The sequence below is a fragment of the Vanellus vanellus genome (assembly GCF_965231255.1).
Source record: "Vanellus vanellus genome assembly, chromosome: 7".
NCBI classification, from domain to species: Eukaryota; Metazoa; Chordata; class Aves; order Charadriiformes; family Charadriidae; genus Vanellus; species Vanellus vanellus.
Genome location: NC_138912.1, coordinates 35,007,794 through 35,151,972, shown reverse-complemented (window position 1 = coordinate 35,151,972; position 144,179 = coordinate 35,007,794). Strand labels below are relative to the sequence as shown.

Sequence of the window (144,179 nt, the reverse complement as noted above, 5' to 3'; positions counted from 1 at the left end):
CTCCCGGCGGCCATTTCCTGAGGGCTGCCTTGTGCTGGCTCCTATGACAGGCCAGAGAGTAGCACAGAGCTGCCCCTTGTTGGCCCACTCGTCTCTCGGCTGTCACCGATTCCTGCTCTCAGATATTAGCAGCCCTGTTCTCCTCTCACTACTCCCAGGTCGCAGCCTTCAGGACACACTGTCCCCTCAGGGATTAAATCCAGCACACCAGCCACCTCAGTAAAATGGCCACTACACATGGGGCACCTCAGGCAAACAGCCACCTCATGGCCACCGCACAAGAGGAGACTCAGGCAAACGGCCACCTGGGGCAAACAGCCACCACATTTGGGGAACCTCAGGCAAATATCTGCCTCAGGTAAAAGACCACAACACGTGGGGCTCTGCAAGCAAATGGCCGCCACATGCACTCCTACCTTTGCTATGTCCCCTGCAGGACACACTGAAATCAGCCAGCCCTGAAATCAGCCAGCCCAAAAGGGAGTTTTCCTTTCACACCCCCAAAACGGGACTTGGGAGTCCTGCGCTGCAGCAGCTGCACCCAGGGATGTGCTGGCTATGCTGGCCACCTCTCCCCTGCCACAGAGCCACCAATGGTCACCAGGCCAGCTCTGGGCTCACTCCCCCACAAGCATGTTATCCACGAGTGACTGGCATGACATCTCCACAGCTGGGTTGTGGGCTGGGGTTTACTGGGGGCAAAAGGCTGACAGGCACCCGCCCCGTGCACGGGCTCTCATCATGTTCTCATCACGTTTCCTCCCCTTCCTCCCGACCGCCCCGAGGTGTCCATCACCGGCGAGCTCAGGGCAAAGCCACCCCTCTCCGGGAACTGCATGCTCGGGAAGTTCGCAGTGCGAAATTGGAAACAGAGAAATAAATTGCGGAGGTAAACTCTGCTCCCAGAGGCTAAACCCATTGCCGCAGCGATGGCGGGGAAAGGCAACCCATGTCTGAACAGGGGAGAGGGGGGAGCTGCGCTGCAGATCACCACCACTGCTCAATATAACTCGCCATCAGCAGCACGTCCGCCGGGCTGGGGGATGTGGGGAGGAGGGGGAAATCGCATTCCTTTCACGGGCCATTTTAGCTAATACCTGCTGTGACCACAGGTTTGCTCATAAAAACAATCTCTGCATCAAATATTAAAGCATTTCCAGGGAAGTCTGTAAGTTCTGTACTTACTGCACTCAATCTTTTTTGTTCATTCCATCAGTCCTTATTAAATAATTAATAACAGGTAAAAAATGATCATTCACATTAATACAGTTCTTACTATTGTTAAAAGAGCAGCTCCACCTGATGTCTACCACTTAGGACCAAGCGATGCACGGTGCTGATTTACCCTTTACATTTAAGTTTTGAGCTAAAGGGCGATTCTTTTCCCCTGGGTACAACTGACACTTTCCACCCAAGCGTGCTTGCAAGAGGCTCGCCACCCCCCGGGGACCAGCTCCCGGGGAGATGTGGGCATCACAGCTGCCCTCACCCTTTGGTCTGGGGCTTCAGCTACTCGCACTTCCACACCTTTGGCAGCTCTGCATATTCACCCAGGCCTCGAGCCTTCTCCCTCCCCTCAGGCATCACCAGCAAGCCCCTCTCCCAGCTTTCTGCATGCCCCCACTGGGGTGTCAAGTCAGCAGCCCAAAGCCACGCGCTCCTCCGACACCTTCCACCAATCCTGGGGACAGCTTTCATCAGCTCCTCCTGCTGCCTCCCCCAGGCATCGTCTGTCCTTCACCTTTCCCTTTTTACCTTGGCAGCTCCCCCGAGCCTGTTCCCATGGAAATCCCCAATTACAAACCCTCCTCCGCCCCTCTGAGCCTCAGGAACTCGCCCTTGGAAGCTTCCCTTCTTCTCCTGGTTTGAGGACACTTCTTCTAGCAACAGCCTCTCTTGAGTTGTGTCCCCAAACTTGGTCAACCTCTCTTGGGTTGTGTTCCCTGGTTCCTGCAAAGGGGGACCTCACCAGCTCCCCTGCAGAAGAGTCCTCTGGGTTCAACCTCCATTCTCAGTCCAGCCATGAGATAAACCCCGCACCACAAGCACATCACCCACCATCACTGTACGCCACAGCAAACAGCTCGTAATTTATGCCTACAAAATAGCTGAAATGTAGTTAAAAGTGTTGGATACATCAATGAAAAAACAAAAAGCAGAACCGCTCTGGTTCTCCAGTTTGCCAGTGCTCAGCTAATAATGTTCAGAGTTCTACTTAATACAATAACTATGAATTAACCTAAAACAGGTCATTCTACAACGATAAAGTAGAAGAGATTTCCAAAAGGAAAAGGAAATGCTAACTGACATATGCCATCTAAAAGCTTCCACATAAATCTTTATTTTGGCTTTGTACACATTTGATATTGCTGTCGGTGAATTTTGTAAAAAGTATTTGTACTTAAATTAGGTTCAAGAAGTTAATATGAAGGAATAAACCTATATTTTTCAGCATAAGTACAAATAATATTTTTTCATTTCTTGATTAAAATGTCATAGCATTGAAGAAAATGCTATTTTCAACAAAATAATGCTAATGCTATGCTCCAAGAAGAATGATACATGATGCACTAGGAAAGACAATAAGAAATGATTCATATGTATCCACCACAATTCACTGATAGGCTTTTTTTTTTTTAACCAATATAGTGTCTAATGGGCACAATAACTGGAATATGAACAAAAAGACATTTTCACTTCCAATACACTTTACAGTGATGCTTTTGCAATTTAAGTACCATTCTTAATCCATTTTCACAGGCCTTTACCTTAATGCAACAAAATGAAAGTGACCTTAGGGACATTTTCTCCTCTCCATCACAGACAATACAGGCAAACTATGTGAACTCCAAAATATCAAGATTGTTGCTCTTAAATGGGATTGTCTCAGTCAGAGCACAGAGACACTTTACAGCCACTGAGGCATAACTATATATTTACTTTTCTGGCAGTGTAATTTGCTACACTGTGATTGGTGCTGCAACTACGGTTTACAAAATCATAGTACAATTATCTAATGTAGTTCAATTTGCAAAACCTCTCTGGCAATTGGCTAATAATAATTGACTCAATCTGAACAAACCATTCTCAATAATCACTGTATTATTTTTTTTTCAATTAGTTTACAGTTAAGTGCAAATTTCTTACCTCTGAATGGCTCTACTTGAACTTACTTAAAAATTATCACCTTTCCCAGTAAGAAAACCAACATTTTAGCTTCTCTTTGTCTTACAGTGTAACTTAGTAATTTCTAATGTGACATAATAGTAAAGAAATCTAATTGGCATCCAAATGTGACACACTGTCAAGAGGAAATAGTTTTTAAAATTTGCTTCGAACAACTGCCATTGAAAAGAAATGTTCTATTCAATTGTGCAAAGAGCAACATGCAGAAAAACAACCTTCACGCTTTCTTTCAATTAAAATTACATATTTCAGTCATACAAAAGAACACAGGAGTTTGTCAAGCTATTTCACTCACCATAGAAAAAAATTAGAAAAAAAGGGAACGTAGGAAAAAAAAAAAATCAAGTGTTAAATTTCAGAAACAGTAATTTCAGAAACACGTTTCAATTTTTGTTTTATATAAGTTTATCATGTGGCTGTGTGTTCATAACTACTACAAAACTGAAATAAACATTTATCCAAAAATTACATATTTTCTCCAATCTTATTTCAGTAGAAAAATCAAAAGAAGATATTTCAGATTGAACTCTTTTCAGGAGGTTTGCTACCTGGTATTAAAAAAAAAAGATCTTATTCAAAAGCTGTGTTTAAAAGATACACATTTTTAATCTTTAAAGAAAACCTTAATACTTTTTTTTCTTTTCATTTGACAGCCCTTTGAAAGGGCTGAGGCAGAGCTCAGGAGTTTCACACTCCTATCTCCTATCTCTGTCTAGCAATAATTAAGTAATTATTGTGACCCAGTAGTTTCCTGGGAAACAGGAATTGGTTTGTGAGCTCCGATTAAGAAAGCATGGAAGGCAGAACTGCTGTTTACATCCCTATCTCTTCCAGGACTGGCATATATGTTTAAGTAAAATAAATTCCCCTTGCCCACCAACCTTGCATCACTGATTTCCCCTTCTCTGAAAAACTGAATTGCAAAGCCCTGCATAGGTGCTGTGGTGTGGCAGAAACGAGAGGGAGGTACCAAAATCATGATATTTGTGTCAGGAGAATGGTTCAAAGTGTAGGAGCTCACCTCATTTCTGCTTTTGGGAGAAGACCAGTCCCCAGGTAGCCAATGCAACGTTTTCCCTCTGACCTCAGAGGCAGTAAGATCATGCCCGGCTTCTCACAATCAGGTTTTGGGGATTGAAAATGAAGAATGTATTTAGCCCTGCTGGCAATCACAGTAGAGGTGTTAATGAATAAATTAGCAGGCACAAAGACTAAGCCTCGCCCCTCAGCTTTTAAAAATCAACACGCTACCAGCGAGCAATGCCATCTCTACATCTTTGTCTACGGAGTTGTCTGCCATTTGTTACACTGAAGTTATCAGCAAGCTGAGATGAGGCATGGCAGAAAAGCGGGCTCTAAAATATCCTTTAATTTGGTGTTTGGTCAATGTTCTGACAAAGGTTATCAAACAGGTCGGGTGATTTTCAGGGACAAAGTGTCTGCATAGAGATAAGCAGCATGATGGAAATAGTGACACAGAAAAAATCATTCTCTTGTCACACCGGAGAATGCTAGAGACATCCTCGTGTAGTTTTACTGTCATGGAATAAGTGATAAATTATGTATATGGCACAACATCATGCTGATTTTGGGGAGGGCATTGTGAAGGTGAAATGCATACCTTCTGCTCATGAATGTCAATCTAACTGAAGTCTTGGAAGCGGATACTGCTGTCAGACTGCTAGAAAACAAAAAGGACAGAAGACAGGTTGTCTGGGTGCTTGCCATAAATGAGGACTGAACAGAAACTCCACTGCTGGAAAAAGCAACAATCAGAGACCCCAAAAAAAAACACTTTGTGGGATAACAGATTTGATTTTAAACGCTTTCCTTCAACGCTGGGGCACATCAAATTCTCTAAGCATTGGAAAGAAGAAAGAAACCATCACTAGCTAGACCTTGACACCAAATCATGAGGTTAAAAATCAGTAATAGAAAATACACTGTTGGATCTGGTTTTGCAAATGTACTATCTGAATATTCTGTCTTTTCTAGATTTTTCCTGCCCAAGGGCTTGATGCACCTCCTCAAACCAGCACAATGCTCTCTCTTCTTCTTTCTTAGTGGAGGTTGGTTGTATTTCACACACACTGGAACATGACAAATGCTTCAGCAGTTGTGTAAAATGCAAGTAATTAGCAAATGCTGATAACACAAAATAGAAAGCAAATATAAGCAACACTCTATAGAGGTTTGTTTGTTTTCTGACATACGGATGCATAACTACATGCACACACCTTTCCCCCAAATATCAAGAAGCAGTAAGTCCCTATTGTATTTTTGAAAGTATGTGTTTTCTTTGATCTGATTTTAGTTCCAAGATTATGTCTCACATACCAGTAATTGTCACTATAGGATATAGCAGTAAATCAGCCTGGCCCTTCCAATATTTTTAAGGAACTTTATGGATTCTTTGCTAAAAAGTAAAACATTTCATCAGAAACACCGCTGACAGATCACACAAATGCAGGTGCTGATACCTGCTTTTGGCACAGGCAAGAACATGAGGGTAAACACTACGACACTAATAGCAGCCTTATGCCGTCCCTGCTACCTGCTGCCTGTGATCGGCAGCTGTAACAGAAACCCAAAAGTCAACTCTGAATGTGACTGTAGGTCACAGACAGCAGCCTGAGATTTTACTGACCATATGGGACCCATATACATAGCTTTACGACTTCATATTGCATTGACTATACAACTTGAAAATACACATCCAAGGACTGAAGCTAGAAGAAACATTTATGTTAGAGGGAGAAGGAACCAAAGACAAAGACTGGTGATGCCACTGAATGACAGTTCTAGAAAGTCTGTAAAATATGCTTGGGAGATGGGCTTGATTTTATCTTTTGACATTAACAGGAGCTGCTGGCATCATTTGATACTATATTCTGTGCAATCAAACATGTAATCGTTGTATATATCATGCCAGATATCCCTTAAGAGCTTCACCTGACATGTGTCACTCATATGAAAGAATTTCATAAAGGCATTGGATATTGAACTGTACAAACAGACCCATGAATGCATTATCATTGGCAAAAGGTCAGGTTTTTTTCTTCTTTTTATTCCCTGTGCTATTTCTGAAGGAGCAAAACAACCACTTTACTGATGTCAGGACTTGTTCTACATCTAGGTGTTACTATCATAGAAAACCTATTTGATTTATTTTACCCTTTGCTACAAAGAAAAATATTTTACCCCTCACTCAGGAAATGCTCAGATTACATGGGGCACAGACAGTTTTCCCATGGCTCTGTGGTCCTTCGAACGTAACAGCAGTTCTAACATCACCTTCTCAAAACACCGTATCAGCTTTGATTCTGTCATGCAACGTACAAAACAAGATATATCCAGAGTTAGAAAATCCGACAACATCTGATTGCTCACTGAACAACAAAACCATTATAGTTCACAGTAGAAAAGAAGGTGTTGGTTCCCGTTACAAACTGATCTGCCCGCAAGAAAGCGGTTGTACAAGATTGAGCAATAGAACTGCAGCTCTAACTAAACGTAACTGAAAGTATAGTTTTAATGGTGATATCAAAGATGGTGAACATGAACCACGATCAACAAGAGAAATCTTTGTTTCTTCCGTTATGTTTCTTTTTCCATTAAAAAGAAAAAAAAAAAAAGAGAAAAACAAAACCAGCTTGAAAGCAAATGCCTTCCAATGGACCTCCGAGATTTCAATAACTTTGTATTGCCTGAGCTCTGTGCTCCTCCATTACAGTCCTTTACAAGGTTGAAAGAATTTCAGTTTTCTACTTCTTTCTTTGTTGGGAGTAGAAGTGAAACAGAAGGTTTAGATCCTCACACAAAAGTTTGCATCTCTCCTCTGCCTTACTTGTATAAGGTCACAGAAATTAGAGTAAGAAAAGGACAGTGGGTTATTTGTGGGCTTATTTGTTTTAGACCATGCTGTTTAAGAAAGAGGCAGTACCTGTCATCACCACGAGGGAGGAATAATGATATCAGCTAACTTTCTGTGAGCAGTATTTCTTTTAAACTGGGGTTTTGTAACACTCACTCATTTTTGACTCAAACAATTCATCAAAATTCAGGATCCCGACTGTTGTTTTGATTAGGAGGAGGATATCATGATCGAGCCAAGTAATTTTTGGATGAAATCATGTTTACTTACATAGGATGTATGAAGTTCTGTTTCCATGATCACAGGATCAAACATTAGAGCCTGTCATTACTCACAGCTTGAAGCCTCGCACAGCCCGCAAACAGACAAAGCAGACTTTTTCTTCAGTGGCACAAACCCAATGACATCTCCCTCTAGTTTGTGCTCCCTCTCACGCTCCAGTTCTGTGATGTACCTTGCTTTTCTCACACGTTATTTCAGTACAACCCCTCCCTTCCTCTTACGCTTGCTCACATGAAAACAAAAGCCCCTTTGAGCTGCATAACTAAAGCCTTGCACATCTTTTCATTTTGGGTGAAGCCTGATGGGGTTTTCTGCCGCTCGCTCTACAAAGCGTCTCCCATGCCTATGTTTTACACCAGTTGCTCACTCCAGCTTTATTGAGGTTTGGCTTAGCTTATATGTTTAAAATTGTAACGGGTATTATATAGGATCAAACAGTCCAAAATCATCTCCTGGAGCATGTTTTCACTGTTCTAGCTGGAAAAGCCATCCCACAGATAAAACACCTCAAGTGAGCAAGATTTCAGACAGAATATAGAAAAAGCTATCAGAGCACCATAAAAATAAGACTTCTGGAAAGGAAGACAGTAACAGAGTTAACAAATCCAGATAGGAAGTTTGGTCTGTTAAGTAATTTTATTCAAAAGGTTAAAAAAATTACTATTTTACTGGAGAGGGGGCAAACAGTCATAGAAAAGTAGGGTCAAACAGGTACTCAAGACACCCTGTTTTCAGTCCTGTGTACTAATGGATGGGTTCGGTATATCCTAACTCCCTTTCCTAACAAATATCTGGCCAGCCTTCTCTTAAACACCTGAAGAGGGAGTCCAGAGCCCTTCTGAGGGATCTGTTCCCATTTTACGTTACACATTCCTAACCTCCAACCTGAATTTCTTTCTTCCATATTAAACTGATGTTTTACTGTTCTGTCCCAAGTATAAAAGGAGAACAACTAGCTGCCACCCTCTGCACAAAACCTGTTGCAAACTGGGATACTGTTATCCTATTTTCTCTTCTTTATATGAAACACAACCACTTCTTTCAACTTACACTCTGTGCTTTCTAAACTCTCTCGAGTTACCTCCAATTTGTACCCATCCTTATTAAACAGTGAAATAGTCGTTTTTGCAAGAATATCACATCGGTGACCTGTATTCAGCTGCTGTCCACTCCAAGATCTTTGCCTGCCATTCACGCTGCCCGGGCAGTTACTATTCACCATTTTTCACTCCAGCTTGCCCCTTATCTTCCCCAGGTATAGGACTTTGAAAAGCTGAACCTGGTCCTGTTGATTTAGTACTTTCTTTCAAATTAACAAGGCCCTTTGAATTCCAGTTTTGTCTTCCATTGCCCTTACAGCATAACAGCTTGATCTCCTCTGTGCATTTAACCAATATAACCTCCATTTCATTACCCAGGTCCTTGATGAAAATACTGAATAGAAACGGGCTGGTTCGGCCCCACTTTAAATGCCCTCTCCCTCTGGCTGTGAGCTACAACTAGTTTTGTGTGGTTTCCACTCCGTTGTGTGCAGTGTTTTCATGCTGGACATATTTCCCTGTGTAGTATATAAAGATATCATAACAAAAAATGTCAAAAGCTTAATAAAAGTCAAATTATATATCCCCCCTATATACTGTGTCTATTATCCTACCCAAGAAAGAAATCAGATTAGTTTGACATGATTTATTCTTCACAAACCCATAGGGTTGGTGTCTTGGGGTTTTTTTTTAATCACTTCATAATCTTCAGCAGCTGATAAATTGACTGTTTAATAATTTGTCCCAGAACCTTTCCTGGGGCTGAAGCTGGGATAACTGCTCCTGAATTTCTCCACATCACTCCATTTTTCCTTTTTTTTTTCCCCACCTGAAATCGACCTATAAATAAAACCTATTCTACAAAAGAGATAAACATAACTAATGTCCCAGAAAGTGATCTGCATATAAAGAAAAATACTGTTTATCTGAATGATCCCAGGAGTTTCACAAAGGACCATGGCTCATCCAGTGAAATTGCCAGAAAACAGGAACAAGTGGGACTGCTTATTTTAAGAAGAATATGAATCAGAGGGGACATGCTGGAAGGATACAAATGAGTGCACAACATAAAGAAGTTAAGCCAAATGCTCCAGATAATCCCCCTGTGATGCAAAACAAGCAAGCAAGCAACAAAACTGAATGGCACGCTTTCAAATTATAAAGACCCCACGTTCTTCTTATTTTAAAAGGACAGTGTATAGACTCTTGTAAAGTGTTGCCAACAGTCAATAGTAAGGGAAAATGCCTAGCAGAGGGGATTAGACGTTTCTGTAGATAAGAGCCAGAAGCAAATGCCACCCCGTCCAGAAAGGATCAGCGAAGCACCGGTTTGCCTTCTTGAATCTAAACCAAGAGCACGGCCACAGGGAATGGCTACAGCGATTAACTCCAGGGTCCCAGCACTCCTCTTGGTGCCCAAGTGCTGATCATGCCCACCACTAGCTCACTCTCCCAGCATGTTCCTGCACTTGTGCTACTGCCAGTGATTGCTGGCTACATTCTTCTTCCCCTCTCCCCTGCTTTCCAACAGTTTCTTTACCATTTTACAGCCATATAGCACCTGATCAGCCCCGATCACGCTGCAGTAAGTACTTGCTCCAGGACCAGAAATTTGACTTACATGACAAGCCCGCAGAGCACTGTGGTTAAAACTTGCCAAATTTCTCCTTGCTTACAGCTTCTGCATTTGGTCTATTATTGACATTTCCATGTATTCACTTCCACAGCTCACTTGGCCCTTTTCTCCTCCTTAAAAATCATCCTCTTAACTGAAAATCCAAGGTGAAGGACCCATTTAGCCTGGGACCACACATCAACTACTGCTCACCCCCCTCTTTCTCCATAGCAGCCCACTTCTTTCTTGTATGATTAAACCTAAACAGCTTTACAGCCTTTTTGTTTTAATATCTTTGCAAAGACCACTTTGGTGCAACTTTTATTTGTATTCCCACTTTAGTCCTATACTCCTTGCCCACCAAGCCATACTTACTGCACACTGTTCAAAGTTTGCTCTGAGGACAGAACGATCAATTTCCTCGGGGCTTTTTATAGCACCTGTCAGGATTATATTAGCACTTCATAACTGTTAGAGGTGTTGTAAAATAAATGCTGTTTGTTTGAGGAGGGGGGACTTCTCCCCCTATAGACACTTCTAGGCAAAGAACTGATGTGCCAATAATTGCACAGGAATTGCGTGTACCCAAATGAGTCACCTCATACCTGACTTTTTGAACCAGCTAACGCACCATCACGGTTATCGGTTCACAGCACATCTACCACTGACTTGGTCTGCAGCTGCAAGTCAGCATTTCTGCAAATCAGACCCCAGGGTCCATAACGATGCATCACGGAAAAGATCACACAAGCAATCATGAGAAAAGTGCTTAGTTCACACAACTTGTTCCATAAGAATATACTGTCAAAGGCACTGAGCAAATCCAGCTCTCCAGCACACCATGCAGGCACACCTTCATCGGGAAGGCATTGCCTCGTGCCCTGCAGTCTCCGGCTATACACAACCCAGACCGCTGGTCCACTCAGCATGTTCTTGCTTCATTCTTTTGACTGCACCCTCATTCCTCAATTTTTTTTTTCATTATCTGTCCCAAGAAACAGCTTGCAACTCATGTCCATTAGTCATTCTTCCCACGCTGATGTTTCCCTCCAGTTTGCAGTTGTGTAGTTAAAGGCCATTTCCTAACCGCGGGCACACGGAGAGCTGCACCAAGGTCGCACAAGTATTCTGAGAGCTTGACTTTGCAAATTTAATGTCTTTTGCAAGTGTGTGGTCGCATATGCCTATAATACAGCAGAATTAATAAATAATCAGGCTTTTCATTTTTTTACTTAGTGCCTTGTAAGAACCATGGGAAGAACACCACATATGCCGTGCCCTCTGTCTCACCTTTTTCTTTACACGTGCACACCCTGGGGCTACATGGGTTGCAATCTGACAAAGAGAAGATGGAGCACAAGACTGCTACGGAGTGGCATGGCCTCTGTGGGTGGGACCAAAATTCAGACACTTTTCCACACACGCTCCCCGCGCTTCTCTTTCCATGCCCAGCAGTGGCAATTCTTTCCTTCTACCTCGGAATAGACACAAGATGTATGTGACAGTCTGCAGCCCAGGCCAGCATGTGCTGTTTGCACACCAGTTTCATCCTTGGTTTCAAGGCTCAGCCTGGTGCCAGGAACCCACAGCCGGCCAGGACAGCTCCACCAGTCAAGCAGAAGTGGTCCTGAGAACAAAATTCACTGCTACATTTGAACACGTGGGGACAGTCACATGCTAAAGGGTTCCTATTTTTGCCTACAGGATGGTTACAGCATCCCTGTGTGCCCTATGGCAACTGGACAATGGCTTTTATCTCCCCAGAGCAGAGCAAGCTACATTTCACCCCAAAGTTTCCTCCTCTGTGGAATTTACCGTACCACCCATTTCCTCTAGCTCACTGCTGCAGATTCCCAAATCAACTATTGAGTGGAAAGACCAGAAAATGTCTAGGTCATGTAGAAAAAGTGCCACTTGTATAGTGCCATTATGTTGAGTAATACCTGCATGGAAAATACTACAATCACTACAACAAAATCTTCTCTTCTCTGCTGCTGCAAAATGTTAAACTAGCAGGGAGAAAGAATAAAGGGGAATTTTTTAAAAGGCAGGGAGAATTAAGAGAAAAAGCGTGGGGGAAACAAGAACAAGAGTTAAACCTGTGTAGCTAACATTCTACACCTAAGCTTTTAGCACAAAAAAAACCCAAAATTGCACCGCGGCAAGGGCTCATTATTAAGATTGCATATTGCTGGGACCTTCACGGCGAGAATGCGATAGGCGGTTTGGGCTTTGGCTGGAGTTAAACGTCCATCAGTGATTCGGCTCATTTTGTCTGATAAGCAGCCATGGGTTTCTGCCGAAGAGAGACACTGCAGTTTGTGTTTGTTGTGTTGTTTTCGGTACATTGACCTAACGTCAATGTATTGCAGACAGTTAATATATTTAGAGATCTGCAGAATGATGAGATTTAATCTTTTCAGTGTCCCAATTCTAGCTAGAAAGGCATGTGTGGGAGCAACTGGCTTTTTCAAAAAATACCATGGATAGTGTTATTAAGGTTTAAGCGCAGATTTTAGTTATTCGAAGTGGATTTATTTTGCTAGAGGAAGGAGGATTTCTCTGCTTGGCTACCAATAGACTGTGTGCCCTTGAAAGATTAATGTTTGCCCGAGGAATTTTTACGTTCTTCAGCTGGAGGCTTTGCTGTCACACCACTGCTTGTGAAGTTCACTCGCCGCAGTCGGCTCGAGGGCTTGTGGTACAAGGCACGTAGTACTGCCAGTGGCCCCACACCCCCTGCAGTTGCCCAGGATCCCAGTCACCATCCAGATCATGCTCATGCTGAGCAATGCAACCTGTCTGGGAGACATGGTGGGGGCTACAGCCCTGCAATATTCCTCTCTGGTATCAGAAATTCAGCTAGAGTTATAATTTCCCTCTTCTCAACAGACCTCACATCAATAAACCCAGTGAGGATCATTTCTCCAAGAGGCTGACCTGCTGGTGACTATGGTGGTAAATTGTATTACCTGGTTAACACTGCTCTTAAAACAGTAATTAAAAGGGCTGTTTATTTGGGGAAAGTAAAATAAAATATAAAGACACACACACATATATAGTACAGCACAACTACTAGTGCTGAATGACAAGCACCTGTCTTCCATTTATGCTTTGTGGAAAAAGTGGACAAACTTTTTCAGGGAGCAAGTAGAGAGATCACCCTACCAAGACCGCAGTAATTAGCAAGTTCATCAAAACACTCCAACATGAGTACTAATCCCTCATCCAGTGACCTGAAGGATCTTATGAACCACCTGGTTTAGATGCAGAAACTGAGGCGCCTGAGGTAGGCAGCCCATCCAAAGTCAGTAACTGCACCCAGGAGGCAGATTTACTCTGCAGTTTATTGTGCCTTCTCTACGTTTTGTTCTTCTTGAACATTGCATTTAGTTAGCAAAAAGGTATTTACTGCTCACTGGAAGGATACATGATTACTCAGCAACTTGCATCGCTGCATGTTTTTACTGTTTATTTCAGTTGTGTAAGTTACAAAAGCCATTGCTTTTGGCAAGTCAATAAAAAAAGCTCCCATCGTTCACAGGTTCAGCCCCCGTGTTTGTCAAATGTATTAGAAGATAGATTCTGTCATTTACAGCACTTTTCATCTTGGGTAGCCCTAAACACCAGCAGCTGGATTGAGATTGCCTTATAAGAGTTCATAAGGGACTTTTACTGCCATCAGATCTAAGCAAGACTTAAAAACTATTTCTCAAAGCAAGATTTATTGGAGGGCTAGCATCTGGTGACAAATTTGGAAGGAATAACAAAATCCTTTCTATTGTGGTGTTTCTTGACCTGCCCATTTATTAACGTTCATCTTTCCTCATAACTCAAAAGCGCAGCTTTGTGCTTCTGATGCACCCTTATGGAAATAAATAAAATGCTGCTGCTTCATCTGCTTGGCCACATCAGAAAAATCAGCTCATTAAAATGTTAGCGTGGAAGGTGCCAAAAACTACATTTCTTTCCTTTCCCTATTTAAACTTAACTGACAAACCTCTCCAACTCCACAAAAGAACAGACATGTCTTCCAGGAGTTAAAAGACTACGTATTTCTAATTTTTCTTCATTTTCTATTCAAAAGCTCTGACTTCTGCCATGGATAGGGTGACTATACAGGAATCTGTAACTACTGCCGTTTCAGTGCAAGTTCAAAATGCGAGTGAGGGACCTTGGCCTGCCCCGTATTCTGGAAGCTTACTATTGCTAGCACTGAAGGTTTTTCCCTAAATCTTTCCCAGCCCCTGTGTGCCAAAAGAAAAACTGCAAGAGACTCTCTCTGGCTGCCCTTATTCAGGCAAAATTCCCAATGCATTTAAGAAGAGTTTTCTGCAAGATCGTGTATTTGGAGTCCACAAAGTGGTTAAAATCTGCTCCCTTCCTTGTACTTACTAGTTTCCCTTATACGTGCCCAGACATTTGCGCCGGGTTTCCAATGTGCAAGAACCGAGTCTAATGCTATACCCGCACTAAAGAGCCAGAGGACCGTACCAGAGTAGTCCTTTGCATAGTCTACCCTCTTCCAAAGAGGACTGCTTGCTACCTTGTCATCTGGGCCACGGCCTGAGCAGCCATTTCCACCCTCCCAGACTCCAGTGACTGAATTTAGGAGACAAAGCGAAATCAGATCTTCTCAAACCAGCTAATAGGAAAAAAACGCTCTGTTGTGCTTCACCGGTTTCGAAGTCCCTCTTGTTCTGTGAATATCTTACTGGGAATAATTCATCAAAATAATACCCCAGATCCAATCACAATTAATCCCTTTGTATAACACAGGCACATAACAAAAGCTTCCATTATCTCTGTGTTCTTAAATCAATATCAGCCAGAACTGTACCGCTGCAGCACTTCAGTTCTGACTAGCTTGCTGCTAACTGTGACTCTTAATTGGCTGCAATATTGCTGCTTTCCAGGTTTCCAATTTGTATAGGAATCAAATTTGTATTTGTATCAGAGCGTTAGGCATAATATTCCTCTAGCAATCACCTTAGTGATACAGTCACAGACTCTGCTCTGTTACAGAAGCGAGTAGCACAATATTAGAAACCCCCTCCCACACACACACAGAGAAACCTCACAACCAAAACCCAAACATCAATCAAAACTAGTCAGAATTCCCACCTGTTCTATGTAGAAGGCTTCATCCATACTCACACGTTTCTGTGAGCATCTCCCAGAGTAATTTATTGGCTGGAACCTTCTTAGAAGCAGCTAATTCTAAAGTAAACCACATATAATACTTAGGGAAATAAAACTTACATTGCAACCAGAACCTGATTCAAGAAAATAGTATTATTTCCCATCAGGAACTGAAAAGAGCAGACATATCGGTAGACACAAAGGCAACCTGAATTTTAAAACCTTGTTGCAGGTTATTTTCAGGCAACCTGTTCTACAAAGACTTGCAGATATATCACATTTATGCCCTGAAATTAATCCTGTTGTTTTCAAAAGATTCTATTGTGGCACCAGAGCCCTCTCTCGGGCCACTATGCCACACAGAGTTTGCAGTGGGACTCATTGTAAAGCTAAGCACTGGTACAAGTTTTTGCAACACCAATTCCTCACACTAGGGAATCAGGTGTGTGGTTTGGGGCAGGTGTGTGGTCTGGGGTCTCCGGATGTGCTTATACAAAATACAGTATAACAAGTCCCCAACCCTGATCTTTGTGAGAAAGAAACAGATCTCAATTCAGAATTAAGACTGAGATGTGACTGCTTAATTGTATAGTGGTATAAGCAAGTCTCCCTCAACACTCTTAGAAATCCCTAATAATACAGGAGTTGAATTATTTGTAGTAATTATTGAGCAATTCATTATGAGCTAGCAAATAAGTTTAAAAAGTACTTCATTGGCCACTATCAAGAAATTTGTCAACACAAAGAAATAAATTAATCAAAATTTATCCCATATGAATTATCTGAGTAGCCCTGGTAAATATATAACCTCTTCCCAATTTTATTAGCTGCTGCCCAGCTCTCACACACAAAATGCCAGTGATTGCATGTGCAATAAATATTAATGGTTCATAAATTAAATCGCATTATTCTTCTTGACATAACACCATTTTGCAAGGCCCCACGGAAAAGGTATAGGCAGTTTGTTGAGCAGGCACTGATAGAAGAAAAATATGCCTTTGTTTTTGCTTTTAAAAGCATTTGTCAGGATTTATAGGGTATATCCAGAAGGCAATTAAGGCGACATTTTACAGAAAGCTACCATATGCCCTCAAATAACAAAGAGCAATAAAAGGAAAGTGTGATCTGTGAAAACAATTTGATTTATAGAATTACATTTATGAAATGTAGATACTTTCAGCCTAAGCAATTTGTATAGGAGGAGCTTATGCATATAGATAACCCAGAATCTTCATAAGGAGTAGTAAGCTGCATTGTTCATGTCATAGCAGTACATTGCTACCAAGGCTTCGTTTTTGGGTGATAAAAGCAAGGTGGGCTCTGTCCCCTCAAATATTACTTCCTAGAAGACATCAGCATAGGGGCACAGACACCAGCCAGAACAAGGCAGCGCGCTGGGGTGTCAGCTGTCCCACAGGTATTACTGCTAAGGGGAATTTCAAGGCTAGCCTAGGAGGCACCCAGCAGAGCTGCCCTGCTGGGGTTACAAGGAACTTCGCCCACCCCTGGCAAGAAACGTAAGAAAAGGTGAAGCAGGAGAGTGAGAAGGACTGGCACCATCTTCAGGGCAGAAACAAGAGTTAACAGCTTCACAGCCTCGTGGGGCAGGCCTGGAAGGGTCTTAAAAAGTGACGAATGACAGCGTATAGACGGGAGGAAAGCTAGCCAGTGGAGACGCAAGAAGAGTGATGAAGCGCTTAAATTAACAAGGCAAGAAATGAATCTCAGTAGCAGCATTTTAATCAAATATAGATGGAGTTGAGTGTGCTTCTAGCTAACTCCAAACATGACAAGTGATGAAAACTGAGTCAGAATCTTAGTTGTGCAGACCCAGAGGTGCTGCTGCACAGAACGGAACAGCAAAGTATAGATGTCCTGGAAGCAGGATGTGAGGACAAGGCACATACTGAAACACCACCACATTGCAGGCTGGGCCATGACAAAGACAGCAGGTGGTCTTGTCTTTGATGCCTGGAGAAAGGGAAAAAAGAAAAAGAGAGAAAGTGACCTTTAGCAAGGAAAGGGCAAAACACTGAATTTTGTCAACTGAATTTCCACAGAGTTGTCCAAAATGCTAGAACCTTAGTTTGCATTTTCTAAGTGTGCACAGATCCCTGTATCTGAGTCCATGTACAAGATTTCCAGAGATAGCACGTCACAGGAAAAAAGGAAAATGTAGTTAGATTTCCAGCAAAGGTCTGTCACTGCTGAAGTTGCTTCAGTTCAGAAATAAGGATAAACTGGAAAGTATTACAATGAGACACCAGAAAGCAGTTCATTAAGCTTTAGGGTGAAAGAAGATGGGATGGAGAGAGGGAAAAGGACTGAAGGGCGGCTGGTTTATTTTAAGGTATAGGAGATTACAGTGAGATCATATTTTCTGTGGAGGAGTTGCAAAATTATACTGGTTAAGGGAAAGGGTACAGAAGGAATTGCTGAGAAGCCTGAGGGACTGAGCAGCATAACAAATGTGCTAAAGTGGGGGGTTTTGTCACTCAAAAAGTAAGCTTAGAGTTGCTGAAGTAAAGTGGGTGGACATTTCTGATGGTACAGGTAGACTGAAATTTGGCAACTCAGTCAAGGGAAATGCTGAGTTCTCTGCAACTCTGTTGCCAGGAAGGACCAAATAGGTCCCCCCTGTGGAAGGACCAAATCACCAGCAAGTAAGTTTGATGCAGACAATTTATCAGCTGTCCATTCCTTATTTGAGATGGGACTTGAACAGGTCAAGAAGGCTGTGGTTTGAGTTAATATAGAGAAATAGAGATATGGAGATATTGCTTCTTTCTCTCTCTCTTTAGCACACACATCATACAGGATGGCATTTGCTTTGTCTCTCACAAATATTGATTCACTACAGACAAGCTGAGTTGGGGATCAGCACACTTGAGAATGCGTAAGGAAAAACAATTTCTCGCCTTGGGGAAACAGAGGGGGATATTAGGTGCAGAAAACATACAGTGACAGAGAACACAGAGGTCTAGAGCTGAAGGACACCTCATAGCCAAGCTGAACTCACAAGCACATGCTCAACACTAGCAGATACTTACGGAGGACACAACACATTTTCTGCATTATTTGAAAAACTTCTGGTTGCCCTGGTCAGTGAAGTAGGAGTTGAAGGCCTCACCTTTTTCTACGGGGTTACTGAGAGAGCCTCAGCTGAGAAAGTATCTGTGGAGACACTAAGGAGCCGAAAGATCTTGTGCATACAGTAGTGCAAAACTAAAGGATATTCACACCTTCATTTTTCATAAAGTAAATCTATTTCTTCTGCTTAATTTCTTTATAGCATTTCAGAATCCTGTAGGACTGAAAAAGACGCTGTCACATCTGATGAAGAGAAATATTAAGTAACCCTAAACGCTAGTTATTCAGATTTCATTTAGTTTCAGGTACTTGACAGTGACAGAGCTCTCCTGGGGGCTGTTTCTGCAGTTTTACCATGAACCCAAACTATGCTCCATTGCTGGTACTTCAGCAGTTAATTCCTTTATAAATAGAATATTTCCATTTGAATTCACTGCCTGGGTCAAAACAGTCACGTTTTCAGCATCCAAAGAATCCCATACGCCCTGTCATTTTTTACGATCAGCAGAAAATACAATCTCTACGTTGAAAGTAAAGGATATAAAAGTGCAGAACACCTGCTTGCTACAACCGCAACAACTGCCTGGCTCTGAACTGATGAAACGTGGCAATATTCAGTAATTTATAAAGCAACAAAGACAAAACAGTAGGAGGCTGCACTTCCATGGCCAACCATCCAATAAAACAAAAGAGTGGGGGAATGTGATTTGAAGTAGTCAGACCAAAAGTGACGCAGATATTTCTGCTTCCTGCAGTAAATAAAGCATGCTGTGTCAGCTGGAAAAAAAGAAAAAAAGCAATGCTGTCCATCTTAAAAGAAAGGTAGCTGCGAGGGAAGGTCATCTGCCACAGCCGCAGCATGTTTAATGTGGAGTTTGTTCCTCAGAAGGAGCCGGTACTGAGAGAGCCAGGCTCCAGCTAGCCCCAGGAACTGGTTCCCACACCAGCCTTTCAGGCAGCTGAAGGGCAGAGCTTGCAGCTGGACTTGTGAGAGAGAAACAAAATTCAAACCACTATTTTGGAAAACTGCAAGAAGTTGCTTACTCCTATCACAGCACCATACTTCTAGGCTATGGACTGAAAGAGGAAAGAATTAACTTTTTCTAATGTGTTCATGTTACCCCACTGATTTCACTCTCTTTCTATTGACACATGTCCTGCAATGGAAGAATATTTTCTCCACACACACACACTAAACACTGTTGGTTTATGTCTAGAAATGCTTTCCATCCCACAGCCCGGAGAGAAGTCTATTGGCTATACAAAAGCTGGACAACGTGTCCTATCGGTTTTGTTTAAGGAAAGATTTCAACACCAGTGCACGGAATTTCAGCATAAAGAAAAAAAAAAAAAAACCAAACAAAACCAGACTAAGACAGCAAATATGGTTTCTTCCAGCCAACAGACAAGATCTTGAGCCACATGGCCTGTTCCACCACACCAGCCAGAAAGGTGCTTATTTCTCACAGCCAAGGAATAACAAATTATCTGAGAGCAACAAGTTGGCATGTTAAACTGTCCAGCCTTTCCTGCAGCCAGAATCTCACCACTCTGTGTATGGAATGTATTGTTCAAACTGTCGAAGGGTTCACCAGGCTAATCATTACTTTATCTAGGCAGTGATTTGCAGGCAGTGGAAAACAAACAGGCAAACAAATAATGAGATCACAAATTTCCTGAAGCTATGAGAAAAGTAGGTATTGTTTGCATAGTAATTACCCTGGTTCAATTACTGTAAGAATAGTCTTAAAAGAAAAGTTGGTCTCCTTCCTCTGGGGGCAAAAATGAGTAAGAAACTATAATTATCTTCCCTACTTATTTCCATGAGAGTTGAAGTCTTTCCTGTAGAGAATGAAAAAGACAGTACTTAGCATGAAAATAAGACATTTATTTTCAAGAGATATGGGAAATTCTACACACTACACCTTTAAAGCCTTCTGTTCATTGCCCCTAATGTTCAATAATTTTTATCCAAAAGCAGTGCTTCTTCTTAGACAGACTATCAACTGCTCTCCAGTCACATTATTATACGCCAGGCGTGTTAATATAAACCTGCAGTCATTGTGCTGAGGTCCATGTTCTAAAAGTGGTCTTGATTATTTTTCCATACTATCTTAGTGTAGTTTCACAGATGACACTGATAGTCCCCATTTGCACAGCGAGAATAAATCCCTAAGATCCTAACACTATGCATTTTGAAACCTGCAGATGACTTTCCCCAAGAAATTGCACAAATAAATCACCTGAAAGCAATAACAGTGTAGGAAAATTCTACAGCTCCAGACAATGTGCAATCAGCCAACGCACACTGTATATATTCCTTTGCCTTTATCACGTCTGACAAGCGTACGATTTGAGACTGACAACAGAGACTGTCTGTTCATCAGGAACAGGGCAGAATTTATAAAAATACCTCTTGAAGGGAAGCACTCCAGCTGGAGTGCCAAATCTCCATGTCAGTTCCAGACTAGTAATAATTTGTGCTCTATTTTCCTATAAAGCAACCTTTTCTTGTAAGAATATTCAAAGAGCTTTTGGAGCTGAGTGTAAATGCTTCAGCAACAGTACTTCTACTAAAATGACATAGTGCAGCTACGAGGAGAACAAGCACAGATGATTCAGGACATAGCAAAGTATATAGAAGTGCCTTTTGCCTCTAAATTACTGCGTTAAAAATGGTTTAGGTCAACTGGATGGCTGCCTAGCAAAACCCGCTGCCGCAACAGTCCAGTTTCTAATTCAGAGTAGCCAGATTCCGATCACATGCACGTTGACGTGCAATTGAGAAAATATTAATTACATCAGTGTCAAGGGTTTTATTGAATCCAAGGTATGAGAAATCACTGCCAATGGCACAAACCCACCATTTTTACTACTGCTGCCAGCTGTGGGACTAAAAATTCAGCAGCTCAGCTGAGAGGCCAAGGACTATGCTGCACTTTCATATTCATTGGAGTGATACCTCCCAGGCGTTATCCATACACCACAGAAGAACTCACAGCCCCAATATGCATTATAGATACAGCCTTTGCAGGTAACAACTTTCCCAACTGGTGATGCAAAAGTGCATCCCTGTTGCTTGGGGTATTTTGTTGTCACATCTTTAGGAGACAACAGGAAGGTCTGTCCTGCCTTCGCCTGCCAATACTGCCACGTGTGGGGTCCTCCTGAATCTGGGTCCTTCAGGTGGACTCCACAACTGTAAAACAGAAAAGGGCTTTTAGCCGGCAACAAATGTGCTGCTCACAGCAGCGAGGCAAGTGGAAGGCTGTGGAAACCTCTCTCTGAGAGGAGGTGACTCTTGGGAAGTGGCTCAGCACCCAGGTTATTTCTGTGTGGGGTTCTCCGTGGCATGGGTCATCAGTCTTAAATACATGTGGGAGCACAAAGGGGATTTGCCATTTTGCAATGCCAGAAGCAGTGGCAAGCGGAGAGGTGGCAGGAGAGGACGCTCAACGCTGCTAGCTTTGCGCCACAAGGGCTTTCTGCGGCAAGTCTTTCCCTGTGCTGCCCTGACAATGAGCAGCGAGCTCTGCTTCAACAAATTTGAACAGGAGATGCTGAGAGAAGAATAAATACACATGCTCTGGGTCAAATCCCGAGAAGGCCCATACCAGGAGCGGTAGAGGGGAACGTGGTAGCCTGCCAATAAAGGACACAACATACTGGGCAAACCAAAGGACGATTTAAAAAGACTCAAACCCAAACTATTTGCAGACATCCTGCAGGCAAGGTCAGATGGCATTTGCAGGCAGCAGGGAGGAATGGCCTCTGCAGCTGTAACCATTCAAGCAGAGGGAAGAAACCACCCTGGGGGGTGCAGCACAGCCCCCCACATCTGCCACCATGGCCCCTGTGAATAGCTGCCCCAAAAACTGTATCTTTATGACTACTGACACTGATAGATGGCAAAGAAGGAAATTATTGTCCTCAGGACCCGAGCTCAGACTGATGCATGAAAAACACCCACAGAAAATCACCTTATACAGCTGGAATTGGAATCGATAACTTATCAACACTACAGAGAAGACGGGGAAAAATCCCAGTTCTCTCTGGCCTGGTGGTTCTGCTTACTAACTAGGGCTATTCTGTAGCAGTCAATATTTTTGCAAACTGGATGTAATTCATGCACGAGGAGTACAATATGGATTGAGGGCAGCTGAGGAGAAAGAGAGATAACAGAACAAAACCTGTGCCTGGACAGCATTTGGATTTGGAGAAGTTCTGAAGCACCTCTATCAGGTGACGCAATTTCTTTCTCTGTAGCAGCCCAGGAAAAAAATGGTGCCACAAGGTCACCATGAATTGTACTCCCAAGGGGAAAAAGAAGGGTTGTCATCATCACTGGTAGGTGAGGAAAGACTAGAAAAATATTAAGTCCTGCCTTTGTGTGTTGCAATTGTTGTTATAGCTTCCCAATGATATTTCATTTCTATAAGCAAGTATTACATGGTGTCTGTTTTGAGAAGAAATTTTCTGGCATGCTTCAAAAGCGCAAAATTCACAGAGAATTGTTTTCTAAAGGAGTTAATAGTGTCTGAAAACTCTGTTTCATTTACAGTCTAAAGGAAAAACATAAATACCTTATCAGCTCTCAAATTGCATGCAATTTGATGCACCAGTATCAAGTTAAAAATGAATAATTCCATGCCTAAAGGAATCAACTCTAGTTTCATTTTATGTTGAGGGTCATTTACGCAAGTTGTGTGTATTTATCCAGATGAGAAGAGTATAATACACACTCGCATGGAAAAAAAAAAAAACCAACCTATTTTTATAATTCTATCGAGTTTTCATATTGTCACGCAGACAAATTGGTTCTATATTCCTGAGCCATGCTGCATTATGCCAGGAAAGGAAGGTACATCCCTGCTTCACTAAGCTGTGGGGAGTAGACTCAGTGGGATCGGGAAAAAAATAAAAATTGATGAAAACAATCCATTCTCAGCTGAAGTTGTGAGTGGGCTCCAGGATATTTTGGTATCTCACTTGCACAATATACTGCTGCAACACGCAAAAAAGAAATGACGCTACAGTACTGCACATACCACGATTTTAACCTTATGCAAACCACGTCACACATCTTGGCCACGCTGTCCATTGGGATGGAGGATGCAGCGAGCGAGCCGGGATGCCCCATCCTGCCGCCAGCAACCAGCTGACACCCCTGCGGGATAGCAGACAGCACAGCCCCAGGCTCCCCCACACACAACCCCAATTGCAGCAGCACAGGGAGATGCCACCCTTCCTTGCCGGCACGAAACCAAGGGGAACGTGGCTGAGGCTCTGCACACCCACAGCCTAGCTCAGGTGCCAGCTCCTCATCTCTCCAATGCTCAAACCGTGGCCAGCAGTGGCCCAGGGCCAGCCATAGGAGAAGTCCAGCACCCAGGACCGATAGTTTTCTGCAGTCAACAGTGGAACATACATTGCAAAATATGAAGATAAAATAAAAGAAAATTGCATTTCTCTAATGGTGAAAAAGTGGACAGCCAAAGGCTGTTGTCCCCTATCATTTAATGCAGCCCAAAGGAAAGCAGTGTCACAGCATTAGATTACATTTCAACAAGAGGCACTTGGTGTCCTTGAAAACCATGTCACCAGCAGTTGCCTTCGTTCTGTCTCAGTATAGTAGTGCTGCTTGGCTGTTTTACATCAAATCACCGTAACTTTAACCTGTGATAAGTACTGGCTTCTGTGAAGAGCCCAAGAAGCAATAAGAAAATTCCTAACAGTAACTATGGCATTAGAAATGCATCAGTGGTACGCAGACAAGCCACATTTTCTAGCATTCAAGCACTTCACAACTTCTAATGTTTTAAGCCTCTCTACACCCAGGAAGGGTGGAAATACAGGTAAAGAAGTACTGCTTCCCCCATTTTAGAGATGGAAAAGTGAAGCATAGGACTGCTATAGCCCTAAAGCATCTATTTGAGTCTAATCACCATTTACAAGGTCACACTGGGCACAATGGGTTGCTACTGTCTTTTCTCAGACCCTCACTCTGTTTTCTTCTATGAGCCTATAGGCAAGGAAGCAGGTTTTAAGGCAAATCAGAGACCTTCCAACACCCTCATTCATGCAAGGGGCCTCTTTCTCCTCTCAGCTGGACTGAGTACAAGGAATTTATCTGGCTACTATGTGCAGGATCGAGGTCTCTTAATATGTTCTTACCTTGCAGTAGGCATTTGTCTCCACATCCTGAGCAAAGACAGCTAAATGAATCTGACTTAAGACCAAAATTCAACTCTGAGCTCAGAGCAATATTATCACACTACTAGAATTCATTCTGGGGACCATTACACATGGGCTATACATGAGCAGAGTGCTCTCAACCTTCTCATCTCAGTGAATTTCAGCTATGAGAGAAGAGTTGTCCAACATTGACAGAGAGAAGGCAGTACAACAGAAAGGTGTCCAAACACAAATCTCTTTTCCAAAGTTTTCATGATGGTATTATTTGGCCCTGGGGGAAATATGCATAGACCTCATTTTGCTGAGCTTGTGATATTTTATTTGACATTTGAAACTTATAACAATAGGACTCAATTTAATACAAGTATTTCTAAGCACGTACGCGTGGCATTTCTTTCAAAGTAATTTTCTTCTATTATCAGAATAACTTGTTATGTATGTGACAAAGACTCTGCGTCAGCACAGTCTAAACCTTACAAGAACAGGATCGTACCAGAATTAGGTGTTCCATATCAAAAGCATCTTCGACAGACTCAAGTAAACAAGAAGCAGAAGTTTAACAGCGTCTGAAACTAACTGCAGTTGTCAGCTGCTGTTTTTCAAACGAACCATGTAGTACTCTCATCCTTGGAAAAGCAATGATACAGAGCCAGAGAAATTAACTGTATCCCAAGGGTTTGGGATTAAATGCTAAAACAACAAAATTTACCATGGTTGTTCCTGTATAAAGATTCAAGAAGGTAGCCATGAAAATTATTAAAGGCTTGTTTGGGGAAATTTTTGGAACCAGACAATTGCATAGAAGATAGTTCAAAACAGTGAAAATTATCAACATAACAAGAATGTGTATATGGTGCACTCAGTTAACAGTAAAAAGTCATAATTGCACCACCATAGTTACTCTTCACAAATATCAGCTCTAGTCTCACCAGAAGAGCTCTTCTTGCTCCCACTGATTTGGACACAGCTACTGATGTGAATTTATCTATTTATCCTAAGATTGTATAATTTGGGGTTTTCTGTTTGTTAGTTTTTCCAAAGAGAGAAACCCACCCTCCATCTGCAGGATCACAGAGCCAGATCAGAGCCAAAGGGTACCCCCCAACAGTGGAGCATCGTGTCTCTCCCCTGTGCTCCCCCTGGCCGCCCCAGAGCCAGCCCCGCTGCCTGGCCCTGCTGGGTTCTGTGGCAGCACGCCCGCCTTGAGCAAGGACTGAACAGGACCTGAGTACTCAGTATTCTTTTGGTTTCGGTTCATCTTCTGTAGAACGATGATAAAAAGCAGGCTTTTTGTTGTGGGGAACTTTCAGCTGGATCAGGCCTACAAAGTTTTACTGCAAAAAAAGCCAAGCGACCAAGGGGAAAAAAAGCCACCACCCAAACTCCACACCAACTAAGCCACTGTGTATTCAGCAAGAGTACTGCATCCATACGCCATCGTTTCTGAGAGGGGTGCCGGTGGAGGGGGTCATCATCTGTGTCTGGCTGCAGGTTTCTCTCTGTTCTGAGCACCTCCCGACATGCAATGTGTGCATAAAAATGCATGGTGTGGAAAGGAAAGCCCTTCATAACAACATATACGGGCTGATACAGCTTAACAACTAGCCCTGAAAACAAACAAACAAAAAAGCCAGGACTGTACTTGAGAAATGCCTGTTTGTCAACTTAATTCTTATCATACAGTCAGATCAGTCAACTGCAAACACAGTTACAGATCTCTCTAATAAAATATTAATAGCTCTTGTATACTGCTTACATAACGTAATGTAGTAAAAAATGAACGTTGCTCACACATTTCCACATTTTCTCTTTTGTTACTGCTGATAGCTTACGCCTGAGAAAGCCAGTTTACTGCAGCACTATATTCCTTTTTTTTTTCCCCAGGAGGTATTTTTCCTTTAAACCTTAGAGAATAATTAAAATTCCACACACAGGACAATGGTAAATAAGATTAGGGTATGCATTTCAAGTGTAGCATACTAATGGCATTTTTGGACTCCATAATAAATCATCTCTGCTCTCTGCAACCAGTAGAGTAAATGGACAAAACCTCTGAAGTATACATCCCCATATACGAATCCTGTACCTTCACTCTGATCCTATCTTTCCACCTCTCTGACTTGCCCAGACATCTTGGTATTGTAGATACAATACAAGCTTTTTTTTTTTTTTTTTTTTTTTTTTTTTTTTTTTACACATCACACAACAATCCAATAATCTCATTAACTGCAAATACTGTAGGAAAGCATCAGCCTGCTGATACCCACAAAACCATTTCAGCCTTCGCCAGGGCCAGTTGTCAGCAATAAGCAGCCAAACATACATCTGATTCACCTTATCATTTGGTTTTACAGTTGCCGTTTAGCACTGAACTGATAGAAGAGAAATGTTTTAACGTTCAATATGAGGACCGCTTATTTCAATACACTGAAGCTCCTTTGGTTTTTTACCTAACCTTTGGGTAATCTCATCTCTCCCATCGGTTTCTGACATTGATGTTTGCTCTGAGTAGCTGCAGTTTACCCTTCTGCAAACAGTAAGATCATGACTGGATATTTCCATTATCTGATAGGTTTTCTCTCAGCTTTTCTTCTTCCTTCCACATAACATTGGCACAAACCACTGCAGTGGTTTTTGTCTCCCCTGTGCTAAATCACACCGTATCTATTGAGACAACTACAAATCTTGTTTCCTAGTTTGGGGCAAATCCAGTTCTCCCGATTCAGCTTTGAGTTCAGGTAAATCCCAGCCCTCTGTTAAACCCTGGGAGGGTGAAGTGGCCAGGCCTATGCTATGCCTGATAAACCCTGTCCTAGTTTGCAAGAAATCCTGCTGGGTTTGCACATTAGACATTTCTTAACATTTCTTTCCTCTAGAAAGTCCTTTTGGCTAAACAAGGATAAAAACTGATTTTCTGTTTTCCAGTTTTCACAACTAGTAGAAATGAAAAAAGGAATAAAACATTAAGGAATAAGGGAGTGTGGGTGCACTTATTTTCAGAAAATTGCATAGATAAAAAAGAACTTTTTTCTTCCAACAGACATTCTCCCAAATCCCCTTTAAGTTCAATTTTATGCTGTACTTCCCAGATAAGCATTCAGTACTTCTTGGTTTTAGCTCACACAATCAATGTAAAATCAGAAAATTGTTACCCTTTAAACGCTAACTAACACATTTTCTCTCTTCTCTTCAATAACTTCAGGCTAGAGCAGGCACTCCTCACACAAGTCACTGTTTGAGGGCTTCACAAGGATGAAATCTTTACTATGGACTTTTGTTACTTTACAAATCTTTACTATTGACTTTCATGTTCCTGTGGCAATGGAAAGGCTGTCACTTTGGGACCAGCCTTCAGAAAAATCGAGCTTATTTACAGCAGGGTGAGGTGAGTGTACCAGCTGACTTGTGCCTTATTTTTGTGTTTGTGGGAAGGCTCCTTTGCCACACCAGAAGCGCCACCAGCATCACACCAGCCAGCACAGCCCGAGGGCAGGCACAGACCCCGGTGGAGCTGGCATTCGTGCTGGCTCAGCTCCCTAAAGCTAGCGCCAAGCAGGCAGCTGGAAGCTGCGAAGTTTAGTCAGAAATTTTGATGGCAGTGGCCAAAAAGATAACTAAAAGCTGCTGAGGCTTTTCTTACATCAGGGCCTCAGAAGTTCTGCTTACAGAAAGCTCAGAAGTGGGATCAGCGATTCAGGGAGCTGGAGAATTTGATAATAAGATAGTTGAGTTACTGTGATTGTAATGCCAATTCCATCTGAGGCTATGACCACTTCCCAGGTCATCTCAACAGTTCAGGATGTGTCTGGTCTGGAGGATCTGAGTTAGAAATAGCTGTTAACTCTTTTTGGAAAGATCTCTATGGCAAGCCAGTAAAGTTTGTGATACAACGGTATTAATGAAGCTCACTCACACAAGAATCCAGTTAAACAGAGAAATAAATGCACGCTCATTTCCCTGAAGTACAGCATGCATGATGTCCTCCCCCAATGGATGAGCCCCAAAGCGGGTGCGCATTCCAATGACTTTCCAGCACAAAGTATCATTGTATACAGGACTAGGTCACGATTCTCAGTTCAGTACTTGGAGAAAGCAGTGACCTGCTTTGAAGGGGAGTCAATCCATTAAATTAAGAATGGGAGACAAACTAAAATATGGTAGTGTTAAAACAATATGAGAATGAAGGTGTGCCTGAGGTCCTGGTCACCTAAACACAGGCGGCTGCCACACAAGCACAAAATTACACAGACAAACAACCTGGGGTCACAGCCACGCCAGTATGGCTTCACCCCATTGCCCACAGCACCGCACCTCTGGGGGTGTCCCTACAACGCTGTGCCTCCAGTGCTGCCCACAAGCTACTCCAGACACAGCAAACCCCATACACTCCTCCCACAGAAATTCAGCATTTCTTTTTTGACCCCAAAACAACCTGATGTTACTCTTGAAGCTATCCAGCTCTCAAGAGGCTCTTAAAAAACAGACGCACCACAAAGAAAAAACCCTCCAAATTTGCTCAATCACCCACAGCTTCTCCAGTTTGTGACCCAGCCTTACTCATGGTCTAGCTACACCACATTTTGAGAACTATAATCCATTTACCTACAAAATATGGGTCCAAGCCACTTCCAGTTTTTTTCCCCTCAGAGGAAAACTTTCTCATTTAACCCACTTCACAGCTTATCCTTCTGACAACATAGCCACACTGCTTATCAGAAGGAGCAGAGAAGACAGGAATGAAGAAAAACATAGGCAGAAATAACTCTTTAAAAAGAAGCGCCTGCATTCCTTCCAGAAATTTCAAATGTTATCATTGTCTTATTGCTAGGCATCCTGCTCACCTCCTTCTCCATGCAAGTGTGAGCACCAGCAAGGGTACAGGTCTCAGAGGTATTGCACATAGCGCTGCTTTATAGCTGTCGTTTCTGATTAAAAGCTGCATGTGTATCCCACTTGAGTGAGGCTGGATCTCTCTCCAGGACTGCCGTCAGTCCGCATAAGGCTCGTACATAAAACAAAAAGGAAAAAAAAAGGAAAAATATAGAAAAGCTGCAGCTCTTTATGTTTATCTGGCTCGGCGATGAACATCTAAATATAAAATGTTTATTGTCACTTAAGGTGAGCTCTGTGTCCCAAGCCAACAAGTTGGCATCCTGCAAAGCCAGGCATATTGTTGCCATCCAGTACTTTGCATTGTTATGAACAAGATTTAATGGTTACACTCTGTATCTATTACCTATTTAAATTACTCTTCCAGCATGTGAATGTTAAACACTAGAAGAGGCAGATGAATGCCTGTACAAAACTACAGTAAGAAAAGAAAGATTCAGATGAACATTGTTCTAACAAAATGTTTAATGGAAAAAAGTAGGACCCTGACTCCATGATGTTTCGCTTCTCTCTGCCGAGCCCAGAACTGGATGACATTGTTCCAAACCTGTTAGCATAGAATCGTTTGGGTTGGAAGGGACCTTTAAAGGTCATCTAGTCCAACCCCCCTGCAATGGGCAGGAACACCTTTTACTAGATTAGGGTGCTCGGAGTCCTGTCCAACCTGACCTTGAATATTTCCAGGGATGGGGCATCTACCACCTCTCTGGGCAACCTGGACCAGTGTTCCACCACCCTCATTGTAAAAAATTTCTTCCTTATACCTAGTCTAAATCTATCTTCTTTCATTTTAAAACCATTACCCCTTGTCCTATTGCAACATATCCTGCTAAAAAGTTTGTCTCCGGTATACCAGTAAATAAAACATTTCCATTCTTAAAATTGTCCTGTTTGAGTCTTGATTTACAAGACACATGAAAGCATTTTTAAGAAAATCATGCAAAATTGCATCACCAAGCTGCTTTTGATAACATTTTTCCCCATAGAAAGTTTCCTGCAAACCAGGTGTTCTTCCATGTTTATTTTCTAATCTTTCTTCCATCTTTCAAATTTAAGGGAAAGAGATTAAACATTTTTGAGCATAATTCCAAGTACCATGAAGAATTATTGCTCTGGGGAGGAAGGAGGACTTTCCTCTCGAATCTTTTTTTTTTTTTTTTAAATCTGGTGCCCAGAACATCGGGACATGGACATCTTTCCATAGACTATTTCCTAAAGCTGAGTGCTTGGAAAAGTCCTGTCATCAGGACACGGCAGCGGTGCTCAGATCATTCTGCACCGGAGAGTCTAAAATCACCAAAAAGTTCCTGAGAAATTCTGAAGAAAAAATTTTTAAAAGACACCATTGTTGGGAACAATTACCATTGTCTAATCACTCCTTTTATACAAGGCAATTTAAACTCCCTGTCATAACTGCAAACCAGTCTGTAATTATCCCTCATTTTTCTCATTCTCTTCTTTTGCTATAGCTTCTGGGAGGGAGACATCCAGCTGTAGTTCTGTCATTTCCTCCTTAGCATGACACCGCAGTTCTTTGCTGCGGCCAGCTCTAAGAAGTCCTTTGGCAGCACATTAATGTCCAGCCTGTACAGAACAAGTCCAATCTCTGCGCCAAGCGACACTGTAAGGACATCATGCTGCCATGGTCTGTCCCCACTATGCAAGGAAGAAAAACAACCCAAAAATGTTTTACTATTTGAGGCCCCCCTGAAGACAGGGAAGTCAAGACTGTGCAAGGTTAACTGTGCAAGGATGGGTGTACAAGGGGTCTCCATGCACAAGGGTGTGACAGTCCCTTGGTACAAGCCCTGGGCAAAAACATCCTTCACAGCACTGGGGTGGGAGGAAACAGTCATCAGGTCAAGCACATCCCTCTGTGGATCCTTTAGACTGTACCCCGATCCCTCCTGTGTACCTGAACTGCTCCTCTGGAGCAATGATCCCCATAAAATGCAATGGGTCCCAGAGGCATGAAGCAGGAGGAAGCAAACAAAAACAAACAAAAAACCCTAAGAACTTTCCAGCATGAAGAACTGAAAAGAGATCCTTTGAATCACCAGATCTCTGCCTCCCTTAGTCAGTTCTCCTAACCTACCCTCAAAAAAAAAAAAAAGCCAAAAAACAAACAAACAAAAAAAAACACCAAAAAACAAAGGCATAACAAAAGAAAAAAAAAACAACAACAACAAAACCACAGCGAACAAAGATCCTCACATTCAGCCTCTGGTGACTAAAGGCAGCGAATGAGTTATGGGATGGCAGATCCTTTGCAGACAAATGCCGCTGGCTCTCTGCTCTTGTTTTACTGCGCAGCATCCTCCCGCTGCTCCTGGCCCGGCAGTAGCCACTGCTGCGCCACTGCCTGCCATCGGAGAAGGGCGGTAGCCTCTTGTAGGGCTCAGAGAGACAGTCTGACACAGAGTGACAGTAATTCCCTTTCTCAGTTACTAATTGAGGTTGGTATTGCAATCTTCCTCCCTGACCTTTGGATTCTTGCAGCACAAGCCTTACTGTATAAATGTCATAGCATTGTAGTCTGACCATTACGGGCTCTTATTTCACATAATCTGCTCCCAGTGCGACCCACTGACGGTCCTCCTGATGCAGCAAAGCCATCTGTGGTAGCAGATCCCCCCAGATTACCAGAGAAGCCAGGGAGTGGATCAGTCTGGTTTGGTGAGAGCCACTGCTAAATATTGCTTGATGCTTCTCCTCCCCGTCCCCCTGCTCCTGCTTTCGTGGGTGCTGTGGGCCCAGGAAGCCATGGGGCGACAAGGCTCACAAACCCTCCCCAGGACATGCTGGCTGTGGCCCTGTCCCAGACTTGTGGGAACACCCCAGATAAATACCTCTGTGTGTGTGTACGTACCATTCTCAGGCATTGGGGCTGCCGAGGTCCCCCAGTGATGTGGGGCTCCCTCTCGGGCACTGCGTAAAAGGCAGAGATGGGCTCTTCTCCAAGGCAGTCTCAGAGCTCTGACTTAGCTTGCCTACCCCCTTAGCTGCAGGTTATGTTTTTCTCCAGCAAGTTTTTATTCCTGTGGTGGGTTGACCCTGGCTGGACATCAGGTGCCCACCAAAGCCATTCTTGTCACTGCCCTCCTCAGATGGACAGGGGAGAGAAAATACAATGAAAGGCTTGTGAGTGGAGATAAGGGCAGAGAGAGAGCACTCACCAATTATCGTCATAGGCAAAACAGACTCGACTTGAGGAAATTAGTGTAACTTATTACCAATCAAATCAGAGTAGGGTAATGGGAAACAAAGCCAAATCTTAAAACACCTTCTTCCCGGGCTTAACTTCACTCCCAGTTTCTCTCCCTCCTCCCCCAGCAGAGCAGGGGGACGGGGAATGGGGGTTGTGGTCAGTTCATCACACCTTGTCTCTGCCACTTCTTCCTCCTCAGGTGGAGGACTCCTCACACTCTTCCCCTGCTCCAGAGTGGGGTCCCTCCCACAGTAGACAGTCCTCCAACTTCTCCAACGAGAGTACTTCCCACAGGGTGCAGTCCTTCACAAACTGTTCCAGTGTGGGCCCCTTCACAGGGTGCAATCCTTCAGGAACAGACTGCTCCAGCGTGGGTCCCACACGGGGTCACAAGTCCTGCCAGCAAACCTGTTCCAGCATGGAACAGGTTCCTCCATACAGCCACAGGTCCTGCCAGGAGCCTGCTCCAGTGTGGGCTTCCCACAGGGTCACAGACTCCTTTGGGCATCCACCTGCTCCAGCGTGAATACCCACAGGCTGCAGGTGGATATCTGCTCTGCTGTGGTCTGTCCATGGGCTGCAGGGGGACAGCCTGCCTCACCATGGTCTTCATCACGGGCTGCAGGGGAATCTCTGGTCCGGCACCTGGAGCACCTCCTCCCCCTCCTTCTTCACTGACCTTGGTGTCTACAGGGTTCTTTCTCCCACATATTCTCACTCCTCTCTCCCCCTGCAGTTGCACAAGTTTTTTCCCCACTTCTTAGATATGTTATCAGGAGCGCTACCACCATTGTTGGTGGGCTCGGCCTTGGCCAGCAGCGGGTCTGTCTTGGAACCGGCTCTATTAGACACAGGGGAAGCTTCTAGCAGCTTCTCCCAGAAGCCACCCCTGTAGCCCCCCCACTACTAAAACCTGGCCATGCAAACCAAATACAATTCCCTACATGCAGGGCCTGCTGCAGTGACATAGCTTCCCTGCAGTTCCACGTGTGACCTCGTTCTCAGAATTAAGGCCACAGATACTAAACAATAGCACTTGTGATCTCAAAATCCCTTATTTTTCTGGGATTTCACTCAGTTTTAATGTAACAGCAGTTCCAGTAAAACCTGACACCAGGCAAATAAGCCAAAACAGCAGCAGGGTCCTTCCCAGTAAGTCACAACAAAAGCAAAGGCTGCAGGCGCCTTCTCCTGCTCCCAAACCCCCTTGAGCAGCACCTCCTTCGACACATTGGCATCCTTTGGCAGGGGAGAAGGCATGACACATAATCTACCAAACTCAATTATCAAATCTTACAGGAGTTGCTAAAATTTCAATATTCCTGCCCAAACCAAATTAACTACTTCACTACCAATCCTGTCTCGAAAGGAGAACACAAATGAAGTTGCTCAGTCAACAATGAGGGTCAGAAAAGGGTGTTTTAAGGTGATTCCAGCTAGTCCTGCAGGAAGGAAACAAGCTAGAAAATGGCCTAAACATTTATGTAAATACCATCAACAACAGAGAAGGGGGTGCACAGGTATATACAGAGATTTTCACCTTCAGCTTTTCCAAAAGAAATGAAACAAACACTGAAAACAAACAAACCCCACCCCAATTAGCTGAGGGGTGAGCTTTCAACTCCTCTGAGTTGACACCACCTAAAAATAAGGCACAACCATCATACCCTAATGATCATCATGAAGAAAAATTTAATTATTTTAAGGCCTCCTCAGTACTGAGTTCCAATCAGGTAGTTCAGAAACTCAGGTTAAAAATAGGCAGAACTCCGCTTTTTGTTCTGAAGCGAGTGCAATCATTTAAACTACTGTTACTAATATGTCATTGCCAGATAGTTGCCCTCACAAGATACCTGACACCTCATCTATTACCATCAGCTAGTATTCAAGTAAAAATGAGATGCAACAGCATTTAAAGCTGCATAGAGCTCTTTCAGCTGGATAGAAAAAAGCGTGAATGAAAAGCAAATATGTATTTTCTTAGCTTATCTCTCAGTCTGGCTCATACCTCAAGGTCTGCATAGGTTGCAGGGGGTGATTTTTAAATTCCTACAGTCTGCTCAGAGTTTAAACTTTAAGTTAACAAGAAAAGATAGATTTGAGCTACCAACACTGCAAGATACCGCTGTAATACGGCATCAACAGTCATGCCATTTTAATCAACGATGTTCCTATTCACTGAAGCACATTCCTGATCTTCAGCCAAATCATGCAAGAGAAAATTGCATTCATACTCCCTGGTACTGCTGCTTCTCAGTAATCCATTACTGCACTGAAGCAGATCAAAAATCCTTTCTCAAAGGCATTTCTTCTATCGCATCTTCAGAGGAGGGGCAGAAGGGCCAAAACACCACACATCCCCAGCCCACAGTCCCACCGACAGTCCTTTACTCACAACTGAGAACACTCACTGACCTCAGAATACCAGCAAAACAGGACGGCAGGGAAACACCCTCCTGGCAGGAAAGCCTCCTTGCCTCCCCCAAAAAATTAAGCCAGACCTGCCTAAAGCTGGAAACAAGGCTGTGGAAACATTATTCTCTGCAAACCCCAGAGAGCAACTCTCTGCAGAGGAGAAGCTCCTGTCTAGCTGCCTGCACAAGCACATACCTGGGATGGAGAGCAGAAATCACACTTTTGCGTCTCAGACAGGGACACAAGAACCCCTTTCCCTGCCTGCTACAGATATTCAGCACAATGCCAAGACGATGAAGAGTCAGGCAACATCTGAGAGCCTGAATCATCTCTGGTCATCAGAAAGTAGCTTTACCTGCACCCTGGGACCAGCAAGCAGTCGGCTCCTTCAGCACCTAGGCATTTTGTGGGCAGGGAAAAGCTTCATAATCCTGAGCCTTTACCAACAGCAAATACACTTAAGTACTGTTAGTACTGGGCAGGTAAACATCCAGTATCTTTGGAAGAGAGGCAATACAGCATGGCTTCTTCTAACTTTTTGTGTATTTTACATTTAATACACTATCATCAGCCTACAATATGTGTAGGACTTTGGTTCAGTAATTAGGTTTCTTCTCACAGTTGCATCTGGGAAGACAATCTCTTTGGGATGTTGTCTTTTCTGTTAATGAACAATTAAGAGAGTATTAGTGGCAGGACATTTTTCTCTCTTCCATCATATTGGGTTTTCTTTTGTTTTTTGTTTTGTTTTTTGTTTTGTTTTGGTTTTTTTTTTGTTTTTTTTTATACCTAACCTCTTGTTTCCAGCTTTTGTACCCACCTGTATTTGCACTGTGCTTAGTCAACACCAAAGCCCAGTCATCACATATTTGCAGTCTTGGCAAGTTTTATGGGTTTTGACAAACATGTAGTGGAATTTCTCACTCATCTTTCAGCAGGACCATAACCCTCAGCACCTCTAAAAGAGCTTTTACCTCTAAATTCCTGTGTGCCGTGCACACATCGACTGAACAGCACTCCACAAAGCATTGTTAAATCTTCCAGTTTTCAGGAAGTACACACAAATTTGATACCACACTGAGAGAAGAAAATAAGCTCAGTAGTAGAGACAAAACAGAGAATAATTGGTCAGATGACAGAATTGATTTAGGGTTACAGCAGATCTCTAACTGCACCCAAGTCAAAATCTCAATAAACACAAAGATAAATCTCTTTTTGGACTTATTAGCGAGTGTGTCATCAAAACAGAGTTCTCAAACCAAGTCCCTAAACCTCAAAAATGTTTTGGGGAAACGCATTTGTTTTTTTCTCCTCTGCATGTTGTTTCTTTTACCTGCAGCTTTCCCCTTTAGCACAGGATCACAAGCCTAAGAGATGCCAATACTCCGACACACTCAGATTTCCCCAGGAGCTGTGGCATTAGCACCAAATGCCATGATGCCTGTAAAGTCATGAGAGTCGGCAGAACCGATAAGCAGTGGAGATCCCTTAAATTACCTTTTTCCGGCACCCTGAACTCCCCTTCCACACAAAGAATGAACCAGGGTTACGGCAGAAGCTTTGACATTTCTCTCCTAATAACAGGAGCCATGTTGTACAGAGGAGTGGTGAGAGAACGATGCTCCCTGGAGGTGTTTCCAGGTCTCACAAATTCACAGTGGTGCTGCAGTGCTGTATTTGCTTTAAATTCAGGTTTCTTAGGCCGCATGTGTAAAAGACAATCTCAGCCTCATTTAAAACTAGATACATCTCCGGAACCTCTGATCCATGAAGAGCTTGAATACACTGGAAATATGTGCTTGCCAGTTCTCAACATGCATTGGAAAAACTATGTATTACTGTGTGGTTTTTTCTTGTTTGTTTGTGGGGTTTTTTTAAAGCATTGCTGTATGTTTGCAAAGGTTTAAGGCCAAAGTACTGTACAGCGCACCTCAATTTCATTCTGAAGCAGTAGACCGGTATAAAGAACAGGAGGGAAAGCCAAGACCCTGCATTTTGCTGGGTAAGCTGGCAGAGGACTGTGTTCCCAACAGAAAATCACTCCCTACATCCTACCTTTAAAGCCACTTCCACTATAGCGAGTCTAGGGAATCAAAATCTCAGTTAAGATCTGTTCTTACAGCATGCTTTTGCTTCCAAGATGTGCCAGCTAAGCACCGTTCCATACTTACGTAAGCCGTGGGCTGTTACCTGTTGTGCCTAATGGACATGTCCTGACTCATAAGGGACTTGTGCACACACCTGCAGCAACGAGACCCTCTCCGACACAGATGCAGTCATTTAACTCGACAGCTACATCTTCAGCCCTAGGTAAGAGCTCCTCAGGGCTGGTATTTCAGGCAAGAACAATTCCTTGGCATGCCTTTCCTCTGGGGAAAAGCATTTTTGGTTGGGTTTCTGCTTCCTCATTTTCCAAACGCTAATGTCCTCTGCTTAAAGCTGTTGTTTTTACGATCATGTTGTTCACTGCCCAAATCCCAGTCCTGCAGCTCAGGATTGCTGGGACAAGCCCAGGTGCCGGTGGGTGGCCTTAGAGACAACAAATGCCAGAGGCACACATGCTTATCCAGGACACACAGCCCAGGTTCACATGGGCTCATACCACCTGTACAAACAATTTGTTCCACTCTGTTGCATTCTTCTCAAACCGCTCTAAGATTAAACAGCGGTAAGATGCTTTTAGCCATCAAATAATAGAAGCTGTGAGCTCCTTGCTAGCAACTGCAGCAAGAGCTGTGCTTACTACTTGAAGTCAAATTTCTGTCTCCAGCAGGGGTTCCTCAACTTGCTCTGCTCTGCTGCATCCTGTCCAAATAGCTATAAATTCAGGTTATTGTAAGACACTCAAAGCTTTCAAGAAGCAAAACTGAGCTCTGGTCCTCTCTGACATTTGCTCTCGGAGCCATATAAGAACACGAAGGCAGCTTACTGCAGGTCTTCCCAAACCCACTTTGCTCAGGTACCATAATGAAACCAGGAAGTGCCAGAGCAACTTGTACTGTTAACTTCCTCATGATACAAAAATGCACCTAGTGTTTCTAATCATCAGAAGTTGCAAAGGCAACAGTTGCTGACTTACTGCTCTTTGAAATGGAAGAGATGACTGGACAGCAGTGTTTGCCCTTACCTGTTTTTTAAACAAAGTTGTCATGTGAGCAACCAAATACAGCAGCTGATTTTATGAGCACTCAGCCCCATGGTGTAGAGAGGGGACAGGGGATCTGTTCACCTGTTACAGACCCAATTCATTGATACTCAATATCGGCCAGAAAGCAGCCTTAAAATGGCCTAAAACATGCACTTGAGTTCAAACCTAATCTGGATGGAGTTTGTGGTTGGTGCTGACACCCCACATGTTACTCAAAACCCTTCTGGGATGCCATTGCTGAGCGTGCACATCACACACAACACGGGGGAGAGTAACCACATGCAGTGTGGGCTGCTGAGACCTGAGCACGGACGCCAGGCGATCACAGAAACCGAGGAAACACAACAGCCACTTCACCACAAGCCAGAGCATAGAGTCCAACATAGACACGCATGCAAGAAGAGCAGAGAAGGTGATCCTCCCTCCATGCTATCAAGCCTACATTAACGCACAGTTTTAGCAAGCCTGATACTGACCTGCTGACAATTTTGGATGGATAACCAGGCACCTTGCTTTACCTGCAAACAGATTGCAAAATCCAAAATGTTTCCCCTAACAGCCTTCTTTTGGCATTTCCTAGCTTTTTTACCATGAATTTGCAACATCAGAATGTGTTTAAATATATTTGAATGCATCACATATAAAGTGCAGCAATCCAATCACTTTACTTTTATCCTCAGTGATCCACAGAAAGAGCACCACGGATTGAACTACTTTAAAAAAAAAATTCATTGGCATTGTTCTATTATGCTACAAGAAATAAAAAAGCCAAAATACAACACTTATTCCTAATCTTCCCTGCAAATCCTTGCCTGATAGCCTGTTGTCTGCATGATCCCAAAGGGAACATCAAAGCAGAGCAATAAAGAGGAACAGAGAGAGAGAAAGATGCTGGTGGGATGAGAGAGGGTTTGCCAGGTGATCTCTCACTTGTCCTACTGTTTGCTGATTTTTCAGTTAGCGGCTCTTGCCACTGCCCTAGCCAAGTTTTTAACCTTTTTTTTCCCCTTTGGCTTTTTCAAGCAGCCATGGATGTTTCTTTTCCTGGGCCCAGCGTTGCACCACCAACAGCAAGGCTACACTGCACCCAGTGGCAGGCTGGAAGGAGTTAGGTTTGAACAGCGAAACGCTGCAGGGGCTTTCCTTTAGGCTTTTGTAGTTCTCAAGGTCCCATTCTCCATGCTACAGCCATCAGTCAGCAGTGCCTGATACTCAGTGCTTTCTCAGCTGTTTTAACTAAGTGGATTATGAGGACGTAGTGGTGGTTTCTTCCTGGCCCCTATTAAACCCTGACAGAGGGGCATCACAAAGTCCCCACAGCCACATGGGCCCTGGTCTGCCTGTCAGGTCTGCCGTCTGGAAGCCCTTTTGCAACAGGGAGCTAGCAGCACAGACACAGACTGCAGACTGAGAAACGCGGCTGTTTTCTCCCCTTTGCTTCACACTGGTCTTTATTTTGCTGCCGGAGACCTGGTAAACTCCCATCTCCTGTATCGCAGCTGCCATCTGCAGGTACCTCAGCTCCTCGCTGGGGAACAGCCTCTCCCTGGCATGGAAATGGGGGTGCGCCTGGCAGAAAGGCTTTTCCTCCCTTTCCACCTTGCTCACTATTTTTCTACCTCCCATCTGTTCATCCCTTCCCCCTTTCTGGTGTCTCTGCCTTCTCCATATGCTTACACCGCTAACATCTATATTCTTCCTCACCTTCACATATGTCCGTCTGCTGATGCAACGGAGTTGCAGCCTAAGCTTTCAGCTACCACCCAGCATCAGAAAGAAATGTAATCCCTCATCCTTCCTTTAGCTCTCACCCACCCTCAAGGACATCAAAGAAACCGGCCGCCAATGCTGCTCTTGTTATACATCATTGGGACACTACTACTTCACACAAAACCACCAGGAAAGATCAAAATCCCCTAAATTAATAGGCGATTCCCTCTTGTCCTCAGTGTTTAGAGCCCCTTTCTAGCCCCATCATTTGGAGCTGCTCCCTAGTGCTGGCACCCTAGTCAGAGTCAGGAGCAGTGATTTCAAGGGGCATTTCACTGACAGCCTCAAAAGCCTCTGAGACTGTCCCACACCTGAGGCCAAACAGGAGGGGATGCCCAGAAATGCAGCTCTCGCATCCTGCCTACCCCCTGGACCACTGCCCTGATTAAAAATCAACCCCTCTCTCCCTATATCAGCATGTTAAAGTTGCATAGCTTTGTCTTCTCATTGCCTTTCTCAAGCAGAGCATTTTTTAAATTATCTACCTACCTTTGGAAGTAAAGCGCCTATTTAACAAGGCGCGCACACCACGCTACCTTTTATCATCTTGTCAGCAAGCTGAGAGTGAAAACTGCAAAACATGATTCTGTTAGAGGGAAGAGCTCGCTGTCGCAGCCCAAAACATATTCAATTACCTTCTCTCCCTACTGCAAAACCCTACTAATGAAATCTGCAGGCCCCAAAGGGAAAATCATAAAAGCAAACAGGCAAATACTGGCCCTATTTCACTTCTAACCATCCTCCTTCACAACCGGACACATTTTCTGTGTGTTCATTACACAACAAGCCTCCCCCTCCCTGAGCAAGTGTTGAAGCACGAGACAGTTCTACAAACCTGCAGTGACAAATATTCTCATTTTCTGTCTCCCCACTGTACTATGCACCTTATGACAGCTCTTCTCATAATAAATAACTCAGAAACATGGTAGATGGCAATTAAAGTCCGTTATCTCAGTTTGTGGATGGGGAGGCCTTTGCTCATCTTCTGGCTTTGAACTGTATTACAGCAAAAACTTTTGAATTAAGAATTGGCAAAGAATAAAAATTATCATTTTGAAGTGCTTGTTTTTATCAGATAAATATTATCATGACTTGTGTTTTCAGTTCCTCTGCCCACTGCCTAAAAAAACCTTCCTTTAGAGGAGGAATTTGTATCAATACCTATTGTGCAGGTTGGAATTGTCTGGGCTACCAAAAAATATTTTCACTCTAGAAAACAAAGTTGTGTGATCTTTGATTACCATGAATATTCAACAGAGGCAATGTAAAAACCATGCTCAGCAGCAGCTCTGCTGCTTATACCTTACTCTTTGCATAATTCAAGACTTTCTTTTGATAGCGAATCAAGACACTGTGTAGGCACCAAAACAAACCTGAGATAGCTTGTGAGAGCTAGAAAATCATTACCTAATCTAACACAACAGCAGGCAGTATTTCTCTTCCTCCTCCATTATCTTAACTACGCAAGATAAGAGTCATGCTGAACACAACTACCAAGCAAGCAGGGTATCAGAAGAAATGTGCCCTCCCTACTATGTCCCCCAGAGCATCTCACAGATGACCACTTCTGCTCACCCATGTGAGAATCCAGCAGGGTACAAAAATAAACAGGGAAAATTACAAAAGCGGAAAAGATCCCCAAAAACGGCATAGGAAAGGGAGACCCACCCGGCTTCAACACCACCCTCAATAAGAGAAATGCACCAGCCATATCAACTATATGCCTTGCCACTGCACTGGACACGAGCACGAAGGGGTGGGGAGGACTCCCTGCTGGAGAAAGGGAAAAGAGAGATTAAAGAGAAAAATATAGATATCTGATCCCTTAAAACTTCTTTGTAGTGTGCAACTACTACCTTTCCTCCAGATTTGAACACACTCAAATGGTCAAATAGCCTCATCTCTGCCAGGAGGCACACACTGCCTGCGTGCTGCGCCTCCTTCCTCCTGGGGCTCACCAGCAACTTGGTGAGACGTGGGGATGCCAAAACAGATGGATAAAATGAGCAGAAGTGCAAATGTCACGATGAAGGCTTGAATTAAAACTGAAAAGGTGCCATATTAAAGAGTTAATAGAAACAACGTTTTAAAGCATGTCAAGTTTTGCAAACGGGTGCAGTTTTCTTCCATCATCATAACACTTGTGCGCCTGTATCTGGACCCACCAGAAGGCTTCGTGGCTCCAGGGACACTGCTCACAAATGGTAGGGAAGCCCCACAAGGAAGGAAGCTAACTCCCACCCTCCTGGAGAAGCATTCGCCAAGAGTAAATTTTGTGCTTGGATTCCTGCACAAGCTCATCAAGTCCAGCACAATTAAACAGCCTCCTTCATTACAAAAGCCCTACTGAACACAGGCTTGTCAGCATGCAGTACCTCTCACTTCACAGTCCTCACCATGCAGGTCACTGCAGCCACAGCTGGCAGGAGAGCACTAGAGACACGTGTCATAGAAACACAGAAACATTTAGGTTCGAAGAGACCTTTAATATCATCAAGTCCAACTGTTAACCTAGCACTGCCAAGTTACCACTAAACCATGTCCCTAAACACATCATCTACATGTCATTTAAATACCTCCAGGGACAGTGACTCAACCACTTCCCTGGGCAGCCTGTTCTAATGCTTGACAAACCTTTCAGTGAAGAAATTTTTCCTAATGTCCAATCTAAACCTCCCCTGGTGCAACTTGAGCCAGTTCCTCTTGTCGTATTGCTTGTTACTTGGGAGAAGAGACCAACCCCCACCTGGCTACAACCTCCTTTCAGGGAGCTGTAGCGAGCTATAAGGTCTCCCCGCAGCCTCCTTTGCTCCAGGCTGAACACCCCCAGTTCCCTCAGCTGCTCCTCATAACACTTGTGCTCCAGACCCCTCACCAGCTTCACTGCCCTTCTCTGGACACGCTCCAGCACCTCAATGTCTTTCTTGTAGTGAGTGGCCTAAAACCGAACACAGTACCCGAGGTGGGGCCTCACCAGTGCCGAGTACAGGGGGATGATCACTTCCCCAGTCCTGCTGGCCACACTATTCCTGACACAAGCCAGGATGCTGTTGGCCTTCTTGGCCACACTACTGGCTCATATTCAGCCGGCTGTCGACCAACACCCCCAGGTCCTTTTCTGCCAGGCAGCTTTCCAGCCACTCTTCCCCAAGCCTGTAGCATACGTCCACACCAGGTGAGCCAAGCAGAGCCTGAATTAATACCAAGAGAGTTTTAAATAACAATACTGTACAAAGCTATACTATAGCCAGACCCAGCTATACCGAGTTTTCACTCAGAAACTTCATCTCTCCCTTTGTGAGCGGCAGCCAGCTGCAGCTCAGCCCGACCGAGAGCGATGCCGGGAACCACCAGCCAGACCCCTACCCCCTGCGCCCGCACCCATCATGTCCCCTCTGCTAATGCAGCACCCAGGCACAGCAGCTCACTCACTGCCTGTCCCCAGCAGAGCTGTTATGACAGGTTTATTCCAGTTTAATATTAAAGCCCAGAAGACTATTTGCATAATTAAACATTGATCTGCTCTCCCTCTCTGCATGTGCCTCTCATTCATGTGAAATACATTAATTCAGCCTCTGCCTGAGGACAGACGTCCTGCAGACGTGATGTGGTGCCTATCCCCCATGGAAAAATCTGTCCATCTTTAGAAAAACACGCAAAACTTTTAAAACGTAAAGCCAAGGTGACAGGCATGGGGCATTTTCCTTTCTACCAGGGAACAAAGAAAGACAAACAAAGGGACACGGGGATTAGCCGCCAGGCTGGCATAGAAAAGGGGATATAATTGCTAGGCTTTGCTATTGCAGTGCCCATAATCTTCAGCTGTGGGTGTTCAGACAAATCAGCATTCCCAGAATAAGCAACAAAATAAAAAATACCAAGCAAGAGGTCCTTTACAGAGCTGGTTTTCAAAATGTATCATAAGCTAACAACCATGGACATCACTGAACACACTTTTTTGCCAAACGGTATTTCAGAAAGTGTAATGCCCAAGCAATCCAAAGGAATTTTTTACTATGAAGTATTTTTAGAAACTAGAGGAACCTGCTTGACGAAAAAGAAGAGAGACCCTAAGGCCTGTAACACAGATGTCGGGCTACTGCCAGTCAGCGTGCTGTCCCACAGCTCACTGTCCTTCCTTGACTAAGCCCCAACGGGAACATCGGGGGTGAGCAGTTGTTTTGCCCCCTGGAAAAGCAAAACAGGCAGCGGTCTGGGAAGATAATCGATAGCGCCATGGAAATGCAACCGGTCACAGATGAGACTGCAAAATCCTAGGGTGAACCTACATAGCTTTGCATAGGCAGGGATGTGACAGTAGTCACCTCTCATCCAAAGGAGTATCAGCCTTAGTTTTTCTTTTGGGAGAGAAATGACACCAGAGAAATTAGTGACAGAGCAGTTCCAGGTGTTCCCGGTAAAAGGGAAGATGCAATTACAGCCCCCCACAGGTGGTGTGGGGAAAATATCTGAAAGTAATATTAAAATCTAAATGATAGTTCTGTTGCCCAGGCAAAATTTTTGCTTTTGTCACTTTGTTATTAAAGCAATTGAGATGGGGAGACACATGCACAAGATCTGTGCTGAGAGGACTCTGCATTTGATGGAGGGAAATTAATAAGATCTCTCTCATACATATGGATGCTCAGGGGAAACAAAACCAAGCAAATCTCCATAACCAAATCAGCTGACAAGGAAAAACTCAGGGGATCACTTGTGGCAACACTGGCATCTGGGCAAAATTTTTCTATTCCGAAAGTCATCCAAAAGCTGCCGAAGTTTGCAAATATCCACCCTCAGAGGGGCACTGCCACCCTGCTGTGGCAGCACCTGGCCTCAGCCCTAACTGAAAAGCAGCAGCGGTTTCTCCTGCCATCTGAATCGCCCAGGTTTCACACTCACCCACAGGCAAAGCATATCGCCTTTGGAGCACCAGCTGCCCCAAACTGGGGCTGAAGGGGCCCTCAGCTGCTTTCCTTATGCTTTGCAAAACCATGTGGTGGGAAGAGGATTTCTGCTCCTGCCAGGAAGGGGCCAGGGCAGCCACCGGGCAGGATGGGAACGCAGGCTCTTCATGGGCAACTTCAACAGGCAGCGCCAGCAATGCCACTTTGGGGAAATTCCTTCAGCGTATGAGATGTAATTTGGAAATAAGCAATTTCTCTATGTAAATTGCATAAAAGCATCCCACCGAATGCATGAAAATACCTGAGTGCTCAAATTAATTGCTTGCATGGGAGGCAACTGGTAGATAAATAGCCAACATTAATATTTTGAGTTCCAATTTCTATCCTGTGCTACCATAAATTATTTTCACATTTAAATAACAAACTTGTACTCAAGCTAATCAGGGTTTAACAGTTGAGACACAATTGAAAAATATCAGGAGAATCCTATTTTTGCTGCTAGCACTGATTATTCTATATTTTCAAAAATTGTAATTGGAGGACTGCAACCTTTTTCCCCTAGCTATTACAGAAGAAAATTGTGTTGGTTTTTTTTTTTTTTTTTCTTTTCAAGTCACTTTATCTGAAATTTTTACTGGGACCTATCAGAATATCTTTTGTCTGCATCAAGTCTTTTACTTTCCTTATATGAATATATACTGAGATCGTGGCAAGCAGTTGAGGGTTTTGTTCTGCCTACCATTTGTAAAACCTGTTTTGCCTTTTGTTTTGGTCCCTTCCTTAAAGGTCAGCAAGCATCACGCCTAATCTTACTTGTAATTACTCTAGTAAACATGGCAGAATAGATAAATGCCAACACATTTAAGCATATAACATTAAATCCATTGCTTTCTGTTCCTAATGTACTAGACAAGAAGAAAAGCAGAACTATAGCACTTTTCTAGTGCTGATTTATAAGCCAAGATGAATGTCTTTCAACTGACTGGAAAGGCCCTTTTTCCATCACAAAACGCTCTGATTACTCCTCCCTGCTCTTCTTCAGGAGCTGCAAAAGGACAGAATAAAATAGCTGTTTTGCACGAGCAAGGAAATAACCAAAGGTGCAAGAGGTCAGCTCATAATGCAATATATCTTGCGTATCAGCTTCAAGGGCCCACTTGAATTTTGGCAGCCATCCGTTATATTGATCAGATTACCTGGTGACAATAAAATCCAAAGGGTGCATATTTCAGAAGCTTCCATGGATGAAGCCAGCCAGGCATTGCATCCAGACAGTGTCACGTGCCACCACAGAGCACAGCCTTGCCCAAGGACAGGGTCACCCCCTCCTAGGGGGGGAACGGCAGTAAATCCATAAGTTTACTTTAATGAGTTAAGATAACTAAACCAAGGAGGAATGGAAGAGCACATGTGCAGGGAGCATGATGAGGCCGCAGGGAGTTTTCCCCAGCACCAGCACGGGGCTGGGCAGGAAGCGAGTGTCATCACCAAAATGAAGGGAAAGCCGCAGGGAGCTCCGGTTTGGCAACTGCCGGCACCAGAAGCCTCTGTTGCCTTCTGTTTATGGGAAAAGCAGCCCCTAACAAGCATCTCGGCTGCTTCCCTCCTCATCCTGCTTGGACACGGCCCTACGGTTGAGTGAGCAGCCATAGCATCTCTGCTAATCTATATTCAAAAACCACATGCTGGCTTCTCTATGTTCAGCCCGTTCGCTGTCTGGTGTCACCACATCACCCCCAAAGTCCCTGTAAGGGCCTGCTGTCCCTGGGGTGCTGTCCCCTCTAACTTCGTACAGGGCTGGACCACTAAAGTCTAGGCCAACAGTGGCTGCAACACTGCATTTCTCATCCAAGTTTCTGCATGCTATTTTCTCAGCAGGAGGGCAGCGGAATTTAATTTCCATACTTTAAGAAAAATCAGGCGAAAAGCAGACAAACCTAACTTCTTCTGTAACACTTCTTCGCTATCTGCGTCTGTAATCAAAATATAATTTTTCAGTAGCATTTGCATTTCTCCTGTGAGAATGAAGCATAAAAGCAATCCAAACCCCTAACAAAAGGAACCACAGGTTTCTGTGTAAAAACAAATAGCTCTCATCCCACTAAACCCCACAGCTACTGCAAATGACTTGATACAATATTTAATACAAATACCAGACTCCAGTCCCTGACTGAGGCAGGATAAAGAGCCTATTTAAAAAAAATACCCACCATATATATCGCCCCACACATCAATATTAAGTGAAATGAAATAACAAAAGAAAATCATAATTTCCCAACCACAACTCTTGTCAGAGCCCAGCCTAAGAAAATTGTCAGCCAGTATTTGACTAGTACTCACATTCATTTTATTGAGCCCACTGAAGACTGCTGTGAGACTGTTAATATACCGCACCACTGCCACATGCCAGGATAGAAATAGCTAAATCAGATCAAGACTGGTACATTGTACGAAATGAAAATCTCCTGTCAATCTAGGAAAGAACACGGTACTTTTCCCCATGAATATATCACATACACAAAGCAGGCACAGTAGGACCAGAGGCACATTAACTTCAACTTTAAATATCAGCTTTCTGCGCTCTCATTTGCGTTGGCGTGGTATCACCATTCTCCCTGCCACAGCCGCCGTTTACTCAGTACAGATGCAGAAACGGTGCAAACCCTGCTGGGCTGTAAGGGGTGGCCAAATTAGAGCAGACTACTAGAGTTTACCGCCAGCCCTCAACATCTGCCACCAGACCTATCCATGCTATGCAGCCATCATGCATCAGGTTCATAACTTGCTAGATCACTTTCAAAAAAGAGATTGCAGCTCCTGAGGGAGCCTCTGGAAAGCTCTTCCCCAACCTGCTTGGGCTGCAGGGGTCCTGCTCGCCGCTGCTGAGCCCAGGGGTGGCAGAGGAGCAAACCATGACCCATTGCGTGCCTCACCCACTTCTCATCACCTGCAGCACCAGCTGCTGGCGTTTCACATGGCAATGGCACCTCTCCCATGTCTCTCTTTTTCCAGCTGAGTTGCACAATTTGGGATATTTCACAAACACAGACACACTTTGCATTGAACTCACTACATGCAAGAAGTTTTGCCAAAAGGCAGGACGTTTGCCATGCATGACGTTGACTGGGATTCTCCACCAAGAGCTTGACCACAAGGGAAATCCGCATTAACTTGCGCACCAAAACTGGAATTGTGCAATTTCCTATACGATTTCCAGACCTGATGTATATCAGTCCCCCATTAAGCATCGTTAAAACACATTTACATAGTCTGTATTCAGCTATGTGTGCACTATATCTAACTCATATTTTGGGGTAAGTATGCACATGCCAAATGCGATATTTGCACATTATTTAAGTTTTTACATATCCCTAAGAGCTGAACAAATTAATACTTTGATTAACTTAGCCATTTGCTCATATGCGATTATTTTCTAAAATTAATGCATTATTTAAATTTATTCAATAAAATAGCTTCTGGGGTGTTTCTTCTCTGAGTTGATTATAAGCTCTGAAGATCAAACATTCATAATTTGAGCTGTGTGGCTTTGATTATAATTGTTAAGGTAAATCAGAGGGCGCTCCAGCTCTCCCTGGATTGGACAAGTACAGGCGTGCTCCTGCACGCAAGCCAAATTTGGCACGCAGGGCAGGCAGCACAACCTTGACATTTGCTTTCATCAGACGTTCAGCCAAATAAATTCAGGCAAATGTTTGTGATAAGGGAATAGGAAGGGTCCATGAGTGCAGCTTGAGCTAATTCTCTTTAAACTGTGATTGAGTACGTGCGCAGAACACCCCTCTCCCTCTTGAGCCCCCTCCCCAGGATCCTCCCTGATAGCAGTGTGCTGACAGTAAAACCTTTATATGCGCAGTCTGAGATTTCCCATTACTCAGGAACAGTTATTAAAACGCATCTTGTTCTTTGTTTAATTTATAATATGGTCTCTTTTCTACATGCCCTAAATAATTGCTTTTTAATAGGTAATACAGTTCTACATCATACTGTATGTTAGTATTTCCCACTGGGAGGCTGGGATGTGCTCTCTAACAGCGCTGGCTCCTGTACAGAGATTCACCGACGCTCCTGCTCTGACCAGGAGCAAGTGCGCACAAATATATGGCTTGTAATCAGCACTTAGTGCCAAGGAAGAAGCACAAGGGGGAAAATGACATGGGAGTGCTTCGTGCCAGGGACAGCTTTTAAAACACGGATGAGTCCTTCACAGTCCAAACTATCTGTCGTCTTTCTAGTGTACATCTGAAAAACTACCAACAAAAGCAATTAGCTCTAGAGAAGTATTTAATGCCCAGCAATACATTTAAGTACTTCACTATTGCTTTTTAATTGGAAAACATGCTACCAGGAACGTTTACTGCAGATTTTGAACTGACCCTGCCAGTATCAGAATGAGTGCCTCTGGGATTTTCACTTGCTGTGGTACAACTTTATCAGTAACAACAATTAGTACTTCTTAGAAACCAGTTCTTCTGTACTCAGATTCACCTCAGAGCTCAGCAATAGCAGCCTTAGGTGTTTTGGAAAGTTTTACCAGCTTAATTGTCATCCAGTGCAGCGTAACTTAAAAAACACGTTGCCGGCTGAGCCCAGCGTATGTATAGCACATGGGCATGTATATTTATATAATACACCTATACAATTTATACAATGAGCTGTCTGAACCTCACAAATCCACCTTTATTTCAAGAGGTTGTCTCTCTCAGATTCCCCAGGGCATGCAATAAACATAAGTACATTCTTTATTATGACTGAACCAGACAAATAAATGCATGTATCCTAAATGAGAAAGCACTAGATGACAGATAAGCCAAAAATACACAGCACGTAAGGGACAATGGTCTGTTCATTACTTCTTTGCTAAGCCTTCAATTAAGATTTTCTCAGTGACTAGAAACCGGGCCGAGATTGATAAAATCTCCTGTATTTGAATTCATTCAGATCTGTTCAAGATTTTTCTTCAAAGTCCTACAGTTGACGCATGGCAATTCACCCATTTCTCAAATTCGAATGGACATAATTTTGACTGTGGTAAATGCAAGTAATATACACCTTAAGTTACTTACCCAGTTGGAACACACTAAATAAAAGCAGAATTCAATGAGCATTTATAGAACAGTGCCAATGCTGCAAAGCAACCACCAGAAACCCACTCCAGGAGAAAGCAGTGCAGGATATCCCAAAAGGGAGCGGGAAGCATCATTACATTTATCGAAAACATTAACACCTAAAAGGAACTGACAGGTCCTTAAAAATATGGAGCGTTGGCTTTAAGAGAAAGCTTCTTGCAGAGATTCAAGTTTTTGCCATATGCCAAGCTACTGTGGAGAAGGGAAATTTAATACATTTTTCTGTAAAACTTAGCCCCTACTGCCACCTGCAGTTCCCATAAAACATACTCTCTGATTAAGCGTTTCCATTTCCAAGCATAAGCTGCTGCACACCCCTGGGTACAAAACTGGTGTGCCATCTCAAACCAGGCAACAGCAAAGATTATCCTTTCCACAATTAATATTTAACTGCTTTGTGCTTGTTGTATGCGAGTGGGCCGCATCCTGCTCTCACACACAACCCCAAAACCCATGGAAAAGCCACCAAACACAGCGGGGATACAGCCTAGAGATCCGCCAGGTCAAAGCTCCAGCCTTGCCGTGTTTGCTGTCCCTTGTGTAAGTGAATTGGGCACATTCAAACATGCAAACCCTGATGGCAAACAGCATCTGTGTGCTTCTCGATTTCTTTCTCTGGCCTTACCAGTCTGGGATGAATTTTGGTAGGGCCATCTTCTCCTCTGCTGCACCCCTGGGAGCTGCACCATGCTCCTTGCGGCTCTCCCCTGCCGGAGCCAAGACAATGCTGGCCCAAAACCACCTGTTGCAAATAAATAAATAAAATTAAAAAGAACCAGAAATACTTTAAAAAAAAATCACTAATATATACATGTAAGTGATCCAGTCATTGCTTCAGGGGGACAGAATTTAATATCTAAGTGTGTATATGGGCTCCTGTATGGTACAATTTGCATTTTGATTCCTGAGATGCCTGGGGAACAGCAGGCAGCTCCCTGTGACCACACGCATGCTGGAGGGCACAAGAGGTCCCAGCAGCAGTCAGTACCAGAACATACTCTTCAAAACCCCACCACAATTATGTTTTAGAGGTCAATTAAGCATTTCTCTGTGACAGGTTGACCGTGACTGGCTGCCAGGTGCCTGCCCAGCCACTCTCTCACTCCCCCTCCTCAGCAAGGCACAGGAGAAAACACGGTGAAAGAGCTCATGGGTCGCGATACAGACAGAGATAGATGGAGAGATGGGGAGATCCCTTACCAATTAAGGAAAAGGAAAAGGACCCGGGGGTGTTGGTCAACAGCCAATATGAGTATGAGCCAGCAGTCTGCCCAGGTGTAGATGTGGTGCTGAGGGACATGGTTTAGTGGTAACTTGGCAGTGCTAGGTTAATGGTTGGACTTTATGATCTTTTCCAACCAAAATGATTCCATGATTCTATGATTACCATCACAGGTGAAATAGATTCATCTTGGGGAAAATTAATTTAATCTCTTACCAATTAAACTAGGTTTCAACGATGAGAAACAAAGAGAAATTACTCTCCCTTGCCCCCTTTTCCCCACCTCACCCTCCCTCCTTTGCTCCCGACTCCTCTGCCTCTCTGGCTCCTGGCACTGTTTTCCTCCCCCCTCTCACCTCCATCCCCCGAGTCGCCACCTGTGGGGCTGAGGGGCTCGGGAGGGCTCAGCCACGGGGCCCCTGGAACTGGCTGTGCCCAGCACAGCCTCGTCTCCTCACAGAGACCCCTCAGCCCTGCTGCCAGCACGGGCACCCTCCGCATTCCCAATGGCAAAAATCAGGAGTAAAGCCCACGCGTAGAGCCTTCGGATGCTCTCTTTGGGTGTGTGATCGCACATCTTATTACTTTAGGAGCAATTATGAAGCGGCGTTGCTTGCATGCATTAGTAGCACCATCCCTGTTGAGACATCGAGGGCAAAACCACCCTCCGGCTTGGTGCAGAAGAGGACGGGGCCAAGCTGCTGCGCACCCACTCCTGCTCACCTTCACCGCCTGCTACAGTCAACTGCCTTTTTTTTTTTTCCATTCCCCCTCTCTCTGCACAGACAAATCCAGTAATAATCACAACTGAACAAAAGCCGTCTGCAGGTTTTGTTCATTAACCACATACTCAAAGCAGAGAGCAAGGCTTCACAGACCTGCTCGTGCATAAACACCCATTTTATGGCAATTTATTTTGTGTTCTCAAGTAATTTTCTCTCATCTTTTATTAAGCCCTTTCCTCAGTCATTAAGCGGCTTCACTGCAGTTTCTTCAAGACTTTCATGCATTTTATTGTACTTTATATTCCCCCCCCCATCGTTTTAGCAGGCTTTGGGCAAGCGTAACCTTGTGCTTGCTCTACCACTAAGCTGGTCCAAGGCAAAGATCTCACCCAGAAGCAAGCAGCAAGCACCAGCATCCACACTTCACCACCAAAGCTCACCAAAACCAGGAGGCAGCTATCCCAAGAAAGGGGCGGGGGGAAGGAAAGGGGATTGCACACTGTAATGAACAAGATTAAAAGCACTAATCCAGCTGTGACACACAAAGGCAAGTTATTGTCACCGTACATCACCCGGCAGGTAGAAGCCACCAGCCAGAACCAGGGAGGAAGCCAGAGGGAGGCAAGAGCAGGGATTTCATTTTGAAAGCAGTAAAACGAAGCTCAAAGATCAAGCCTGTGCCAACAGGAGTCTCTTCAAAAGCCGCATTTTGAGACCTTCCTTCCCGTCCCATCACACAGTCGTTTCACAGTTTCACTGCATATAATGCAATTATTGTACAGTGGAAAGCAGAGACCAAAACCACCAGGGAGATTTATTAATTATAATCCCAAACAACTGCAATCCACCTGCAAAGGCAGCAGCCATGTCCCCTCCGGAGCAGAGGTGAGGCACTGCTGCCAGCACAGCTGGGCTGCCCCCGTGATGGGATGGGACCAGCAGCTCAGGGGGAACCAGAGGCCAGACAGCAAGGTCCCTCTGGATAAACAGTCTCCCTTAATGGATTTTAAAAATTCATGCAGAAAAATGTGGCTGTCTGGAGGATTATGCTTGACTGGGGGGGAGGGGGGGGGAGGGAGGAGGGTAGCACAGAAAAATCCTCCAAATGAAAGCCATCTAAACCTGTTACCATACATACCATACATACACCGATACATATCTGTATTAACATCATTAGAAAATCTTAATACTGCTAACATCTACAGCTCATAAACTACCTAGACTTAAAGAAGTGTGGCCAGTGGGTCAAGGGAGGTGATTGTGCCCCTCAACTCTGCTCTGGTGAGACCCCACCTGGAGTACTGCGTCCAGCTCTGGAGCCCTCAACATAAGAAAGACACGGACCTATTGGAGCGGGTCCAGAGGAGGGCCACAAAGATGATCAGAGGGCTGGAGCACCTCTCCTGTGAGGACAGGCTGAGAGAATTGGGGTTGTTCAGCCTGGAGAAGAGAAGGCTCCAGGGAGACCTTAAAGCAGCCTTCCAGTACTTAAACAGGCGCCTACAGGAAAGTTGGGAGGGACTCTTTATCAGGGAGTGGAGCGATAGGACGAGGGGTAACGGTTTTAAACTGAAAGAGGGTAGATTTAGATTAGATATTAGGAAGAAATTCTTTACTCTGAGGGTGGTGAGATACTGGAACAGCTTTCCCAGAGAAGCTGTGGATGCCCCATCCCCGGAGGTGTTCAAGGCCAGGCTGGATGGGGCTTTGAGTGACCTGGTCTAGTGGGAATTGTCCCTGCCCATGGCAGGGGGGGTTGGAACGAGATGAATTTCAAGGTCCCTTCCAACTCTAACCATTCTATGAATCTATATCTAAATGAAAACAATCATCCTTACATCTCAGTGAGGTAAGATAAAGGGCCATGGCTCACATTCAGGCCAAAGGCCCACCAGAGATGGGGCCCTCATCCATATTACTGCCAGAGAAGCAGAAATCACCGGGCTCTTTTTTCAAAGCCAGCCAAATTTCTCCACAGCTGTCCCAAAGCCAGAGGTCACCCTTCTCCCTGCCTAGTCCTGCTTTGATGCAGTCGGAGGTGGGCTAGAGCACCAGGGGTGGTCTGAAGGTCAGGAGGACTTTTACATCCCTTTTCATTTTTCAAGAACAAAGTTTCAGTGATAGATTACTTAAGTCATAGGGATTCATTTTGTTTTCCCTTGCAGTTCCATTAAAAGTCTATGCATTTTAATGCTTTTCAACAAAGCTTCCGAACTATAGATCTGTACTAATAAGCACAAAGAGAAAACCCACCTGCCTTTTTACTGTTCTTTCCCCAAACTCATTCAAATTACCTGAAGTTTCTATGTAACAAATGCAAGATGGAGAGACTATTGCCGCTGAGCATTAGCTTCCTGAAGCATAAATACATTAGCTAATGGCCTGTTCACAAGCTGCAATGGTCAATTAAATATACAGAAAACATCATCTGAGTGACAGTACAGCATCCCATCTTAATCCCATCAAGGCACAGGCAAACAAGTTTGCCTCCAGCCCTGCCATCCTCTTAAAGCCAGAAAAGCCAGGTGAATTTTTCCCCAGCCCCTCTGAACTGAAAAGCTAACATTGTTTAGGGCATAAGTGGATTGATTAACTTTCAAGAACACTTAAGTAGAGACCAGACACTTAGTCAATATTATTTTGCTCTTTTAGCCTTCTTGTCAGAGAGAAGTATAAAACTGCCTAAAAGGCACAGTATAAAATTTTATTTTCATCCTCTTTTATTTCATTGTAATTTGTTGCTCATGAAAAGACAAAGAAAAAAAAAAGATTACACTTTTTAATGCTATTTCCAGACCTTCATGCCTCGTACAGCAATAAGCATGGAGCTACCAAGAGCTCCGATGGACCACGTATTGGTTCAGGAGCCCATCAGCAGGCACCAGAGAAGTCCCTGTGCTTTGTGCACAGTGCACTCCTGTAGGCACCATCGCAGGTACTGCCAGTGTCGCAAACGCAAACACAGTCATCCCACACTCATGCTGACAAAGCCTGCTGGCACTAACCAGAGCTCAGCTCAGGGTCGCTCACCAGCCTGCAGACAGACAGACATTCAGGAACAGGCTGCAGGCAAATCAGAGTACGTGGCTATCCCGAGGGCTGTTATTTTTTCCCCTGTTTGGGTTTTTTTGCTAATGATAATATGAAGGTGCCAGGGGAGCACTAAACATCTTCCTCTCATTTTCCCATTTCCTCCCAGAACGGCACCAATTCAGAGCTGGCGTAGTCCCCACTTTGACCTCCCTGCCACAGCCACATGCATCACTAGTTTCTTCAAGCAACCAATTGCCCCTGGAGCGAGTTAAACAGAAATTATTTCTCTAGCAACCAGTAGGGAAATGGCCATCAACCCAGCAAGGCCAGGGGGCAAGAGCAAAGCCTGATCCATCCAAGGGCCAGCTCTGGATTATCCATACATGAGGAAAGGTCTTTTCTCCCCAGATAGGCGGCCTTGCCAGGTTGGATGCAAAATTCAAACCCCAAATTAAATTTCAATGTAGGACAGGAAAATTAAGGCAATCTCACTTTGCACAGTGCTCTCCCGGTTCAGGAAAACACAGGACAGTTATAAATCTATACAGCTTTAGTATTTCCAATATATCCTACTGACACGGGATGTCTGCACAAAGATAGATTCCAAGTAGAAGGTGAATTGTTCTCCCTTTCTGGTGTGGACTTGTGCCAAAAAAAGAGAGAACAAGAAAAAACATCCATGCCGGGATAAAACAGACTTCAAGTAAAAAAAGCGCCATTTCAAGTCGATTACAATTGTTCGCCGACTTTCATTTGATTTTGTTACTGCGGACCAGGGAGGAAAGGACATGGTTTCTTACCCGCGTTGCCCGTCATTACCGTGCGTTTCCAATTCTATTTCTTCCCCGGGTTGACCTGACGGTACTGCGGACTGCGGCTGTCGGCCGACAGTGCTGCAGGTCTGCGGGGGCACGGCTGGGCCCTTGTGGGCCGTTGTAGGCCCAGGAAGAGGGGCGGCACACGCCCCTGCTCCCACAGACCCACGGGGGGGGGGGGGGTAACCAACGACAGGCCCAACACGCCCTCCGCTGACCCAACGCTCTGCGCCTGTGAACACTCGGCCACGTGAAAACGAACTGGGGGGGGAAAAAAAAAAAAAAAAAAAAAATTTACCTCAAAAAAACCCCAAATCCGCGCCCGGTAAGTGTCATACAGAGTGATGAGGAAATTCAACCGGACGGAACGGATGATGGCGGTGCGTACGTCACCACCACAAACGGGGGCATTTAAGCCAGACAGCCCTCGCGCCACACGAGGCGGCGGCGGTGACGCCATCTCTGACACACCCCCTTTGCCGGCGCCGTCCCCGCTCCCACAGCGCCATCTTGTGGGCGGTGGGCGGGGCCGGCGGGGCACGTGACGCCCTCACAAGCCCCTCCCCTCCCGCGGCGGGAGGGCCAATGGGGGTGAGCCACGTAGCGGTGACCCTGCAGTGACCTCACCACACGGGACAGCCGCTCTGCCGCCGCCACCGCCGCAGAAGAGCTTAAATAGCGGAGACCGACGGCCCTCAGTCGCGGATTCTGAGCTCTGCACCGGCACCGCCCCTTCATTATCATGGCTCTTAATTGATGTGTTAACTCAGCCTCTCCCTCCAACTCCTCCCACAGTAGATTTTGGGCTTAAAAATGCCACAAGCTGCCAACACCCATACAGGAACAAACAGGCCTCGAGGAGGCCCTTCCATGAGGCAGTTTTTAAAAAAAAAAAAAAAAAAAATCGCCTGTATCTATACCACAAACCCACTACGAGTGTAATTACACATCATTAATCGCGTGTTTGTAAACCCAGCAGTTTAATCATGTTTAATTAACCACATTGTAATTGGAACATTCCATAGCTAAATGTTGTCTTGCTAAACTGATGGAACACCTGGAACATGCAATTAGTTCCACCACCGATAAATTAAAATTAACTAAAATCTGTTATTAGCAATTATTTTCCTTCCTTCGTGGCAGATCACAGGGATTGAAGATAATAAATAGCCAACTGAGATCCACAGCAATTTGTGAAGACCACAACTGCAAGAGCCCTCCTGCCGCCAGTTTTACTTTTCTGTCACACAGTCTTCAACAGAGAAGACCGACTGCTGCAGAATTCACTGCTTCCCTTTGCTTTTTCATTTCCAAAACTCGTTTTCACCTGTCTTGGGGGGGGTGGGGTGGTGTTTTGTTTGGGTTTTTTTGGTTTGGGGGTTTTTCTGTGGGTGTTTTTATGGTGTTTGTTTTATATTGGGTTTGGTTGTTGGGGTTTAGGTTGGTTGGTTGGGTTTTTGGGGGGGAAGGGGAGAGGCAGGGGTTGTTTTTTCTTTTAAGAACTACCAGGTCCAATGTAAAAAGTTACCTCCAGGTGAGGAGCAGGGAGAAATGATCACCCCCTCCAGGCAGCCGACTATTCTCAGGCAGAAAAGCTGCTGGTTACAAGACTTTTTTTGAGCTGGCCCTGCACCTACTTGTACTCCGAAGGCCCCTGAGGCAGCGCAGCACAGGGCACGCGCAGGAATAGTTCCATTTCTGCACTCGAGGGATGCTACAAGAGCTGGACAAACTCCACAAACCACAGAAGTAACTTTCTCTGGAGCTAAATACCAGGAAATTGCTCAGTAAAAGCACAGTCCCCAGGAAAGCTCAGGAATTTGGCAGAGCAGAGCAAACCAGCAATGATGAGAGATGCCTGGCAGGCTGCTGACCCCAACGCGCTGCAGCTCCCGTGCCAGGGAGCAGGACCATCGCAAGGGTTGCAGGAGGAGGAGCTGGTTTCCAGCTCTAACCCCGACCATCGGAGTCTCCATACCCACAGGGGAATCCAGTCAGGAAAAATCTCAGCATTCAAAACACCCCTCAAATCCCATCCAAGCAGCTTAGGAATTCAACACTGAAGAGCCCCCCCTTGTTAAAGGGAAGGCTGGGCAACAATTTTCTCAGACGCAGCCAGGGATATGCTCCTGCAAGTCAGAGTGGACACTCTGACCCCACACAGAGGCTACGGCTGGTCTTGGCACAAGTAAAACTGGGCAAGTGTTGAGGGAGTTTCTTTACACATGCACTTGGAGCCATTTGCTTACCCATTTCAGGGCACACAGACAGATATAAAAATGAGTGCCCAGGGAAAGTGTCCATTCACAGAATAATTGGAACATTTTCAGAAGAACAGAAAGCAGACAATACAAAATATATAGCATTAAACTGCAGGGTCTCTCTTTAGGTCAAGCACTCCTATTCGCTGTCATTATTCCCGATCGTTGGTATCTCCAGTGGAACAGAGAGGCAGCAAATCTGAAACGATAAAGAGACACAAACATAATGCAATGACAGACTGCTGAACTGTCATACCATAGCCTTGAAATCAAGAGATCAGTAGGCCTTAAAAAAGGATTGGACATTTGTATGAGCAACAGCATACACTATCATATGGATTTAATAATGGCTTGAAACAGATGAAATACCTTGGAGCTGCAGCAGCAACCTGGTGGAAGGAGACAGGCTTCTCACACCGATGTTCAGAGCCATCCGTCACTGAATATTGACACCAACATTTATAAACCTGACCAACCGTGAGACGGGGGATGGTGAAAAGAAATGGCAATTTCTTTCAACCTGGACACATCTGGAGTAATTTCATTTCATGTACAGACTCTAGTTTCCTTAGGTGTGCAGCCATATACTGCGGTCTCTTTCCTTTACACATCAGTAGAGAGAGATGAGAATTCAATCAGGCTCTGCATCACTGTGGATGGGACAGTATGGAAAAAAGTGCAGAGGAAGGTAGAAAATTATGCGAGTGAGGCTGTAACAAACAAGAAACAAGGTGTTGCACGTGCAGAATCTCTTTGAAACAGAGTAGAAAAAAACCTATATAATCACCAGTTTTTCTTGGAGCCTTTCATGACAGGGACACTTAAATACAGCCAACTGAATGCTGGCCGACAAAAACCCAGGAGAGAAATTTTCAACCCAAGTGACTGAAGTTGTTGAAAAAGTTAGAGTGAGCCAGTCTGTTCAGCCTTACCTGTCATTAGCATGACTACGTTGCTATTACATGGGAGGATGTCACATAAACTGTATTTCACATACCTCTTAGGTGAAAAGCCAAGGAAAGCCATCAGCCCTCACAGCTTCGAATCTTTTGGGACCCCTGTAGGAACCCACAGAGTCAAACCAGTCCGGTCAGAGCCATACTGTGCTTTCATAAGTTATCAAAAATGCTGCAACAAGCTTGTTTTCAGGGTTATTTATCCCAATACCAGCTTGTTTCCTAAACCAGAGGAAGAGTAGTTCATCTAGTATAGGAAGTATTGTAACTATTTAATATCAAGTTAAAAGGAGCATGGCATAACTCAGGGTGACACCACAAAGTGTGCAGGAGTTGGAAACTGATTCCCAAACCTCTTCTACTTCTCAGCCACATTCCCCCTCCCTTTCCCTCATAAACATCTCCAGCTACTGTGTTCTACCACACTGCGCAGGTGGGCACAAACAGTACTCCCGCTGAACGTTATATCCACACATTTCTTTACAGATTTGGAAGTCTTGGTAAAAGAATTCTGCTACTATAAGATCATCCCAGATTTACATATAGCTTGCCTGTAGCTATGTATCTGACCACTATTTTCACAAATTTAACTCTAATGGAAGGATTGCATCTATCAAAAATCCTCTCCAGGACATTGCACATCTCCTGTAGCAAGTGATACAACAAAAGATGACCTTTCCAATGAACTGCTGATAACTCACTGCATGGAAAAAAATTAGATCTCTTGCATGCTGTAATACACAATACAGTTATTTGCCTCAAGCAAACTAAAAATTGAATGGCAGAACTGGCTGGTTACAGATGGGAGTGTGAAAAGTTCACCTCCTCCCTTCTCTGCTGCTTAGCTGCAAGAGTATTAGTCAACAAAGCAAAGGATTATTTGTACTTCACTCTACTCAGATTAAAAAGGATACATTCTAAAAGGAATCCATGGCCTTCACTTCAAACAAAAAACATACAGTGCTCCAACAAAGGAGGAAACAGCTTTAATGAAACATCAAATGGGATAATGAAAAAGATCACCGAGATGAGCTTGATATGAATATTGGGCAAAGTTTACTTTCCGGGAAAAGGAACTCAAGCCCTGCCTTTATACTTGACCTGATTTTTAACATGGTGTCGGGGTGCGTCATCACTGGCTGATGACAAGGTAAAGCAGAGGATATGTGCCAAACAGGCAAATGTAGATTCAGACAAAACCTCGTTGCTTCTCCATGCTGAGTCGGTCACCAGGAGGGAAATAGAACAACAAAACGTGAAACCAAATACAAAAGATGGCATGAACTGGAGGAGCAATGGGAAAATATTTAATATTTACAATTGATATTCTTCCTCTGACCAGGGGAAAACTGGGGCTTAAGCAAAGCTAACCAAGAATTAAATGATAAATACGGCCTCATGACAGGGAAAAGGCATTCAAACGTAGGCAGCATAAATGAATGTTCAAGCTTTGCCTCGGCTCAGCACTCTTAGCAGCTAAGAAAAACAACCCAGCACTTCTTAGGGAAAAACACAGTAAGATTAAAGGTTAAACACAGAAAGGAGTGGAAAAAAAGTGGAATCAGTTCAGACTTCCTTTCTGGACAACCTGTCAGTTTCACACATGTATTTAAGGACAGTGCAAAGAGGCCAAATATTTTTTTTTTTTTTTTTTTAGCCTTGAGATTTGCAGCTGAAACATGATAAAATTCAGAAAGCAGCAGAATTTCCTCACATGCTAAAGTAATTTGCATTCTGACAGATGGACCACTCAGCAGATTAGGAACTGGCTGGATGGTCACACTAAGAGTTGCAGTCAACAGCTCAATGCCAAAGTGACAAGCAGTGACACGTGGCATCTGCATGGCCGCTCCAGATCAGATGATCAGAGGGCTGGAGCACTTCTCCTGTGAGGACAGGTTGAGAGAGCTGGGATTGTTCAGCACCCAGAGAAGAGAAGGCTCCAGAGAGACCTTATAGTGGCCTTCCAGTACCTAAAGGGGACCTGCAGGAAAGATGGGGAGGGACTCTTTATCAGGGAGTGGAGTGATAGGAAGAGGGGTAACAGTTTTAAAATGAAAGAGGGTATATTTAGATTAGATATTAGGAAGAAATTCTTTACTACGAGGGTGGTGAAACACTGGCACAGGTTGCCCAGAGAAGCTGTGGATCCCCATCCCTGGAAGTGTTCAAGGCCAGGCTGGATGGGGCTCTGAGCAACCTGGTCTAGTGGGAGGTTGGCTGGAACTAGATGATCTATAGAGTCCCTTCCAATGCAAAACATTCCGTAATTCTATGGTCCTATGAAAAAGACTTCAAAAATCAGTTTAAAAACAGCTAAAGAAATAAAGGCCATTTCACAACCAAGTGCTAAAGCACTGAAGACACTTTTCTAACACGCAAACAGATGAACAGTGCAGATGCAACATTATAATCAAATTTCTACACACACATAAAGCACAGGGGAATAGCTGGAAGTGATACTTAAGGATGGGGATTGTGACCTAATGTGTTTAATTAAGGCACTTAAATTAACTCAGCTCCCTTTGTTCTTTCTTACAGAGAAATGGAAAGCAATAGATAATAGTCCCACACTGAGTAAAGAATTTATTAGGGCATTCCTCCTGAAAACTGCTTTGTCTTCATTAAAAATAATGGGGAAAAGAGTTGCTCTAGGTGAAGAATTTCTAATTCTACAAAGTCAAAAGCTTTAAGGGAAGGTATCTACTCCAAAAAAGCAGTTATTTGACAAAAAATGCTGCCTTTTGTGATTTGTCATGACATATATAGTAATGAATGACACAGCTGGTTTCTTAACTTTAGGGCCTTGTAAGATCTAATGCATGGATTACATTTGTCCAACAAATTATTTCTAATAAAGCTGCAAATAGTTTCCTTATTTCTAAACATATAACTGGAAAAACACTACTTTTTTCCAAATAGCATCTTTTTTATCCAGCAATAGCAAAATGCAGCAAAGATACCTAAAGTAAAAAGTCAAACAAGATGTTAATTTAATTGAAAACATAAGAAGCAAAAATGGAAGTCAATGTTTCCGTCCATATTCTCTTTTGAATCTCGGCGACAAAGTGCCAAACCAGCTTCCGCACTGGCCTACGCTCATAAAAAAAGCTGCAGGTACCGCGAGTCATGGCTGGGCTGCTGAAAAGATCATTAACTTCTTTTCGGGACACACAGCTTTCTGGTCATCAATCCACCGAAGTCACAGAAGTCACCCCAGGCAAAGAATTCATTAATTCCAAGTCAAATAAAGCAGAAATAAGCATGTTCAAAATGTAAATGATCTTTGTTTCTTGTTTTTCACATAATGTGGAATAAAAGGCAGGGGAAAGATGCTCTGATACAGCCCGATACATGTGGCAGGAGGGAGAAAGAGACTCCCACCACATAATGGTACCTTTACGATCCTCCTGTTCCAGAGTCTTGTCTCTGCTTTGGGAATACAACTTTATATCATTCTATTTCTTATTAAATTTTATTTCTTGTAATAAAAAAAAATTGAAGTCAACAGTAACAAAACTTGGTCTTTACCATATCCCTGCTGACCCAATTATCCTTTGAAGAGGTATAATCAGTCACTATGGTTATAAATGTTAATGCAATGGAAGGCATTAATGTGACTCAGAAAAAAACGAATTCACAAACTCGAGTCTAATTTTCACAAAAGCAAAACATTACAAAAATGATGAATAAATAAATGATCAGAAGATAAAAGTTTGCAGCATATCTATAGGCTGTTTGTCATCAACCTTCAGCCTCATTCACACATGCAATACGCCTTTATGTCAACATTATCTAAATGTTGTTCTGTTTGCCAACTGATTTTCACCTCTTGGGGACCTGATCAGGCTATTTGTAAAATGCGCACAGACGGATACACCCGCACACAGCCCAGGTGTCAGTGAGGCATCCAGGCACAGCAACCTGCGTGTGCTTACGCATACACGTGCGTGCATGTGTAAGTGCACACGCACTTGCACTGGTGTGGGTTTGTTTGCAGAACTATTATTTAACTATGCATACTGCTCAAAAAAGACAGATATTTTCATTAACTTTTCCTATCAGATGCATTAGATAAAGGGCCAAAATCAAAATGATACAGGTATTCTTCAAAAAGCCTGGGTAAACATCCTGGAAAAAGCAGCACTCGTAATACAGATGTTAAATACTTTTCTTTTTAATAACAAAAGTGTGTCGGCCATCAGAAAACTGTAACATTTGTGATACATTTATTCCAATGTAAATATATTAACTGTAAACCAAACGTTGTCCCCCCCCCCCGAAGAATTTCCAATTCATATGTGAAATGTATTGGATTACGTATTATTACATATATTATACAATATGTAACTCAATTTCTAGTTCCACATGTACAGCTAGAACTTAATAGCCTTTGTCTAAAAGGTTACTCATCCTCTCCTTTAAATGCACCTCTTAAAGGCCTGACATAATTTTTCCAATATAGTACGATTTTTAACTTTACAAATCTTTTCATGTACAACTGTATTAAAAAAACTACTTAATCCCACAATAAAAATCCATTTATTCTCCTTTCAGATCTCCTGTTCAGGTTTTTATGCTAAACATACTAAAGCCAACAACCCATAAAAATCTTTGGTCTCTTCACACCATGAGAGGTATACCGTAATTTAGAGGCAAAAAACCCTGTAGGGAAAATTAGCATATACAGGATGCTGTTACTTTTTGCGATTACAGCTTGCCTGAATATATAAGTCCATCTAAATTTTACATTATACACATCACTTCAATTGCAACATTATAGCTTAAACTGAAGCTAGCAATTACATTTTGTAAAATAAATTAATACTTCATTTTAAGAAGCCACAGAGAAGTCCAAACATCCAAAGGATGCTTTTGTTAAGTCGTTAAATTAACTCACAGATTTGTCTCTTCTTTTCTCACAAGCTTTGATCAACTTCTTCCATCTTCTCAATTTGCCTCCACATAAAACTGTTCAACAGGCTACAAACAGCATCATACATGAGTCCTCCAACATTTTCTGTCAGATACACACAGTGAGACTCTGCCCTTCAACTGTTACAGCACCTTCTCATCAGAGGCTTCATTTTCCACCACAGACAGGCCCTCTGAAACTTGAGTGGTTTCTTTTAACTGGTTTGCCTATCAGACAGAAGAAAAAGAATTATTGAAAAACAGTTGACGTCTTATTTTTCTTGTCCTATTTTATAGGCTAGTATTAAATGTGAAAACCAGAATTCATTGACATTTTTTGAGATTAGAACTGAAATGATAGTCAAAAAGCTTAAAAATTATTACATTGAAAATTATACTTTTTTCCATTTTCACTGAATGCAGTATTACTATGTATTAGGCCAAAAAGAAAACATAATAGCGTGTGTAGTATGATTAAACACGATAATTACCAGATAATTAACAAGTTAGCATATCAAGAAAAACATATATTCTTTTATATCTACGCATCTACATTAAGCCTGCTTAGTTCTAAGCTAATAATTCCTTTCTTATAGGAATCCCCTTCCCCCCCCTTTTAAAACCTAATTCTTCCAGGAAGCCATTCCTAAACTTAGGGGATATACTTCACGTTTTCTATTACCTCTTGAAACAAACAAAACTTTCATTTCCCACTTTGAAAGTTTTATTTAGTGCATATCAAGAACAGGAAAACACTTTAAAAGGCTCTAACCCAGGAGCCTAATGAAGGATAAAACACTTCCTCAGATATATATTAATTTTAGATTATGTTCCACTATAAAACAAGACAAAAAGGCACAATCCAATCTATGAAAAATATGCCTAGTTGTTTTCCTGTAAAAGCACAGGAATGTTGCTGAATGTATCGTCCCAGATTCTTTTAGGCTGCCTTTCTAAAATTTGCTTTCCTTTAAGAAAACAAAATAGCGTTCATTTACATAGAATTTAATACATACAAGGTGAAAGTTATTAGCCTTTTTGTCTTTAAGAGCCAGAGAGTAAATTTAATCTCCACTGAATGCGACAGAAAGATGGCTTTAAAAGCTTCATGCACACGTTCCATCATGCACAATCTACACAATATGAACTAAATCATGGCTTGCATAAGATAGAGGCGAAAATAATGCAAAGATACAGAAAAAAAAAAAAATGAATTACTCTGCCTCTTCGTCTTTAAGCACTTGGTATTTGGGACTCTGGAGATCTTCAATGCTCTCAGCAATTGGCTTATTTAGCGTTTCTGGCAGAAGGAGAGTCAGGAATCCCGCTGACAGTCCACTGAATCCAAACACCACAAATGGTACAGAAGGACTAAGAGATTTCTAAAATTAAAAGTCCACAGTAAACACCAAACATTGTTTCCTGATCTTAAAATACAGAAACCATATGAACCGCAGTTGAAACCAAAAGGCTGCAACATTTCACTACAGCAATCTATGCAGTTATCCATACACTGGTAGAACAAAAAAACCCAATAAATGTCATTTCACAGAAACAGCTTCATAAGAAAATTTTATTTCTGTGCCTAAAAACTGAGTGAACCTCAGCAGTACCGAATCCATTAACAATTTCACTAACAGATGAAATATAAACACAACACAGAACACTAGATTATTTCCCAAATGGATAAAATAGAAGGTATTTTTAAACATCTTATTCATTAATTCTTGAAACTGAATGTTATTTAATTTTTCATAAGGACTTCTTTTTTTTCAAGGAATATAGGCATACGTGGCACCAAAATCAACAAAGTGCTATTGAGAGAATTTAATAGATCTGACTTACATAAAAAGTAGAAAATAATCTTACCGTAGACGGCACAAATGGAGCCAAAATGCCCCCAATTCTGCAAGACATGGAACAGACACCCAAGCCAGCATTTCTGTTTTAAACAAAGGACGAAAAATTTGTAGTTTCAGAATACGCAACTGAGTCATGCATGAACATGTGGTGGCACTGTCAGGACCAACTTATACCTTAAGTTATCAGCAGTCTTTATTTAAGAAGGAAAGAAAAAAAAAAAAAAATGTTTTTACAGACCTCTAGCAGTTACTCTGAAGATTTTCTACATCTAGCTGCTGGCAAGGTAAATCCCACCCTTTCAAGACCTAGCAAAGCCACCCTGTTGTGTGATCCCTCACAAACGTTTGAGCAAAGAGAAAGGCTTTCCAACCTGCCCTACAGGGCAAGTTAATTGGACATCCTCGTGCTGGATGAGGAATGATTCCAAAGTTTGGCACGATCTTCAGACAGGAGACCCTGAATGCTATCTCCAGCTCAGGCCCTTGGCAGCAGCCCCTCTTCTGCCCCCTCAGGTTGCACAGATGAAAAGTCAGTGTTTACCTCCAAACAGAAAACAACTATTTGCCAACATGGAGTCTGAAAACGTCTCGCCAGATGTGTCACTAGAGGGGCTGCTGAATTCTGCGCTCCCTTCAATTTTCAGTCAGGTTTAAAACAATCTCATCTAGACTGTGATAATCAAAGCACGGGTTAGAACAGCGGGTTCCTCTTCAAAGCAAGTTACAAAAATCCTCCAAGTCTTTCATTTCCTGATCAAACACAGAAATCCTCCATCTCTGTATCACTCCTAAAAAGAGTATTTAGCAGCCGCTTCAGAGACTGACATTGGTACCAGTCATCCGTGAGACAGCAAGAACCAGCTTATGGTGGCTGTTCTCCCTACGTCTCTCCATTGCTTCCTTTCATTCATCATCATCCTCAGTCACGCCACTGAGGTGAGCTGCTCCCGCTCACCTCCTTTCCTTTTCCTCCTCCAAAGACAGGAAGACAGTGACAGGATTAAAGATGACAAGCAGAGAGGTGACACAGGTCACTAGTATACCAAAACCACCCACCTGCACATCCCTTCCTAATGGCCCTTTGCACAGGTTAAGGGAAACAGATGATGAAGGAGCTGATGAGAAGCCAGTGACTCTGGTGTAAAAAATAAACTGACAAAGCAACCTTTTCTCTCATCGCGTCCTCTTGGGAAAAAGAAAATAGCAAACCACGCTTCCTCGCATTGAGGCAACATCAACCCAAACCCCTCAAGACAAGGCCAAGCACCTCCCATTGTCATCAAAACCCCTGAACATGAGAGACACCCACCCGTGTGTGAACCATTCCTTTAGAAGCATCCTTCCCACAGACCCTATGCCTGTCCATACCCAGAGGTTTGCTGCCTGCTTTTTTCCTGCTGAGAAGGAGTAGGGCAAAAGGTGCTCCTAAATGCAAATTGCGTCATTTCGATTCAAATGCAAAATGAAAGCAGTTGTTAAAAAACTTTGTTATCTTTAGGTTTAGGTTATGCAGAACAGTGTCATGGTATCCAAGATGAAAACTGCATTATTGCCCAAGTTAACACTATTAGTAAGTATTCTTGAGGGGCTGTGCTGCCGATAGCTGACCGCCCACCGCCTGTCTTACCTTACTGCCCGGTTTTACCACGCTCACTAGAAGACCTGCTAAACCTGACTGACTGCAGGTGCTTCTACCATCCCACGGAGCACAGCACTGACCTCATGCCCACCAAAACAGCTCTACAACCAGGGTAATCACATCAGCCCGGGGCTTGCTCAAGCCAGTTAGTCTGGTTCCACCCATCATACACAAACATGTCAACATTTTGCAACCGTTTTCTCATAAAAAAAAAAAAAACACCATGAGATCGGTTTTGCATCTATGTTACTAGAGGTATGATTACATTTTGTTCCCAAAGACAACCTTCCTTTTTGTCCAAAGCACAACAGAAGTGACGTCTTCTATTTTTAACTTTTTTATTCCCTAGTAGGTATTTTAAAGACACATCAGAAAGGAAAAAAACCCAAAGCACATACACTGTCCAGCCTGCAGCACCTCCCCATTTCTAGCCTGAAGTGTATGTGTCATTACTCCATGTACCAGTTAACTTAAAAAAAAAAAATAGCCTAACAGTCCTCAGGCTTAAAGTAATAAATACGTTTAAATAAGGAGCAGTAATACTGAAGATACTTAATTTTTCTTTAAAACATCGAACTGGAAAAAAAAGTTTATTCCACCTCCTCTCCGCTGCCAGAGCAATGGCAGCATCACTGCGAAGCTTTGCAAAGACCACCAGATGGTGCTGATGGTTTGCTTTAAATTAAACGCCCATCAACTGCTTTTCTTGCACAGACTGTATTTGCAATTAAAGCACAGAGATAAACACATTTTTAGATGTATAAATTTCCACATGTGAGAAATTTTCATACGATTTAACATAAGTTTGCCAGATTATTGAACGTGAGTGGTCTAATAAAGTTGCTAAAATTTTAAACTGTCTTTATTCCAGCGTTTTCTCCACTGGCAGTCTGTATCTTTGACATATAAAGTCACATTTTCGCCAGAATATTAGTGTAGACTCTCAAATGAAACAATAAAAAAAGTGAAGGGCTGCTTATTTTTTACTTCTTCCTAATCACAAACACTTAGTTTCAAACACACAGAGACACTACTACTGTAATTCCTGCTAGGTATGAGCTGCCACATACTTGGCACTGAACGTCAGTGGGATTTAAGAAGACAGCGTGATGTGAAAACACAGTAAAACAAGCAAGAGCTGAGAAATTAAAACATTTTCAGATTTAATTTTCTGGATTCTCAACTTCAGAAAAGCAGAGGGGACAGGAAAACAGTCAAAACCCACCCACTGTAAAAGAAAAAAAAAAAAAAAAGGCCTTAAATGATACAAAAGTTTGGACAGGGATGTAAACAAAGCCTCACATCTACTTTCAGTCAGCGTGCTTGGGACTTGCATCTTAAACCTAAACCTGTGCCAAGAATCAGAAGCTCAGTATCTAGAAACAGTCAATCCACCTCCATCCTCACAAGTTTCATGGCAAAACCCGCATTCACAGACCAGCTTTTATGCCTCCATAACATATGGTAATTTGTGAACCTCAAAAGAAGAAAAAAAAGCCAATCCAAGGAGTCATTCACTTTTGTCAACCCCCTCCCGAAAGCCCTCAGCGTCCTGGAATGAAGTGATTTATGTCACCACCCTACCTACCTCTATGGTGCCACAGGACACATCTACTACCAGCTGGGACACCTTCCTACTCCACATCAGCCTTCAGCTTTCCTGCTCTCTCTAAAGAGGGCTCCATTTTTACAGTAGCTTTGTAGCTGCTATTCTTGAGCGACTAGTGCAACGGGGCTTAAATTCTGACCACGTACTTAGAGTACCCTTCAGAAAATCACGTGGCACGAAGACGGGGGTGAGAAGACTGTGCAGTATAATATTTTCCTATCTCAGGTTTGTCTTGGGACAACAGGAGAGTAACCTCACAACAAGTTGGTGGGAACTATGAAAAATAAACCAAAGGGGTTTGCCCACTTCTTCATGAATTAAATGGTGTAGAGCAAACTACTGTCGTACAGAAACTACTAAAATGAGTTGCATTGTGAATATTTACTGAAATAACAAAGATATAGAAAAGCACTTATTTTTCAGCGGGCAACTAAACATACTCATATGGGAGATATAAGTATACAGAAGGACTGTAAATAGTCCTTACTGCATAGTCTATATTTACGATCAAGTTAGAATACACTTCCATTACATCATTACGTTTGGGTTTGCAGCCTATAATTTTACTCCCCCGAATCAATAGTAGAAATGAGACATACAGCACCTAGCATTGCAGTGTAAGCAGCTGGTTTTCATATTTTTATTCTGGATTCAGACCTAGGAGTCACCACAAACAGCCCAGGAAGGTGCATTGGTGCAAAATGTGTAACTAATAGGAGAAGCCTTTTCAAGCCCCGGCAAGCCGCCTTAATTACAGAAAGAATTCATATTGGTGTTTCAGGTAAAAATAATTAGATAAATATTAAAGCACACCAGCAGTCAGTATCGCTGTGCATGAAAAGTATTTTCATTTACCCAGAAGCTCTGTTAAATTACCTCAGTACTGTTGGGTATAGTTCAGACGTGTAAATATACAGGATGTTGAAAGCAGCGCTGACCATCATTTTTCCACACAAAGCTAACCAAGTGGGACTGAGGAGCAGACCTTTCAGGAAAGGGAAAACAAGTTGTACGCATAAATAGTCTGTTTTCTTACTCTTTTGTACACCGTGCTGAAAACATCCAGTCCTCTTTAAGAGACTGTCACACAAACCCAATGTTTTGGCAATACGTTTTTCAACTACAAGCACAAAAGCAGTATCTCAGTTCTTCCCAACCATTTTAAGAGCTAGCATAACAACAGATCCATAAAATTATATTTAGGACCAAGAAAATCTGACCCATTTATTTGGGAAAGTATAAAACTATCACAGCTGTAAATGGAAGGGCTCACACTTCCAGCTCTGCGGTCAGAATAACTTACCAGGTAACGGCGTTTTTGACAGGCACAAATACACAACGCAGCCTCCTGGACTAATTTATTAGATTAAAACCATAAAATTTAATTCACCTCAACAGTTTATTTGCTCCCTAAGGACATCCTCTCAGGACGTAAAATGCAACAGCTTTGTAATTGGAAAGAACAAATGCTAATGCAGCCCCGTGTACGAATAGACAAGAGTTTAGCTGGCTAAACTGAAGCACGCATCTTTTAAAGTCCAAAAGAAACATGGCTTTTGTTATCCTGATTTTGGTTACAGTTATGTTTGCACCATCTGTTTTAATAAAAAGAAAATTTAATATATTTTAAGCATGAAAAAAGAACAAATGCTACAATTAGCTGTATTTCAGGTCCTCTTCCTCAGCACTGAGTTGAGCATGTTTTGGTTTGGATCAAATGATGTTGATTAAGTAACGGGAAAGTCTGATTGCTTCTCAAAAGCTTTTCTTTTCATTTTGCCATTGAATATTTTCAGTTCTATTCATCTGATGAAGTCAGATTCTATTTCAGCTGAAGCAGAAATTCATTTGTACGTAAACTGAAATCCAGAAATTTGATTTGTTTTCTTTAAGCGTGAGGCATTTTTGCAGATATTTCTGTAATTCATGCAAAACAGATGCGACATTTTCATCCAAGTTCTCTTTTTGCTCAGTAAGAACTGGAATATTACATACAGTTGCCAGATGCAAAGGTGTGAACCTGGTCCTCAGAGCCCTGCTGGCTGCCTCAGAAAGCTGGGACATCGCTTTTCTTCCATCAACCACACATGAAGCAATTCTTCATCACATCAGAGGTTTGTAATTCTCAAACGTGTTTCAAAACTTGCTGTTTCTCTCCCAGGGAGACTTAAATTGAACACTGCATATCCATGTATTAGAAATGTAGCATTAGTGCACGTGGGAAGTTTTGGTCATACTATCAAAACAAAAGAAAGAGTCTGTCTAGACAGAGAAATTGGCACTCAGAAGCTCCAGCGTGAATTTCAAGTGCACCGTCTTCTCCAGGTTCCCTCCCTCAGGGGAGGCTGAAGGCTGGCCATGTAGGGAATTATTGAGGGAATAAAAGCACACTGGAACCTCACTGCATATCAGCTGCCTCGTGTAAGTCAGCCCAGACACAGTCATTACGTTTTCCTCAGTCTCGGAACATATTTTTAGCAGTGCTTGGAGAGCAGTCCATTATTTTCTTTACATCTATAAAGCATAATGCCATTAAGCAGAAATGCACTTTCTCCTATAGGGATTCTGGTGACCATTTCTAGGTCACTCGCTAGGTCCAGCCAAGCACATCCACGCAGCACCTTTAACACTTCTATTATATTTTGTCTAACACCCTTTCACCTGAGCATTCAATAGCAGTGGCACACACACAATTCTGCCTGAAACAGTACAGTCAGGGCAACTGTTTCAAACTTTGGTAAAGGGCAAAGTTGTAAGTTCTTACTAAATTGCATAAATAATGCATTTGAGTTTTATCGATAAGGGATAGTCTTCCATTAATTGATCTTTGGAATTTAGAGAAGTAAAATGGGGGAAAACGGTAACAAATGGTGCTGATGTTTAAGGCCTTCTAGAACAGGAGTTACTCTGTGATTAAGTTTTGATGCCACCAGTAGTCTTATTTGCAGTGCCATTACATAGACTCACCCTCTCTGGCTGTCATCTTCATGAGTAAGAGTTCACTTAAGCAGTACTTCTGCTAAACTAAAGGAGTCTTCGTATTTACTTCAGAAAAAAAATATCCACCAAGAAAGGGTAGTTCTCAACGCAAAAGGAAATACCCAACATTAACAAAAGCTGAGACAAAATTGGTTTAAAGAACTGCAAATTTTCTTTCCTTCTTCAGTGGAAAGCACATTGATGAAAGTCACAAAACGTTATTATGTGTTCAGCAGAAGCAGATAAATCTAAGTGAAAGTTAAAATCTAGTTACCCCTTTGTTTGCTATAGTATAAAGCATACACAAAATGCAGATTTCTTTCAAAAGCTGCTGTAAAGCACAAAAACAAGAATATTGCAACTCCATTCCCCATCTGCTGCCACTCTCCCTCACCATCTTCCAATCCGATACTCACACAAATTAATTGATGAGTTCTAAGTGATAAGGAAAGAGGGAGCTGAGGGGTATATCCATTTTTACCTAACCATTGTGAGATTTTTAGTCTCAAGTTCAGTACACATCTTTATTAACAGAAATGTTCTTGGTTTATTCCACAGGGGAAATTACTTGGATCAGAATCTCATTCACAAATTAGCAGACTTTTATTTAGAAATGAAGGTTACAGACACGAGAGGTGATTGCCCAATCTCTCATTAAAATCTTAAATCCCTTGTAATAAAATCAATCACTCAGAAGAATGCAGACTTAGACAAAAGAAGTGTGCTCCTTAGTAACAGGAGGGTCAGACTAGAGATGCAACAATCCTCACTTCATCCAAAGTGACTCGTCTTCATCATGCTTGGAGCTGAATGTCTTTGTATTTAACTGACACAGATCACTCTGGGCCAAGAACCAGCTTTACTCTTACCCCAGTGGAAAGTAAGATGTTTTAATGGGGTTAAAGCCAAGTCAACTGGAAAAGGCAGAAGTTTTCCTGAAACTTAGCAACTCTTCAGGAATTATTACCCTATCCTGATTAGATACTACTGCTTTTCCTTCATTTTGTTTTAAAATATACAAAAAGGAACACAACAAACAAACTTGTTGGAACAAAGGAAGAAACTGTCAAAAAAAAAGGAGCAACAAAACATCCGAGGACTTGAATTAACACAAGCATGGCAAATAGGATAATGGGATATTTTATCTCTCTCTGCTTTTCTTCCTGAGACTTTTCCGAGATCAATTTGAATTGGACACTAGACAGCATTTATAACTGGTAAGGATAAACACAACCCATAGAAGGCTACCTTGCAATCACATCTCCAGTGCTCCTCAGTCAAAACACTGTTAAGGCTAAAGCATTTCTACTAAAGCAATATTAAGAAAAATACAGGCAGAGAGCTGCCACTTCTATTTGCTAGTGTTGTTTAGACATAAGTTTCCAGTAGCTAAAATAAAGTTTAATACAGAAAAACTGTACTTCAAATGGAAAGAAAAGTGAAAATACAAAACCTAACATATGGATGTCACTGACAATGTTAGAAAAAAAAAACAAACACATCTTTTGAGATGAGAAACTGCTACCATGAACCATCCTCACAGCTGCATAGTGCAGCAACACACAGCACGAGACTGAGAAAGGCAGCAACCTTCTTGCCATGCCTATGGCTCCCATATTGCTGTTCTGACTTCCATTTTTAATTTTCAAGTACAAAATATTTTTCTAAAAAAGCTTTTTAGTGGTTTGGGTTTTTTAAAGGTGAATTAAGCTTCTAATTCAGGAAAGTCTCAGTTCCTGCTTCTATAAATATTACATGCCACCAAAACAAATGTAAAATTAAGCTGGGCATCTCACACTGTCAAGATCCAGTCAAACTAATATTACACTGCACTCTGGCTATTAAATGCAGTATTTTAAGGTAAACTGCTTAACAGTGATTAAGGAATGCAGTGTCAGTATTTGATTGGCCTGACCTTCAAAGAGCCAAGGGGCTGCAGTCAGACAAACTTAGTCAATTAACAGAGTCAAATTATGCTTGCAAGAAAAGCAATATAGAGAAGAACCCGCTCCCTGACCAGCCCTGCAAGGAGACAGAGAGAGGTATAAGTGGATAGGGCTTTAAGCCCTGATATACTCAGTCACATAATACTCATGAAGTTGTTTTGTCACTTTTATCTGAATTAACAACTATCTACTTTAGCAGCAGTACGTACTTACCAGCATCTGTTGGTAAAAACGTGGTAAATATACAGGCAAATCCTGCAAATATCAGAAAACACATCATAGCTTTACGTCTTCCAGACCTAGAAGGAAAAGAGCACCCAGATAAAGATGGAAACGAAGTCCTTCAGTATTTTTTTAATTTGTCTGCAAAACACCAACTATAGTAGACAGCAGTATGAACAACATTTACAAATCTACTGTACCTTGGTAAGTGCTTCAAATCTTACATTATTTTCATAGAATCATAGAATCAGTGAGGTTGGAAGGGACCTTTAAGATCATCAAGTCCAACCATTAACCTACCCTGATAAAAACACCACCACTTCTAAACCATGTCCCTAAGCACCTCATCTACCCTTTTCTTAAACACCTCCAGGGATGGTGAATCCACCACCTCTCTGGGCAGCTTATTCCAATGTTTAATAACCCTTTCAGTGAAAAAATGCTTCCTAATATCCAATCTAAACCTGCCCTGACATAACTTGAACCCGTTTCCTCTTGTCCTATCACTTGTCATTTTCTTAGTTCTGTGTACTGAAGCCCTCCCACAAAAGCTTTCCTATTTCTAGCCAAGTTTTGATTTTAAGCTATTGAGTTTGTAGCCTTGCGAAGGACCCAACTTTCAGCAACAAGAACTCTGACTTTTTACTTCTCTGTACTGAGCAAGGCAATGGGCCCTGTCTCCAAAAGGGTATTGCAGAGCACGCACGCAAAGATCAAATTCATATTGGTCAAGAAAGCGTAATTCTAATGCTTCCTAATCTGTATTCCTCTTCTACAACTTTGCATAAATATATGCAGTTAGGACACAGTAAAACTACTTCGTATGCTTTACTGTCTAATAGTATACACACAGGAATAAGCAGAAGCTATTTCTACTGCCTAGTGTTTTAAAATAAAAAAAGAAGATGACAGGATAGAAAATCACCAGCCCATTTCCACATCTGCCATATTTAAATATTTCACAATTATTTGCAAAGGACCACAAATAAAGATATTCTTAGTAACAGTTTGCAGGCATTCTTGTTACTTCATGAAGTCTCACAGCTATTTCTAACTACTACCCCATACTAGTAAAAACACAGTTTGTCTATAACAAACTTATGATACTTTTTTTTTTAAAAAAAACTTCTAAATATTTTCACAACAAAAAAGCTATACTTTGAGGATACTGCCCACTAAAACTAAACAAAAGCACAACAGCTGGCTTGTCACATTCTGTTTCGCATTAAGCGCCTAAAACTACACATATCTTTACTTCAGAACACCAAAAGCTTGAAATTTACAATTAGTTTGACAAATTACAACATAAAAAAAAAAAAAAAACCCACATAGAAAAGGATTTGGGCTTTTTACTGCCCAAAAAAGCCAAAAGGTGAGTTCACCTGACTGAAGAAAATGGGATTTTTGCCACTGACCTCAGTGGGACCAAAAGCATCATTACAAAGATAATCAAAACTGAGGGTTACATGAAACCCCGAGCAGCTCTGGGTTGCCAGACTGTTTGGCCTTTGGAAATGTGTACCCAAATAAAGGATGGCCTCCAAATACGCTGAAGAATATGAAAATACACAGACATTGGTCGTTCACGCCTTAACAAAAATTGAATGGCTCTCATTTCAAAGCTCTCATCACAGAGTTTAAGTAAAAGTGAACAATGCTGAGAACTGTTTTCAACTGCAGTTGGTAGGCAGTATAAAAACGAGTCATTCTGACTACAATATTTAAGAGATATAGGTAAACTACAGATACTTGAATAACTGAGCTACTCACATTTTTTTCCATAAAGACCAAACTTTTTAAAATAACATTAATCATTGAAAAGCTCATCTCTTGAGTAATTCAAAAGATGAATAAAACTGAAAAAGAAGTAGAAAATTGGAGACCCATTTCTGTATTAACTGCAGAAACCCCTGCAGCAGAGTAAATCCCCACAGGATCAACAGCTTTTAGAAAAACAGTGAAGTATCTTACTGAGAAAAGTGTTAATATTTTTCTAGGCTATCTACAAATATATGCAGAAAACTAGGAAATAAGTTTTTCTTACCAAGACTTCTCAATAAAAAACATGCAGAGAGGAAATGCTGGAACTTCTACAAGACCAGAAAGAGCCACATTTAAATACAGATTTCCTCTTAATTCACCAGCATTTAAAGTTAGTCCATAGTACACAAAGCTGCAGACATACCTAAAAATAACCATAAAAGTTTTATTACTAACATAACTAGTCTTTAGGGCTAAGAAGGAATTTAAAAGGTAAATTATTCCGAGTTATGGATGAGCTATATTGAGTTATATACTAGGAAAAGAACTCTTATTTCCCCCCAAGAAGGGGGAAGAGTAGTTCCTATTTAATTAAACAAAATAACTTCTTGAAAGAAAACAAGTGCTCATATATATGCACAGCACAACTTTCTGAATTTTCTATTAGCTTGGGTTTTTTCCTAGATTTAGCAAATCTAATAAGCTTAACTGGAAGCAGCTGATGCTCAACTGTTGCAAAACAATCCTATGATAGAAAATTCTATGTACATCCCTTGCTTAGCACAGCGTGTCGTCCTCAAACCTGGGGAAGGATTCCCCAACAAACCTATCATCACTGACTTTGGAAAGACTAAGCCCCACATCCCCACCCCACAAAAAACCAACACTGGGTTGGACAGCACAAGAAGCTGGGTGACAATGGCTGTGACACCGCCCCAACAGCTCTGTGTGCTGTATCTGAACAGGGTTTAAGACAGAAAAAAACAGTGCTGCGACCTCTTCTTCCCGAAGGTAAGAATGCCTTTCTGTAATTTGTTATCACCATAATTACTTATATTTACCTACCAGCAACTTAAGAATTTAAGATGCTTCTGGAAAGGTCCTACTTAGCAAAGATGTTCCCGCCGCTTCCCCCACATCCTGCACATCTGTGCTTACCCCACACAAACTACTGATTTTTCTCATCTACATCTTGGCAATCATCTCAAATGACATTGAGCTTTAAAGGGAAAACTTGGTTTTGGCATTTTGGAAAAGAGCTGTTCCTCCAACACATTTTAGCTTACACCAATTTCCAACAGCTGCTGCTGCAACAACCAACCCAATGCTCTCCCCACTCCAGGGGTTCCCTCTGCACTGCCATTTATTGCTAATATATTATGTTACATCCTCCTGCACTTCGGGGTGTTGGGTTCCCCCCCAAGTCGTACCACTTTTCAAGACAGCACCTAATATAAATTTGTGCTCTCTGTATTTTATCTTGCCAACAGTTTTCCTCCACTGAACTTACGCAACATGCTTTTAGGCTCTTACCACTTATTCTTACTCTAGATCTCTGCAGTTGTCTAATCCACGTAGCCCTTTTCTTCCTAAGACTGGCTCAAATACACATCCTCTCAGTAACTACTGCTTCAGCTTCTCATTTCACTCAATGTAAATATTATGTTCTCACCAGATTATTTCTTAGTAGGTTTTGAAATGGTTTCTAAGTAACACACCAAAAATAAAACGCAACAGCACTAATGACGAAACATCAACTTTACAACACATCGTTTTAGATTGCCATCAACTGACAAATTTATGATGTAGTTTGAGGACAGAACTTTGTTTAAACAAAAAGATGAAAATCTTAATTGTTTCCTTGTGTTCGACTCACAGCATCTCAGCATCTTGTTATTACATACCAGATGTACATCAATATGACAGTTCGCCACCGAAGGACTGGGTGTTTTACTAAGTTTAGGATACCAGGTGACGATTCATCCTTTCTCAAAGTTCCTGCGCTTGGTTTTAATTTTAAGTTTAATCTCTCTTTTCCATTACCAAGGGCAATATATTGCAACACATCTTCAGCTTCTGCCATTTTCCCTTGGGAATACAGCCATCGTGGTGATTCTGGGAGCATACTAACAGGAAAGAACAGAAAATCAACAATGACAAGTTCGTTCCTATGAACACAGCATTAAAGTCAGTCTTTCCATTTTGCAAATCAATACTTAAGAAGCAGCAATACAAAATTCAGAGAAAAACATTTTATTTGTACTGTTCTGCATATTAAATTCCATGTACACCAGTAATACTACAGTTAACCTTACAGAAGGATTGTTGGAGATGCTTGGCAAAGCACACCATGTTAGTGGAGTTTAGGTCTTAATCTTGACTTCTGCTGAACCACCTTCTTAGGAAATGCTACACTACCATTATCCAGGAAGCATCTCAGATCCCAATTATCTGAACAGCCTGGATAAAACTTTGTTTTCACAGTGGCACAGGTTGCCCCGAGAAGCTGTGGCTGCCCCACCACTGGAAGTGTTCAAGGCCAGGCTGGATGGGGCTTTGAGCAATCTGGTCTAGTGGGAGGTGTCCCTGCCCATGGCAGGGGAGTTAGAACTAGATGGTCTTTGGGGTTCCTTCCAACCTAAACCGTTCTATGAATCTATGATTATGAGAAGGGCTCTGAGTTGGAGTGGAGAGAAGAGAAAATAAACACTACTGGGGAATTACCTGTCAGGCTCCAATACTAGTTCATCACTGCCCGCATCAGTTTTAAATCTCTTATTCCCAAGTATTATCAGAATATCCGTGCTTATCACAACTTCAGTTCATGATTCCTGTTTTTTTCAGGTTGTAGAATGAGCTGCTGCTTTTATACAAGCCATAAAATAAAGAATGGAATATTTTTAACTGAACCTTTACTTTCTCTAGTACTCCTAATGGAGATATACATCCTACAACCAAACTAAACTTAAATTACTTCAGAGGATCCCAGTATTTTTAGTATTTGGGGGAAGTAATTCTATTTCCGTCAGAAACAGAACACCATAGGGGAAAATATATTATGTAGAACTTCTTTTCTAGGCCCAGCTGCTTTGGTTTTCCTTGACTACAGGAAGAGGGTGGCTTTTTGGCATATTCTTTAGCAGAACATAGTTTCAAGAGCAGATCTATCTAAAAAGTAATTGAAATTTTTAAAAAATTGAAGTAAAAGGGTTTGGTTTTTTATCTGTGCTGTATGCTACACAGTCCCTGTACTGATGTGTAGAGAGCCTACTACACTAATTCTTTTATTTCTTCTACAGCTTCAACTATCAATCAGGAGTATACAAAATGTATGCCTTACTTGATATGTTAAAAGAATATTTAACAACACAGGCCAGACAAAGCTAGCACTTTTAATTCCCTTAATACTGACGCATTTCATAATCATTTTTATGATAATGTCCATGTAGGAGTTCTAAATAGTAGCATCCAAGCACAACAGTGCTAGGAACAGACACAAGCGACCTCAAATGCAAGCAGATACATAGCGTATCACACTAAAAAGGCAATTCCAAGTGCTCTCACTTATTTCCCTTTGCACGCATGTGTCTCATGAAAAGAAACTCTAATATCCCTCTAGGATCACTTCCAAACTTCTCAAGCGCTGAAGCCCTTCCTTGGCAGAAGGCAGTGTTCCTGGCTGACGCTCGCAGCCCCTGGCAGCCCTTCCCTTCCCCAAGCAGATTTGTAATCGGGTTTTATTGGACAGCTGGCACACAGCTGCTCTTCGCAACGTCGGCCACCACAACTGTAACAGCATGCAGGAACACAAGCTTCTCTTCTGGGTAACCCTGACCTTCTGCTTCATTTAAAACCGCTTCTTCCTTCACAATATGATTTTTCTCGTTTGGTTCACAAAACCGTGCAGAGAAGTGTCATCCTTGTTTATACCATTCTCAAATGATGACAGGAAAAAGTAACTGTTAAATTGCTGCATATTTTTTCTTATCATTATAATGCACATGAACCACTTACAAAGAAAGAAGGAGGAAGAGGACTCCTGGAGTATTCGATACCAAGGCAAGGTAGCGCCATTCTCTTACGCAGTAACCCAGGAAAGCATAAACAGCAATGCCAATTGCAAATGTCAAGTTAGTTAATGAACCTGAAAATACAAGGTTAAAATGGTGACTACAGAAACAATCGGCAAAAGAAAAAAAGAGTTCCTAAGCAGAAGCCTTAAATTCCTAGCCCATGATATACCTAAATAAAATAGCAATTTTATGAGGTATCTTCATGGCACTTGTGAACCACCTGGCTTAAGTATCTTATGCAATCCCAATGAAGAATAATAGCTTTGTACAATGTAGGGAGGAGGCTGGGGTTTTGTTTACCCTTTCAAAAATAAAGGACGGTACATAGCAGAGAGCAAGAAATGAACAGAAACCTACAGACTAAAGAGAAAAAAACCTGAGGACAGGAAGGGGAAGTGTTGAGAGCGAGCAATTTATTTCAGTCTGTTAAGGTAATCTTGAATATAGGTGGCAGGCTGGAACAGAAATTGGAAGTTATAAAAGTATACAAGGATTGAGTTCAGTACAAAACCAGCTGCAAGCCAGAGGTTTATTATAGCAGACTTCTGATGAACAAACATAAATGAAAATGTTAAAAATAAGGGGTCAACTTGAACTCCAAAAGCCTAACAAACCCTCTGCAGACTGAGACAGGAGATCTCGTACTAACCCAGAAACCCTCAGTTATTGCCCGCAAAGCCCAGCTCACAGCCAACACCTAGGAGGAGAGCTTCCTTAACGCTGCTGAGCTGCATCCAGCAGCTCCCTCTCCTTCAGCCCCTGGTCAGTTGTTCAGCACCTCTTTCTCAACAGCTGAGCAGAACTAGAGCAAAGCACCTAGAGCGACACGCAGCAGGAAACGGACTGTCTCTTTGGTCCATCAGGAGGCTGGCCCTGCAGGGGGGAAGGCTGGGAAGAGCAGAGAGAGACAACAGGGAAAGGGGGAAGGAGGGGCAGGAGAGACAGAGGGCGTGAGTCAAAAAGTGAACCCAGGAGAAGAAGAAAATTCAGTACTTAAAAAATTAAGCAGAAAACTGTAACTAAACCCCAACTGTCTCATACATCCCCAGGAGTCCAAAGAAGAAATAAGAAAAATAGTAAAATGAGATAACTGAAGAAGGGAGAGATAGATATGTGCTCACAGCCACAGCAAGTCAGCATTTGGACCAAGTTTTTCCCCATGTTGCACTAGCCAAAAAAGGCCTTACAGGCTGAGCTACTCCAGCTTTACAACAGATTGACGTGCAAGCATTAAATTTATATTAAGTCTTGGCAGAAGCATATGAAAAAGGACATTTAAAAATACTGGATGGTCAGCATGTCCAGCCATGGAAAAAACACTATCCATGCACTAAGTCATTTTGTGGTGCAGGGAAACTTGAAAGAACACTTTCAAAATACCTTCCCAAGATACCATACAGCATCGCTCAGAAGTTGGCAGGATCTGGCAAATTTTATTTTTTTTTTTCTTTTAAGGTAATGTAGTGTACAAACGGAGAAATTTTAGGAATCAATGTACCAGTTTTAAAACCTCTATGCTATTTATCAAACTCAATCACATCTTCCTTATTCAGGCACCTTTCCCACAGAAGTTAGAACTTGGATGAATCACATCACACATGCTACAAACTGACTTGACTTGGTACAAACATAAAATGTAAGCTAATGATAGAACAACACGTGGCACAGTAATAATTATTAAGTATTCCCAAATCCCACCTGTAAATGACCAAAATGATTTTCCTACATATTCTTGTGTTAGGACAAAAGACACAAGAGCCATTCCACCATTCACAATTCCAACAAAAAAGCGTGAAACTGCAAATATGTCATAATTCGGAGCTAATGCTGTGACATACCCAAAAATGACATCAAAAAATAGACCTGTAGAGAGAGAACAAAATGTAATTAGTACTTACGCTACGCAGCTTGAACTCAGAAGAAAGGCAAGACCACAGTCATCAGTTACTGACTGTAACGAGTAGTCTATAGTACTTGTCTCTAACCTCTCGCATTTGGCTTTCTGAAATCACACCACATGAAAATTACAATCATTTTCAAGCCACACACTTGAGGTCTGCAATGCCAAAGATGGTGTTTCCTTGAGACAATGTTATCACTAAACAAAAAGACCCTTTGGCTGCAAACACAGCTGGAAAGCAAAACACCAGGACATGAGTAACCCACTCTAAATATGTTTAAGTCATTCTCCCCCACCCCTTCCAAAAAAAAAAGGCAAATTATTTTTATTGGGAACAATATGGCTAGGCAATGTGTGGAATACTGTGCTCCAAGAGTGATCGTCATAGCAAAACCATGTTATTTTTCATCTCCCATTGATATTCCAGTGGCTGCTATGCTGCACAGCGCACATACTAACCAATTTTAGTGCTGCTCTACTTTGAGTGTAATACTTTTACAGATCATTGACTCCATCTCACTGACGGAGCAGTTGTCCCATGGACAGCCTCTGGGTAGGGTGGCCCACAGGCAGAAAAGAAAGAGATTGTTATCCACGTAGAATGCTTAAGAAAAACCTTTTAACAATCTTACCTGAGATATACACTGGTTTCCTGCCCAGTTTATCTGACAAAGGACCAAACGTGATATTTCCAATAAGCAACCCAGCAAAAAACAGGGATGATGCAAGGCTTACTTTGTAGGCTTCTTGCTCGATTAGGTACCACTGTCAAGAAAAAGAATATCCTTATTGTTAACAGTAGGAACACCAAGTTGCTAGCTTCATCAAAAATATTAAAAGTCTATCAAAATGATTCTCTTGCCATTTCCCACTTCCTGCTTTATATCCAGTTAAAATTTTTTTCAAAGTTTGATAGGTAAGCTAACAATAATCATACCTTGTCCTCCCTAAGACTCCCACATCTTTACTTTCGCTCCCCCATGAAGAGAAGGAAGAGGTTATGGAAAGATGTCCTTGTTGTATAAGAACTCTAAGAACTATTTATTGACTACACATTGATATTTTAGTATCTTATTGTGCACGTGCATTTATAATTAAACAAAAGTTAGAAAAAAATGGGTTTTCTTCGAAAATGTACTTTTTACCTCATCCTAAAGCTAAATTGAGACAGCATAATCAAAAATTGTCAGAAGAGAAGAAAATGAACTGACAGCAGGTTGAAATAGGAATGAAGATGACGCTAATCCTGATGGGGCGAGGCACACAGAGAGCTTGTGCAGCCCCTCTGCTACAAACAAGAAGAAACACTCATAGAAACACACTGTTGAGATGACACAAACATCGCTGACATTGTGAATGTGGGAAAGAATGGCAATCAGAAAATCCTAAGTGATTGTCGAGGAAAAAAAACAAACCTAATTCAATGAAAGCTTTCCCAAAGAAATATTTAATCATTATTTGAGTATTTCAAATAATTACCAGTGTATTTACTGGAAAATTTACAAAGAAGTGGGCGAGTGCCATGCTGACTTTTTAAACATGGTGTGCAGTATGCCCTTTGGAGAAAGGAAGAAGGATGCTAATCCCATTTGCTTTTTTTAAGTAGAATGTTTAAAAGAGAAAAAATAAAAAGCCTAAGGGAAGAGGCCCACAACCAAAATCCAATACAGCATACTAGGACCTCAGCCCTCAAGTGTCATCTGCCTTGAATTAATACAGATCCCCAAAGAATATTAGGAATTTACTGAAACTTTTAATTATAGCCATCTCAAGAAACATACGCTTTTACTCAATCAGAACTCACATCATGGCAAAGTACAAAGAGGACATGGCTCCATTCACCCAGTAGCCAACCAGCTACTTGTGCTCTACCCATTGAGGAGCCTGCAAGACACAGGTTGCGGGAGCAGGACAAGATTTAATGCGTTCGCAGGACATCTTTAGTCCAATGTACCCAGTGTTCCAGCACTTCAGAGTTTTAGGTGACTTTCAGATACTCTGGGAAGGTAAAACTCCTGTGCAGCTGCATTTGCAGCTGGTTTCTACGATACCCCACTGGGTAGTAGATTCTTCCCTACCACACTGGATAAAGATATAGCCCCAAAAGTTATGGTTTCTTAACTTTCTGAGGAGACTTCAACAATGAAATATTCCTGGGCATGAAACTTCAAGCAAAATATACCACAGCATGTGCTCTCCAAGGCACAGAGCACTGCTGGCCTAAGTCCTTCTCCATGCTAGCACTCCACAGCATACAAATTTCAAACTCTCACCTCTCGTCTGCAAAGAGTTTCAGACTGATGCAAGAGACAAAATAACTTTATGCTCCTGGATATAGTTGTAAAATTCAATTTCTCAAAGGTTAAGTGCCATTTCCACACCAAACACAAGACATTCCTGAACTCACCTTCCTAAGCACCATTGCTTGTTAAAGCAGGGGACTGAGTTGATGCCAAACCAAGAAGCAACTCTAAAAACTGTATTTTCCATGAACCAAGCCTGACCTATTATTTATGAAGTCTTAGTTATGCCAAAATTAATTGCAATGATTAGTTCTTGAAGCAGAACTAAAGAACTGCTCTGAAGTCTTGTTGTGCTCCAGAGCAGAACAGTGCCCCTGCCAAACTAGACAGAACTGAAAATATTTACGGTTTAAGCTCCACCACCAAAATTAAGCAAATAAAGTTTACAAAAGCAGCTTCCTCTCCCAGGTTAGAGCAAGAGAAAAGATTGCATATTGTTACTTGTGCTGCTTAGCATGTTAGGAAGATGCTCATATTTTAACAAGCCCGATAGAATAATCTGTGAAGAACATAAAAGAATGCGCCTATCTACTTTATTTGCACAAAAGGAACTTGTTAAATATTTGTCAAAATTAACTGTAGCTTGCCAACAAAAACGTTGCCAATTTTGCTATCACCAAAACAGACATCCTTCTCAGCTCTTTAAATCCACACGGCAGCTTGATTTAGTTACTAGACCGCTAGCATACAGCAAGATGTTGGCCAGCATCTAGAGATTCCATGAAAAGAAAAGTAACAATATAATTTTAAAATTCCTGAAGTTACTGAAATGAATGGAAACATAAATTTGTTTCAATGAGTCTTGAGAATTACTACACATTTTGGAAATAGTGACACTGACTTCACATTTAAAAACACAGTACTAGTTAAAATTTGCTGATTTATGATTGTAAGTTAAGCACTACCCCATATCACACACTCTGCTGAGAGTCTGAAACTGAAGAGTGACCTTGGAAAACAAGCCAATCTAAAAAATCTGTTTCTGACAGAGGATATGATCCAATATTACATCATTCTGTCTTATGTCTACTCACTACAGTTTTCCAAGATAAGCATTACACAGTCACATTTGGGATAACGGGAAGGAAGCAAAAATTTGGCACCGGCTACACGAAGCGCTAACCTGTCTTATATGAGTTTACTGACAACCACTCCAAGAATTCAGTCGGCAGAACTCTTGACAGTTCACACTACAAGCCAAGCCACCCACGCAGTCCTTTTTCTGGCACTGGCAGCAATACTTAGGTCACTCGCGCTCGCCTGATTATAGCCCAGGGACTAGCAAAAAGCAAACCCAGCCTTTTGTGTGGAGTTCACAAGGCACGAGGATGAAGGGTCAAGCTTCTGTCCCACTCAGCAAACCTCAATCTGTTCCATCTCCCACTCTCACCACACGCTAAAATACCCAGACATGTGGTGCATCGGTTTCATTTTCGTACTAGTTTAAATCTTTATCTTCTGTGAGAAACTAATGCAACTCATGGTAAAGCTCACATGCACAGCAGATTGTGCAGACACGACAAATCGAACCTTTTCTTGGTAGAAATTTAGGAGATTATTAAGAGGAGCCTGTCCTAAATTCCAGAGTTACAAACTGTAGTTAAATGATCATTCTTCATTAGTAACAACTTCCAAAAACATCTGAAGGTAAAGAAAACTGAAAATGAAGTAAATAATAGAAAAAGTTTAACCTAAGTAAATAAGCATTAGATTTATGCTAAGAAAGCTAAACTAATAATTTAGTCATACACTTTCAAATTTAAAAATAATAAGAAGAAAGCCAGATGGGTGGGTTCAAACAATTTTAATAGTACAAGCAAAACATTACACTAAGCCCTGCTTCGCTTTTACAAGCACTTTTATATCCTGCACTAATGGCACAAATCACAAGAAGAAAAGAGATGGTTAGGCGCGTCAGAAGTACTTGCCTCAGTTACTATAGATGTGAAGTTGTCCGCAAAATGGATATGCTTTGCAAGCTCAGCTCTGCTCACTGGAATTCCTTCTTGGTCTATATGATACTTGGGCACAGCTCCCACAAGCACAATAAGCATTGACTGACAAGCCACGTACACCTTAAAATAAGACACAATCATTTACCCTAAATAATCCCAAGGAGACCTGATGGAATACTATAAGCTCTTCATTAAACTAGCAATTATCAATTTCCCTTTACCCAGCATAACAAACAAAGTATAGTCTGTCTACTGTGTTTAAATCCCAGGTGCAATCATCCAGGCAGCTGGGAGCAGTGGGTACCACTCCAGAGATACTGGTGCACTTCCAGTGAAAGCTTCATCTTGACGCTCTCCTTCCTCTTGCAAAATTGTTCAGTTTGTTATTGCAGTTTTGTAGCCAGGCACAGGAAAGGAAGATACTAACACCTTCGTCCTAGTTGCACAGGCAAGATCTAACGGTTAGACCAAGATTATTATTATAAACAAAAATTTTACTTACTATACTCAAAGAACATAACATGTGGTGTCAAATAAAAAAAAGGAAAATTAGGATTATATTTTTTTCAAGTCTCTTCCAGTTCTTTCCATTGCAGAGACTGAAACCTTAACCTGATCTACAGAACTAGAATGTGCGGGAATAAAAAAGATTTTCATAAAGAAACCCTTATGAGAATGTTTATTCATCAATATGGGCTTCAAGATGTTTTGAGTGTCTCCCAGGCTTTGCATGTGATTTTGTTCTTTCTAACTTAAAATAAGATTATCCTTAAGCATATCTACATAGTGGTGATTTCCAGCAAGTTAGCATTGATGGTAAAGTTTTGAATCTAGAATGGCTTCCTTCATTGGGCCACAAGCCTTTGGGTGGCGGATTCGGTTGGACATTGTTTTAATGTGCCATCTCTATCCTCTGCTTACCTTGGCCGTTCTTGCGGAAACCAATTAGAAACAAAACCCCATGATCAGCACAATCTCCCTCACTCCCTCTCAACAGTGTTTTAATGCAAAATGCAGACCCACTAGCAGGAGGAAGCCTGATATGAAGAAACTCAGCGAGTGAAACAGACGAATGTTTGCGTGCGGGGGTGTGGACGCTATTTAAAGACAGCACCCTCCGTACTTTTCACAAGACGCTTAAAAAAAAAAAAAAAAAAAAAAAAAAAGAGAAAAGAAACCACACCAAATAAATAAATAAGAACAACCAGTTGGCGTGGTTAGACTCCATTTCCTTCCACTTCGCAGAAGCTTAAAAGCCGCTCTTCAAAAAGCGGAAGACAGGCGTAGAAATAAGGAAAACAGGCTCATGAAGTCGGAAAAGTTAAGCGTGTAAGACTGCACCGAGGCCGGGAAGAGATTTGAAAACCGACTTGTAAAAGGCACAGAAACACCCCCCCCAGGTCCTTCCCGAAGCGGGCATAAGGCGGGGGGGGGGGGGGGGGAAGGGGATGCTCGCCGCGACGCTGCGGGGCGGCTCGGCCATCGCCCCCCCTCGCCACCCCCCCGGAGCCACCGGAGGGTGGCTCCGGGGGGGTGGCGAGGGGAGGCGATGGCCGAGCCGCCCCGCAGCGGCCCCACGGAGCAGCGCACCGGGACCCGGACCCGTGGTGAGGGGGGAAGGTGCCGGGAGGCGGAGGAGCAAGAAACCAACCCCAACCACCCCCTAACAACGCAAGGACAAACCCGAAGGCTCGGCAGAGCGAGCTCGCAGGGTCGGGGAAGGGGGGGAAAGCCGTGCCGCCTCACCTGCAGCAGCACCAGGAAGGCGGTGAGGCGTCGCTGCCCGCCGCCGAACTCCCCCGCCGCCCCGAAAGCTTCCTCCAGCCCCACCGCCATGGCCCCGCCGGCCGCTACCGCCGCCGCCACGCCGCGCCGAGCCGGCGCCCACGCCCCGCCCCGCCCGCCCCCACCTGCCGGTCCGTCCCCCCCATCCCCACCCCCGGCCCGGGGAGAGCCGCTCACCGCCCCGTCACAGGGGCTCGCTCTCTTCCGCCGCCCTCGGTTTTAAGAGGAGGAGGGTTTTTCATCAGGATCTAATCTGGGGTAGATAACGGCAGCCCTCCCCGCAGGCTGCTGGCTCTGCCCCGAGTGACAGCTGGGCACCCATGGAACGAGTCAGTTCGGCTTGCTCATTCAATAAAACTAATTAAACTACCACAAAGGCTCTGTTCGCCCTGTGGCTTCTGTCCAGTTTGCAGAGCGGCACCTAAAAGCTCCGCATCCTACGGATAACTAGAAAAACTCCAGTTAAGTTGGCAATGCCAGTATTAAGAACAGAGACTTTAACTACTATTAATTAGGCTGGGGAAAAGGGGTTTGACAAAAGCACAGTGAGTGGCCTGTTTTGGTGTAATTCCTTCAAGACTGTAATACATACGGTTATGCTTGCACTTTTCCTAGCATTACATTTAAAGATGCAGCTTATAGCTTTATACAGGGGTTTTGTGTTTTTTTTTTTTTTTTTTTTGGTTGGTTGGTTTGGGTTTGTTTGTTCTGTGTAGGTTTGGGGTTGGGGTTTTTTTGTTTGTTTGTTGTTTTTTTAAAGTCTTTCTCCCCACTCAGCCATATCAAGACATTCTTTTCTTCAAGGCAGTAAGTTAGGATGACCTCCCCTTAGTATTCTTAGTCCAGGAGAAGTAAAATTATTGGAAAGATTGGATGGGAGGGCACAGCACACAGAGAAAGTAGTGAGTGCCAGATGACATCGTGGGTATGTTCCCAGGAAGAGCTAAGTGAGGGTCAAAGTGCTGCTTACCTTGGAACTGTGACAGCGTGGATAAAAGCAACTTTCTAAATCATCTCTGAGCTTCCTCATCCATGTGGTCACCGTACATTAGCAGACAGTAGTGAAATCCTAGGTTTTATTTGAAGTCTTTATAGTCCCTGCTCCAGCTGCTTTCATGATTCCTACCCTAATTGAAACAGAACTATCTGTTGCTGAACCTTGGCAAAGGCAGGCAGACGTAAACAAGACAGGCTCCCGTTTTGTCCCTGAATCTACAGAAAGTATGAAAATAATTTCCGAAGTCTGATTTTACAAAATTAATTAGGTTCCCCCTCATGTTCAATAATCTGTTTTCCCACCTTAATGTGGAAAATACACAACACTTAAGGTCTCAAAAAAAAAAAAAAGCCCCAAAAAACTGTCACCATTGCTGCATCCGCTTTGTCTGGAAGATTTTAGCATAGGACATACGTACCAGCATTACTTTAGAATCACCAGACAATCATTCCCCAGCATCATGTTAAGCATCAGGAAGACAGCTTTTAGACCACAATCACAAATGTTCCTGCTACCTGCTAAACATTAGTTGAACAAATAAAGGGGGGGGGGGGGGGGGGGGGGGGGAAGAAAAAAAAAAAAAAGAATCAGCATTGTTTTCTGACATCCACAATTTCTTCAGTAGGTCGGGGGTTTGTACCATATGAATTGTTCTGACATTCAGAATGGAATCGCTGCAAGGTCCCTTGCAGCCAGTCTGTGCTTCTGGGAAGTATTTTCATAATCCTTAGGAGACAGTAGCAATAAATAGTCGGTTTTAAGTCTTTCTCCTCAATTAACCATATCAAGAAATTATTTTCTTTGAGGCAGTAAGACAGGAAGCCTTGCAAAAAAGGTCCAGAAAACGTAGTTACTGAAGTTTTTTGCTTGGGTTTTACTCGGGGTGTTAAGAACTTAATTGAAGTGAGGTTTGAAAAAGAAAAGGCTCGAGTTTACCTATGCATCTCCTCCTCTGGGTTACTTGGTTTGACTAAGAAATACAAAACAAAATTGGTTTGTTGGCACAAACAACAGTCAAGCTGCATCAAGAAAAAAAAAAAAGGGGCTAGAATTAGAAGTGGTTTAATTAAAAAAAAAAAAAAAAGTCCCACAGTTCCCCAGGGAGCCATAGTCTTGGGAGACTAATTATCTTATTTTGAATTGACTCCAAACTGAACATCTAATCAAAACAGGTAGCACTATAGCATTTTCCAGTTGCCTTTTGCAGGGTAAGTTTGATTTAAGTCTAAATCAGCATCAGGCTCCATGGCAAAACCTCAATGACAGTTTTAGTCATACTTTGAACAGTTTTAAAAGTCTCTTCAAAATTCAGATAGGTTGTTTCAGTACTGGAATCACTATAATAAATAATAGAATACAGATTACATAGCGATTGATTTGTTAATCATAATTCAGGTAATAAAATATCAACTGCATCCTGCTCAAAGCAGCATTTATTAAAGATAGTATCAAGATAAGTCAATGCATAATGAAGCTTTTCCTCCTACAAATATGTAAACAAGTTGACAGCAAGTTATTATAACAATATAAAAAGTAAAGCTTACATTGCATTTTTTTTTTAAAGCTACTAACTTCAGTCTCAATGTAGACAGTCTCTGGTCTGTAGCATTTAAAAACATGAGTTCTTGAAAAATGTTAAAGTATTGCCTTTGCACATACACCTTTTTTTTTTTTTTTAGAAAAATACTTAAAAATACCAACTTCCCATTAATAAAAGCTACACCAAAAATAAAATGCATCTTTTGTTATAAACAGCATGTTAAATGCATCTAGCATTTACTCCACCATCCTGTTTAACCAAATTATCTTCTGTTCATTTTAAAATTCATTGTAGTTTGCAAAAAGTATCTTGGATAATATTCAGTTACTTTCACATAGCAAAGCAATTAGCATTAAGTAGCTAATATTGGCAATTACCTTGTAATCAGAGTCCGGTCTAAGTTTATTTGCAACTGAGGCCATCAATTTAATCCTCATCTCAAACAGTGTATTTTAATATGTACAGTAGGCTCTTGCTAAGAAATCCGAGTCAGTTCAGATAAATTTTGGAAAGGCTTGAAACCTTTATATGAATGAACAAGAAATGCATATTCTCTTTTCAAGTACCTTTAACCTCTAAGTAAGTTTTTCTTTAACTATATTAGCAGTCCTGTTGGTGGCAGTCAGTCAATTCTCAGGAAACACTTTGTTCGTAAGATTATATAATTTGACATGAACTACACATTCCAAAACCGAAAAGAACATTAAGTTAAATGTTGATTTTTGTTTAACATGTTTCCAAGAAGTTTACTGGCAAGAGCTAGACATATCACTTTTGCAGTTACTAAGGCAAAAATGTTTGAAAATTCCCTGTACACAAAGTTTAAAAAGATTGTGTAGTATTTCAAAACCAAACTCAACTGAATTCTACAAGCAGAGAGAAATACATATAATTCGGATGAGAGCTAATCATACCATTGTGCCCTGCCCAGCATCAGCTGACAATGAACAACAAGGAAAAAAACAAAAAGCTTAAGATACTACAGTAAACCAGTTTCAGGATGAATTAATTCAAAAAGCAAAATCAAGCTGTCAAGAAAAGAACTGTACAGTAAGATATTAGACTGAAAAAAAGCAGCCAGGAAAACACTGGAAGTTATCGCTTAAGACAGTATCTGAGAGAACACAAGTACATTTATATGCAAACAGTAATGAATACGAATAATACTGCCAGCTTTCCTAGCTCCGTGCATAGTTCAGAAAAAGGAGAGTTTATTTAACCTTCGTCACTACCTAACTAGCAAGTTAAGTCTGCCAGAAGTTACAGCCTCAAGTACATAACAACACGTAGAGCAACTTACTGACCCCAAGCGTGGTAAAGCCTAAACTACTCAAATGATCTCTACCCCTGCAAATGCTGAAAGAACACAGCCTCTGCAACAGGATCTACACGAACCTGTAACAGGAACTGTAACTCTGAAAGAAGGGCTTACCCTGCTCCTTCATGCAGGATTCTGACTTCTAGAAAGATGGCAATTTTACTGCCATGCTTGCTGGTAAAACAAACACTATGAGTCAAAGCAAGATGTGGCAGCAATTGCTCAAAGAGGATGCTCAGCTGGAGAGTAAGAGTTAGAGATTCCACCCAAGGCCCAGGTAAGTCTGATTTTCAAAGCCAGGTGAGATGCAAATACAAAAGCCTCAGTTTCCTCTAACATCTTAGACACCTTAACACACAAACAGCCTTTCTCTACATTCAGGGAAACAGATGAGAAGCACAAACATTCCTGGGGCACAAGTGATGAGCCACACCCTGGGGAGGCTGCCTCTCTGACCACTGCCTTCCCCACAGGCAACAGCTCCTTATAAAAGCTAGATCATAACTTGCAGTTTTGGTTGGAGGACAGCATTTTTGCACTATACTCATTTGGGAGAGCAGCCTTCCTGTCTTCTGGTACTGCATCTTTGAGTACAGTAACACAGGCTTTGGCCTTTTAATCACATATCAACTGTTGCAACTTCTTACTAAAGCACTGAACTTCCTCAGAGATGTTAAAAGCACTGTGCCATCAGCATTGCTATTTTTGACCAAGGCTTTGAACTTGGCTTAAAAATGCCTACAATAGCAAGTGAGAAACACAATGCTAATACAGACCAGCTGCATTTTTATCCATACAATGTGAACCCTGGCCCAAAGTCTACAGAAGACTACTTCAAATGTCAATATATATTAACAGGCCATTAAGTGCCTACCAGCAGTGAACCTGCCATAGCTGTAATATAAGGAAAAAGAACTGCAGCAGGCCCATGCCTTAAGAATATGTTTAAAAGCGCTGCAGTAGGCTTGCAGATGACTGTCATACCTGGGGGAAGGTCCAAGGATTGGAGTCTGAAATCCAAGAGTAAGAGGGATCACGTGCTATTTTCTCTTCAAGAAAAGTAATGCCATCTCCCCCCATGCCAAGTAATAAAATACTGTCTACAAAATGTAGGAGTTTTCTCCCTGAATCCACAGTAGAAATATAGTCACACAGAAAACTAGAATCAGCCCGATTTTCACAATTGCAGAAAACAGAACCAAAGGGGACCTCAAAAAGTCATTTTGACAAGTCCTTGTCTTGAATGACATTCCAAAATTAATCTCTGTGCAAACAGTTATGCCATGGGACTCTAGGTTAATAAAATGGCTGACTAAATCAACTAGACTTTTAGAAAAAGCTATTTGTAAATATTTTAGTAATAACTTTAGCGATAAAAGGAAGCACTACACAGCCAATTTTAGAATCCACAGATGATATGAAATATACACACATACACATTCTAATATATATATATATATATATATATTCACTCTTAAAGCAATGCAGAGCAATACCAAACCAGGGCCTGAATAATCTATCGTACATGCCTTCATGTCAGCATGACTTTAATACACAGCTGATGGGCTGATCAGATCCCTGAGGTCTATCACTGGAATTGCTACAAGTTTTACTTACCACAATTTTAACCAAAAACTGACTTAAATCATGTTACATCCCTCTAGATGAAGGAGGAAGAAAGACACAAACAAAACAGCAACAAAAAACACAACCAAAAAACCACACACAGACAGAAAACCACACAGCCTTGTAATACATAGAAAGGCACCTGATAGTATTAAGTGTTAGTAGCAATTACCTACAGCATCCTAAGTGTGCTTAAGCAATCAAGATAAATTTTAAAAAGACCATGAAATACAAGAATTGCTTGCATTCAAAAGATAAGTCTAACCTACTGAAGTCACTAAAATGACATGTGCAGCTGTAAATCAGTAACAGTGTGCAAAACTATACAGTTTTGCATAAAGTGCTAAATGTACCCCCAGTTTGCACCTATTAGTATTATGCAAGTTTATTAAGCTTGGCAATATGATGCAAGAAGATGATCTTAAGGATGTACCATATCTACCTTGTCTTTGCTTTTCCTTCGCCACCATCATCCACTGTCCATTTTTACATTTTTAAAAAACTGTACATTTTTAAATTACACGAAGGCCTTTTCAGGAATTGTAGTTCAGTAAAATATTTCAAGTATACCTATTTTTCCATGTAAACCTGGGGACACTATGGGTGTGATTTTCACAAGTTCCAAACACTTACAACTTCTGTTAATTCAATTGGAGTTGTAGTTATTTTGGTCTGTTCAGTACCTCTGGAAAAAGGCTGTTTATCTCCTGTTTAAGGAGTGCTGAAATTCATACTATAACTTGTCCAGATTTAAGCCTAAACAATAAGCAGTTACAGAAAAGCAGAGTAATACTTTAGCCAACCATTTAAGTTCATAAAACCAAGTCCTACCATACCCATTATATGAATCATACACAGATCTTTAACACGACACACTGAATTCAAGTTATTATAATACAGCAGTTTGTCTTGCAGGCATTGTGCAATACACTTAGAAGTATACAGCGGGTCTCTTCTTTACTCTGTATTTCAGTGATCCATACCGTATCTGAGGGGGGGGAAAAAAAAAGATAACTTAACGAAGAGGTGAGGGCAGAAATATTATGTACCTTCCCACTAATCCGATCTACTAAGCATCTTTAAATGTGCTCTGGGCACCTCACATTTTCAGTAAGAGAATCTAGCTACAACTGAACGAGAGACAGTTTCAACAGAATTGGGCAAGAAGGGTCTCAACTGTTTTCCCAGAATTACCAGAAAACTTTTGGGATATTCCATATTTATCCTTAAGTATCTTTAAATGTTGTGACACAAATATAAAGCACTTTGAATCCTACATAGAATCTTCACTTAGTGAGTTACAAGTCAAAGCAGGCCATATGTCTATGGGAACTAAACAATTCTGAATGTTTACTCCACTAAACTGCAAATGTCTAAGCACGCACAATTAAGACACAAATGCAGATGACAATATTGCTATCTACACCCCTTTCAAGGTGAGCAGGTCCTGGAATTTGGGCTTGATGGTGTCAGAATTAGTATTACAGAGTCTATTTCATCTTCTCCTTCCTTTTTCCTCACTTAGTTCATTTCATTCACGTATTTCCCTTAAAAACCCTAAAGTACAAAAGCTCCAAGCTTAGATATTGTTATTACATCCTTCCTTCTCCATTTAGCATTGTACAACCCACTGATCATTGATAACCCCTCTAAGATTAAAAAAAAATCTGCATTATTAAAAATCTCAAGGTACATTGTTAAAAACAAACTCAATGCTTAACTAAGATTATACTTGCCTCTTTACGGCCTTTAATAGTTTTCACAGATTTCATGCTCTGAGTTCTTCGAAGGCCTCTCTGAGCAAACATTTCATCCTCTGAATGTGTTCCCTCCATCTCTTCATCGGTTTTATCATCTCCAGGATTTTTTTCCAGCGGAGTTTTGTAACCTTTAAAAATAGTTTTATAAAAATTTTTATTAAGCAGCAGCTGAAACTTTTAGATTTCTAAGAAAGCCATGAGTTTCATCTCTAACACACATCCCTTATTCTTTTAAACGATATGGTCAATCTGCCAGCCGCTTCAAAACAGTGAAACATCTAGCCTGCCAGGAGCTTGTTACTTACAATTGTGCCATTTTTAAATAACAAGCCATTTCATTCCATAGATATGTAATGCAGTGGTCCCTTAACTGTCAGAAGTTAAACAACCAATCTGCCACCATCTTCTGCTTTACACCGAACTGCAAAAACCTCAGCGGTCATCTTGAGAAGTACTTAAGATCTTCGGCCACAATCCCCATGGGAGGGGGCTTGAACTAGATAATCTTTAAAGGTCCCTTCCAAAGAAAACATTCTATGATTCACTGGATCTTTCTTCATACTTGCATACCTCTTTGCATATTTAATACCAAAGTTCCTTTCAGATAGATACAATATCAAAGTATTAAGGGTTGTTTACAGCCAGCAAAATTAGGACCAAATTATGAATAAAAGATTCCACTAGAGGGCGCAAGCTGTTTAAAAACACATGCTGAAGAGATCCTTAGGGTCCAAAAGCACTGAATCCTCATCACAGACGTACTATAAACACCCCAAAGGTAGTCTCGTTCTTCCCCCCCCGCCAAGCTTTCCTTTTATAAGGCTATTGCAGAATGTACAAGCTGTAACACTCAGAGCCACCTTATAGAATCACATTCACCTACTGCACAGCTACTTAAGGGAGACTTGCCTCATCTGGAACATGCCTCTGCCTCTAATACAGTTTCAATTCATCTTTCTCAATATGGAAAACTTGGATTGCATCTGTTACTCATACATTTTCTGACAAGGGGTGTTTGCAATGACACCAATACTTCCTTATCTCTATTTGTAACACCTCTTCTGATGCAGAATCACATTTGCCTTTTTCACAGCAAACACACTGGCAGCTCAGTCATCCTTTGATCAATGTCCTTCTACAACTAGGTCTTTTCAACTGATTTGCACAGGAGCTCCCAGCTCAGATCACAAAAAATAATATTCTCTTAAGTGCAATGAAATACTGCTACACAGTGTCCCTAAGTCTACCCGTGGTTTAGTTCTTTTTTCAAATCTCTCATGCTGAAGAAACTCAAAGAAAACAGGAGTGCTGTACACTAGATTTGGATCCAGAAGTAGAAACAATTAAGTTATACTAGCTCTAAGAAAGCATTTTGACATGCAAGATTGAATCTTACTATCAGGGGTTATTTACACAGCATAATCTGTATCTGAGTAATTAAAAAAAAAAAATGAGCATTTTCAAGCTATTTCAGATAGATAACTAATGCTCCGTTACTGAGAAAGGGCCCCTGCACAACAGCTGCAGTGACATCATCCCTAACACAACTCTTGATGAATTCATGGGCTTTGTCTCTGGCCAGCAACCCCTGTCTTTACACTGACCTGCACGGGATACCTTCTGGGCTCAATTAGCAATTCAGCTTAGGGCCATGCAGGCAGCCATTTGTTCCTCAGACACACCATGGGCTACCATTGAATTCCTGATTCCTGGAATTCCTTGTGTTCCACAAGCACCACCCCTCCCCAAAATGGAGGGATGGAGAAGAAATGACAGGCATAGGTGAAAAGAAAAGAAATAGACCAAAGCTGTTTCATTTGTGGGAAATATCAACCACTTTAGATTGTAGCCTCACCATTTTAAAAGGTGTAATTGGCAGCCTCCAACTGAAACCTTTTTTCAAGCATCATAGGCTCAAGAGCAAAGTGATTATAATAATAATATAATAAAATAATAAGACATAATAAAATATCTCTGCAAAAACATGTATTGGTCATGACATCTTTAGGGTATTGATGTGCATCAGTCCATTATGATAACTTAATGCCTTCATTATTCCTATCACCACAAGCAATTTTACACTTTGAACTATCATTACAGACCTACTGAATTAATTTCCATTAATTTTCTCTTCCTATTTATTGAGCATCCATAAATTTTCATGTTTAACTTTTTGTACATTTGTCACAGAAACACCAGTTAATTATGTATTATTTTACTTCCAATTAAGCTTTACTTAGGCAAGGAATTCTTACTGCTAATAGGCAAAGATAGGAGCTATGAGTACAGTATGACTACACTATTAGTGGCTGTGAGAAGAAAGCAATTCAGGGAGCATTTCTCAACTGTCGTAATCTATCTTGCTCAAGTCAACTCTGTTGAAGTGCACTGGAATTCTTTGACACCTTCTCCATTTCTAAATGGGGTAAAGATATTTCTGCTTTCCCACTTTCATCTTCGGTGAATTGTTCTTTTAGCTAGAAAAAAAATAGATAGTACTTACCTGAAGATTCACTTGTGGAGGCTCTGGTTTTCTTTTTAGCTTCTGGTAATGTCTGATAGGGCCTCTGTCCTACTGGCTCATCTCCTTGTATAGTAGTCAAATCATGCATACTGAAGCTTCTCAGTTTCTCAGTTATCGCACCTTGACTCTGAAATATAACAATATCTTTAAAAACAAAGCAGAGGTTTAACTTTGCTGTTCAAGTTGGGTTAAGATGTCTAAGCCCATGCTTCCTTGTTGCACTGCAAAATTCATTGAACATAAAAGCAAATGTAAATCTACCGCATGCTTAAGTACTGCTTTTACCCAAGCTTAACTGTATATTGCTCCTAGACAAAAAAGGTTACAGATAAACCAGCAATTTCATTCCAAATGTCTCATTTTACTCCTTTAATCTGAGCAAATAAAGGCTTTTTGGGTGAGAGGAAGTGTTTAAAAAAAAAAAAAAAACACTCATCAGAAACGCTCAATTCACTTCAAACATCATACTTCTCTAGCAGTGCTAAGCAGCGTGACAGTGGCTTTAACACTTCCTTTTAAAAGTTTGGTTGAAGATATATAAAGATTTCTGATATTTTATATTTTACCCTCTACAATTACAAATATGTGTAAAAAAGGAAAAAAGCGTTAAAAATACACTCTGTAATATTAACTCAAGTAACCAAGAAACTGGCAGCACTACAAAAGCTCTACTTGACAGAAACTTGAAACCACAAACCAAAGAGGTCCTGCCTGGACTACAGGCTAGTAGGTTCTCTTACTAACGTAGCTTTACTGACATAATACCAACCCAAAATCTCATGCTACATATAAGGATAGTTGATCACATTTGAACATTAGTATACCTTCTCCAATTGTGTTTACATCTTTTCTTTATGGGACATAAAGTTCCCCTTTGGAAAGAAGGGTCGTCAAGCAGCTATTTCATCTTACACCAGATGATCTTATTACTAAAGCATTGAAGCTTAATTTATTGTATAAGCAACCAAAAGGACAAGCACATTACTCAATGTCATGTTAAAATAGCATTTAATTTTCCCATTCTGGCATACAAGGCAAAAAATAACCATTTCAGAGGAAGGTCGACAAGTTGGTGCATGAATCCCACTTTGAGCAAGGGTTCAAGATTTTGTTTCATTCTTACAAGTGAAGCTTTTCAGTAAAATTCCTCATTTAAGCATTATGTTAGCTAGCAGTAGCAGAAATCCGGGTGCAATTCCACACACCTTCTCTGCAACAGTACCAGCATAAGGCAGTTTAAGGCAGTTCTTGTACCACTGGCTGCAGCCATTTGTTCCCACTCTCATGGCAACAACTGTTTGCAGACAGTAGACCAGCACACTAAATTATTCCATGTTAAAAATAGCTATGTAAAGTGAAGAGACAGAGTGATATTCCTTAAGCTTGCATGGCTACCAAAGGCAAGGGGGGGAGGTGGCTGAAACCTAATATTCATTTTCTAATTGCCTAGTACAGCATGTAAAGCTAAGACAGTGTGCTGCTACACAGTATCTGCTGTAACACCTAAGACTGTTGATCAGTCTGCATCCTCTGCTTGAAGATATGCAAATGGACTCAGGTCTCAATCACTGAATACTGATGAATGCATAAAATGGACCAAGTTGGTTCTCAACACAATCCATAAAAATTCAGCACAACTCCACTCACTAAGTGTAGACAGAACCTACTATAAAATAGTGACAGAAGCTGGATTTGCCCAGAAACAAAAGTACAGAAAGACACACTGGCGTAACAGTTGCACAAGTTCATTCATCATGTGATGTACTATGAAAAGACATTTGGAAATTGCACAAGACAATGTAATTAAGATTATAATAACTAGCATGCTAAGAAGAAGTCACATTACAAGCTTGTATTTCCTATTCAACTGTAGATATAGAGGACTAGATCCAAGCTGCGAATGTTCAGCCTTGTTTTTCAGCGCAGCTTTTGCATACAGAATTTTGTTTTTCAAAGGGGAAAAAAGTCAAACTATGTGCCATAAAATAACATTGTGCCCTTAACCAGACTGCACGCTCGATGAGGCTAGAGCTCCTGTGGAGCACTGCCTCATTCAGCGAGGACATAACAGATTCATACAATGGGCCCTTCATTCCAAAAAGTACTTGCTGAGATGGAAAGTTTCACTCAAGTTACACACAGCAAATATTAAGAAGTCTGAAAGGATGCATATACAAATAAAAGATGCAGCACACGTGCCTGAGAGTCACAGTAGGAATGGAGGCTGCACAACCACTGCTGTACCACAGTCATGGTCACACATTATACTAATCCTACGTAGGTACTCCCTTCCATCCCCCCATGTCTCCTCCTGCCTGAATGCAGCCTCCGTCCCACCCCTGGGAAGATCCAGTCTAGCCAAATCAAGATTGATTTCTGCTTCACACCACTGCATAGACTAATTGGAGGACAATTTTCAAGGCTTTTTGTGTGGGTGTGGTGTTTTTTTATAATTACAAAAACCACTGAGCACACACCACTGTGCTTATAGAGCATTTAAGATTTAGGAAGATTCCTCCAACCCCCCAAGCTCAAAAGAAGCAGATAATTACTCTCTATTGAAACAAAGCATTCCACGAGGATCTGGATTACTATCAGCTCAGAATGAAAGTCTGGCTGAGAAATATTAAATACCCTCTACTGCAGGAAATGTGACATTACATACCCTCTACTGCAGGAAGTGTGACAGTAACATTCACATTTAGAATATTAATGCACTAAGAGTTTTGATACCTTGTTTGAAAGTTCAGAGTGACTAGCCACAGCTTGCAAGCAAGATGTTTGCCCACAAAACAGAAGGCAGAGCAATCCAGCTGCAGGTGGAGCTGAAGGGGGGACCTCTTCCTTCCACACTCCTGCCATGGGTATGGCAGCAGCCATCACCTCTCCCCAGCCACACGCACAGCCCCAAGGTGCTGCTCACGTGAAGACGGCAGAACAGTTGCCACACCTGCACTGGTGTCCCATTATTTGAACAGTTCCTGTCAGTAAAGAAGAAATACAGTGGGCTGCATCCAGCCCAGAGGCTGCCAACTAAACTACACCACAAAAGATTGAGACACACACATTTACAATTACTATGCAGGCAAAAAAAGCAGAGAACAACTTCAGTGCTCAAATTTCTATGTAAACGAACATTGGAGAGAGATGAACTGTGAGCTCGTGTTGTCTTACACAAAATGCAAGTCTTGAAGACTAAGTCTGCTTATTTATTCCATAGTATTTCCTAAAACATATTGAACGCTTTTCAGAGACCACATCCATTACTAGTGACCAACCTAAAGCACTAATTTAAGTTATAATGGGTTTCTAAATCTAGTTTTTGATAAATATAGCCTACTTAAGGGACTCCTTTTGAGATTACTCAGACTCTAGCAAGCTGTTAGTATGCCGTCTCATCAGCTGACCCTCATATATGAAATGCCCTTCTCCATTTTGTTATTTGGCATGTATTTTTATAGTCTATATACTTTACCCAGGGAAGTTGCTGTAAACTGACACCACACAGTAGGTCTGCCTCATGAACTCTTGTTTTTATTGTTTAAATTGGACTTGCACCCCCTCAGTGATCAGGATCACTGAACAAAGCTGCTTGTCTTCATTGGACAAGTTCTCAATGGACTGCATGTCCACAGAGCTGCTCGGAGCTTTGTGGCCGCAGAGCTGCAGTGTGCATTCCCAGCTGTTCTCTCCCTGATCCGATCCAGGCTGACAGGGAATGACTTCTGTTCCCTCTCAACCTGGAGAGGGACTGCTGTCCCGTGAATGACCTCTGCAGCATGCCAGGCAGTCCCAGCAGGGAGGAGGGATGAAAGCTGGTGAGCTGAGCTGCTCATGGTGATACTGGCTGTAGGCCACAGCTGGCTACAAGACACCTCCTTCCTCTGCCATGCCCTGAGTGGGAAGAAGGGGAAGTCTGAGCAAGGCCATTAGAATAACATTCAACCAGCAAAGAGGCAGCAGATTCAGGATGACTAAAAGACATGCAGAAACAAAGCCCTCGAAATGTTCGGTTGTTTGGGTTTTTTTAAACCAAATACGACTTTACAAGTGAACAATACTTATGTGACCTCAAAGGAGGACAGTGCATTTCACAGCTTATTTAGCAGCCATCCCACACACAACAATATAGAAACCAGTTTTCGCTAGTAGCTTGAGAAGTCAGAATTTATGTGTTGGCCAAAGTTAGAGTGCACAGGTAACTGGCATCTCAGAAGTTCTGGAAAGCAGATCAAAATCAAAATACAAGGTATATCAGTGAAACTTAGTGTTGTGGACATAATTTCCACAAATCCATATACTATTGAGCTGAAAGAGCTCCAACAACTTTCTTATCATTAAAGGCATCTTATTGCTGATTCTTTTATATTACAACTAAAATTTTTACTAGTAAACTATAAAAGTCAGCCTAGACCATATTTCTTCTAAGTCTCCTGAAATTAGGATTTTACAAAGATTTGTTTTCTTAAATTAATGTGACAGTAACACAATTTAACTTTCTAATGTATGCTATTTAGCAGGTTTTGAAACCCTAAGTTTTATATGAACAGTGGCTAACTAGTACCAGCTAAAAATACCAGTATAGGAATGTAAGCTACAAGCCATGACTCCTGCCAATTACATTTTAACTTAACTACAGCAGAGCACATTTAAATCTATGTCAAATTTCAGTAGACTGACCTGGCTGGCTGGCTGCTCCAGCCTGCCCTACATAGCCAACTAGCCTTTTAATACTAATCCCATATTCCTTTGACAGCCCTTGGAGAAAACCACTCTTTCCCATACTTGATCTTGAAAATGTTCCAGAGAATTCTCAAGCAATTTTAACGCCCTCCTAAAGTCAGCATAAGCAGACATCGTAGCGTTTTTTGCTTGAACACTTTAGTGAACAGTAGCTTTCTTTGGACCTTCCTCTTAGGTTTAACCTCCCACATTCTCTACTCCTAATTTGAGATCTAGTATGTCAGAATAAGCGTGGCTGCTGCGTCAAAAAAAGTGATGAAAGTGCGTCTCCTTCCCATCAAAACTGATCCCACTAATAGGATTCCATTCCTGAAATCCTATAGCATGCTCCACCAGCTCATACTGAAGAGATAATCTTTTCACCTGCTGGAGGCAGCAGTCAACTCTTGAAAAACAGGGAACAAAATCAAGAACACATGCATTGCCTCCATTTGTTTGCATGGAACAGTCACACTCAGCTTTTCAGAATGACAAACTTAAGAGAGGTTTAACATGCCAAAATAAGGATTTTCAGAGAGTCGCCTCTTTCATACTGTTTAAAAATGTCTATTTTAGGTCTTCGGTATTGTGATAGTTGTTTTGCCCAAGCATCTCATCTTCACTGAACTAATTCTGCAGAAATATTCATGAGCATGTTAAACAAGTTTTAACAAATAGAGCAGGCATCTTGCCAGTCACAGCTGAATAGCAATGAAATCTAAACACAGACATTTAGGAAAAAGTTATTCCTTATTTCAGAAGAAAGTGGGAGGAGATATTTGGGTGTGGCAATGGGTTGGTTAGTTTTTTGTCGTCCATCCGTCATCCCCCTCAATATTTCTCTAACACCATAGGATTAACAACTAAATATTCAACCTTAGCCAGACATAAGGAAAACACACAGTATAAGTATCATTACAGGTGCACATTGTCATAACTTATGATTTGCTGTCTGGCAAAGAATTTGCATTTTAGCATAATTTTTAAACATTTTTCCCCAGTGGAGTACCTCGAGGGTTGGTTTGTTTTAAATAACCTATTTTCACTCTGGAGACTTTCATCCCTTTAGAGGTGTACTCTATTTCATCCTAAGTTATTTCATGCCTCAAGGCAATACTAAGAAATTGAATAACAAAAAAAAGAACCAGTGATCAAATTGAATCACAATCTCAGTATTAGACTCATTATGTCCATATTTTAAGCAAAAAGTGATTTTTTTATACTACCACCCACGTAAATATTTAAAATAAGAGAAAATGAACAAACAAGAGATGCATGACTATTTTTCCAAACCTTTTTGAGACAGCATTTGAAAACATAGGTTTTAGAAATGTCTTTGGTTTATAAAGCAAGAAATTCACATACAAGTACAGAAATCTAAGTTAAATGCTAGCTGTAATTAACTTCGACAGCCAGGGATCTCTACATCGCTTTCTGTAACCTACTGTGTTCAGGTTTTCAGTCCTGTTACTATGAACACAGCAGTTTCATTTATTCCTGGGAAGAAAATAATCCTGATCACCTTAAGACTATCATTTAACCAGGACATACACATCCATCTTTCCATACATTTGTGTGTGTGTGTTTTGGTTTAAAAGACTATTAGGTAGGATAGACATTGCCCGACATTATACTTCCTTTGGTGGGCCAAAAGTTGCTTAGAATCTTACCTATAAGATGGTATTTGTTTTCTTAGACCTAGAACCCTCTGAAATTCAACTGAAGGTCATGAGTTTTGTAGGAAAGTAATTTGGGAACAACCACAGGTTACGTCATGATTTAACAGACATTACATGACAAAGCAAGAGTATGCTAAACAGTGATATGCAAGCTTATGTTTAGTGTATTAATTTAATAACTCAATCAACAAGATGCAAACAAGTTAATTGTGTCAAGATAACTTTTATCCATGGTAGTAACCTTTCATGCCTTACTTCACATGTGGAGTTACCTCAAGTTGATTGTAGAAAAACAGCAGAAAAGCCAGAAATCCTTTAAATAGTTTGTTTACCAACAAGAAAGCACAACAGAGACAGAAAAGAAACAGTGGTCATCTTTACCAAAAACCTGCATAGAAAACTGCATGGTATCTTTTGAATTACAGTAAACTGACCCCCATCATCCAAGAAATAACTACAAGCCATCTTAAACAAACAAACATAGGAGGAGGAGGACTAGAGGGCTGCAACCCTTAAATTGTGTTCCAGGTTTTCAACACATTTGCAGAATTCATCTTTTTGTTTAGGCATGGCAAATCCTCAGTACAATTACACCATTCTATATTGAGGACAAAAGCAATTAATACAAGCAGAAAGTTACCTTTACAGCTGCTGTCACTGCAGCAGTTGCTGCAAAATTCAACCCTTGCCTTCCAAAATTCACCATGGTCTCATAGCCTCTTTCTTTGGCTTGAACTATGTAGTCATCAATCTCCTAAAAGCAAAACATACTTAAGTTTTAGAGGGCTGTCATAAGAGAGTCACATTACCCCACAGTATTATTTTTCCATCAATAAAAGAAGGCAGAAGAAATCTTTAAGAAAATATTTAATGGGACAATTACTCTTGCCTTTGTATACGGATGTTTCATTCACTTATACTCTCTCATTTAGAAAAGGATTACGTTTGGTCAAACAAAAAGATAAAATAGATCACTTTTGCCCAGCTCAGAAACATTGCAGCTACATAGCAAGTTCCTTTCAGAGAGTAAGCTTAACTTGTCAGACAAAAGTTGTTCAAGAAATAACATGCTTAAGATGAAATGAGAAGGTTCCTTAAAAAGGTAGAGTCATCTCACAAAGAACTTCTGAAGCCATAGTGGCATAGTTAAGTACCAAGGACAATACAGTCATGACATTTGTGCCCAGCTGTGGTAAACGCCTGGAGCTGGAGATAAAGGCTTCAAGGTAGTTCACAACAGCTAGCAGAATACAGGGAAAAATCCCTTTAGCTTACGAAGTTGCAAACTGTTTATAGTTCAACCTTCAGAAGGTCAAGATGACCCTTCTGTTCATATCAGTGGCAATCACGTCAGCTACTTGTTTTGCCTAATAAAGGCCAAGCCCAGCACTGACCTTTATGAACACTATTTTCTGTACTGTGAGGTTTTTCAGTGGTATTCTTCACACCTTTGCTAATCGTTCTTTCCACACACCCAAACAGAATACTGAAGAAGAGCTAAGGACATCTGTGGCCCTGTCATACTTCAGCTAAAGCTAAATATCCTTTAGCTATTTTCTATTTGCGTATTTTCTGTTGCAGACTGGTCTTCCCTTAAATATCAGTAGGAAGTCTCTCCTCTTATGCTGTCAGTTTGCACACCAGAAAGTCATTGATGTCATTCGTCCTCAGAAGTTTTATTACTAGGTTAGGCTAGAAAAAATGGTAACATGAAAAGGTGTTGCTAAAACTGCATTTATGCTTCTGTACAGGGAGTACTGCACATGTTCTTCCAGTAGAAAGTCAAACTGCATCACTTCCACTCCACTGGGCTCCCCAAAGTGCACTAAGTAGACCAGAGAACACTAAGCTATCTCATGTAAAAAGAAAGTAGTACATTGTCTGTTCATGCAAATTAAACAGAAGCATATATATGGGCAGTCACATGCATTGACCTCTGCTAGTCCAAGTTCATGATGCCTGGCAAACCAGTAACACTGATCTGCTTTTATCATGCATCTAGTAACAGTTAGTATTTCAGCATATGGTATTTCCGTATTAGGCATTAAAAGTTTAAGAAGTTATTTCTTACCCTTTCTTTAGAAGAAAGAAGCGGGTGAAGAAATTTTCTGTAGATTAAACTTGCTCCTCTAGTATATGGGGAAAGGAGCCAAATAACAAAAGCTATCTTCAATTCATAGTACAGCGGAAACCTACAAACAAGTTAAAGATTGCATGAAATCAACAACTGCAACAAGAAAACACATAGTAATTAACCATGAGGACATCTATTTAAAAAACAATTATGTATTAGCAGATAGGATTCTTCACATAGAAGTTATATTAGACAAAAAAATAAAAGAATTATAGACCTATGGATGTAATTATTTTAATTGACTGTACTGTCATTTAAGAAATGGAAACAGTTAATATACTTGCTTTGCATTATACGTTCCTGCACAGAGAAATTATAGTCCTTCCCATAGGAACTTTTAAGAGTTCCACTCCCCTATTCAGTTGCTACAAAGGTGGAAGTTTTATGGTCCCTACTTTGAGTGACAGTACAGCAAGCTTGAAAACAGATGTTATTCTTCACATACACTGAAATCTTTTTGTGAAAGAAAAAAATAGATATCAACAAGCACAACTTCTTTATAAAATCTAAATCATTACAAATCAAAGAACATCAGAAACAAATACAGTTTCATCCAGAGTTCTTAAAAGGAGGATCTTACCAAGAGACTGCTAGGTCAGTTATTGTTTCAGTAACTGTATAAAGAGCAAACACAATCCAATACATCATCCAGCGAACCTGAAAATTAAAACACCATCTTCAGTAAGAATTTTGATTTCTCCTTTCACAGAATACACTATCCACTACACAGCCAGTTCAGAGCTGTCAAAGCTTTTAAAGATTTACACTATACATCATTGTTTTGAATCAAACAATGCTCTTAAAATACAAGTTTTAGTTCTGTTTTCTAACAGTCAACTAAATCTCTCACTTACCTTGAACATCTGTTCAGACTTGGTTGTCTAAACTGATTATATCTTTCAGAATATATATTACAGAATTAGTTCCATGTGTTTGTCTTCCCTAAAATACATTGCATTTGGCCACTGATATTTCAAAAACAGGTCAGTGCAAACCACCTCTGGTTATTCATATTCACTGAATGCCCACATGTTCTTTAAATTGCAACACTATCATTGCTAGAAAAAAAAAAAAAAACACCAAAAAAAAAAAACCAACAGAAAAGCATCACCTGCAACCAGACGCAGTAACCTTATTTCATTTGCGATATACAGACTACTAACTCTTCTGGTATACCCACAAAGCATTAAACACCACATTTGTTAGACATTAGTTCAAGTCCTAAATTCATGGTACCCTCTTTCAAAAGGAGGAATATAAATATACACTTCCCTACAGAGGCTGGGGCTCAGATTTAATCTTCACTTTCAAAGCAATCTTTCTTTTAATTGGACTTAAATAAGTACTCAAAACCTAATGCTACACTGCTGTGCATTATGCTTCAAAACCACTTCCTCTGTTACAACTTGAGATCCATTTATCTTAAATGCTTTTCTGCATTTCAATTTGAAAAGAAACTCAGTCATGTGATGGCATTCTTCACTTCAATCTCTTGGAGGATTTAGATATTTCAGGCTTGAATAAGCTAAGACAAACCTACAAAACAGCTGAAGTCATCTCTGACAGGCCATGTGACATTTAGACTGGTGACCTTTCCATGAACCAGAGTCAACACCTGAATAAAAATAAAATTAACATCCACCCTTGCCCCACCAGCCTAAGCATGACGCAATGCAATTTTTAAGATGCCATGCAAGACTGATTTTTTTTCTAGTATATTTTATACAGGCTACTCATTCTTTATTCAACATCTATTTCTCCAATTAGGAACAATAGTAGAAGTGGAGTTTATCTTGGGCTGCTAGGAACAGTAAGAAATGCTCTGCGAAAGGGCACATGAGATCTGCCAGGAGTCCTCTTGAAGTCTGGCCAAGGTCCTCAAAAACACAAGTCAAAAGATATTCTAGTACAACTAATGCATTAGGTACCAAAGTGTCCTTTATGAATGAAACAGTGACTTGCAGTGGTTTCCATACCAGAAAAAAAACCCACACACACCAGGAAAAGAAGGTCATAGGTCATATTTGACACTGCCCAGGAGACTATCATCTACCTAGTTCTTAAAGATGAAGTTAGAGGAGCTTTGATTGAATTTTGCTTTTTATGTTAAAAGGGTGATTACAGATTTGTTTTATCAAGCTTTTTTCCTACCATCCAAGTGTTAAGCTCATCTTTGTTGGCTTTGGCTGAAGCACATCCTTTCAAGTCAGGATTTTGAAGCCAGGATTTGAGAAGACCAGTCATTCAGACTTCAACACTACATTTCAGATGCTTATTATAAGCACTTTGGTGTAACACAGTGAAAAAGCTCCTCAAAGATCTTAGTCAACTCCATTAAACCAGAGTAATTACAAGAACAAATAAATCTCCTCAAAGGCACGGATCCTAATTTCTAGAACTGAAGTCCATAAGTCTTTTAAAATCACCAAAACCAGCAGCAACACTTTTTTTCCCCAGAAATAATCTTTGAACAATTTGGTGCATCATGACCTACACAAGAAGTCAGTGTGTCTGTACTTTTTGCTTGTTTTTTACTGGTGGAAGCAGTCAAAATTCAAAAATTTCACTGTTATAAAGCTCTTGCAATCCAGCAAACAAAAACATGGCTTCTGAGCCACAAATAACCCTGGAAAGAAAGTTGTGCATGGGCCATAAGATGACTGGAAGCAGAGCTGTGTCATTTGGAAGGCTGCAGTTAAATCTACACCCTCCCTGTGAAAGAAAATGACCAGCCATGGATTGTCCCCAAGATCTACCTGGACACTCAACCCAACCAGCAACGGAGTGGTGATTCACTGGTGAGTCAATGTCATTTCCTGCCCATGAAAAAGTCACTGTGATGAGTCTCGTTCATCTCAGCCTTACGAACATTTTGTATGCAACTGCAAGTTCGGGGACTGCTCAAAGACCACAGGTGACTGAAAAGCAGTGTTTTCACAGTAAGTGAAAATACACAGTTGGAAAAACATGGTTCCACGCTCTACTAAAGGTTTTGTGTAAATGACAGGCATCTCTAAAAAAGGATGCCCAAGAAAAACAGCTAAGTAATAGCTAACTGGACAACTGAGATAAGAGTAAAAATCTTAGCATTCTACAAACATTACCTTTCTTTTTCTAGAAAACATATTGCAAGAGGCAATGGTAACCTCTTAAAGTGATTTCTTATATTAGAGTTTGAAGCTGCTATCCTCTACTTCACCTGTGGATGCCTTTTGAGCCAGCAGGGAGGAAAAGCGGATTATAAATTCTTTGCATTATGTACTTTCCTGAGAGGGTAAAGTAAGCATGAGACAGAGGAAATTCTTCTCTTAATTTTTTTTTTCTCCCAGAAGTTTAGCACTAGCAGGCACTAGCTCTGTCTGCACAAATAAGCTCTAATCAGCTTGTACACAGAAACCAGAAGTATAAATATGATGTCCACTTTGGAGCCTTGATAGGGCAGTCAGACTAAATGTAAGACATACAACGGGAGGAACAACAGCTACTGCATTGTACTACTGCAACCAAGTACAAAGTGGAGACATCGTACATCCAGACAGCAGCACTAGGTCACAGCTACAGCCACCGAGTTAAAAGTAACTGATGGCACTGACTCCATCCTGAGTCAGGCAGCCAAGTTAAGAACAAGGTTCAGGAGAATATAGGTTAGTTGCCAAATTCAAGTTTGGCTGCCTCTTAAAACAGGGAAGTAACTCAGTGACCAAAGCTCCTTGGGACTGCAACTGGGTAACATTCTTGTGGTAATCATCATTGCTCACACTGAACAGTAAATAATTTAACAGATTAATTCTAAACTACAGTAATTGTGGTTTTCTCCACCTTACTCTTCTGTCTATTCTGCTTCTTTCCTCCACATCACCTTCACCAAATCTTTTCCTTCCCTGGTTACATTTTTTTCTCCTCTCTAATGAACAATGGATTAACCAGAGCTACCCTTTGCTCAGGTAGATTTTGAATCCCCTGTTAAGCTCCATACAATGACAATTACATTGTTGCTACTGTTCAAGTGGTCACTGAGAATTAATTTGTCATTGCTTATACTACAGGTGTTGGAATCCTTTTTTCTGCCCCTGTGCCCAGAAATGCATTATTTCGGGAACTTCACTGAAATGCAGCCAAAACGAAGGTTCACGTTTAAAAATCCTCCTAAAAAATATTTGTATACAGCATAGCATGTTGGACACATTTCAGCAAAGTCTATGAAAAGTCAGAGAAACTGTAACTTAAGCTCTCCAAACAAATTACAGAATTACCACTAGATTCACACAGGTGTTGTATCTGATACTAAGATAGTCAATTCAAGCTCTCATATGACTTATTGCACTGCATAATGAAAATTTCACAGTTGTACGTCAGGAGAGGCATTTAATTAGGCAATTAAAAGGAATGTGACTTACATATTCCTTCACATTTTTTGTCTTCACAGCTTTGTATGAGTAATATGCAGGATACAGCATCCCAAACACCAGCCTATTGGGAAATAAAAAGAGCTTTCAGAACAATACATCATTACAGCAATGCAGACAATTACAAAAAAATCCTATTCTCTAGCTTAAAAAAAAAAAAGTGTTATAGGTTGCTTGGAGGAAGTTTTACAATACACAAAAATAGAGCAACATGAACAGAAAAGGCTGTATGCCCTGAGGACAAGCAGTTTCGTAAGACTGCCTCTAATAGATAATGTAAAACTAGTAGCTCTTCTGGTTCAACCACAAGCAAAACCAGTCCTGCAGTCTGTGCATACCAAAAGACTGTTTCTGCATTGGCAGCGCTATCACACTTTAAAAAGCCTCTAACAACAATCGGTAGGTAATTTTTATCAGATTATCAGAAGATTCTTCAAAAGCAATTTTAAGACAACAAGAGTTACATAATTTCAGCTCCTTTTGCTACAACGCTGCAGCAATACATGGAAATGGAGGCAAGTGGGAATTAATCCAGTTATGTTCAGAACTTAGCCAAGTTCTGCTAAAATTCATCAAACGTAAGGTGCAGAGCAGGGTGAGAGGGTGCCAAGCAATCCATGCTGAGAGCAGGACCAGAAAAGATCTGCTCTAACACAAGTTTGTTACAACACAGTATTTTCTAGTAGGAGTCTTGGCCACAGACTAGGGCACCAGTTCTTTATAAGAAATTGAACAGCAGTAGTTGACATCTCCTTGACAAAAGCAAGAGCTCCATACTTTTATTTCACCAGCTTGTTACGCTTTGTAAAGTCAAGCAATTGCCTGCCTTTCATTCCAGCTGGCCTAAAGCAGCAATTACAGCAAAGTCTGGCTACATCTCTGCAGCATCACTTACAACTTGCTCAGGATGGTTATGTGGGAGAAATTTACACTTGTAGGGACATCCAGAGATCTTCTACAGAAGTTCAGAACTCTTAAGTAATTTCACTTCTCACTGTTAAGTGAAAGAAGATGCATCATGGCATCATGTGGGTTTTTTTAACGAGTCCACCTAGGACAGATCTGCCATGTATGATTTCAACTCAAATGGTTGAAGTTTACCAAACTAAATCAACTAAAATTTAAGGGTTTATAGTTGTGTTAGGTAGCTTTAAATAACTGCTTCTACCTACAGAGCCACTGCAGAAGACTGCATGATGCTACCAAGCTTTACATTATTTTGAGACCCAGGAAAGAATTATAGGAACTTGTAGCCCTATTTACTCTTTTTTTTTTTTTAAGCAACTATTGCAAGAGCCTTCATCTTCTACAAGATGTTACTTGCACAGTTTTCCACAGAACGTTCCTAGTATACAAGACACCAACGTAAGCTTGAATTCAACCAGTTTGATATCCACCATCTTCCAAGCATCACTCTGATACATAGGCAGAAGTCTTTTGCTTGGTAGGAAGACAATTTAGAGTACCGAAGTCATCTCCAAAAGTTAACATATAGTATAATAAGCAAAAAAGATATGGAATTGTTAATAGCAAAGGTGAGATACTTTCTTCAGCATCCCAAGTACCATAGAAAGAGGGTTTCTCCAGCTTTATTACAAGACAAATACATGGTTACCCATTGAAGGAAGCCTGTAGCAGAGGCAAGGGGATATTGGCAGATGTTAAGCTATAAATGCCGCAAGTGAGGGGGGAGAATAAAGTTATGAAAGCATAGCTGCAGAACACTTCATGTTTGAAAGGGCCTTGTGAAGTCATCTAGTCCAATCTCCTGCTAAAACCAAGGTCGACATCAGATTTGGACCAGGCTAATTAAGACTTCATCCAGTCGGGTCTTGACTTCCAAAGAGAGATTTCACATCCACTCTGGGCAACCTGTTCCAATGCTTAATGAGCCTGCTAGCGCAAAGTTTTAGCTATATCCAGTCAGAACCAGAAGTTTATAACCATTGACTCTCTTGGCTGAGTAGCACAGCAAGAGAATGTGCCTAACCTCCAAGCAGTTAAGTAAGATTGCTAATAAGTCCCTACAAAGCCTTCTCTTTTTTGGCTGAACAAACCCAGTTCACCCAGACTCTCCTCACATGCCATGTGCTGTGACTACCTTGGTGGCATCCACTGAACTTGCTCAAATAAATTAACATCTTTCTTGCACTACAAAGCCCAAAGCTGGACACAGTCAAATGTATAAATCTCACATCCACATCCCCCATCTGCTCCTAATTGTGTAATATGTATATATTTTCCTAATATTTTCCTCATTATTTAATGTAAGAATTATAAAACTCAACTTACGAAAAATCCTGACCCATATATTTTCTTACCTTAAAAAAAAAGAAGGCTCTAAGAAAAACAATTTGTTTCAATTGAATTTAGGACAATAAAAGTTACTACCTGATTATAAGTAAGAGTCAAAGCCAGTTAATCATGTATAGCTTTTTTTCTAGGATGCATTCACTTCCACAAGACAAGATTAGATCTGAACTAATCTTCTGGGGCATGTTTGCAATCTTTGCGTACATTGCACTTTTACCCATGCAGCAGAGTGGCTGATAGCAGCAGAGGAGCTAAAGGACACTTCAAGCAGGTCTCCACGAGATCAGATTCTTCTGTAGCAGAAAGGGATGGTGGACAGCAGATCACTTAAAACAATATTGATATGAAAAAGCGTAACTGGTGTACCATAGCAACAGTTTAAAACTTGTATTGGGATGCTCTTAATTTCACAGTTTATGCTAAACTGGAGTTAACAGAAGATGAATCTTCTCTTTAACGTGCTAAGCTGCTACTCCACTGCAGCAGAGCTTACCTACGCATTTCAGATGTTGAACTGTCTTTTGAAAGAATCCAGACTACTTGAATTCCAGTTCAGCATACTAATCTGTAGAAGCCTATCCAAATACAGCTCTACTACAATCCGAAGACCTTTCATCCTAAAGCCAAGAAAAGCAACAGGCAAAAAACCCTGAACGGTTTTATTCCCAACTAGGAGAAAAGCCTGACAACACAAGTTAAAAACCCCACTTCACCCAAATAACAGGAGATCTGCAAACAGAAGGAATACGAGATCAAACACGCTTCATTTTGATGAATTTCTGTAGACAACAGCTCTTCCTCTCATTTTTGTCCTTGTGGAATACCCTGTTCAGTAACCAGTTCTAATGGCTCTCACTTTTCCTTGTTCTTCTGGCTGAAATTATAACCATTAAGTACCAGAGATAAGGAAAACCTTGTTAATTCTAACAACATAACACAGACTTTATAAGGGCAGAAATTTCTTTGTTCAAAGAAAAGACACAAAAGAGGTTCCTGAACATAAATGCTATCAACTGTCAGACAGCTGCATAATTATATGCCAGCAGTTACTGTTCATCTATGCACCTCTCAAATTCTGAAAAAATAGTCAAAAACTATTTAAATAGCTCCAAGCAGCCTGCACATGTAAGTTTATTGCTATGAAGCATACAAACCAGGAACAGTTTGAATCTTTCACTTAAGATTTTTGGTCTATACTTTTCCACTCACTTTACTGTCAAGTAGCACCACTCCTATTTAAAAAAATAAAGTAGTCATATTTTTAAATTTAAACAGCAATTTATGCTCTGAATGTCATCCTCTAAAATCTGGTAAAAACAAGAATTGGAACAGAATGGAATTTTTTTTGAGAGCACTGCTTCAGAAACAATTATCTTCAAGCAGAAAGCTTATTACAGTAACAATAAGATGATTATAAAGTTAAGCTAAAGAAGACCTCAAGTTAAACAAGAACGCTAGCATCAGACAAACACAAAAAAAGGTAGCTAGTTTTCCCCATTTAGCAAATCTTTATGTTACTCAATACTGGTGAAATCAAGAGTCAGAAAAATTCCTATTTTAGTATTCACTTTTTTCTTTTAAAGAATTCTTCTAGAACTCACTCTTAAAACCAAAGAATGAGAAATTTAACACCACAATGTATTATTATTTATTAGTGCTTAATACTAGTATAACATGCAAGTGTTAGAAACTTGTCCCCAAAAAGTGGGCAGATAGGACTAAGAATGAAAAACATCAGCACATTTAGCCAGTAATACTAGGAACCGGTACTGTGAAGTTTTTATCTCCTTACAGCCAGAACTGACATTTTAAGTGTGGCATGATGCTGCTGCCAACTCTAGCATCACCACCTCCTTCACATGGTCAAAGTCATCTAATCTTAATGAAAGCTACCAGGCAATGTAACAGTAAAAAAGCCAACTTGTCACCACTGAGTGTATTTGAAGGTCAGCAAATTCACTTTCACCCTCCATCTATACATGATAGTTTAGTATACAGGCAAAAGAGAGATCACTGCAACTGACTGAAGCAGAAGCACCTAGAACAGGAGCAGCAGGGAGCCTGGGCACAATCAGCATCATTGACATAGAAAGCTACAACAGCTGAGCATGTTCTAATAGTTTTCCTGTTTGCATCGATACCCCCAAAAATCTCAAAGATAACATCACCTACTGCCATGCATAAGTGCATCCCTCCTCTGTTATTTCTACAGTAACTACACAACACACTTACTTCAAGGATGTGCTTGATTATTCCAAGGCTTTGAAAATTTAAAAGTTTGTTATTTTTAAAAGTTAAGTTTATATTTCACACTGGATATCAGCACACTGCACTAGTGTAGCAGGCAAAACCAAAGCCAGTTTCCACAGATGGAAATAGATTTCAGATGAGTGTGATGTCATTTACTTTATTTTACTAGTAGATATATGGATAATCCTACTTACCAATGTAATTTTACTGCCAGTTGTACACCTAGCCATTTCAGTTTCAGCTGTACTCAGCAACTAATGTAGTATTCCTTTTTTGGTACAGCCACTTCCTCTACAGACATTTTGCTCATTTAAAGAGAAATGTTTCTCAAATATACTAGGAGATTAAGATCAAAAGACAAAGGAAAAAAAAATGTCAAAAAGCCTTGAAATAGGAATAAAATACTCTATTTGTGTATCCACATAGCTGTACTAAAACAAACATAGCCCACTGTCCGTCTTATCACATAATCTACAGTCTCAGTTTAAATAACTTTAAAGTGCACAACTACTTGAAAAATTAAATTCCGAAGCAAAGCAACTGAGTTTGCGTTTGACTGATAACTGAGAAATCAGTCACTTGTATACACATTGCTCTGACACTAAGCACATTTAACCCGGACAGTAAACAACTCCAAAGGTAATGTTTAAAAAAAATAATAAAAAAAGATACAAATAAAAGCCATCAAATCACTCCAAAAGACTGCTTTGCACCTAGACTCCCAAAACACTACGCCATTAAACCAACGGTGCATTTAAGACTTCAATCTGTTCACATTGCCAACAAACTGCCTGAAGCAAGGAATAGCGTTTGGAACTTTATTCTTTTGTTCCTCTGAAATGCAGAAAGACAAGGGCCACAAGTGTTCCCTTACAGTAAAAACCATTCAGGGAACTCAGTTCAGTATGAGATACTTTGGAGACAATGCCATTTGCTAAGCTCCCTTTCCTTAACAAGTTTGAAAACAGATGACACCGATTTGTCTGCCCACTGACAGACTTGTGTCTTGGCACAGACTGATACAGAACTAGGTATTTGTTAATGTGTGTGTATACGGTGCACATGTATTTGTTAATGTACGCGCCTATATCCTGAAGGATCACTCGACAGCATTTGGTAGGCTGGAGAATAAAACAACCCTCCCCACCTTTACAAAACCATGGCAGTGAATATAAATACCTGATAAACTTCCCAACTTTGCTGAGCATGCCTAGTTCTCCTTCCCAGTACCTAGTCTTTACCTGCAAGTTACAATAGAAGCATCTTCCATTCCCATCAAACTCACACAAGCTTTTCTAAGAGCTTGTCAGACACAACGGAAATACCAGCAGTAATATACATGACCCCCAGCTCTGTGTGTGATATGAAAGCCTTAACTGTACTGCAGTATCTGTGCAGAAACTAGGTCTAGTGTTGTTAGCATTACTTCGCTTCTATATGAACTATACTATTCCACGTTACAGTTAGTGGGTTTAGCTTGAGCAACATTTCTCTCGTAAGGGAAGCTTGCTAATGGAAACTAAATAGCCCAAGATAAGGCATAAGGAGTATCTTTAAGAATCCTATTCAGGAGAAAAAAAATAAGCCTGCAATTAAACAGAAAAAGCAAGACCCCCAGTCATGACCACCAACACCCCCCGAGGGTTACAATTGGGTAGTAAATTCTAGACTAAGCCAGCTATCTCCTAGATTATTACGTGTCCAGACAAGCAAAAGCTCACCCTGGAATTTGTGTCCTGAATGTTTTCAAAAGGCACTACACTAAACAAAGTCTCTCTCCAGCACCTGACAGAATTTAGTTCCATTTTGCTACCAGACAACATTCAGATATACAACACTAACCGTAACAGTCTACATTAAAAGACTATGTATTCAAGTAATTACAAAGAATACACTTAGACCAAAATGCTAGTCTGTTACACAGAAAGGGAGCATAAGGATAAACTCCTGAACCTCACACCAAGTTGTATCCTACTTTTTCTTTCACCCCCTGCCTTGGGCAAGGAGCAGGGGAAATCACATAAATCCTATTAAGGAAACATGCCTGCTAACAGTAGCAAACTCAGCTTTCCTTTAGCAGATTACAGTTAACAAAAGGCAGGAATGCGATCAGAAACAGATCTGTTAAAATCTTCATAGCATTCTTACATATACAATATCCCCAAAAGCCATAGAAAAGAAGTCTTAACAGTTAAAGAAAATACCCAGAAGCACTGACAGATCTGAATAAAGCACATTTTTAGGAACAGCAAGAAGGCTATTAACCTTCCAGCTTAGGAAGCTAGAATTCTCCAAAGCAACTGCCACATTCTTCCAAAGCATAACACAACCAGAAGTAATGCAATTACTCAAGCAGTCGGAAGTCACCTTAAAGTTTTAAGCAGAAAAGTGACCTCCCTACCAATTCCACTAGAAAGTGAGACTTTCCTATGTCAGGACAATTTATTTAATAAGTCCTAAGTATAATAGTTGCAAGCAGTCTGATAGGAGACAATTAAGCCGTTCATCCAATGCAAAGCTCCATTAGGTGTATCCTATTGACTCGTGTTTATGGAATCTACTGTATTGACCTACCCCAAAATAGGGAACCTGTTGCCAGATACTCTTCAAGTACTCTCAACATGGAAAACAGCCCTGACCGAACCTTGAAAGAAGTCTGAAGAGAGCACACCAAAAAAATTAGGAAAAAAAATATCTTCTGTAAGGGATGTTCTGTACTGGAATCTGTGCAGAAGTACTGACGTAGTTATGGGCAAGATAGATCAGTAAGATTGATTGCTTATTCACATAGGCTCACTAGGTTTCTCTTCAAGGGAAAACAAAATTTAGGTGCCAAGAGAACATTCAAACTTTTAACGCATTTTCTCTGCAGAGTCCAACATGGGGATTTTCCTTTCCTGTCATTACCTTAAGCAAAATTCACCTATAAACGTATCCTCCTAAAAATTCCCTTTTGTTTTCTCGGTATACTCAAAAAGTGTTGAAAGCATTGGAAACTCATAGCATTTTCTAGGTTGCCTCTTACTCATTCTACTTGCTACTACAAAACCCTACATAAACCACAATAAATATCAGAGAGAGGTCTTAATTACCAATTAACTTGATCCCTGAACACACATTACCTCCTTCAGTGAGAATTAACCTTGAATTTCCAACTCACAGCCTACATACGGCTTGCAGCCTATTAGGCCAGTTCAGTCAGGCAGCAATATACCCCAAGCACAAGTCCCTTGAGTCCCACTCTGCCAGTACAAACCCACTGCGTGTGTGTCATAACAGCCCTCCCTCAAGGGCCTGCAGCAGTCTGGAACACGGTACTGATAAAAAGCGACTCCCAAAGCAAAATCTAGGCTATTCTCTCTAATGAGTAAGCCTGTCTTTCACATGGACAGGCTGTTCTACCACCACAGCTTTCCCAGTCACTCTCTTCTCAGAGTTCACAGGGCATTACCAGTACACAAACCCTGTGAAACAACTCACCTCTTGTTCATGTATAGATCACATACAGTGCAAAAGTACTTGGGGAGAAGCTATTGCATATCAATCTCACTGGAAGAATCTATGGCTATGTCTCAAGTCAGTGTCCAAAACTTGTGTCCAGGATTGACCAACTTTTCTTGTGCTGCTGGATAGCCTAGCCATATTTTAACAGAAGGGTGTAAGTCCAGAGATACGATCACCATATTATATATATAAAAAAAAAAACCCACAACACAAAAAACCACACCCACCAGCTCTCAAATCCTGTTCAAAACAGTCAAAAGGCCCAACAAGCCCCGTAGTGCAGAAAATTGCAAAAAGCTAGTACTATAAAGCAAAATAGAAAATGTAATAGGAATAGAAATTGTAATAAAACTTAGTCACTTCTCTGCATGCCCACCTATTCATCGCTTTAACATACATGTTTGACTACTACTGTAATAGCGTCCTGGCTATTCCTGTACAATTTCCTGTTTACAGACCTACTAAGATCCACCACGTGTGCAGAACAGTCAGCAGGTGAGCTCATAAATTCCAAGCACCCACACCAAGAAACAAGATACATCTATAACACTTCCATGTGATAAAGAGCAAACATTGAAGGCCTTCAGTACAGAATAACCCTTATTAGAGAACTTAAATCTTTCACCCAGCTCTTACCTCAAGCTCAGTAGCAGAATTTCATCCCTGCTGGAGAAGTATTAATTTCCAAAGCTGCTCACCCTTACTTAAATCTCAAATAAGTTATCTTCCTTCAAATCTACCTTAAATAGTCCCTGGTTTCACCTGTTGCTGTGACTGTTTACCAATGGAAGCAAAGTATTTGTGGCCTCACACCAGCCACATGTGGCATCAGGCAAGAGCACAACTGAACACTGAAAACTAGCCAACAATTACAAATGAATGACTGCATCTACTTTTCATGCAGCTCTTGAGACCCTGGCATGACTTTGTTCAAAGGAAAAGATATGTCCTCATACTGAAGTGGGCTTTTCTTTTAATGATCAGCAAGGAATGACAGCTGGATTAAAGATGTCAGTTAGAAAAGAAAAATTGACTAATTTGTTATTTTTCTTTAAAAAAAAAGTCAAACCAACTTTAGTTTTCAGCAGATATTTTCTATTTTTATTTAGTACATGCATGAATAAGCTTAATCCATGGAGCAGATGAGAGAGAACACAATTAAGACTACAATTATTTTTTAAGTTTAAAGATGAAAGCTGATGGATGTTCAAAGAAACTGTCACATAGCATAAACTCTATTTTAGGTGATTATGCTTTAAAAGAGTTTACAGAATAGAGGTGATTGACAGAGAAACACATTTATGAGCTTCCTTGTTTTTGAAAAAGTTCTTTACACTTCTAGTCTCAGAGGTTCTACAACCTACACATACAGTTCTCATAAGCAACATCATCCTTTCAATTTAGGACACTTCTGATGAGCTCCTAAAAGACATCACTAATATAATGCAGATAAAGTGCTGAACACAATTAACATGAACATTACAAATTCAAGAATGAGATGTTTAATTTTGTCATGAGGCTTAAAGTTACATATGCATTTGATACTTAGTTTCTTGGCTTTGATAAATTAAAGTTTAAAAGTTACCAGCTCTCTTATTTACCTACTTACTACTCTTAGCTTTGCATCTAGTGTCTTCAAAACAGTTTTGAAAGCTCCTACAATTTTTTAATTAGGTCTTAATTTCTGTACAAGAATATGAAGTCCTTCACATCAAGGATAGTCTAGAAGAACCCGGGAGAGACCTTGCAAACACCTTCCATCTTAATAAAACTGGTACACCGAAAAATTGTTAATTACAGTAACTTCAACTAACTCATGTAAAACCAGTGGCTGCTCTTTTTCAAAGGTTTCTCTGCTCCATGCCACAGTAAGTCTCGAAACAAAGATAGATGGATGTTTGGAGAGCCAAATCTAGCATAAAAGAATAAAGCAAATACTATTATCTCAGTACTGCCAACTCCTGCACATTTTTAAACACGTTTAACATTCTTAAGGTTCAGTTCTTGGAGATCTCAAAGATCCCAAATCCTGGTGAAATGACCAAGTAAGAATCAGATTTGCATATGAAGATGATCTTACATTGGTTTGCTGGAGGTTCTATCAAGTTAAAATCAACAATCACGCTATTGCTTGCTACTCTATGAGTATCTTCTCCCAACGTTTTTTGGAGCATTGACATCATCAAAATAACTGGCTATAGGAAACTAACATTTAAAATAGGAGTGGTCCCAACTAAGAATTGCTTCTGCTTGTTCCAAGGAAAACCACATTTTATTTTTAAGCCATTTGTAAGTGAATGACAAACCACATCGCATGTAACCACACATTCACCATATGGGTTGCTTTTTCTTCTTTTCTTTTTTAAATGAAAAAAAAAGTATCCAGCACTGCTACACGACACACTACATGGAATATTAAGCTCACTGGCTTTTGAGAGAAAAGTGAGGTTCATAAATCAAAGGCCCAGAAAGCTCCTACTGAAATCGTTACACATCCTAGAACCTAAGGATTCAGACCATCCTCAAGCTCCCACCTCTCCCAAGAAAACACTACAAAAAGACAAGAGTGCACTTGCACTTTTTCCTGTGCTTGAACAACTCTAACTCTTGAAATAGAAATTAGGCTGTCCTACCTCTTCCCCAGACAGCTGGGTTATTTTGCTTTTGATCAGCAGAAGGTATTTACATCTCAATTTTTGTCTTAAGGTCCCTGATTTCCAAACAATTCTGTTAATCTTATGACCCAGAAAAGTATTTCTGAAGCCTCTTACAGCATGCAAAAACCAAACTTCCCCATTGTACACAGGAAAAGGCTGCTTCTATGAAATTTGTATTTGGCAGATACTGTTGAGATAACATCTGGACTTGTCATTCTAAAGTACAAGTGTTTCCTCAATTATAACCAGTACTTACAGAACTCTGTGAATACACTGTTGGACAGCAAGTCAAGAATGGACAACATGCAGACTCTCCAAACTTATTCATGTAGTTATATTAGTAATTTAACCTTAATGTCAAAAATGCCATGCTAAAAGATACCTTTGTTTCCTCCCTTCTGAACCCCAAACATGTGTTGTTTTTTCTTTAGAGATTCATGCATTAATAAAGTAGTTGGAGGGGTAGCTTTGGTTCTTAAAAAAGATAATGCACACTATGCTAATTAACCAAAGGTTCATTTTTGAGAGAAGAATTCTGTTAACACAAATATAGTTGATTGCTAATACATAGACAGGCTACGAAACCAGAAGAGATAGAGGGAATGTAAGTGTGCATTTTCAGAAATGTCATTTGCTAAATGCCAACAAAAGGCAATTTGCCTGATTCACATTATCCTCTTTATAGAAGTGTAAATTCCATTTTGTCTCAAGCATTGAAAAAAAACTACCAAAGTTCTATATGCAGAATGGTAAAACCAACATCTCTTATATCGCATCTATGGCAAACTAGCGACTGCCAAAGCAGCCATTTAAAACATGTATTTTATGTTTCTGTGGATAATATTGTCTTCCAAGTAAGCTTGAAGCTGTTCACTGCTGAAAAATGTGAGTAGGTCAGCTTCTTCTCTGGCTTCTAAAACAGTCAAATAGTAAATACACTTCAATCGAGTAATACTAGACATGCTTTTAGACATAAGGGAAACCATGTGTTCTAGAACAAAGTCCTAGTCTGGGAAAAAAGATTAAGAGACAAATGTGAATAAGAGCACAAAGCCAAAGAATTAACTTTTTTTAACATTACAGTTTAAGGTAATGTTACTGTACTATCAAAACTAATTAAGATATCGCTAAAGCTAGTGACCATTTTCCTCAGCCTCCTTTCTGTGGTTTTGATCAAAAAGTTACCAAAGAGGGTGGGGGGAGGAAATAACAAAACCAGGCAGTGATAGGAACCTATAAGCACAAACTGTTTTCTGATTTTCCCCTTTAAGCACTGCAAGTTCCAACAGCTTTATTAGCAGAAGAAAGTAAAGCATTATGTCAGACTTCTCACTTCAGGAAAAATTCTGCTTTGTGAATCCTTGCATTTAAATGCTAGGTTAAAGGCTTTTGAAAAAATTGCACCTAGTTTTCAACATCAAATGCAAGCTCCAACTGTCTTCAGGATATGTGAGCAAGTTCCAACTGTCTTCAGGATATGTGAGCAATACTTCAAAGATGATAAACACAGAAAACATTCATCTAGTTAAACCCACTTCCATGTCAATGCTTGCAGACTAGTTATAAAACACAACAGAAACAGAAGTAATGCCCTATTATTTTATCAGTGATAAACTGAACTGGAAAGTGACAGTGATAGCTGACAAAAAGCTCAATGGGTTAGCCGCTATGGGGTGTTTTATTTTCCCTTACACATGAAAGCATCTCATCAGATTGATTATTCATTGCCACCAAGGCCAGTCATGTTTAGAGCCAAACAGGTCAGCAAAAAACCTGCAATAATCTTTCCTACCTAGACTCTCCACGCCTCATCTCACTTGTCCAATAGTAAATTGTTACAATCTAGTTTGGCAGGTCTTTAAAGTTTGAAAGATTCACAACAGAGAGATTGTACTGTTTTCAGCTGTAATACTTTCTTCTCTAAAAACCCAATACTTCACATAATAGCACAGGTTTTGAAATTCCAAAACTTCAGAAGCAGAATAAAAAGGATCAAAAAGCTTAGAGAAAGCTTCTTTACACATGAAGCACCAGAACAAGGTTTTTTGCCAGACATGTTTTTATATTCTTTTTAAAAATAACTTCTTACCAAGGATTAAAAGTATTGAGCCAAAGCAACTTGCTTTTTTTTTTTTTTTTTAAATTACCAGAATTTGGCTTGGGATCTTCCTCAGCCTTATATAAGCTTATCAGGAATTGGCTCTACATACGAAATAATCAGGAAAGTCAAGCCATTCCATCTAGGTTGCAGAAATGCTCAAGAGCCTAAAATATGCTCGGTCAAAGCAGACATTGGTTTGTGGAACGTGCAAGAGTGGAGGTTGTTTGTTTTAATTAGAAACATCCTTTTGTGCCAGACCACACAGTTCTTGGTATTTCTTTATCTACAATGCATAGGACACAGATGTGGATTTCAGCACATTTTGTAACAGAGTACATGCCAAGATCATTAACTAAGAACGTCAGACTCCACAGAACGCCTCTAGTTGTGCTCCATCTGTTTTGAGCAAGCTTTAGTCCACCCGCCTGCCATAGGCTGTGAACACTGACCACGCATGCTCTGCACCTACACAATCCCATAAACATGGGAGAGGAAAGAGCAGCTAGATTGTGCAGTAAACATTGATTTAAGGAAAGGTGTGCCAGGCAGGCAATGGGGACACTTATTTCTAACAAATTGTCAGAACTAGTCATTTCACATTGCACTAACTTACAGACTACAAGTCAAGTGTAGTAAGCAGACACTTTGTTGTACATATTAGGATTGCCTGAGAAGCTGAAATGCCCTGGTGATTTCATTGCTCAATTATGTAAATAATTTTAAACTTTCACACAGACAAGACAATACACTTAATCCCTAGACTTACATATGCTTACAGATTTCAACATACAAAATTTAAGACCCTTTAAAAAAACCTGACACCTTGTTTGATTAGAACAGCTGCACCATTATTACTGGAAATAGTTTCACCGCAGAAAGAATAAGCAGCAACGTACAAGTGAAGAATGTAGTTTCAGAGTACATTTTAACCAGTCTGGTAACATGCTGATGCCAAAACCAATGCTGTTTCCGTCCTGCAACCCTTCATTCTCAATACAGCACTTACATGACAGCAGCTCTGGTGCAGTTCGCTGCAACTAGCAAAAGAGTAGCCTTTTTCAAGCAACTAGCAAAAGAGTAGCCTTTTTCAAGCATGCCAATTTTCATTTTGGTTGACAAAACCACCAGACTGACCCTGTGGAAAGTAGAGCATGGGGAGAGGGTGGGCAGGATGGCCCCTCCCAGTAACAGGCCACTGAGATCTGTTTAGGCATAGCATGAAGTGCCAAGGATAACTGATACATGGTGACTGAATCTTTGCAGTTCTGTGGCCAGACAGACATTTCAGCACAACTCTGCATCTCAGGCACTCACACTATGACAGCAATTCCTTTTTCCCCACAGGTGCAGCAGCAATTTATAGGCCTTTAAACTGGAAGGATACCAGAAGGCACTCTGCATCCAACAGCACTCAACATCCTTCATACTGCAGCTGGAACCATCCTGCCAGAAGAGCAGGCTACAAACAGTCACAGAAACTCTCCCACAAGCGGCTCTTCTGACTTGAAGATTAGGCTGTAGATAGCTATTCATTCCTCACAGCATGTGGTGCTATCTTTACTTAATTCCATCTGATGAATTATGGTTGTTTCAAGACGTGTTTGACAGCATGTTGATTAGCAAACAAGAGGGTAAATATTTTTGTACTTATTGCTTTTAATTAAAAAAACGTATTCCAAGAACAAGACACAATCCAGGTTCACAAACAAAGCATACAGAGTTACACAAAACAGCACCACCACACTAAGCCAGATACTCCTGATGACAATCCAATCAATACAGAAGCTATAGCTTCAGCAACCCATTCTCAGGTGTCTAGTAATTCTAGGGGTAGTTGGATGTCTGGAAGTGTTGAACAACAACAAAAGTATTAAAAGTAGAGTAAGAGAACATCTTGGAAACTACAATGAAAGAAACAGCTCCAATCTGTAAAGTAACAAAAGCTGAAAGAGACTAATACTACTACCTACCTTCAGGTCACCTCCTGTGTGCTCCAGTGTTTGCCCAACTTAACGTAGTTACAGTTATAATCTAGTATCAGAACCAAGGAGTGCTTGCTGAATCTTTTACTTATACATCTTTTGCTCCTTGCAAGGCTCTAAAATGGGGGTAGGGAAGGCAGGCATTAAAAGCACAAACAGAAAAGTAACTACTAGTACCCAAGACAAATACATCCTCCTGTGGACCACTACAACTCCCTTCCAACAGTCATGACTGCTGACCAACTTAACTGAAAACAAAACATGTACTTAAACATGTACTTAAACATGCGGATAGAGAGTGTTGCAAAGCAACACAGATGGGGGAACTTTCATTTCTAAGTGAGGAGGGGAAAAAAGTTAACAGATTACAGCAGACAGTCTGCTTTAACAGATTGCAAGAACAAAATGGCCATCTACTTTGTATTTAGGATGCTTCACATCTTTGCTTGGCACAAAAAGATAGTCTGATCTCATCCATACCAGGCTGTGACTGACAAGTACTCAGCGTGTTTACTATTAAATACTGTCTCAGCAACTGATGTGTATACAATTGCTCAGAGCTTACAAACGAAAAGAACGAGCAATCAAAGCGGACTAAAAGTCAGGCACAGCCTCTATTAGAACAAGAGTTAGTTAACAAGACAAGCAGCCACAAGTTTAAAAAGCTTTTCCCACGATTAAAGACTAAGAATTTGACAAGGTGTACCACTTCCAGAAGTTTTCTGAGACTCAAAGAAATCATCTTCTTGTTGGTTTTGGAAGAGAAAAAAGGGAAAACCCTGCAGTAATCACTGAAAACTGGTGTAATAGCCAGTGTTTTAGAATTAATAACAATCTATACTTGGTACAGCAGCACCCCATAGACACAGAACTTCAAAATGAAAAAAATGTTTTAAATTATGTGCTTCAAGTCTTCTGCTTCTTGACAGAAAGGAGGAGACATGCAATTAGTACAAGGTATTTCACATGTTTAGATGCTCAAGTATAGTAGCATTTATAGAGCAAAGGGAAAAGATTTAATTAAAATGAAGTTTCGCCAAAGATAATTATGTGGAACAATAAATTTGAACCACTCCCTCTTTCCTGTGCATGACTCTTCAAGACAATTCATGTGCAATTAAGAATTCTAATTTTCTACTAGCTCCATTCCCTAGTTCCTTAAAGCTTTAACCAAACTGTTTTAGTAGAGGTGATTAACCCCAAATTGCAAACTCTCAACCTGAATCAGAAGTCAGTTTGCTGGGCACACACGTGTCAGAACAAGTCCTCCATGTCACAAGTCAGCAGAGGGCAGTGTGACATACTTACAAATTAATATTTTGCTGCTCTTTTGGCCCTGAAAAATAGTAGGTCAGTCAGGAAAGAATTCTGCTGCAACCAAAACAATTGCTGCTCCTTCCAATCACCAGTCAAGACAACAGGTATTCCTGATGGCTGCCCAAACATGACAACAGGACTTCTTGGACTTGCTACAGACAGCATAGGATATCCATAGCTCTCATATGCAACAGAGTAACCACACCAAAATTAAACCACTACATAAGTAAAAGAGAACCTCAGGTCTTAGCAGCTACACAGTGGTTAAAAATATTTCCATCTTTGTAATGGTGTTTAAGGAAAAGGTAGCACACACCTTCCAAACTCATGACACACAAGTCAGAGAAACAAAGCCACTGTAACAGGTATGTCTGGAAAGAGACCAGGAAGGAAAACAGATCAAATAGAGAAAGATAGCACAATGGACTCCAAGAGAAAATGACAAGGAGGACAGTCTCAGGACCATTGAAATGAAGATGTCTTGTGTCATACCACGTCTACTTCTGTGCTACTTCCCACCTTCCTTTTCCGCATGAATTTTGCACTATTACATCAAGTCAAACATTAGTCTCAAAGCTGCCCGAGTTCTCACTGAACACTTCCCCCTTCCTGGAAAGCTGAGCACTGGCAAACTAGTCCCACAGCTAGGAAACAAGGACACAAGAAGGTGGAGAATTATAAATAATATTAAGGACTCCCTTTTTAGAAAAATAATTAGGGCACACAAATGAGTGACCAGTGGCAACCTAAAAACCAAACTACACAGAACTGTACAACACATTTATTGCCTCTTGCAATAAATCCGTGGATAGCAGTAGCTGTTCTCTTCATTCCCTGGGCTATTGGTTAGGCCCATAGAGGACTTAATCAGCAAAATGCAAATACAACCCTTAGGAACGCATTTCATGGAAAAAAACCCTAACTTCACAAGAACCTGGTCATTAGAAATTGAGGAGCTCAGCACCAGTGATATTACCCTTACAACTAACGCAGTCTAAGATGTTGTTAAAGTTGAAATTCTCTGGTTGGTGTGTCTATGTAACAAAGTAGAAACAGGTTCAACAGCTGCATTTGATGTACAGAAAGTCGGCGTATGTCTCTTCTAGTGCTGTGTATTGCCTGTGGGAAGACCGTATTGACAGACCGCACAAATAGTAATTTTTCCTACAGCCACTTTTCCAAACCAATGTCGTCCTTTGTGAATCCTGGAACGCAATGCTCTCTCTACTTTGCAAGTTCAATTATCTGACAAGTCTCAGGAAGGGCAGAGAGAGAACTGCTACTTATCTAAGTGACCAGACTGCAGCAGGAGAACGTATGTGGCAGCACGAGAAGGTTTCCTGACAACAAATAAAGGTTTCAGATTAAATTACACCAAAGAGTTTAAGGGGGATGTTTGTTACCAACAAAACAGGGAAATTCTATTACGCCTGCTTTGGGTCATACAATCCTGCTACATACTTTGCACTAATTCAGATGTTTGTTGGACTGCTTTGTGAGCAGATTCACTGGCAAAAAGTCACACACAGCAAATCTCAGCTCAAGCGACCCAATAAGCACTGGGGCCCCCACAGTCACAGAGCTACTCAGCAAGGAGCATGAGGAAGACTCAGCTGCTCAAATATTGCTCAACATTTGTTAGGGAATATTATTCAAACGAACAAAATAACCCATCAGTTTCATGAAGGAACAGCACAGTGCCTAAGAAAAAGACCAGAGGTTGCACTGGAGTTTACTCTTTCTCAAATACAACTTGGACAATGCATAAGATGATACTTTTCACTTAAAGTTTGCCTCTTTGGTTGACAAAAATTCAACTTTACAGAGACACACAATACACTACCAGCCTACCTCTTCCGAGACCTATACTCACCACAGACCCCCATTTCACACTCCTGAGCGTTCTCCTAGCCCTTTCAGCTCTGCCACAAGTTAAAAAGGAAAACAGTTACCAAACAGACTTCACAGGTTAATTTGGATCAATTTACAAGCAACGCTCACAATTTAGGCGTGACGGGCAACTCTCGGCTCTACAGCCCTAAGAGACAGGCGCGTACAGCGGGAGACGCACGGTGTGACCAGGAGAGACAACCTGTGCCCACTGGGAGCCCGGTGCTGGTTTGGCGGTCGCTTCTGGGAGCGCAACGACCCTCTGAGGCTCCAGAGGAGTGTCACTGCGGGGCAGAACCGCCACTCCTGCTGCCTTTCAAGGGGGGTAGCAGAAAGCGCTCTGAAGCGATTAAATTCCTAGAAGAGGAGTGGTTTGTTTTACCACAGCACTTCTAAGCCGTCGGTTGATGCAGCACGGCGGCACTTCGGCCCAGGCGCCCGCCCCCAGCCCCGGCAGCCCAACCGGCCCCCGCCGCACCGGAGGAAGCCGCCTCCCGCCCCACCTGTGCCGGGAGCGGCCAGGTCAGGCCAGGCCGTGCCGTACCGGAGCGGCGAGGCCCGCCGCCCTGCCGCCCGCGGCCCCACGGCCGCAGCCCAACGGCAACTCAACGGCCGCGCAGCTGAGGTGAACGGGGGGGGAAAAAAGAAATGGGCGCCGCCCCCGGCCCACCCCCGCCGGGGGACACCCCGGGACCGCCCACGCCCCGGGCGACAAGCCGCTTCCCCGTCCCCCCAGCGGGCCGGCGGGTCCCGCTTCTCCCCGGCCCGGCACTCACACGACGGCCCGCGAAATCATCCAGGAGACCATCGCGGCAGCCGCGGCGGCGGCTCCACCAGCACCGCGTCCCCTCAGCCAGCCCGGCCCCAATGGCGGCGGCCCCGCCCCCGGCCGTCTCATTGGCTCGGCGGCCCCGCGCATGCGCACTGGCGGCCGCGCCGGGCCGGGAGCAGCGGGGGGGGGCGCTGGACGGGGGTGTCTGTCCCTGAGGCGCGGCGGCGGTGGCGGCGGTTTGGTGCCCGCCGTTGGCTGTAGGGGCCATCAAAACGTGGGTTTGACACGTTCGGCTCTGTTTTCGGCACTGGTGAGGCCCCGTCTCGACTGCTGTGTCCAGTTTTGGGTCCCTCACTACAAGTTGATGTGCTGGAGTGCGTCCAGAGGATGACAACGGAGCTGGTGAGGGGTGTGGAGCACAAGTGTTATGAGGAGCGGCTGAGGGAACTGGAGGTGTTCCGCCTGGAGAAAAGGAGGCTGAGGGGAGACCTTATCGCTCTCTACAGCTCCCTGAAAGGAGGGTGTAGCGAGGGGAAAGTTGGCATCTTCTCCCAAGTAACAAGCAATAGGATAAGAGGAAATGGCCTCAAGTTGCACCAGGACAGGTTTAGATTGGATAGTAGGAAGAATTTCTTCACAGAAAGGGTTGTTGAGCATTGGAACAGGCTGCCCAGGGAAGTGGTTGAGTCACCATCCCTGGAGGTATTTAAAAGATGTGTAGATGTGGTGCTGAGGGACATGGTTTAGTGGTGGACTTGGCAGTGCTAGGTTAACGGTTGGACTCTGTGATCTTAAAAGCCTCTTCCAACCGAAACAATTCAATTTGATTTAATACGATTCCATCCTATTCTAAGTCCCCTACGGCTGGCCTTGCTGACCCGGCCTGTGGGATGGAGGATGCCAAGCCGTGGGTGCTGGGGGGCTAGATAACAGCACAGCCGTTCCCCGGCTCCCCCAGGTTGCAGCCCTCCCTCCAGAGCAGAGCCATGGGGCCAGCTGGCTCCCCAGGGCTACCGGCACCCGTCTGCCCTGCCACGAGAAGGTGCTTCTCCTTCACGCTTCTTTACAAGCCCTTAGTCCCAAAGGCTGTCCAAGGACATGTCCTGGTGTGGGCCACACAGGCCACTGCCTGTGGGTGATCCAAAACCTCAGGTGACTGTGAGGACACAAGGGAAGGATTAGTGCCCATGTGCCCTGTTACCTATGTTCTATCCCTAGGCACCTTGTTACCGTCCGCCTAACTTCCTACAGAACTGTTTGTACACATAGACACATAGGACAACACTTTGCTGAAACAGGCTGCTTTGTCTTTTCTCAGGAGAGGAGGTTGTAAACAGTTGTGCCTGTGCCGTCACTGGAAACAGCCACCTTTACTCTTCTGATACCAACGTAACAGAGTGATACCTGAAGCAATAAATACCGATGCAACTGAACCTGCCACTCAGCAGTCAAGGTAGAGAACAAGGACGTTATCGCTTTAAGCATCACCGTGCCAACTTCCGTGGTGAATGACATGCCAAGGTCAGCATCACAATCTGTAACAGAAATTAGTTCTTCAACATGTTTTTATGTGGGGATAATGGTGGTGGTTTTCCTACCATACAGTGAGCAGAAATGGCCTAAGCTTCACAAGCTATTGTCTTATTCAGATGAGAGGTGCTTGGTGAGCACAGAATGGTTTCTGTTCTGCAGGCCAAGTGCCAGAATTCCTCCTCTACTAGAACCAGTAAAACCCAGTTACAGGCATCTTCACTCCTCTGTAGCCTTCAAATACAGCACGTGCAGTTAAAAGGCTGAGTGACTTGGGAAAGAAAGAAGAGGCTAAATAAACAGAACATTCCAACAATGGCAGTGTTTGAAAACTATCAATATAGTTGTATATTGTTAAATACAAAGTTTGAAATGAGAAAGTATACAACAACACAAAAATAATTTTTATTTTTATCATGCGGGGATTTGGGTCTGGAAAATAATGATATTGGTCATCTTGAGTATTTCCTTACATTGACCTCTGTAGGGGGTAACTGACACAGAAAGATGTAGAGAGGAATTTGGTTGCAAGCAATTTAGAGCACACCACTCATCAATCTTATTTTTGAAACAGGCCTAACCTGGACGCATTCTTCATTGCATTCAATTAAAGGAGAAATCTGAACCACTATTTATATGCGGCTTGAATAACAAACCTCTCCAGTGGTAGACTGTACAAAGCAAACTTGCACGGCAAAGTATTTGAAATATAAATTACATAGGAGAGATTACATTTTAGACTCTAGTTCTGTAAACTCTTATGCAGAGGCGGATCCTGCGTAACACTCCGGTGAAGTTTATAGCGTTCCAGTCCATCTAGAGCAAACTGCAAAATGAGAGCTCTAGTTTACAGCATATTGTCCTGGTTAAATTTTTTATAAATAAGTATACGATAGATTTCTTTACTGCAAGCAATTGTGTGTTTGATACTATCTCAGAGAACCATTCCAGGAAAAGAATGATACTCTTTTTTTACTGTGCAAGACAGCGTATACCAAATTCCGTAGCTGCATGTTTTATTTCATATGGAGTATGCTTAAGAGAAAAACCACTCTTTATTTTGTATAAAGACATTTATTTTTCTTGCATTTGTTGCCATGGCAATACTGTCTCTGGTGGAAAGCTAAATTTACATTTAAAGAGGCATTTTTTAAAAGGTAAAGGCAGATGGCTCCTAAGAGTAATTTATCTTGCTGAGAAGATTACGCTTTATTTCATAGAATGTTTTGAGACTTAATTCAGTGCAACAAGCTGGGTGGTGTTTGCTGGGCCCCCAGCAGACAGACACGAGGATGGCCACAGGGAATTCCCTGTATTCCAGTTCACGCAGAATGATAATCCATGCTCCTGCATGGCAGAAACCCAGGGAGTAGCATAGCAATTAAATCCACGCCATGTACTTATTTCAACCTGGGGTGTCTTACTCATATGCTTGTCTATTTTTATGTAAGGAAGAGACTTACGGCTATCTCATTATAGGATATTTTTAAGCCCCCCACAAAAGCCACTTAATATAGTTAAAAGTTGCTTTAAATAGTTTTAACAGTGATTGGAAAATCACTTGTAAAGGTCACCTGCCCTCAATTTTCTTTGAACTTCATTGGTAAAATACAATGTATGTATACAAACATTAATGTTTAACTTTCACCTCCTTTACAGGTAAACAAACATTTTTCCTACTTTGCGGCTGTGAAAACAGCAACTAAATAACATTTAGGAAGATGCTAACTAGTTTCTAACAGAGCTTTTGCTGCTGACTGTAGGATTTGGTCCCCTGCAGTAGAAGGATGAGCTCCCCAAAGACAGCACCATTTTCATGCAGCTCCTAAAAATGCATATATGTTAATCACAATGGTGGGTTTTTCTTAACTTTGCTCTTTTATATTAGTAGGTTCTAAATGAGTCTCAAACATAGAACAATTTGAAAAAAAAAATACAGAATTCTTTCAGTTACTGAATCATACTGGAGATGTTTGTAATTTTGGAGCCAGGGTATGGAACAGATGATACCAGTATATTTGTTGAAACAAAAAAATACAGAATGGGTGAAGTCAATTATTTTTTAGAATACTCTAAGCTGGTGTGATTCCCATAACTGATTATTAATGGATATGGTTGAAATTTATGGTTTATGCTACCTTCACATATTTAGCTGTTCATGTATCTTTCCTATGCATGAAGTGACAGCAAAGGTAGGCTCAAATCACCAGACCAACACCCCAGTAGTTCTACTGCCTTCATGGGATTTCATCATTGGGCAACACTGTGAATGTCTTATGAAATCAAAGCAGCTGAAGCTTTTGTGCAAAATTCTGGACGTGCCACTTCTTGCTCATAGGTGTTCCAAGCTCCCAGTGCAGCATCTCGCTGGAGAACGTGGCAAAGCCAGTTGGTGTCTAACACAGCTATGTCTTAAGTGATTTTTACAGTACAGAGACAGACAGTATAGCAAGAAGCCCTGAGTTTATTTTTTCAGAAATATGTTTATGTGAAACTTATTAACATTCCAAAATTAGGAATGTGAAGCATCCAAATTAATGAAAAAATAAAAAAGTAAAAAAAAAGATGCAGAGATACCAATTTTAAAATCTGGTAGGTTTAACCACTGTTGTTCTCACAGTTCTATTACACACAGTCTGATGTTCCTTTTAAAGCTCTCTCTTCTATATTAATGATACAATTCTTGGGTTTTGACTAATTTCTTCCCCTCTTGTTAGCAGATATACCTGCAAAGGCAAAGCCTGAAAACTCAAACAGCAACACAATGTTAAATTAATGGTTGGGGGGTTTCTTCAAGTTAGTTTCCCGATTTTTGGGGCCCTAACAATTTTGGTTAGTATGAATTTTAAGAAATACAGAATTTGGAGTTTAAAAAGGCATGTAACTGGGGTTGTAGGATGACCGAAGAGCATAGTAGAAGGAAAGATCTTTGTAAGTAGAGAAGTTAGTAAATGCAAGAACAGGCCCAGAGGGTTCTTTTCAAGACTACAGAAGAATGATGTCTAGCACTCTTAATTCAGTGAGCTGTAGGTAAGGGAAAGCAGATAAGGCCAAGACAGAGCACTGAAAGAAATCCAGAACAGCCCTCCTGTCAATATAAAGCCAAAGCATTTTCATCACTCCAGCGCTAGCCTGTTTTGAGTGCAGCAGAATAGAATATAACCAGGCAATTCAGGCAGAATCTGATTAAACATATGAATACTAAAAAGGTACTCTGCTTACTTTTTTTTTTTTTTTTTAAGAAAATTCACCACGCTGTGGAAAGGCTTATCACACAACTGTTGATTGATTATATCAGTTTTTAAAGACTGGTTGCAATGGGTTAAATGGCTCTGGTTCCCTGTTTCTTAGCAGAAACATAAGAGCACCCCTTAGGATTTTTTTTTTTCCTTAAGGGAAATGTGATCTAAAGAGGAAGGGGAAAGTTCAGAACGGCTCCATCTGAGACTTGTTCTCCTGGCAGCAGTCCTATGTCCATCCTACCTTATTGCTTCCATTTGGAGTTGAAGGGATGTGAGATGCAGCCCCACATGGGCAGGCAGCAACAGAAGAGCTGATTTCCAGATTATCAAGAGTGCCTGAGAGACTCTCACAAAGCAGCAGTGCCATACCTGTTGCTCCCTTACTTCTGCTTTGATAAGCTATAAAGTTTTTGACATGTATTATACATGCACCTGCAAACATTACACTCTGTAGGTACGTGTAACCACACATTGGGGTTATACACCAGTGCATCTCAGTAGGGCAGTCCGCTGGACAGATCTGTATATTTATTTTTCCCCTGTTCCCAAGCAGAGTGACATTAAAGCTTTTAACTTGTTCAAAAGCTGCAGCTGAATGTTACAGTAAATATATGCCTCTCTCATGTGAGCAAATCCATTTTAAATGATGGGCTACACATACTCTGGTATCTGATGATCCACCCTCTCTCTGGGTTTTGAAATCTGTATACAGAGACGCAGACCAAAACCATATCATTCCTTCCTGTCTGGGTAATATCATCTCAGCTATATTCCATCACTACTTGTGATGCATCACATTTAATAATTATAGCAATCTGTTGGAGTTGTGTGTTGTTTTTTTTAAAAAAAAACACTTTCTGCTTTTGATGTTTCTGATCACTATGGAAAGCTTATGCTATTTTATAGTCTGCTGACTAAGCTCATATGCACACCAGCTGCATTTTGTCAGGGAACGTTTGCCTTTTGAACTGGCTGATAGATTTTACTTAAAATGAAGGGGAGATATACATTCTTTGGCAACACTTAGAACCTTGTTCAGCACAATATCCATTTACAGAAAGTCATAGCCTCCAGCTAAACAGTGCACCAGCCCATGGCCATCAGCCCAAGAAAGGCAGGAAAAAAAAAAATAATCTTAGAACCAGAAAGGACTGCAAGTTTATCTGCTGCATAACCAAACCAGGATCAGTCCATTGCATTTGGACAGATGTTTTGTCTACTTCTTCCTGAAGCCTTTCAGCAACAGAGATGGCACACTTTTCTACGCTATTTATTTACTAGTCCTTCATTATCTTGCTAGGAAGCTTTTCCTAATACCAAATTTAAGCTGAGTCAAGGGGTATTCAAGACTTTTTATCCTATCTCCCCAGGCATGGAAGGAAAATTGTTAATTTCCTTTTGCAGCAACTTTAAAAACCAAAACCAGTACTTAAGCTATTACATCTTCTCTTGAAGAAGCAATCCCAATTATTGAACCATTTTATGGCACATTTTCTAGACCTTTAGACTCCCCTTATTGCATCCAACTGTTTATTGAAATGCAGAGCCCAAACCCACACACAGAGCTCCAGAGGAACCTAATCAGTACCGAGAACTGAAGGGCTACATCATACATTATCCAGCAAGTCAAAAGACTGCCAGCAAAGGACACCAAGCTATCAGGTTTCCCTTTCCTTCCCTCCCACCCTTCCAGGGCAGCACAGCTTGATTAGCTGGGAGAGCAACTCAGCTGAACCACTGCCGTGAGCCAGGATAGCAAAAGTTAGTCTTCAGCCAGCTGACTTCGTTGTGCCTTCCATGTTGATCGTAATACGGGATCTGTAAAACTACTGATGACCAAACACATTTAAGGAAGCTGTTTTATTATATAATATCCTGATGTGGTGGTGTGGTTTTTGTTTTCTCGGAGTGATGCTTTCTGTCCTTTTCTCCCGAGAATTGTCCTCTCTCTGCATTCTCACCTAAAGCAGGGAAGAGATCTCTTTTTAGAGGTCTTAAAACTTGAAGGGAGTATCAAATCACTTCATCTGACTTAAACCCAAGACAGAAATCATTCATTCATGTGTTGTGTCAGATAACCTTTGTTTTCTCAAAGAGGTGATGCCGACAAAGGATATTGATTTGAAGGCATCAGAACATTGATTTTTTTTTTTTTTAAATTTTCATCAGTAAATTGTTTTTCCCTATGTGAAACTGGGCACATGCTTTTAAACTTTGAATTTGCCTTTAGTTTCCAGTCATTGGTTCTTGCTATGCTCTAAGTGATAGCTTAAAGAACTCTTTCACACTCATTATATCTCCATGAGGATTTATGCATGCTTAAGTCACCTTTCAATGTCTTGACAAATTAAACTGCAAGCTTCTTTAAATTACTTTTTTTCTAGTCCCTAAATGCTTTATGGTAGATTTTTGGCTCTATCCCCAATTTTTTCCAGCATTTTCACATACTGACATTGTAACTAGATTTCTGTTAACTCTATATGATATTGAATGGCATCAGACAATAAATTTGCCACCTACCTTTTATTCTCATTAATAGAGGTAACAGAATCACAGAATTATCAGAGTTGGAAGGGACCTCTAGAGATCATCTAGTCCAACTCCCCTGCTAAAGCAGGATTGCCCAGAGCACATTACTCAGGACTGCATCCAGGTGCGTCTTGAAAATCTCCAGAGAAGGGGACTCCACAACCTCCCTGGGCAGCCTGTGCCAGTGCTCTGTCACCCTCACTGTAAAGAAGTGTTTCCGTGTATTTGAACGGAACTTCCTGTGTTCTAACTTGTGCCTATTACCCCTCGTCCTGTCACTTGGAACCATTGAAAAGAGCCTGGCTCCATCCTCCTTCAACCCACCCTTTAGATACTTGTACACCATAATAAGGTCTCCCCTCAGCCTTCTCTTCTCCAGGCTAAAGAGTCCCAGCTCTCTCAGCCTTTCCTCATAAGGTAGATGCTCCAAGCCCTTAATCATCTTAGTTGCTCTTTGCTGGACTCGCTCCAGCAGTTCCCTGTCCCTCTTGAACTGGGGAGCCCAAAATTGGACACAGTATTCCAGTTGTGGCCTCACCAGTGCAGAGGAGAGGGGGAGAATGACCTCCCTCGACCTACTGGCCACACTCTTCCCTATGCAGCCCAGGATTCCATTGGCCTTTTTGGCAACAAGGGCACATTGCTGGGCCATGGATAATTTACTGTCTACCACAACCCCCAGATCCTTCTCCTCCAAGCTACTTCCCAGCAGGTCCACCCCTAACCTATACTGGTGCCTAGCATTCTTCCTCCCCAGGTGCAGGACCTTGCACTTGCTTTTGTTGAACCTCATTAGGTTCTTCTCTGCCCAGCTCTCCAGTCTGTCCAGGTCACGCTGGATGGCAGCATGGCCGTCTGGGGTGTCAGCCACCCCACCCAGTTTGGTATCATCAGCAAACTTGCTGAGGATACACTCTGTCCCCTCATCCAGGTCATTAATGAATATATTAAACAAAATTGGACTGAGGATGCTATACCTTTAGCTACTCCGTCATATTGGGTGCTCACATTCAGTTGTTTGTCCTTTTTGATGCCTGCATCTTTCTTGTGTGCTGTTTCTCAATACCCTGACTACCAGTCCGAAGGCTTTGTTGAAGTGTATATTTAAGAGCACAGGTTATTAAGCACTTACACCTGCTTTGGCAGGGAGGTTGGTCTAGATGATGTCTGAAGGTCCCTTCCAACCCCTACTGTTCTGTGATTCTGTGTGTTACGCAAGGACACTGTTCTCTCTTGCTGGAAGTTAAGAGGGTTAGTCTAAGGCTTGCCGGGAATCTTCAGCCACCCAGGAAAGAGGCAGCTGGGACGGACCCCAAAGGCATGGCTGGATAAGAGCAACATTGTGTCTTCGGTCCTGCACTTGACACAGGGATTCAGCAACCCACACTGTATGGGCTGGCTGCTCTCCCTTCCTCCCCACCTCTGAGAAAGCCTCTCCGGCTTATCCTGGGGTCTGAAATCAAAGCTTAAGACTTCTATGACATGTAGCGCAATCATAATCTGTCTGCACACTGTCTAACAGCAACAGGATCATCAGTCCTTATATTGTATCCAACTTACACAGTTTACAAAGCTTCTACAGACAACCTTCATTTGCACCCTGCAGGAAACAAGTACTTGCTTCTTCCTATACGGAGAGTAAGGTCAGCACTGATAAAAATTACAAAGGTTATAGGGCAAACTATATGGGGAAAAAAAAGTGTGGCATTTTTATTTGCTTGCTTGTTTAGCATTGCTAAAAACAGCAGTTATGCACAGCAAAATATATCTGTTGGTCCACAAGTCCCATACTTTAAATGGAAACCATTTGTTTCTGCATCAGAAAGATTTTTACCATCTTCTGTGGCAAGGAAGTCACCCTTTAGTCCTTTCCTCTGTTATTTTAACAGGACATTACCAGCTAGCAGGGTACATTTCAATGTAGCCTCATATCCTTAGAACACAAGTGCAAGCTGTTTAAGGCATTAGCAATAATTGCCAAAGGCTTGAAGCCTCTCTGGGGAGCAGGGGAAGGCTTGCACAGGAATTTTGTGCACTGCTAGAAATCTCTACCAGACTGTGTTACTCTGTGCTCACTTCAGAAGGCAGCCTGAAGATGCGTCTCATGCTAGGAACTCTGCCACCTTCTCTTTCCAAATAGCCTTTTAGTTCTTAGGAAAGTTGATTCTGAAAAAAGATGGAGCAGACAGTCTTTCAGCCTGTCTAGACATTCTGGATGCTGAATGTTTAATGTCCTGGTATAACATAGCTGGACTATAGCAGTGGAAAGTGATGAAGGCAGGAAAAACAATAGGCAGAACTTCTGGTTTAACATGCATAAATAAACTGCTGCTTAAGCTGCTTTGAGCTGGTAGTCTGCAGAAGGCTAGGCAGCAATTATCTACACTATGTCAAGGAAGCTCTGTCTAGACAAATCAAAACTTCTTCCCACAGACATTTACCCTTTTTTGCATACCCCTTGTCTCCCAGAAGTTGCTAGAAAGAACTGTTAGCCATCAAAAAATCGACCCTGGAAATCACCCTCCAACAAGTCAAACATGGGAATCAGGAGCTGGTTTGTTTTAGCCCCCTTTCCCACCATATTCCTGTGTGGACACAGTTCTTGCTCTTTTTTCATCTTGTCTCCCAAGCATGAAAACCAATTCACCAAGATATGTGAAACCAGATGTAAAACACAGGGGGAAAAGAACTCCAAAACTAAAATACAACCCAAAACTCAGGAACCTCAGCAGTTGATCTCCAAAGGAGGTAGGACCACTGACTTCCCAAGTGATGGATGTTCAACAGTTAAGTTTGTTGATCAGATGGATTAAGAAATATGAAGTCACCTTCATGGTTTTGAGTGGCTGTGAAGTTTACCTGGTTAATCCACTCGGTTCTTAGATACAAGTCAAGTACCCAAGTTCCATCAGCCTTGGCATAGAACAAGCCTTATAGCTAATGCAAACACTAGAAAAAAGATATTAATATATTCCCTTACTTTATTTCCCTGCTGATGAGTTGCATCACAACTGTAACCACCACTAAATCTCTAGTAGCAACAACTTCAGACTTCAATTGGATTAGCATTTAACAAAATTTGTGCTTTCAGCCTCATTTTTGTATAAAAATGTTCACTTAACACAAAACAAGTGTTAAATTGATGGGACATAAGTTAGTCGGAAGGTTCAAAGCAGGCTAAGGCATGAGAAAACTGGAGTCAGCACGAGGCTCTAAGGTGGTGTTCATTATAACCGTTTCCTTGAACTTCCATTTTGCCTTCTGTTGTCGGTAACTTCAGATGAGAAAGACAGCAGATTTGCATTACATTCAGGTATATGAGAGTCCCAAATTACAGGTTTAATAAGAGTCATTTGAGGCCTCTTCCTGCAAAGCAAATGTCACCCTCCAGTCCAGGACACCAGTGCAGCCACAAAGGCTGGCTCACCGCCCCCCTCAGACCTTGACCTTTCTGAATCACTTCAAATAGAGCTCCATGCAGTCATCTACAGTCTGCTTCAGGTAAATAACATCACTGGGATTATAAAGCCAGCAGAAATGACTTACTGGCCCTTTCTGAAGTCTAGGTTACAGGCAGTGCTTTTAGATACAGACCAGCTTGTGCTGGGGAAGTTTCTGCACACTGTATTCTCTCATTGCGGTTATGATTGCAACGCGATGTTTTATAATTTAGGGTCATCTTTCTTTAGGTCCGGTCAAATAATGATTATTCCCATATAGCTACTGCTGCAACTCAGTAATACCAGAGCAAAGTTTCCTGGAAACAGCCTTTTGATTAAAAGGAAAAAGATGACAAGGAGGGGAAAAATAGAGGATTGAGACACGAAGGTTTATATTAATTTACTATTCTTCCTTTTGCTTCCTTTCAGCTACTTCTAATATTAGAGCTAACAAGTATTTTGGCTATTGCTCTTAAAGCATGATCAGTACCTAAATATAGGAAGGGTAGCACAGTACTCCCTCTGGCACCCATGAGGTTCTTGGATTTAGTACTTGATAGCGAGCGCAAGCCCATCTTCAGACTGCTCACTGAAAGGAGGAAGGTCTCCTGCAGACCTGTGCACTCTCTCTTCAGGTCTGCGTCCCACGTGCAATCACCTACACACACCTTACCAAATTTTTACTAAATTTTCTTCAGCAGGTGTTGTATTAAGAGTGTTTTTTGGATGTTACAAAACTGCACAATCTACAGCAGATTGTTCCTTACTATTTCTGCATATCGTCCTTCAAAGCAGTATGGGACAGAACCAGATAAGTCCTTGTATAGAAAAAAAGTTTGAAGAGACTAATTTCTTAGAATTAATAGAAACTTCAAGTCCAGAAGTCATATGCAATAGGAAAATAATCACATGAAGTGTGATTGAGTGCCAGTTACAGTGGGAATAACATCAGCAATGCAGATAGCTGCAACTACTGAGGACTGAGCACAACTTTCTCCACTAATCCTTCTTTCCAAGAATGCTTTTCTCAATTCAGTCACGTTTACTTTCAGTTGATCCTTTGGCTACAGAATATGTGCTTTTCTAAGTTTTAGACCTTTACCTGTAGTTAGGACTTACCTCAGGTGGAGAGAGAGAATTCCCTGGTTTGTACAGTAGAGCAGCTGGTCTGTGCTTTGCATCTGCAGAGCTGATTTGCTGAAGGCAAGAGAGCTATCTGCTGGCTGAACTTCAGCAAACTAGACTGAGAGCACCAATTTCTGCTTCTACCTTTTCCAGTTTCGGGTCACGAGCACAATGGGAGCGCAAGAGGCAATCTGAGCAGCAGCGAGGATGCAGATATAGTGAGCGGGTAGCACTGCTGGGATGGGAACCGAAGGAAGATAACTCAGGGAGGTGGATCTGGACAGAGAGGTGGATGCCTTTGGCACCACAAAATCAATAATGACTAAAAAAATCTATAATATAGACTTGGTAATAATCAAGGTGTTATTAATACAAATAAGAGCGGTTGCTGGAATGCTTTTTGAAGATGGAGTAAAGAAGGAGCCAGCCTCTTCTCAGTGGTGCCCAGTGAAAGGGCAAGAGGCAATGAACACAAACTGAAATACAGGAAATCCCATTTACACTTAAGACTTTTTCCACTGTGCTGTTGAACACTGGAGCAGGTTGCCCAGAGAGACTGGGAATTCTCCAGCCTTGGAGATACTCAAGACTTGACTGGACACGGCCCTGAACAGTCTGCCATAGGTGGCCCTGCTCTGGGCAGGGGGGTCAGACTAGAAAAACTCTGGAGGTCCCTTCCAGCCTCAACTAGTCTGTGACTCCCAGACAATCTCTTCATTCAATTAAATGACACAGCAACAATCAAACACAATCTCCTGCTCTTAACTCCAAGAAGATGAGCAATTCTTTTCTCGTCTCTCTGCTTATGTAGGTCTGCGCCTTTTCAGATTGTCATTATAAGATGTAACGTTTCATTACAGTTCTTGCAGTAAGGACAGACTTAAATCAATTCCCTTTCCAGGACCAGTTTTGAGAATAGCCTGAACAAATGTGACAGACAGACCCTGGAACACTCCTAATGAGAACAGTAAATTAGTCAGAGAAGTTACTGGCTCAGTAGAAAGTTTGTGATAGTTTTAATTGGGATAACAGTGCCAGGAAAAATAAGAAAGTCCTCATACTTGATCAGCATGGAATCAGTAACACCATTTAAGACAATCCTTACCAAAGAGGTAAATATTGTTAAATAATAGCTAGTACTGAATTGCAGGACACATTTAACACTATTTAGTTAGCCTTTCCTGGCACAGAAACTCAACAAGACAGGCAGCTAGAATACAAGAAAAACCTGTGTATTGGTTTTAATCCAGTTCACTGCCAGGAGGAAAGAAGAACCAGCATCGCAGTAAAAAAAGCAATCGGAAGAGTTTGTTACAGGGTAGTTACCACACACAATAGTTACTAGTTTAGACAAAGCTGATATCAAACAACTGTGCTTAATGATATCTAGATAAAGGGAAAATACTACAGTTACATATAAGAAAATGCCTTTGTGATTAGGATAGCAGAGTAGTGAGAAAGCAAGTGTAAGAAAGACAGAAGAAATTGAAGAGAAAGGATATTACAGAACCTTACAAAAAGAAAAGGTAGCTAAAAGAACTTTTTTTTTTTTTTAAGCAATTCCCTGTGAGCTTTTCTTTCTACCTCAGTTTCAGAAGAGCCATTTCGCTGTTTTTTTTCCAGACAGGGAAGTAGCCATAATTGCCATTGTCAAGTCACTTTCCTTACGTGCTGTATAGTTTAAGGATATCAAAACTTTGCTACTTCTCACCTCAGCTTTAGAGCTTTTCTAGACCCAGAAGCATCCCATAAGCTTTTTATTGTGTGTCATGTAGCAGCATGCTAAGCCATTTCCTTACCATGTCAGGATAAGCTATACCAACACCTAAGTGATTTCAGTCTAAATCTGCTGTCAGCAGGAGCCCCTGCTTCTGAAGGGGTCACAGCCCCGACAAAATTTGTGCAGAAACTGGAGGCATTCAGTAGCAGGAAGGTACCTGGACAACAGCACCAATACAGCTCATAATACTGATTTTTTAAAAGATACGTAAGAAGCTTTGACACCAACATTGAGAAAGTTATGTACAGAGCACTACTCAGATTATAAGACTTCTGCCCCTTAAGTTATTGTTGTTAAAGGTGCTAGCAGCACCCCAACACATGGTGCATTGAAGCACTTGGAATAGAACATTCCAGCCAGCTCTAGTTGTCCGTTTTCCCTTTTTTTATCTTTACTACACAATATACCAGTGCTCTCCAGTGAGGATGAGAGTCCTGATGCCGCTCCCAGTTAATTCAAAGATCTATACATTTATTCCAGTGCTAAATATATCCTGTTCTTTTAATCAGTAGTAGTATCTACTAATAAAGTGAACTACTTAAACACCTTCTATCCAACACAGAAAGAAGTTCTATGAGATTCTGGGAGACCTTAGCACATCTTAAAACCAAGATAAAAGTCTGTCATAGAAGTAATAACTGCCTTCACAGGGCTGTTTACATTTTCAGGGATGTTTTTGGTTGGTGGTGGGTTTGGGGTTTTTTGTTTTGGTTTTTTTTTTTTTTTACTGTTGTCTATCTGCTAATCTCAGAAACCTACTAATTGTAAAAACACAGAAATAGCAATAGCCAAACATTTAGCCTCAGGTAAAAATAAACAAAAATACCCACGCACTAGGTAACTCACAAAGTTGGTGCTCCAGGCTCTTATATGAAAGAAGCAGGCACTTCCCTACACTCAACTATACTGCTACCTAATGCTCCACCAACACTAGCAGAGCACTTACTGGCCTTTATACAGCTTCAGGCAATTAATTCATTTTTCGGGATGATTGGTTTCAGGTTTTATGTGTGAGCAATTGACAGGAGAAAGGAGTGTCTTTGCTGGGAGTAGCCCAGTGAAGAGCAGGCTTTTTCAGGAGGAACATCAGCGCTGCAGAGGCTGCTCAGGCTCTGAATATGCCTTGTCCCTGCTGGAGTGTTGTTCTGCAGGCAGATCCCCTTAACTAAATA

The 144,179-nt window shown here is 41.5% G+C and overlaps 2 protein-coding genes across 4 annotated transcripts; both read right to left on the bottom strand.

The window, feature by feature from the left end:
• Window positions 1-63,167: 63,167 nt before the first annotated feature.
• LOC309674204 (solute carrier family 22 member 15-like) lies at window positions 63,168-89,382 on the bottom strand (the record flags this gene model as incomplete). Of its 2 annotated transcripts, XM_082486185.1 has the most annotated exons (12): window positions 63,168-64,063; window positions 65,054-65,217; window positions 65,705-65,777; window positions 69,822-69,930; window positions 74,084-74,169; window positions 76,137-76,277; window positions 77,758-77,979; window positions 79,868-79,997; window positions 81,625-81,789; window positions 82,459-82,591; window positions 86,058-86,204; window positions 89,285-89,382. In XM_082486185.1, 12 exons carry the CDS (start codon window positions 89,288-89,290, stop codon window positions 64,051-64,053), a joined length of 1,389 nt encoding a protein of 462 aa, XP_082342311.1. The 2 variants fall into 2 exon arrangements, with proteins under 2 accessions (XP_082342311.1, XP_082342312.1); XM_082486186.1 differs by lacking the exons at window positions 63,168-64,063; window positions 89,285-89,382 and adding an exon at window positions 87,831-87,920 and having other exon boundaries at window positions 65,050-65,217.
• Window positions 89,383-94,281: 4,899 nt separating this feature from the next.
• On the bottom strand, window positions 94,282-129,427 carry REEP3 (receptor accessory protein 3; the record flags this gene model as incomplete). 2 transcript variants are annotated; one of them, XM_082486368.1, is made up of 8 exons in its annotated part: window positions 129,366-129,427; window positions 110,567-110,639; window positions 106,750-106,826; window positions 106,107-106,227; window positions 104,676-104,789; window positions 97,614-97,761; window positions 95,087-95,238; window positions 94,282-94,338 (listed from the first exon to the last, which is right to left on the bottom strand). In XM_082486368.1, the coding sequence occupies exons 1-8, from the start codon at window positions 129,395-129,397 to the stop codon at window positions 94,282-94,284; spliced, it is 774 nt and encodes a 257-aa protein (XP_082342494.1). In that variant the 5' UTR covers window positions 129,398-129,427. The 2 variants fall into 2 exon arrangements, with proteins under 2 accessions (XP_082342494.1, XP_082342495.1); XM_082486369.1 differs by having other exon boundaries at window positions 95,087-95,228; window positions 97,610-97,761; window positions 129,366-129,402.
• Between the last annotated feature and the right edge of the window lie 14,752 nt (window positions 129,428-144,179).